Below are 144,179 nucleotides of genomic sequence, written 5' to 3' on the forward strand. Positions count from 1 at the left end.
ATACTTACTTACAAATGGCTTTTAAGGAACCCCCAGGTTCATTGCCGCCCTCACATAAGCCCGTCATCGGTCCCTATCCTGTGCAAGATTAATCCAGTCTCATCATATCCCACCTCTCTCAAATCCAAGCACCAATACTACACTATTATCACTACCATTGCTACTGTTGCCAGTCTGCCATTGCTATTGCTGCTGTTATCTGACAGCGGAGGTTTGGGTGGTGAAGAATTGTTATTTAGGAAAGTTTGAAACGAAATGGAAACATAATAATACATTCATTACAATTTTATTCAGAATTCGTTTCCTTTTCTTGATTTACAGTTTAGTTCCTTGTCGTAATTTTAGAACTTCCTTAAATCCGCCTTCCATCTCAATGCACGTAACACCCATCAAACTCATTGATACTGGTTCTCCTTGAGTGGCAGAGAGTTCCAGAAGTCCATGCGAGCACTAAATAAATCTCGTGCCACACTGATATTCAGTGGCATGATTCCATCAACGGGCTCTATTGGTGGTTGTTGGTGTCCAAACAGATAATATGCCAGCTGGTCTTGGTATGCACCTACAGATGGCCACACTACACCTTGAGGCGCATTTTCTTCACTGGGTGTCGGATGCCTAGTAGTAAGGTAAATCAAGTAAAATAAAAGAAACACGCATATAAGGATTAATTTTCGCTGTTTTATACAGATCAATTTGGTTTGTTCTGCACCTCAGTAACGAAAACTATATGACAGAATGATTATATAAACTAAAATTCACTCGATAGTGTACGCTTATAAAATCTATCAGTAACATTTAACAAATCTGTGTATTCATGTCAGAAAATATATGTACTATGGGTTCTCTTTTATATATCATTAATGGACCTTGGAGTTTAGTCCTGGAAAATGCAAATTTAAGTACCTACATAGGTTCTATAATTCATTAAACAAAATCCAGAATTATCATACAAAATATTTAAAACGATATGTTATTTACCTGTTAAACAGTAAAACACATTTTATAATGGAATGGACAGGCCTATTTCAAATTTACAAAGTGATCAAATTTATATAGGTATTTACTGTTTAGTTTCCTAAAAAATATTAATTTGTGTAACAATTTGATTCGTTCAAGATTATATATATATATATATATATATATATATATATATATATATATATATATAATTTCAATTCGTCATATTCAATAAAATTGTCAATAAGGAAAATTATGAGTTCTTTCCTAACCCATTAAACCACTTGCTTCTAAATTGAATACCAAACATTCCTGGAATACGTATTATTTTCATACCTACCCGTTTTCTTTGCAATAGCAAACTGGTCACTAAGATTTATGCTTTTCCTGTTAGTTTTGTACACGGCAGAAACGAAAAACAATCTGAAATAGACTACACGACATGCTTTACGTAGTACTGTCAATTTTCGGGTGTAATTACCTTTCTGCTTTTAATTGTGTGAAAGCTTGAAACATAAGAAAAATAATAAAAAAACATATATATATATATATAGTGAGTCAAAAGTCCGGGGACGTAGACAAACTTCGTTATTTAGTGTAGATAGCGAAAAATGGAAAGAGGGAAAATTTGTTGGAAATAGTAGTTTTCAATCTAATGTGCTTGAATTTTCACCGTAGAATACACCGTTGAGGCTGCACACTTGTACGATACATCCACCAATCCCAGTGCTGCCAAAAGTAGTGGCTTTCCCGCTAGTTCTAGCGAATTTTAGATAGATATTATTGAAAATTCATGCACGTTAGATTCAAAACTACATATCGGAAACTTTTTTTACCTTTTTCCATTTTTCGCTATGTGAACTAATAAAGGAGTCTGTCTATGTCGTCGGACTTTTGAATCACACGCAAGTACACACACAACTCTCTCTCTCTCTCTCTCTCTCTTAGCATTTAAATAAACTATAATATCACATGTGAGAAAATCCACGAACATTTATTCATTGTGTCTCAGGAATTCAAAATGAAAACATCACTCCCACCACCACAGCTAACCATGCTGACGATTTCTGTTACTATACCCATCTATTAACGTTCTTGCAGAGAGTGGTCTGTTGATCCATCCCTGATCTTGGTGTTGTTCACAAGCTGTTACCTCACTGACACAATCACAGCATAATATTGTTATTTCTTTTATGAGACTGTATGCCTATTAGTTGTTCTCCAACTCTTTTCACACGACTTTTCGTTTCCCGGTCATGACAATTCGTAGGGTTCTATTCACTTTGCTTCTTGACAAAAATGACGTCATATTTTTATTTCTGACAGACAACAATATAACAAATAAGTAACTATAAATTACGAACACTCATTCGAATATGAAGTTATTTTTATCATAATATGGTATAGTTCGCTCCATTGAGACGGACAGCAGACAAGCACTTTGGGCACTTTGTACAATGTTTACAAAGAGGGAACTTTTCCTGCACATTCCTCATGTAGCACTACAGCACAGGGTGGTGCGGTGAATGGCTGCTATCCTACCTATCTTAAGATCCGTTCTCTTCTTTTTACGTCAACTCTGAGCGAAACATAGCATCCAATAGTTGGGCCGCGCAACATATGAAAATTGCGCACACATATTACTGCTCTGCTTGTTTACTCAATTATAAAAAAAGGAAGAGCACTGCTAGCGGGTACTTTTGCGATGTTGTATTAACACAAAAACTTCTAATATAAACAAATCTTAATTTGCAGTATTTGTAAATTATAAGCATGCATACATACATACATACATACATACATACATACATACATACATACATACATACATACATACATACATACATACATTCGGCCTCTGTAGCGTAGTCGGTAGTCGGTATAGCGCTGGCCTTCTGTGCTCGAGTTGCGGGTTCGATCCCGGCCCAGGTCGATAGCATTTAAGTGTGTTTAAATGCGACAGGTTCATATCAGTAGATTTACTGGCATGTAAAAGAACTCCTACGGGACAAAATTCCGGCACATCGGCGACGCTGATATAACCTCTGCAGTTGCGAGCGTCGTTAAATAAACCGTAATGTTACATACATACATACATACATACATACATACATACATACATACATACATACATTAATATTAAGATGTGCCACACTGATAAAAGAAAGAAGAATCCTACGAGCTAGTATAATACGCACAGGTCAAACCTGGCCTCCACCTTTTGATCAGTTCACAACAGCATACCTCAAAAGCTTCAGAAAATTTATAAAATCCATAGAATTTGGCAAAATGTAACAGAAATTGAAATTAGTAATAATATTAACAATGATGGTAACCTAAAATATAAGAAGTACAATTAGGCAACACTTGTATCTATAAGAATTTCAAGATCGCAATCAAAATTGTAAATATCTTGTTCTCATAAATTATGTAACTAATTATTGTAATATTTTATGTAAAGCATGTAGTATTACTCCAATGTAATGGAGCATGCTGATATACAAAAAAAAATACATACATACATACATACATACATACGTACGTACTAGCGTCGTTCAATGTTCGAATATGACTCAGGGGATATCGAGACATTACAAATTTCGCCCTACTCCATTGGCATCCAACAATACGTAGAAGTGAAGCATGTAAACTAAAATATTCGACTGGTATTAGAGGAGAAAAATTCGTTCCTGCGCCGGGGATCGAACTCTGGTCCTTGGTTCTATGTACCAAGCGCTCTAGCCATTGAGCTACGCCGAAGTTCAATCCACAACACCGGATTGAATCCCTCTCCTTCAGTATTTTTTCCTTTGTGGCCTGACTCCAAGTTCGACATGTACGTTGACATTTTTATATTAAGTCAACTGTCAATTGTTACCACAACAGATGTATTCTGTAGGACCAAAAATTAATCTTTATGTAAAATATTCGAGTTCGTTAAAAACCAGTAAGAGGCCTTATGTTCGGTTCATATTTGCCGAATCTCTGTAGAACCTTTTCACTTCCTTGTTTTGGGTGCTTTTCTCCTGCCCCTTTATGCTTTTAGCTGCATAAGAATGTCAGACATATATCTTGCGAATTCACGTACAGTAATGAGTACAGGTAATGTTTGTTGTAATTAGTATATACGTATAAGTAAATCAAACAAAATATATTTAAAAATACGTATGTTCATAGTACCGACTACTAGATATCTTGCAATGTTCAACATAAGAGAGAAAACCAACACATTACGAACTTCCTTTTATTCTCTATAATAGAAAAAAACCTAATCACAAAATATGTGCTCAGATCCTTAAGCGGTTTAAAACGCGAAGTGATAGGAGAGGAGGGCAGCAAAGATTTTCATAGTATAGTCACTATAGTCGAACAAACGTGACAGGTTTCCTCCTATAGCGCGAATATCGAACTTCGTCATACCCAACAAAATGAATCGAACATAGCGTCTGTCATTCACGACGTTAATGTGTAGTATGAAAATGAAATGATTTGTTTTATTTATTAATAGGTTGGATATTATAAGCTGAAATAGATCTAATGTGTAGCACGAAAATGAATATTTTATTCATAAGCAAGTTAGATATTATGAGTTATAATAATGTGTATTGTGTTAATATTAGAATTTTCATCGCCCATATAGTTAAACAAATATTGTTGCCGAGCAAGTGTGATTTATTTGAATATTATATGAGGAATGTAATTATACTGCCTGTCGGTAGTTAATATAGGAAACTCTGTCATGTATTTAAAAATATATTCTGATTTGCTTATATGTATATTTCTGTGGATGTTTAATCATAATGTTGTAATACAAATTATCTGTAGGCCTACTTAAATATACAACTATATAGAATTAAAAGATTTGTTCTAAAATTCTTACGCAGCTAAAACATTCAGGGAAGGGATGGGAGGTCAATGAACTTGAAAGCGCAAGTCCGAATGAACATTGCAGAATTGCAGCTAAGAAGCAAACTTCGGTCTCTGCGAAACTCGACAAACTTGAACTCACACGCACATAGGACTACTAATAAAAACAATAGTTACAAGCAAGTAAAAGAATCTCACCCATATTTCGCCAGGTTTGTCCACAAGGTAAGTACAGTTTCCAGAACTTCAAGGTCAGGGTGTCCAGCTTCCCACTTGTTGGGATCAGAGCCATAAGATATGTAGTATTGAAGCTCATCAATATGGAGCACACCTAGAGTAAACGACCTCATGATACAGTAGGCCTACATTATAAATTCAGTGTCATTATGTGGTTTGTTGTTTAGTCAACCGTCTGAAGATATACTGTTTTCGCTGTAAGAAAAATCCTAATGTAAACACAAGCACGTGGCTGTCATTCCCGTGATTGGCTCACAGTCGAAACACTCACACGACGCAGGAAAATATAGTCCGTATTTGGAAACTATCATCTTGTATTATTTGAAAATAAAAAAAAAAAAATAAATTATAGTTGTTAAATACAATGAAACTTATAACTTCACTCATATGTAAAACGCTATGTAAAAGAAAAGCTACTTTTATATTTTGTTATGTACTATGAACGCGGATGAATACGAACAATAATACTGAGGTAGTCTGTTCTTGTAACAAGCTGGCGTCCCTTGAGCTTATCGTTCACGTTAGCACGTGGTTCTGAAGTCTGGCTTCTGCATCCTCGGTGTGTGTGGTTATTTGTCGTAAGAGTGGAAACCCTCTCAAAAGCGGAGAAAAACAAATAGTCTTAAATATATATAATAAGTTATGTGAGTTTTAATTAGAGTAATTATAAAGTAAATATTTCCTAAACAAATGAATGCATAGTAGTGAGGTTAGGCCTACTTGACGAGTAACGGGAAATGTTTAACATGAAACAGAATGTACAACAGTAGGCGGGAACACGTACTGAGAATCTATGGCGCCAAACAGTGGCCAATGAAGCTTCACTTCAGTCACGTGCTATTGTTTATATTAGGATTTTTCTTACAGCGAAAAGATTATAGGTCTGAACTTCACAAGTGATACCAAGAAGGCAACTAGGCCAGGAGATAATGGGTAGGGTGGCCAGTTTCTTTCCTCCCTCCATTGCATAGGCCTACATTGCCGACTAGCAACATATTACACTAGTCAGACTATAGATGCATACAAACAATTGTTCTTCCTCTGACACATATCGTCAAGTGAGATGTATGCCTGATAATAGATGTACATATCAGCCACTTATCCTCAATCAGAGGATAAGTGTCATTATAAACACTTCAAAGCTTCATATTACAACTAATGGCCTACTTACCAAGATCATATCTCAAGTCCCCATATCTCGCCTTTGTAATAAAGCTGTACTTTCCTCGATATTGAAGGTTATACAGGTATATGGTATCATGGCCTGCTTGTGTGTGCAGTTTTACAGCTTTCTCCGTATTGTGCTGCATAAGCCTATCGGTACATGCCTGTTGCAACAGCAAAAATAACAATCAATTTTACTAATAAGAAGGGCGAAGGAATGGACACTTAATTCTATTATTGCTAGCAACCAATATAATTAACTTACCATCATATCGTACAATTATTAAGATAATGATATCAACATGTCTTTTGTCTTTAATTATGAGTGTGAAATCTAGAGCTGTCTTCTTCTTAAAAGTTCCAGGGTCTGAAGAAAATTCTGCGCTACCCTTCTCTCTTGCTAGTCTATGGTAACACCTCTATACTTTAAACAGAAGTTCATCTTCTAACTGTTCTACAGCATATTATAATATGTTGAATGAGGTACATCATGAAAAATAATTAGTTATAGTATAACTCAACAAATACACCGTACTCAGATATTCTTTGTATTCACACAAAAAATAGAATTAAACACATAACACAAAGAAACAACAAAATAAAGTACGAAATTATCGATAACTATTTTAATTCAATGTTCATTTACTTAATCACCTATCATAATACGTACGTAGAAAAGGAAGGAAATACAACAGATAACGTTGTTCAGATACAGTAAACTCAGAGTTTTTTTCGTGTCAATTATTTCAACAAATACAAGGTGAACCATAATTCGCGTATATGTACACCACCACGAAATTTACTATTGCAAACTAGGTTCAAATTATTCTTTCCGAAAATTGCGGCCGGACTCTAATTTTCGAGAAAAATTGATTTCAACTTACATAATCTGGCAACGCTGGATAAACGGTAGCAGGGCAGTAGAATGGATCCACCACCAGTGGACCACTTAAGTCGTTGCTTTCATAGCTTCGTGTAACGTGAACGTCTTCATATCGAAGCACGTAACTGTACGTGTTGGAATCCCCGTCTCTTCACTTTTTTATGTACAAGTTCTTTTTAATATTAATATTTTACTTTTTTTGAAACTCATTTATTTCGAAATGAATTATAGTAGGCCTACACAGAATTTTCAGTAACTTATTGAGGTAACTTTCCATTATTCATTTTTTAATGTTAGGTTGTTTCTTTGGGTAGTCACAATACAGTTGTACATTTATTGTACTGTATTTAATTTATTTACAACCTGTGCCCAAAAGCGTTACCCTCCATACGACGACAACAGTCTGGTATGTCTTGCTGTACGTTATGCAATATATCCCTGTTGACAGTCGTTACAGCTGCATGAAGCCGTGAAACAAGATCCACCGGGATCTGAAGGGGTTTATTATTTAAACTAAGTACATAAAAAGCAGTTTGCAGTTCTACTTTCCTTCATTTTACCCCTAGACTATCAGAACATGTAAGTGAAGCGGGTAATTGTAATGATGGGATGACTTTACATTGATGCTGTCTTTTATCCAGCGTTGCCAGATTGTGTAATTTGAACTCAATTTTTCTAGGAAATTAGAGCCAGGCGCAATTTTCCGAAAGAATAATTTGGACATAGTTTGCAATGGTGAATTGCGTAGTGGCTTGCAATATGCGTGCATTATGATTCACTCTGTATAAAACCGATAAGTAAGAAATTCTAATAAAAATTAATACTCTTTTCGAGAAACTAGATTAATTAATACTGCAAACAAATATAATCAAATAGCTGCCACTTCACAACTTATTATGAGTACCTAATTCATGGTAATGGCTTATGCTATAAACACATTGGTCTCTTATTCAGTCGGACTCTTATTTATGTGTCATCTGTATATGACGGATAATGCACTGTAGAGCTATACTGGTCGTTTTAAATGTTTTTCAATAGATGGCTGAACTCGGGACAATACATATTGTTACATACAAAATAATTAATATATAAAAGAGGTTTTTAAAACTATCCCATTTCCGTTTGATGGCAGTTACGACAAACAACAACTTCATAAATAAATTTGTTTAGTAGGTTATTTTACAGCCATTTATCAACATCTTAGCTTATTTAGCGTCTGAATGATACGAAGGTGATAATGCTAGTGAAATGAGTACGGGGTCCAGCACCGATAGTTACCCAATATTTGCTCATATTGAGTTGAAGGAAAACTCCGGAAAAACCTCAACCAGGTAACTTGCCCCGAACGGGAATCGAACCCCCTGGTTTCGAGGGTAGACGCGCTAACTGTTACTCCACAGCTGTGGACTCTTCGTAAATATAAAGAATCTCTGGGAGAATTGCTGTAGATGCTCAAATGACCTCGTTCCTATAGGAGCATTTGTAGGCTACAGGTACCCATCCATATTTCCGGAAGTTCAATGCAATATGCCTCGTCAATGCTGTCAATAATTATTGACGAACAATTGAGGGGTTGGCTGGAAGAAGGGCGTAATTCGAATTACGGCGTTTATCTGTAAAATGGCTATGTGCGTTCTTTGGCGGCGTTTCTACTAACCACCGAAATATTATGCCTCTAGTCCCAGTAGATTGCAATAGAGAGGTATTATTGAACTGCGTCCGTCTTCCATCTCACTACTGTGGTTCGAGGAGCGGCAAGGGTGTTCGCGTTGTCTGACGAATGTTCTGATCTATCCTATCTTTTGCCCAGTGGAAGCGAATATAAGCTTTCTGATGAAAGTATCAGTGAAAATGAATTACAAAGGGAAAGGTAGAAAACGGAAACGGTTTAATAAACTATGAAAGAATAATCTAGAAAGCGACGACAAAATTACGGGAAAACTTACACAAGTATGTCAGGAAAAATGTAAAAGAAATACAATATTACTATTTATTTTTGTCAATGGAGAATGAATATAAGGTCCTAATAATATAGGCTTATGCAGTGCTATAATATGTTAGATTCAGGCTATTTATAGCAGTCAGTAATTTAGGAACGACCATATTTCTGACAAGTTAGGAGCAAAAGATTTAAGCCAGTTGCTGCCAGAAGAAATATGAGATGTCTACAGAGGAACATGTCATTTTCCATTGAGGATTTTGGGAAACTGGAATCAAAAACAATCAGGATACATTTCTTACGGAATATTTGGAACAACTGTAAGACCACAGCACCGAGAATGTTCTTGGGTATACAGTATCTTGACTGAGAAGAATTTTTTATACAAGTCCTTTATTCTGCCATTGTTTAAAATATCTAATAACTGTACAAAATATAGTGAAACTAAGGCCCCATTGTATAAACCATTTAACCTTAGATCAGAGGTTAAATTAATCCTTGTTTCAGCTGAACTTGGAATTTTGTGTTGTATGAAGTCTAATCTGAGATTAATTTGTCTCAAACCAAAGTCAACTTTGACTGAAGAAATTTCTCCGATTAAGTTAGATGATCCAAGTTCAGTTATTTCTTTTCTGTTTGAAATATACGAGTGACAGATTGTGCAAATAAAATATCCATTATTATTAATATTAATAGATATGTTAGGTACATATATATATATATATATATATAAATATATATATATATATATATATATATATATTTCTTTCAATTTCGTGCCTTAATACACAAACATTCTTATATTTTATAAGGCTCTATCGTGTTCAGCAGTATCAAATAACATAACCTATAATTATATTATGTTTATAACAACCATTAATTATTAATTATAAATGTTAAATTAACTGTATTACTAAACGAAAATTGTCGTTTTATAAAGCTTTATTATGTTTAGCAGTATCAAACACCATAACATGATAACAACTTCGAGAACAGTCAACCTTCTTCTTATTGTCCGCCATTATTTACATTGCACAAAAAAAAACCAGTGTCTCCAACAGAGTGTAATACGGAAAGTCGCCAAGAGGTAGTTGTAAAGTCGCTAGATTTCTCATTATCAACAAAGAAAGATTAAATTTTGTCACTATGGGGTGCTAAAAAGGTCACTAAATCCCTATTTAAGCAATATAAAAGTTAAAAGAAATTGTCGTCGAAAAAGAGTTAAAGTCGCTAAATTGGCTACACTGAAAAAACCTGTAAAACATGGCCCTCGCATCACATACTTCACCTGTTTATGCGATGTTGCCAAGTCCTTTTCACGTGAACTTAGATTGCATTAATTGAACCTAGGTAATTTGATCGCAGAAAAGTTTTATACAATAGAAGAAGTGTCTGAACTCGGTTCACTTTCCGATCTTCGATCAAAATTGATCTTTAGTCAGGGAGTTTTATACAATTGGGCCTTAAAATGATATAGTGTTTGTAAACCTATATTCTAAGTACTTTCAGTTAAAATGATAACGTGAAATAAGTGAGATTAATTATTTTTAATGTTGCGATAACAATTTAGTAAACGAACATCATATATGTATACACACAGAGTGATTCTGATCACCCATAACAGTCATTTATTTCGGAAACTAGTGCATTAAAATTTTCGAGAAAAAATATTTATTACTAAACCACTTTAATTCCTATTCTTTCAATGAGGACACGTACGAAAAAGCAATAGGTGATTCTGACCACACGTAAGTCATTTATTTCGGAATCTAGTGCATTAAAAATTTCGAGACAAAAATATTTATCACTAAACCATATGTGAACTTTCACTTGAACTTGATTTCGTTAATCAACTCTAACAGGAAGTAGGGTCAGTGGCGTATAACTTTAAAATTTCAAATGGGAACATGGGTCAAATAGGGTACCATTTGATAGAGCTCTTAAAAAAAACAACTTTCATAGGAAACGTTTTTATTAATTCCTATTCTTTCAATTAGAAAACGTACAAAAATAATGCCATCAATATTGAGAAATGTTAAAAGACGAAAATGTAAACAAGACAATTAATGTTGACATTTCACTGAAAGACTGGACAATTCCATTAATTTGTATAAATGTTCAAACTGTCTGCCGTTCTGAGCAGCACACACCCGTACTCTTCTTCTAAAACTGTCAGTGACTCGTAACACTTCGGCGTGGTCAAGTGACTGGCAGGTCTCCCGGATTCGCTGTTTTATGTCATCTCTTATTGTGGGACAGTTTTGATAAACGATGTTTTCTAATCGTCCCCAAAATTAGAGTTAATTGTCAGGTAAAATCTGTCGGTTGCATCGCTGTATTCTTTGCACAGATGAAGCGACATCCAAGAGAAATGGCGATGTCAATATCCATAATGGTCACTACTGGTCTCAAGTCAGTCCTCTCTGGCTGAGAGAAGTGGACAACCAGCATAGGTGGAGTGCCAATGTCTAGTGTGGCATCTTCGGACACCGAATGATTGGACCTTATTTCTTTGAAGGTGCTCTGAATAGTGTCATGGCTTCTTGAAGGCCATCCTCAACCAACTTTTGCAGGACGTACCACTGGCAACACGAGTAGTAATGTGGCTTCAGCAGGATGGTTGCCCAACTCATTTCTCTTTGGTGGCACGTGATACGGCCAATCAGTTCTTCGCTGGGCGATGGATTGGGAGATGCGGTTCTGTGGCATGGCCAGCACTATCTCCTGACTTGAATCCTGTGGATTTCTATTCTTGGCGACGGTTAAAAACATCGTTTATCAATACTGTCCCACAATAAGAGATGACATAAAACAGCGAATCCGGGAGACCTGCCAGTCACTTGACCACGCCGAAGTGTTACGAGTCACTGACAGTGTTAGAAGAAGAGCACGGGTGTGTGCTGCTCAGAACGGCAGACAGTTTGAACATTTATAAAAATTAATGGAATTGTCCAGTCTTTCAGTGAAATGTCAACATTAATTGTCTTGTTTACATTTTCGTCTTTTAACATTTCTCAATATTTATGGCATTACTTTTTGTACGTTTTCTAATTGAAAGAATAGGAATTAATAAAAACGTTTCATATGAAAGTTGTTTGTTTTGAAGAACTGTATCATATGGTACCCTATTTGACCAATGCTCCCATTTGAAATTTTAAAATTATACGTCACTGACTCTACTTCCTGTTAGAGCTGATTAATGAAATCAAGCTCAAGTGAAAGTTCACATGTGGTTTAGTCATAAATATTTTTGTCTCGAAAATTTCAATGCACTAGATTCCGAAATAAATGACTTACGTGTGGTCCGAATCACCTATTGTCTTTTCGTACGTGTTCTCATTGAAGAATAGGAATTAATAAAAATGTTTCCTATGAAAGTTGTTTGTTTTGAAGAGCTCTATAAAATGGTAATCTATTTGACCCATACTCCCATTTGAAATTTTAAAGTGATACGCCACTGACCCTACTTCCTGTTAGAGCTTATTGATGAAATTAAGATCAAGTGAAAGTTCACATGTGGTTTAGTAATAAATATTTTTCTCGAAAATTTTAATGCACTTGTTTCCGAAATAAATTACTGTTACGGGTGATCAGAATCACCCTGTATATATATATATATATATATATATATATATATATATATTGTAGAACATACATTGTAATTATCTTCATTATTGCAGTATAGACCTATATATAGCCTCTCCTATAGAAATATAGAAAAGTTTACAGCATTGCAGTATTTTCAACCCTCTTCTACAGAAGAAGAGCGTAATTAAAAGAAATTGAATGCTTTGTTCTCTTACAATATTTAAACATTAACCCTAGAACTCATTGTAATCACAAGCTATACATGAAGAGTGTCATATTCCAGCAAGAGATGCAGGGTACAGATAGTTTTTGTTGATTATCTCAAAACTATGTTTTCTGAATTACGCCCTTCTTCCAGCCAACTCTTAAATTATTGTTCTTGTTCGATTTTGACAGATTTCATCATTAAAATAATCTTACAAGAAGTATCTGGTGATGTTAGGTCTGGTGATCGGGGTAGCCATCAATTCTTAGAACTTACTCAGGGCGAAAGACTCAGTGCTGCGGTATCTTGTTGAAAAGAATCTTCAGTTAGTTCAATGTTGTCCAGCTGCTCAACAAATTCTTCGCAAATGTGTTTTTACCGATTTATGTTTATATAGCCTTGCTATTTGGCTTGACGAAACTACTACGGAACTCAAATCTCCTGTGGTTGCTGGGATGTTTTATGAATACCGTGTGGTTTATGGGAAGGCCAAATACATGTGTCTGGGGAATTCAGATATCCGGACAGATAGAACAAAGATCTCGTTTGTGAACCAGGTGATGTTTAGGTGCCTGGTAGCCACACTAATAAGCCACTGCTACTGCTTTTTGGCATGTGGAGTAGGAAACAAACGAATTAATGATTTCTAAGGAGATTACTGCAGTTGGGCCTGGACGTCTTCTGCTGCATTTGCCGAACCAGATGTGCGATGCTTGTCAGTCTCATTCAACAGAGATCTTGTTGTTTTCAACTTCTTCATTAGTCAGTATTGTGCCTCTCTTAGAGGAGCATACACACATCGTACACTCTTTGGAATACTCTTTGCATTTGCATGGCAATGATGGAGTTTGATATCCAGTAATTTTTCACTGAAAACACATATGCTGAGGCATCGTGTATGGCATCTTCAACAATGTAAACACCAATAAGTAAAAAGAGGAAGGAAGATAAAAATCAAACTTCTAGAAGACAATGGTAGTGACATCACTTGAGCACCTTATAAAACAAAATTAAACTAAACTTCCATAGTTCCCACGTCATTTAAACGAAAGCCCATCCGACATGGTGCAATGTACATAAAGTTATGCTATTTTAAAAGCCATCAGTTTTATATGAATGTAGCACCATGGAGGGTATGGAAGTAGCAATTTATTGAAACTGCTATTACTGGAAAAGTAGAAAAAAAAACTAGGGTAAATTAAACTTTTTGAGATAGATAACAGCACGCAGAATTCGACACGAATTTCTCTAGGTTGCTTCAACAAGGTAGTAAGTAGGTACTGTACAAACAAAGGCGTACGCAAGAGGGGGAATACCGGTTTGAACTCCCACCTTTTAAGTAAAAAAAAAAATGTATATTTAGATTTGCATATTTTTTTATCCATAATCGTTTTCCATTCTCTAAATATTCATTGCCAGAGTAACAAATCTACATCGACATAAGGCATAATCCTCCTATCCTTCCTTCAATATAATCCCTATGCTTGGTGCTGCGGCATGTTCGAATTATAACAATTCTATCTTTATTATAGAGACACCTACCGCCTAGTACCGTCCTTGTAATAAAATGAAGCCGACACATGAAATTTAATTTGTGAAACATATTGAAAAGGTTATTTTGACAGTTCTGCAGTGCAGATGTTAAATACTCTTCATTGTCGATTTTAAACTCATTTTAAGAGCGGTATTTACCCATTCGTTAGTTTGAATTCTGACTTTATTGTGAAACGTTCGTTTAACGTTTTGTCCATTTGACAGTTCATATTTTGAGTTTCTTGTTGTTGGGAGGACTCATATGTCTCAATGTTGTCCTCACCCAGAGATCCGAACGGGAGACATTTTAACTCCGAAATTAATTCCATTGAGAAGTACCATCATGGGTTGGTCTACATACCATTTAGCGTTACCCAGGGTGCACTGCGGGGAACAGCGAACTCTACTGGGAAGTACGTAGACGAATGACTTTGTGTAAAGAGTTCGGGCATTACATAAAATAAATAAATAGTTAAATTAATAATAATAATAATAATAATAATAATAATAATAATAATAAATAACATTTAAAATGCCATCAATGTAAATTGAAGAATACATGGAAAAAAACGTGAATGACACAATGCTTTTAAGGGTAATATCAGTACGTAATTCAATAGATTACTACAAACTTTAGTATTGCTCTTATCAAATCTGATAAAAAGAAGAATTATTATCACGGATAGTGAATCTTCCCTTAATTTTTAATAGGAACAGCAATAAATTTTGCATTAATAATATACTGAATTAGATCATTGTCTCACACTTAAGAGCAATGCGACATTCGTCCCTTTTCGCCTGAACTCTTCAATTGTAAACAACTTTAAAAATGACTCCCCCCTCGACAAAATTCTGCGTGGACAACTATGAAACCTTCTCCTTAGTGAATTAAATTTCAAAAAATCCCCAAAACCAAATAAATTGAACAAAATTAAGTTCACGACAAAAAATGTTTCTCATTTCTTTACTTTTACAACTTAAAAAACTTAATTAATAGCAATAATTTCTCTAATTCATGGGAGTTGGAACAAATCTGAGTGCAATGGAATGGTTCGAAATTAATCAATTAATTTTGAGTGGGCTGTTCTTGTTACAAGCTTTTCCTTGTTTTTTAAGTTTTCCTAACTGTTCCAAGCATCTGTCAGTGTTCTCAGCCCTCAATCAAAATGTAGTTCTAATGAAAAATAAATTCTAACCAAATTGTATGAAGAACTTAAATATTTTTAAATATTAAAAAATTGAGAAAATTTATATATACGAAGCAGTTAAACATCTAATCACAACAAAATGAAAAAAGAAAACTAAATAAACAATACATTTATGTATTGCTTATAATATTGGAAGCTATAAGCGTGATATGTTCAGAAAATAGTACGTAAACAAATATTTCTCGTAATACGGTATGAATTCCGCAGCTAAGAGAATCAAACACTCACATCAATGAGAAGGTGCATGTTATCAGCAGAGAAAGTGTGATTGCTGCCAACGTAGAAGTCCAAGATCTGGTTCCATATCTCAGGCATGAGATCGTCTGACACACTCTCTTCCAGGAAGAAGGAAGAATCAGTCAGCACACTGTTGTTGAGATTTAGTTTGTCCACGGCATTTTGAGTGCCAATAAATGCTGAGAACAAGAAAGGATATCACTCCATTGCCGCTCGAACAGCAACAATAATTTATTATTATTATTATCAATACAACCGCTGCTGCAACCCAACAACCACCACCACCGCTACCACCGTCACCACCATTGCCACCACCTCAACTACTACTACTACTACTACTACTACTACTACTACTACTACTACTACTACTACTACTACACGAAACACTCTTTTGGAGAAATTCATGTGTTGAATTGAATTATGGTCCTTGTATTAAAGAGCCTATATACAGAGTGAGCCAAACCTATGTTTCCGATATTCTTACCGAGTGGCGAGGTTACTTTTTGATGGACAGCGCATTGGTTAAGTATAATTTCAAGGGAAAAATTATTCCAGGGCCTGACATCGAACCCGGGACCTTTAATAAGCGCGCCAGTGCTCTACCGACTAAGCTACTCAGAACATACCTCAAGTGGATTGACAAGACGTCAGAGACCAACATTGAGTGCACGCTTTCTCTGTAACTTAAATTTGTGGTTTTCTGTAAATGAAACAGTAATGTGTATTATACAAATCTGGCTTTCAGGTATAGCTCCTTGTAAATTATTCAAGTCAGTTTAACAGGGAGTTATACCAGAAAGTCAGATTTGCATAATACATGTTACTGTTTCGCTAACATAAAACCACAAATTTAAGTCACACAATATTGAGTCTCTGACGTCTTGTCAACTCACTTGAGGTATGTGGATAAAAAGGGGATAATTGAGGCGGAGTTTGATAGAGTTCCTGGGTAGTTAAATCGGTAGAGCGTTGGCGCGCTCAGCCAAGGGTCCCGGGTTCGAAGTCCGGCCGCGGAACAGTTTTTCCCTCTAAATTATTCAAGTCTGCTTTGCAGGGAGTTATACTTGAAAGCCGTCCACACCTGTGGAGTAACGGTTTGCACGCCTGCCCTCGAAACCAGGTGGCCCTGGTTCGATTCCCGTTCGGGGCAAGTTATCTGGTTGAGGTTTTTTCCGGGATTTTCCCTCAACCCAATATGAGCAAATGCTGGGTAACTATCGATACTGAACCCCGGACTCATTTCACCGGCATTATCACCTTCATCTCATTCAGGCGCAAATAACCGAAGATGTTGATAAAGCGTCATAAAATAAAATAAAAAATACTTGAAAACCGGATTTGTATAGCACATTAGTTAGTTTCCATTGGTTGTTTCAGGACACAATATCTGGGTTTTCCTTATTAATTATTTGCACTTAGTCAGCGACACAATCCTGCCGGCACTTGGGATTGTCTCTGTTAGTCAATTGTTTCAACTGTATTGAGAAAGACGAATTTTCAACCACAGTTAAACAGACACACAGTACAACAAAGCATTTTTCTCGCTGAATGGCATCTACAGAAGAAGAAAGACAAATGCTTCGAGCATTAAAGTCTACTTTTATGTTCGAAGGACAAATACTGCAACTGGCAGTTATTTTATGTTAAGTTGGCAGCAATAATTTCGGTTTGCAGTAGAAGGAAACTGATGAAAATGAAAGTAACTAAGCTTGTGAATTAATAATTAATTAGTCATACGGCTATTAATATTAATATGACTACACAATTCAGTTCTGTTGTGTTGTAATTCCAATTCTACTGTATATTCAGGTCCACATCTGTGAAGTAACGGTTAGAGCGTCTAGCCGCGAAACCAGGTGGCTCGGGTTCGATTCCCGGTCGGGGTAAGTTATCTGGTTGAGGTTTTTTCCGGTGTTTTTCCTCAACCCAATATAAGCAAATGCTGGGTAACTTTCGGTGTTGGACCCCGGACTCATTTCACCGGCATTATCACCTTCATCTCATTCAGACGCGAAATAACCTGAGTTGTTGATAAAGCGTCGTAAAATAATCTACTAAAAATCTATATTCAAGTAAGTGTAATTCAATAGGCTACTACAGCTCATTTATTTATTTGTTTAACCTGGTAGAGACAAAGCTATCAGGCCTTCTCTTCCCATCTACCAGGGGATTACAACTACGGTACGATATTAAGAATACAATAACAATTATAATTACAATTAATATTAAATTTACAAATACAATAAAAATCAAAGTACTAAAAGATTAACTGATTAATAAAAGCTAGACAGTTTATTGTAAAAGTTAAGAAGAGAGAAACATTTTTTTATTAATTAAGTAAAAATTAAACCTACTCTACGCAGTAAGAAAATGCTTAATAAGTTTGCTTTTGAACGCTACTAAATTCCGACAGTCTCTGATGTCACTGGGTAGGGTATTCCACAAGCGCGAGAGCGAGATTGTGTATGATGATGAATACGATGATGTCTTATGTGTTGGTATGGCTAGTATGCGGCTATTTTGCGTGCGTGTGAAGAGATTATGATATGATGACAGGTAACTGAAACGGGAGGCAAGGTAGGTAGATGTCGAGGTGTGAAGGACTTGGCAAAGGAGAACAAGAGAATGAAAATTTCAACGTTCGTTAAGCCATAGCCAGTTTAGAGTTTGGAAGGATGGGGTAATGTGGTCAGCGCGACGGACATCGCAGACGAAGCGAACACAAGAATTATGAACACGTTGTAATTTTTGCGACTGGTTGACATTGAGGTCAGTCAGTAGAAAATCACAATAATCGAAGTGGGACATTACTAGCGCTTCCACTAGTATTTTCTTGAGTGATAGCGGGAGGAATTTTCGAATGCTGTTTAAGGAATGCTCGTAGACCTGCTTGGCATGAAACATGCACGTGGCTAATGGACAGAGATATATTTTACATTTTAATGAATTTCTTTCGTGTTTAGATTTTTATTAAAATATCCAAGAGAAGAAATAGCATGGTAGCGACTTCTCCAAGAAAGAAAAGCTTGCCATTCAGAGTAGACTACTTACACTCCACGCGGTTATAGTTATGCTGATATTACGTAGGCCTATAATGTAATTACTGAAGAAAGGACACGTTAAAAGTAAATTATGCTCATAGAGGTGTAATTATAACGAAAACAGCAACATTATTACGAGTAAGTATTGTAAGTAGGCTATACATAGGCCTATTTCTCCAAGAAAGAATGTGCGTGCCATTCAAAGTACTTACACTTCACGCGGTTAGGTATAGTTAATATTACGTAGGTCTATAAGTTAATGAAATTACTCCAGAAAGGAGACGAGATGTTAAAAAAATAAATTATGCGTACAAAGACGGCAATTGTAACGAGAATAACAGCATTATTAGGAGTAAGTATATTAAGTAGGCACATTCCAAAGTGGTATTCTGTTTTCGGAATTCGTACTAGTCATTTCACGTGATCGAACCAAATACATTTTTAGGTTAGGTCTCATGAATCGTAAACTGTTTAGTCGACATAATGAATTTAATATTACCAGGCAAAATACATTTTAAAATCAATCATATTAATCATAATTACCGGTACCAACATAATATGCGAGAAGTTCAGGAGGTAAATATACTACTTAATAAATTATTGAACCATTTAGAAAACACCTCCCAATAATAATAATAATAATAGCTCGCAAAGAAAGGAAGACATCTGCCTGACAGACCAGGTGACCATTCAGATTTAGATTACAAACATGCAAGAATTTAATTTAATTAACATGAAAACCTGTACTAATTTGGAAACTAGTATTACTAACTATAAAAATTGCTACAAAATTTTGACACAATCACATTAATATGTAGAATAAAAATGAGTATTTAGTATAAGTATAGAGTCCTTAAGAATTTGTAAACATACTAGCCGTACCCGTGCGCTCCGCTGCACCCGTTAGAAATAAATATAAAGTAATTACATAATTAAAGTAGGACATTTGATCCAGGGAACATTCGTGTTTGATAGAAGGATAAATCGTTTAATATGTTACTTAATTTAAATTGTATTTAAAATATTAAAATGCGATCATTTTGATCCAGAGACCACTCATTTGGTGCAATGACAATTCCTTTAACATGTTTCTTGATTGTTATTACCAATTATTTTTGGAAAAGCGAAAATTAGCAGAAAAATTTTGGCTACAGATTTATTATTATGTTTATATTATATTATATTATGAAAAAGTGTGTTGATAACGGATGTACTCGAATTAGAAAGTTTTTAATTTGTTGTGGGAGCTCTTGAATCTCAGGAGGAACAAATTTTACAACAGCGCAACATAATCTGCTTGGCTGATTACCCAATTTTTTTTTGCATTGCATTTATTGCACATGTATTTTATGTATTTTAACACGATTCAATTGAGCATAGTTAAAATTTGAATTATAAAATAATGGATTGCTAAGCTAACGTACTATTACTGCATGCTAAATCAATACACTCTCGTTGTTCGTTAATTCTCTGAGATAAAAATGAATATGTTCATATACATTATTATAAGAAATACAGGAAATGAATATACAGAATAACCTATCAAGTTTTCTGTGCATAAGAAGCTATTTTAATCTTACCTGTCCTCAATTCACTCACAAGTTACTGTAATAACATTATAGCATTATGTCCATCCAGAGAAACTACACTTTCCAATGATGAAATAATAATTAATTATACAAATCGGTTAATTTAGCTTCCGATATTACTTCATACAAACACAGAAACATTGTCTGTAGGCTATCTTTCATAGCTTTCGATTGTTGTGTCCAAGGCCCTTTATAGACGAAGTCATTTGTTTTTTATTTCAATACACCGCCTTACATGACAGTTATTTTAATTTTAAAACTCATTTATCTCATTAAATATCAGTCCTATCAAAATGTTTCAGAGAATAAAACTTATCAGAAACCATTTGTAAAGAAATTTTTTGTTATGTAACATATTTAACAAAAATCAATAATAAGCGAGATATTTCGATTTATTTAATTCAGGCCTCCTTATAACCCCCCTTTTAAATAACGTATTTTGAATGCCATATAGCCTATAATCTAAGTTACAACGAACTTAATTTATATTCCAATTTTCATCGAAATCGGTTCAGCCATTATCGCGTGAAAAGGTAACAAACATACAGACAGACAGACATACAAACAGAAATTTCAAAAAAGCGATTTTCGGTTTCAGGGTGGTTAATTATATATGTTAGGACCAATTATTTTTGGAAAATCTAAAATTACCAGAAAAATTTCGGCTACAGATTTATTATTAGTATAGATACTTTCTATATCATGCTGCAGTATACCTAGAGATTTCAAATAATAGGGATATCCTGAACTAGCACCAACAGATAGCGCGCGTGTACTTTGAGGGATGCGCTTTGCGTGCGCATTTGTTTTCCAGTATATAAACAGTGAGGATTTACGTAGTGGATTAGTATATTAAATACTCTTAAAAACAACTAAAAGTGAAATATTGTTGTTGTGTTCCTTTATGTAAAAACCAGGGAAAGCTTTTCGCCTTCAATCAGGTCCCGAAAGATTCTGAATATTTGATTTCAACCTTAAGAAATATAACTAATTAAATTGCGCCTCGAAAGTGCAAGCTATTAAACAAAAAGAACTACTCCAAGTAAGGGATTACTGGTTACGGTTTCATTTTGTAAGAAAGCAAAGAAAAATTGTAATAAAACATATGGAACCTCGACAGCAAGCTATATTAGCTTAGATTATATTCAGTACCTGTAGAAGTCAGCGAATTTACATCTGCATTTTAAAACGAGACGTATCGTCTACAGTAAACTGTCGATTAACTGGGATGATTATTATCCAGTACGTTCCGTAGTGAAAAAATACATAAACCTATAAATAATATAGTCTATAAGTAAGGGAACCTTGGCTCCAAAAATCCATTTCGTGAATAATGTCTTTAATGTAGACTGATTACTAAAAATCATATTTAATTTCAAATTTTCAAAATTATCCAACATATTCAAAACTGCATGTCCGTAACCTACAAAACCTACAAATAATTGTGATACTACTTCGATCATATTTTATCATCTTATTAGAAATTGCATTTGACCTTTCTGGAACTAGAGAAAAAATACGAGGAATTCAAACCCGATAGTCCCTTCCATATATATTATATATTGGTGGCTGCATATTCTATTTTTCGCGTACGGACTTACAATATTAATGATTAAAGAGGCGATATTCACTTTTTTTTCCCCCCCCCCCGTGCACTTCGTTCTCAAAGTTCTCGTTTAGGTTCATAAACATTCAATTTACTTGTATCCACAGTATATTCTGCAAACTTCAGATTTCCCCATCCATCTCTTAAGAGGAATCGTTCAGTATTATACAAATGCATACTATTATTTATTGTTAATTAAATTAAATTATGAGGTAAGTAAATACTGAATGAAATTAAAGTATACTAGATTACACAAAATAATATAAATATAATTTTGACACGCACAGAAAACCAACAAGCGGGAGAACGTAATGAACTGTAGCATATGACATAGGCTAATTATAGTCCTACAACATGTGATGCCGCATGGAACGCCCCTGCCATCTAACGGTAAAACTTCGCAAAACATCCCTATTGTTAGTAGGTATATTTAAAACAACTTCCCCGAGCTCCGAGAAAAAGACCCTTTCCCTCCCATGCATGCATAGGCATATTATAACTCTCACTGAAGTGAGGGATGCATGGACGATAAAGAGAGATGAGATGTGGTAAATAAGCAAGACATTGTTATTGTTAATACTATAATAGTATTAATAATATTTTTAGTACGTAGAATTGTGATTTTACTGTCTCTGGTGATATCTGATATTAGTTGGCAACACTGAAGAGACGGTCAAATTAGCCTTTTAGGAATTACTCTTACGTGATCCTCACTATAGACAACTCACACGACATGATTCAGTGAGGAAAATCGTTGTTGTACCATATATCTAAGTAAGGTAAAAATACGTCTTTCTCAATACAGTTCAGGGTAGATTTAAAATGCAATGTGTCGGCAGAATTGTGTCGCCGAGTAAGTATAACCAATTAAAATGAAAAACTCACACATCTGTCCTATACGGAAAACAACCAATAAAGAAAGCCCAAAAGTCTATCGAAAGCAACCTTGTGCCTCTGTAAGAATGCCAGCAATTTAGGTTTGACTTGTTCTGCATTAGTGTCGGCAAGAATTGATGATAGCCTACATGATACAGTAAAACTTCTTTTTACGTTTCAAAAATTATATGGGTACCCGATTTCACAATTATACGTTTTTTTCTGAGGTCCCGGCAAAATCCTACACTTTCCATGTTAATTTATTTTGGTTAGAAGTTGTTCGTTTACCTATACCTTTTTTACACTTATACAATCGTATTTTAAACCCTAGAAGATAAGAAACGTCACTTATATGTTCTAAATCAATTTTGCTCTAAATTAGATTTCCGTGAAAATTTAAGAATGCGAGAATGAAGCACGTGTTCACTGTTAAGATGCGGTCCACTTTGAAATCGGTGGAAATTCGAAGCTGCACATGTTTGCCTCCAACGATCTTAAATCCTTTAGGGTCGTATTCATAGACGAGACTTTGGACCAAAGTTGACTTTGGAAAGTACAAAGTCACCATTTTCGTATTCACAGTCGACACTTTGACGAAAGTAAACTTCAATCGTGACTTTACTTCGAAGTTGCCGAAAATTTAGACTTTGACTTTGACTTTCGTTCGTGGACTAGGAAATGGCTGATATTTGGGAAATTGTTCAATTTACCGAGAATATTGAGGACATCCAGGAGATTATTAAAGCTGCTCATGTTCTTTAGCGTATTATTAGATACAGATAGTTAATTCAAATCAAGATACATATTTGATAAAGAGACCGTATTAGATATCCGCGTTATGTTTCAACATTCATTGATGAATAATAATCAAAGAGGATTATCTGTTCTACCAATAATACAACTTCTTATTTCATCTCGATTGAGGTAAGGATTGATGGCTTAATATTGATTTTGACTATTTAATTCTATAAAGTATAGATTATACAGTTGGATAGGCAGTTAATTTATAATCCTGCGGTCGTCATAATAATGTTCTCTGCATATTGATTTCAGATAATTTTAAGTAGTTTCTACAGAGATGCAGGGAATAACTCTACCAACTGTCAGCACGATAATATGTCTCTTTCATAGTCTGTCATTGATGGATCTTTTTATCTTCCTTATCTTCAGAATAAAATTATTTTATAATGAAACAATTTGAGGGCTTAATGTGAACTTAATGTAACTACAATCAATGTTTAATTCACAAGAAAATTCTTAACAGGCAATACTATTTCAGATGAACTAAACCATCATGATTTGTAGTTACGAATTATGTTATATTCAAGACTGTTCGCAATTGAGTTACGATTTTTGTGACCAAGTAGAAGAACAAAATTATTATCTATTGGTGTAAAGAAATAAAAAATGTCAATTTTTGTACTTACCTTAGTTTCACACTAAGCCCTCGAATAATTATTATTCTTATGTAAAGCTGTAAGAACGGTTAACAATTTGGTCCAAAGTTTCATCTATGAATGCGACCCTTAATGACGCTGTTCCTACTTTAGAAGCATTGAAACATTTCGTAACAAGCCATGATGTTGTAGGAATAAATGAGTGCTAGAATTTATCACTTAGGTTTTCTACACCTGTAAGTACGCGTTACGGGAGACGACCTTCTTACTCGCACGTGCTACATACCCTGAGAGACGTGTTCACCTATATGACTTCACACGGCGGTGTCTATGACACGCGATCTTCTAATACTGCAACGATGTTTCAGCCGGAGGCTGATACTACCTCGAGCGCGTCGTTTTACCTCGTGCCGCCATTCTGGCCCGATCGCTCACCACTGTGGTTTGCGCAAGCAGAGGCGTTCAAACATATGCCTCAGTTGGACATCCCGTTCGCTGCAGAAGTAGAGGACGTCATTACAGCACCGGGACCAGTTACACGAGAGGCTGAAGAATGGGCTCATCCGCTACCTCTCATCGTCCAAGGAGTAGCATGTGAGGCAGCTGCTCACTCACGAAGAGATAGGGGACCTTCTAATTTTCTCCGCCACCTCAAGACTTTGGTCCCCGATGTCCTGGACGATTTTCTGCGGACTATATGTTCCAGTCGCCTGCCAGTGCATTTACAAAACGTCCTGGCCGAACAGTCCGAAATAAATCTGAACGCACTTTCCCTCCTGGCAGACAAAATGTACACAACCGTGCAGCTTCCAGACGTCGATAAACAAAAAACAGCAGCTGTTAATGGCGGCCAACGACTGCTCTACAAACTCCGGCCGCCTGTTTATAGTGGATCAGAGGACAAAGTAGAAATTCCTAATACACACGGGATCAGATCTCTGAGTGTTCCTATGTAACATTTTGTCAGGACATCGCACTCGCGTGAACTACGACTTTTTCGCAAACAACGTGTCTACCATCCCCACATATGGTTGGGTAACTCCAGTTCTGAACCTGCAGCTACTACAGGATTTCACATGGAAGTTTGTGGTGACAGATATGCAGCTATCCATCACTGGAGTCGACTTTCTATCAGTCTTCAATCTCCTAGTGTACTGTCGTCACGGAACACCTCCACAAGACGCCCACATCCATATGTTCCCCCTCACTTGCGTCCTGTCCCTACACAATCTCTCTCACCCGGGAGCCAATGCTTCTGTGAAACTCCTCACCCAGTGGTATATGTGGCGTCCTATAAGAAAAGACTACTGCAAATGGGCACAAACCTGTTTGTCGTGTCAGCAATGCAAATTTTCTAGGCACACGGTATCCCTGCTGGACCAGATTGCCTTACCAGAAGGCAGGTTTCTCCACGTCCATGTCGATATCATCAGACCACTTCCAGTCTCTGACGAATTCTGTTACTGTCTCACTGCAGTCAACTGCTTCACCAGGTGGCCCGAGACATACCCCATCCCGGACATCACTGCAGAAACGGTAGCGAGGACACTGCTGTGGGGATGGATAGCTCGCTTTGGTTGTCCCATTCAGATCACAACTGACTAGGGGACGCAATTATACAAATCCCAGTTCTTCCCTGCCCTCACCAGCTTATGTAACATCTCCTTGCGTCCTACGTCCGCATAAAATCCTCAGGCAAATGGATTGGTGGAATGTCTTCACCGCATATTGACAGCAGTCATTGTGCAATCATATCATGTGATCTATTATTGCCGATGGCTCTCCTGGGAATCTGAACAGCCTTCCAATCTATGAGAAATCACTGCTTAATCCTGGTGAGTTCCAGTCCAGAAGATCCTTCACAGATGGTCAAAGAGCTCCGCGAGCAGATGCACAGTCTTATGGCCCATTCAAACTGGACATCATGTTTCAAGAACCACATTTTTCCATGCCGCCCTTGCTGATGCCACTAATGTCTTCCTGCGTCATGATGCGGTTCGTCGTCCCTTGGAATTCCCATATAGTGGACCTCATAAGGTGCTTAACCGCACCAAAAACCTTTTATTTTGTCGATTAGGAGAAACCTGTGACGGTGTCCATCAACCGGGTGAAGCCAGCATACGTAGGGGAGATAGAGGCAGGTTGGCCACAGAGGCATGTTGGCACACCAGTTTTATTTCGGCAGTTATGCGATAGATTGCAGCACTACGCAGACAATATGATCCATCCTTTATAAAGTATGCTCCACGAAAGACTTTTGTGGCAAGCGGTAGAAGAAGGAAGCCATAAAGTTGCTTTTGTAGCAAGATAAGTACATTTTCACCCTCTCGTGATTATTTTTTTACAGGGTACATATATAATATTACGTGAACTTTAAATACATTTGATTGACTGTGTTTCGTGTAAATTTAATTTCGATCATTCATTACTCTAATTCGTAATTTTTAACCCAAATCAAATGACTACACCAGAAGGAGGTTGGCACAGTTGTTAGGGGGCAGGTTGGCACGGTTTTAAACATGCCCCGCTGTTACTTTAAATGATTATAAATTATACAATAGATAATTTACTTATTCATACAATTTGTTCTCATACAAGTTCAATTTAATTGATTGTATATATATATATATATATATATATATATATATATATATATATATATATATATATATTATATAAATGTTCATTGCAGTGAATGAGAAAATGAGGACTTTAAAAAAAACTGACAGAGCAATTACTTCTACTGATAATATGATGCTACGAGCTGTCAGTGCTGTAAAGTTAGAAAGCAGAAGTGTGACCAAGGGGCCAAGGATTTTAATATCCAATTCCAGACTCCCACTCCGTATTGTAGGTAAGCTACGGATGGGGACATAAGGGGAAAATTGTCTACTGCGATATTTACTGACGCTTCGGTTAAGAAAGCACTAGCTGAGAGGATATCAAAAAAGGATAATGAATTTGTTCAACAAAAATATAAGAGGAGACTTTAGTAGTGAGAAAAGGAATCCTAAGTTCAGTCGAAAGACAAAGAATAATTCGAGAAGGGAAAGTAACGAAGAAGACAGAGAGACATATTGCTTGTATTGTGTTAAATCTTACTCAGAATGTGCACCAGGGAACAGTGCCTGGAGTGTAAATTATGGCACATAAACATTTTACAGAAGGAAACAGAAACTTTGTATGCATAAACTCCTTCTCAGATATTTTTAATAAGACAATATGATATACAGGGTGTTTCAAAAGGCATAATTTCAGGTATGTATTTCCCACATGTAGACAATCAAAATAGTTCATTACAACATGTGTCCGGAAATGCTTCATTTCCGAGTTATGGCCTTCACAACATTGAAATTTACCGGAACGTTTTTCTTTCCGCAGGTCGTTGTCATTACAGAAGATGTTCAAAATGTCCACCTCCTGCTTGAATACAGACCGCACATCGATGTCTCATTTACCTGCGAACACGATCCCAAGCTCCAGGAATATTGCGTATGTCCTTACAACATGCCACAATTCGATTCCGAAGGGATTCCAAATCAGGCACCGGAGACGAATAAACCAATGATTTTAAATGGCCCCACAAGTAGAAATCGAGAGGGTTTAGATCAGGTGAGCGTGGAGGCCAAGCAATTGGGCCACCTCTACCTATCCATCGATCAGGAAACCTTCGATCCAAGTACCGGTGAGCCGTACGACTGAAGTGTGCAGGAGCGCCATCATGCAAGAAGTGAATGTGCTGACGATTGATCAGTGGAGTGTCTTCTAAAACATGAGGTATGGTGTTTTCCAGGAAGTTTGTGTACGCCTGCCCCGTAAGTCTGTTTACAAGTACATGGGGTCCAACTAATCGATCACCAATGATACCGGCCCACATGTTGAGGGAGAACCGCACCTGGTGATGAGATGGAACAGTTGCACGTGGGTTTTCATACGCCCATAAATGCTGATTGTGGAAATTTGTTATGCCATCTCGTGTGAACTGTGCTTCATCTGTAAATAATACAAAGGCAGGAAAGTTCGGATTTACATCGCACTGCTGCAAGAACCACTGACAGAACTTAACTCGTGCAGGGTAATCTGGTGGTGACAGGGCCTGTACACGTTGCAAATGATAAGGATACAATTGATACTCTTTCAACAGTCTCCAGACAGTCGTATGAGAAACATTGACTTGCAACGCTACCCTTAGTGTGCTAATAGAAGGAGTCATGTTCACAGCCTCCAAAATCTCCTCCTGTACTTCTGGAGTTGTAGATCTTGGTCGTCCCCCTCCCAAACCAGGAGAGTTAAATGTTCCATACTCGCACAGACGGTAATGGAGACGTACAAATGTCTTCCGATCTGGACATTGTCGCTGTGGGTACCTCTCCTGGTACAAACTACGAGCCAGCGCAGCATTGCCGTCCGCCTTACCGTACATGAAGTGTATCTCTGCCAGCTCTTGATTTGAATACATGTCGCACAGTCTAACGCCTACACAACACTGAATGTAACCTTCGCCTCGGAATGAACTGTCAGAGTGCCCTCTTAATGTCTCCTTTGACGGCAACGACCTGCGGAAAGAAAAACGTTCCGGTGAATTTCAATGTTGTGAAGGCCATAACTCGGAAATAAAGCATTTCCGGACACATGTTGTAATAAACTATTTTGATTGTGTACATGTGGGAAATACATACCTGAAATTATGCCCTTTAATTTTGAAACACTCTGTATAGTCATTTACATGTTCAAAATTAATTTTTCTACCTGAATTATCTAGGATTCAGTTCTTTTATCTGAGTGTTTAACTCCATGGTTATATATTTATGTGCGTTCATCATATTGAATCATTTGCCAGTGTAAAGAAATACATTCTAAATTTAAAAAGAATCTAGTCTAATATGCAGTTTGCTCTTATTTAACATTTAGCCAATTTACCCCATACTATGGGTCAATCTGTCTTCTACACGTTTCGAAATAATAAAAAAATTTAAAATTTAAATCGTGATGAAATCTAAATTCAAATATTTCTCCACTTAGCCAAAGAACCACGTAGAATGACAATCTTTGAGGATTTCAAAAAATTCTATGCAAATTACAGAAAAAAAATGAAATGTAAACTTTGAGCCAACCTGCGTCCCTCTCCCCTACATGTCGTCCGAAGTTTCAGACCAGCAGCAACTACAGCAACACCAGCATCACCAGTTTCTGTGCCCAAACCACCTATACCTCCAGAGCAGTCAACATCACTGCTTTCGGTGCCAGTGCACTCTGTTTTGTTTTTTCTCCCAGAAAGACAACCTCACGTTGCAGTGACAACCCATTCTAGCAGGCTTGTCCACCGTGTCCACTTTGTCGATTTCTTAACCCCATAGGCAACCTAGTCCGCAGGGGCGTGGTGTGGGAATGCCATATGTCTCGCCAACAATGGGTTTTGCAATATGGAATAGGCGTCTGACTCCAGGAGTCAGCACTGCGTGGAGTAGTGGAAAGGAAACGCTTGCGACTGCCACTAAGTGACAGCACCGGGGAGAGATGTGTGTAGCTGAATAGAGAAGCTGACTCTCTCTATGTCCAGACATCACCGTGTGAAGTCAAATAAGTGAGCCCGCTTCTCCGGGTGTGAAGCACGTGCATGTCAGAAGTTTTAAATCCTGCAATGCGTACTTACAGGGTCGGGAATTTAGTGATAAACTCTAGCACGCATCTATCCCTACAAGTTGTCACAATTTGAGGACATGGTTTATTCCTTTGGAGCAAGCAGTTCAAAATAACTGAAGTGTTTGTGAAATAATCAACATGTTATTAAAGGAAGATCACATTAGAAGAACAAGGTGAATCAATGTGGTAGGCCTATAATTTTCTGGAGTTTGAAATGTAATATATCAGCTAGCTTTGGCTCTAAGCAGCTTGGATTTTCTACAAATAATCTTGAATTCTTCAAGAATATGTGTTATAAATTTAATACTGTATTACTAACTAAAATATGACTTAACTGTGAAGTTATATATTTGTCTTGTGAAAATTTTACTAAATTGGCAACTCATTCTCTCCATATAGTCTTCAAATACTATTTCAGATGTTACTAAATGTCATTTCACTTACAAATTTTTCTCACTTATGCGTTTTTTTTCTTCAGACCCTCATAAAAACATATCAATAAACATCGTTAGAAATAAATTACGTCAAGGTAAAATAAATGGCGATTGACTAACAATACAATAAAAGGAGTCTCTTTAATTTTGTCAAGAATAGCCATACCATGACCACGTAATGAAGAAGAGTAAAATAGAATAAATTAACAATTAGCAATCTAGACATCGCATGTGCTTCTCCAAGGGAGAAGGGATTTTTATTTCATTTTATTATCCCTCTCTCTCTCTCTCCCTCTCTCTCTCTCTCTCTCTCTCTCTCTTGTATGTACTTACGAATAAGAAATAAAGCTCCTTCTTGGCCGTTAGTGCCTATCAAGTATGGCACACGGCTAAAGTTTCCAGACTGGATAATATCTTGAGGAAAAGCTGTCAGGAATGGTTCTGGATTCAAGGCACTCTGTGTCTCCGGAACAGGTCGCCACATTAGATCAAACTGGTCACGAGAGGTAAAGAAATATTTATATAATCAATTTTATATTTTATATAAGTTTTAATACTTATGCTTAGATGAATGTGATAGGCGTTCACATGATGTATCGTAAGATTTAAACCACACCTCTAAAGCAGTGAAAGTCTGTGAATTTGCAGAGCTTTTATAATTTACGTTTAAGGAATTGGATTCCTCATCTGTATTTCGTAAATGAGACAGCTAATTAAACAGATAACGATGGAAGATTCGTTTTGACATTGTTGCGATATGGAAGGACTGGTCGATCCTCTTTGCATCAGCTTGATTCAGATGAATGGAGGTTGTTTATAGACTCACAAAAACGAAGCCTGAAAGCCATGATCACATTATAACAGATTGATCGGCCTAATACACTTTCAAGACAACTTTTAACAATTTTACTTTGCTGCCGTCTAGCGACTGCAAAAGAAGTCACGTTATAATTATGATAGAATTGCATGGAGTACTAGATTGTATTACTGTCATTGTAAATGTACTTACATCTAGCGGTCGCTACCAAAAAATTCATTTTCGACATTTGTGATCCTAGTGATTGTTCTCTTTTATATGTTGCCATTTCATAACATGGGAATGGTCAATCCAATATAGGCCTATATTATGTAATCAGGGATAATAGCTGTGCACATCACAATGAATAGACACAACGATGCGTAATGATTGACCACGCAGTTTATAAAAATTAGTCATGACAACATGCAACCGCTCCTATGAGAAATATAAATGATTCATCGGGTGAGATTTCTGAGGTATTGGAATCTTATTAAATCTACAATAAAAATAAAAATAATGATAATAATAATAATAATAATAATAATTATTATTATTATTATTATTATTATTATTATTATTATTATAAATTTATTTTTCTTGTGGTGTTAAAGCCATCGGGCCTTCTATTTCACGCCACCAGATATGTTATGACGTATATATACAGCATTCATTCATTCATTCATTCATCCAAACAAGAACATTTTCAATGATAGTAACACAAAAAAAGATAATATAAAAATATAAAAATTTTAATTTGTATACTATTAAACAAAGCTTAAGATCTATATTAATATTATTAATGTAAACAACTAAACGAGAAAGGCAATTAATAATGTAAATAAGAAATGTAATAATAAGTAATTATACAGGGTGTAACAACTTTAATGTTTAGAATTTCTGGAACATGTTCCCTGACACGTTCTACGTCGATTAAACCTAACATACCTATATCCAAAGTTCTATAGGTTTGGAGTATTTGTACCCCAAAGTTAAATTTTTTAGTTTAATTTTATCGCTGAATACTGAAAGAAGTAACACCAATTTCCGAAAGTGACATGTCTATGTCATTATTTTTATTAGTACCATATTACATTTTAATACCAACTACTTGTGAGTATGAAAGAAGCAGTGCAAAGTTGAAAAAAAATGTCCTTAAGATTCCAAACACTGTACTTCTTGAAATTTGCCAATAGGCACGTGAAAATACCTGTGCACTAGGAATCCTACGATTTGGGAACCGTGCTTGATATGCCAAAACAGCTGCTGTTGCATTGCCATCACACAGTCCATACACATGAACTATGTCGGCGTATTCCTGATGTGTGTACACAAAAGGCGTGTTGTAATGGTCAAAACTCAATAAAAAGACTAGTCACAATACGGTTTATTTTTCTCACAACTGTTATTTTAAACTGTTATCTGTTTCGTTTCCTTAGCAACCTAAACAATTTTAATTTAATTTCTCTTAAAAATAAAATTTCCTTCATTCACTACTTTTCAAATGTTTCTTATGTATCTCTACTTAGTAATGCCATAAAATAGGCCTTATATAAACGGTATAATGCTTGGAGCTGCAAGAAGTTCTATTTTTTCCAGCTCTGTTATCTCTGTAACCTCTCAATTTCGGATATAGGCTATGTATGTTAGGTTCAATCAACGTAGAATGTGTCAGGGAACATGTTCCAGAAATTCTAAACATTAAAGTTGTTACACCCTGTATAGGGGTTGTAATCGATATATCTAGTAACTTATTAATAATAGGCCTATATTTCGCTTGACAAAAAGTGCGTTTCTAACTTAATTTTGAATTTCCATAGAGTCCGGCAATCCCTGATGTCACTGGGTAGAGTTCCAATGACGAGATAATGATATTGTATAGGAGAATGAATATACCGACGTTCTATGACAGTCAAGTCAACTGATACCCATAGGCGCATGCGCGCGCTTTAGAGCTCAGGAGAGCCTGAATGGAAAGAGACAGACGAAAGAGGTACTTATATGCCGCTTGGTCGATCTATATACAGGGATGACCAGCACTGATTTAATGGATAAAGGAAAGATAACTTGTTAAAACTGTATCCATGTTAATTTTTAGATTTGTTTGAGAAGCATAAGCATATTATAAAAATGTAAGTTTTAACTTTAATGCTCATTTTTCACAAGTTTGCTTTTTATTCAAAAGGAATATTTTCTCAACTTTTTTACAGAAAAGTGAAATTTTCAAATATGTTTATTTAGTAGCCTTACAGGTACTGAAACTATGTTTTCGTAAATCTAATACATCGTAAATACGTATTACTGTAGATAGTATATTGAGAAATGCTACGGTCAAAATTCTTACAGTGACCATTGATTCAATATGATAATAAGTAAGTAAAAGTCAATATTACAGTTGTACGATCATAGAACTGTAATATTGACTTTTATTTATTATCATATTAAAAATTTTGAAAATACTTGTACGGAAAATGTTTGTAAGAAAATGAATTAACAAAGCAACTTCTGCTACATCATAAACAAAACATATATGTGCCCATGTGTTGTAGAAACGTTAGCTATATAGCTTCAGCAGATTTTGAAAAAATAATTTAACATTCTGATGATAGGAAGTTGCGCACCAATATCTCCTTAAAATCTTAAAGCGTTAAGAGTTTTGTTATGTAATATTAGTTACAGTTAAAACATATACCTAGGTAACTTAGCTTTGTACTATAACATTGTTTTGATTAGTTCATTGATTACTTTTACAAGACTAAAGTTACCATCAATATCAATTCCAGCTTACCATGTCATATTCAATTTCTTTTTTTGGGATATCACTTTCTTTATGAATGTTGTGTTTCATTCACTTAGTACAGTATTGTTGTACTACTATGGAATTTATGTAAATATTTCTTCTTAAATCTTTATTATGTTATTAACGTTTAAAACACAACTGCAATATTAAGAAATAAAAATTGGTGTTACTACTTTTGTTTTACCGACAATGTAGAACATATAAAACAGAAAGAAGTCGTATAAAATGACGTATGCCCTAGTTCAGAACCTATAAATTGTCTATTAAATGTACTAGGTCACTCAATTAGTCGCAATTTGAAAGGACAGGGAACTTCTCAAATTGCAGATTTAGATTTCACGGAGCTTCTTCTGACGGCCTTCACTTGCCTTGTCAAAGAACAACAGATGACAGAGTCTTCACGACTCCACTTGCACTGCGACATGGCTAAGCCCCTTTCAATGTGCAAGATAACACCTGCCATCAACGAGTTAGATACTATAGAGAGGACAAAGACCTCAGAAAGTTGAAGACAATTGAACATTGGTCCGCCATGTTTCGGTTAGTCAAAACAAAGGGGCGTGGCTCGGATGTTGTAGGAAATGACTGTGATGAAGTTAGTATTATTGTGAATTGAGTTACATATTAAGACTATGTTAATAAGTAAAAAGTAAAATACACACAAAACTTTACGTTTTATAACAGCTGTAGGCCTATGTTTTATTAGTTTCACTAAATATAGCTCAGATATTAAGTGACAAGCTATACTCGATGCAACCAAAGCAAAGCACCTAAAGACGATGAATTTAATCGGCAGAAAAGAAATAAATAATTTTTTGACTTCGTCACAAATTTAATTACCTTACAGCTAATCTAACCTAATATGAAATTATGTAATTCAGTGCTCACCAGGTGATATCAAGAGAGACGACGTATGTAACTAATAGTAGTAAAATATAGGAAAGGTAGTGGCGGAAATTTAAAAAAAAATATCCAGTAATTAAGTTATTGAGAAAAATTCATTTGAAATTGGAATTAACACAGAGAACTTTTGAAAACTGAAATTATTAAAACTACAAATAATCTCTTAGCATGCAACATAATAATTAAAGAATGACACTAATAGAAAGTTACTCATTATCATAACTCACCACATTTATTGAAACGATAAGATACTTACTATTAACATTGTTATCAGAAACAACAGGAGCCATTGCTAGGTACACTTCTTTTCGCGTGATGGAGACATCATGTACTCTAATATAATTTGAAACAAATATTGTCGCGTGATGGAGACATCGTGTAGTCTAATATAATTTGAAACAAGCATTGATCTCAAACGTGTCTCGCAACTAAGCAGAGGCTTTTGCAGAATAAAACTGTTCTTACATTATTTTGAACAATAATGACAAATTGTGTGTGATGCAAATGCTAACTTTCCTCTTTGGTAACAAAAAGAGTCCTACGCATTAATAAAAAGAAAATTGGAGTAGGCCCTATAAACACAATAAATACTATACTATTGATGGTACAAACTTATTAATACAGATACTTCGCTTATGCTCAGTCCGTCTTATCTTATAATTCTCTGCGGCAATGGTACCTGTATTGAGAGGGTTTAATTATCCAGCAACGAATATTATGATTTACGGTACATTTCATTTAAATCCGAGGGAATGAGACATTTTTGGAAATTTTAAAGTCTAAATTATTACTTTTTCATTTATAAATCAGCTTTTTACAAAACTTATAGCGAAATGTTTAAATTAAATATTGATGTATCTGAAAAATATAATACATGTACCAACTCGTTACAGTGTACCTTTGATAAGCACTCCTTGCGGAGGCTGGCGGTACTATAGACCGATAGACCGCCATGTTTTTTAGGGAACGATCCATAGTACTGTTGGCCTCCGCAGAGAGCGCTTATCAGAGGTCTTTAGCCTCTCTATAGTATCTAACTCGTTGCCTGCCATCCTAACGACAAACACCAGCCATCTCCTCCTCGCCCCGTCCCGTGATCACTTGATCACATTTCCGTCCCCCTCGCGTATGTGGTACCTAAGAGGTTACGTCCATTTTCGGTTTTCCCCTTCAAAATTTTCTAGAGCTCCTTCAGTGGAGCAGCGTAACCCGGAGTGAGACTAGTGGCCAACAGGCTTGGAGCTTACATATTTAGTTTCGAACAGCCCCCAACCCCTTCCAAAGACGCGTTTTGCGTACCTTTAAATTTTTTCCTCCCAATTCTCCTCTTTCGATTTCAATTTTTTTCGATAAAAATAACGACATAAAATTTCACGTTTCGTTTGTAGTTTGTACACCATTGTTTTCTTAATCCAACAGGCTGTTTATTCATATACATAATCCTTCTTCCATCCATACCTAGCGCTTAATGCCCGCGCACGACCCAAGGTTAGAAAAATGCGCTTGTTTTGACATCGCTCTATCTATGATGAGGGATTAAAAGGAAATGCTGGATTTTGATTCCGTACTGTAGTCAGAAATTGAAAATGTGCTGTTAGGTATGGAGGAGTAGAGATAAGCAAGAGTTTAAATAGCAGTGTCAGTGAATGCGTGATTCTTCGTTCGGGTATGCAAAATGCAGTACCGATAATTTTATTTTTTGTGCAAATGGTATAAGCATGCTTGGACTTGTCACTACGATTTTACGATTTATTTTTCTTTGACTATTACACTTTTACTACGTCATACTACTTTTGACCAATAAAACTGTACGAAAGGACGTCTTTTAACCAATCATGGTTGCTTATCGCACAATTTTATCATTTCCCTAGCATTTGTTTATTTTTATCGCTTCCCTAGCATTTGTTTGTTTTTATCACTTCCCTAACATTTGTTTCTTTGTTTGCCAACATTTCAAACTGCAAATTCTTTACTGTATTATAAAACATGCTTTGCGATCGTCATTTGTTTCCCGCATAGATAGTCGACTAAAATGGCGGCTCCATTCAAACGTTTTGGTGAAAGTAACATTAGTGAAATAGATATTTAGTAAGCAATTAATATCTATTTTATTATATTAGAGTACTTTATTTCTTCTAATCTTTGTATACTTACTTCTGTTTTTATAACCTAAGCTGGCCTTTTGAGCTCGAGGTTCCGGGTTCGATGCCGGCATTTAAGTGTGTTTAAATGCGACAGGCTCATGTCAGTACTTTTACTGGATGTAAAAGAACTCACGCGAGACAAAATTCCGGCACATCGGCGACGCTGATAGTAATAATTAGTTCTAGTGATAAATATTATTACCTTGGACTCCTTAATAATACTACTATGTATTTTAAATTTACTTTTCCTCTTAATAAAGGATAAATAAGTTGTTAATATTATTTTACGTTAAGACTGCATAAGTTAATTTAGGTCTACTTACAAAACATCGGAGCTCCAGTTCAGTTGTAGAACACTGAAAGAGATTAAATTTGTAATTAGAAATAGTAACACAATTATTCCCCAACCACAACACAATAGAAAGTAATATTGAAATGACAAGGTAGACGTGGGATGGTCGTGAAAACTGTTACATTTACTTAAATGTCATCATATTTGTATCTTTTCATGTAAAAAGAGGCAATACATTTTATAATTTTTATAGAAACATAAAAAAATTCAATGCAAATGAGATCAAGTAAGGTTATATACTTCACCCGCACCTCCACCAGCCAGCTTTTGTAATAAACAATTATTAAACAGTGGAAAAGCTAAAGGAGCTAAGCGCCAAAATCAGAAAAATTATGATTTTCATATCTAAATAAGCTATACACCTGCGCCAATGTTGTACTAAATGAGCTATGCTTTCATCTCTTTCCTATTGTTTTCGGTGGACCTCACAAGATGGCAATGGATGTATGAGCAGAACTAATGGGGTTTTTAAAAGAGGTATATGCGTTTCAGCCAAGAAGCTTGGATGTAGCTATTATACACCGATTCTATAAACATCTGCACATGGGTGTGCTGATTTTAGTGCAGTATTGCATTGAAAAATATGAATGATAATAATTTAAGTGATGCTTTCAAGTACGACAACTTTGAAAAGTAGGCGTATTTTTCTGGCCTTATAGTGACTTTCATTTATTTCTTTTCTGCATTTTCATAATAAGTTTCTTTACATTATATCATACGGAATATTAAGGACACTTTCCACTGGCGTAGCTCAGATGGTTGAGGTACTTGTCTGTCGGACGTGGGTTCGATTCCCGCTTGGGCTCGTAAGTGGTTGGGTTTTTTCCGAAATTTTCTCCAACACTCTAAGGCGAATGCCAGGTAATCTATTGGGAATCCTCGGCCGCATCTTACCAAATAGCATCTCGCTATCACCAATTCCACTGACGCTAAATAAACTAGTAGCTGATACAGTGTCGTTAAATAACCAACTAAAAAAATTAACGACACTCATGATTTTGTTGACATTTTGTTTTCTGTTTAAAGCTAATTAATACAATTATTCAGTCGTTTTAGCAAGATTGTAATAAACATTTTTAAAGAGTAGCCTATATATCGCTCGTTTTCATATTCTCTATTCGCTCGTTTTCATATTCTCTCTCGCTATCATAATATTAATACTCGATCACAACGCGATAACACGCTAGAAATTCCACTTCACACATCATCTCTGTATTCCTCATCTTTCACTGTTGCCACCTCTCGTCACTGGAACTCTCTGCCGCCTGAAGTCAAGGGCTGCCGAACATTGAAATCTTTCAAATCCAAGTTAGAAAATTATCTCATGACGAGTTGCCAAACTAACTTACTATTATGACAAGTGTTGTATTGCATGTTTCCACGTATTCACATTTTTTTTATGTTCTAGTGATATTTAACTTATTTTATATTTTTGTTTTCATATTTTCCGATAATGGTATATCTCTAATGTGATAAGTTGAGCTATATATAAACATAATTTTCCTTACTGTGTATACTTAAAAATATTGTATTCATTGTATGCTTTGTACTGCACTATTGTATTACTACTATTAGTATTATTATTACTATTAGGCCTGTTATTATTATTTTATTTATTATTATTAATATTATCATCATTATTATCATTACTGTTCTTATTTATTATTATTATTATTATTATTATTATTATTATTATTATTATTATCATCAATAATTTTCTTATTTTTTTATACTTTGTAGGCCTCATTTATTTTTGACCTGCTGTTCACATTTTATTATGCTTTTTTCTTTCTTTCTGTATGTTATATATTATGTCTGATTTCTTCTTACTTGTTGTTTACATTTTATTATTATTATCTTATTCAGTTTTGTGTGTACTTTGTAAATTTGTAGTGTTTCTATAACGCAGTTTTTACTCCTGGTTGAGTGTTAGAGAAGGCCGTATGGCCTTAACTCTGCCAGGTTAAATAAATCATTATTATTATTATTATTATTATTATTATTATTATTATTATTATTATAAAAGTCTTTAACCATATCACCTATTCGAAACTCACACTTTGGTTAAAAAACATAGCTCTTTTAGATATGAAATGACAATTTAGACTTAGCTCTTTTCCAAATGACCTACAGTTCAGACTTAGCTCTTTTGCAAATGACCTACACAGTATATATATATATTTTTTTCTTAAAAGACCTTTTGAGAAAAGCTTATATGCGCAACATATGTCACAGTAGCCTAGTTTGAAGTTGGTTTACATGTTTATTTGAACAATTGTAACAAAAAATTAAAAACGTTATACAGTTTTTATTGATTATTTCGAAAACATGTTTTTGGCGCTTGGCTCCTTTAGCTTTTCCACTTTTTAATTCAGTTATGAAGAATAATTTATAACTGCAGCACTTACCGCTCCTGGTGGATGTATGATAAGAGAGGGAGCATCCACTTGACGCAAACATTCCATCATGTTAGCCGTGTTGTCTGTGGGACAGTTCACAGCCTCGGCCTGTTGCTGTGCGACGCCAAGCATGCCCTCGGCATGCAGGAACATGGGCATCATAGCAGTGCCACTGTCTGAAATGGCTGCATGAAACAGTCCTCTGCTGGCTGGTGACAAGATGTGAAAGTGCACAGACATGGAACCAGCACTCTCCCCCATGATGGTCACTTTGTTGGGGTCACCTCCGAATGCTGCGATGTTCTTTTGGACCCAGCGCAGTGCTTCCAACTGGTCTTTCATTGCATAGTTTCCTGGGGCAGCGTCATCACCCGTGCTCAAGAAACCTGTGAATTGCCACAATATTGTTATTTCCCGGTGTGCCCAACCTTCATGTCTCTGTTAGCCTGGCATTGTTAAATTTAATTTCTAACTTGGAGGAATTTATAAGATAGAGTTCATTCTCAATAGATTGAGAGGTAAGAAAGGTAGTACCTACAGATGAATTTGGACGACTAGAAACGCACCTTGAATGTTACATGTAGCTTTCTCATTCATGACTTTTATTAGCTTTACTATTTCCACTTTCTATCTTCTTGTATCAAACTTGACTTGTTAAACTTCCAATTTCAGCTTAATTTTAATTAATTATTTAGATCAGAATGGATTTTTTTCAAACATTTAAGACTCTTCTTGTGTGGAATCCAAATTCTATTGTATAATTATAATGTAAATAATCTGATCTGTTTCCCTTTTTACTAAAATATATTTAAGAAAAGTTAAACCATGTGATAGATGTATCTCTTTAAAAATAACTGATTTAATCCATTACATTTCATCGTATGATATTTCATATACATAACATACTATTTTTGAACCGACTGTACATAACTCATTTGGCCTTATTTAAATTCGAAACTCTTATGCATTGTTAGGAAAGGTCATTTGCCATCTAAAGTAGTTGTTTTACCTTTATCAGGGTGGCCAGTAGCGTAATAGCATAAGATTGGACATGGCGGGAGGAAGTAAAAAGGCAATACACAAGTAAATAAATTCAAGAATTTTGTGGCCTTTATCTGAGTTGTGATAATTTCAACATTCATATAACTAGACATCATAGTTAAAAACAGTAAATATTATTACATCTTCATGATTATTTTTGGGTGCGATAATTCACAGTCACATACAGACGTGGACAAATTATTAACAAAATTGACGATTTTTATGATATTTTGTTTACAAAATTTGACTTTTCAATTTAGACTACAGTTGACAATTTTGGATATTTCCATCATTATAGTAGAGAGAAATATGCAAAAATGTCAGGTGTAGTTTAAATTGAGGAGTCAAGTTTTGTAAAAATATATAATAAAACTCTTCAATTTTGCTAATAATTTGTAAATTAGCAAAAATGTCAACTGCATTGAAGAGTCAAATTTTGTAAAATTATAAAACAAAAATCTTCAGTTTTGCTAATAATTTGGAAATATCCAAAATGTCAGCTGTAGTCCAAATTGAAGAATCGAATTTTGTAAAAATATACAATAAAAATCTTCAGTTTTGCTAATAATTTGTAAATATGCAAAAATATCAAATGTAGTCAAATTGAGGAGTTAAATTTTGTAAAATATGAGACACAAATCTTCAATTTTGCTAATAATTTGGAAATACACAAAAATGTCAACTGTAGTCTAAATTGAAGAATCATATTTTGTAAAAATATATAATAAAAATGTTTAATTTTGCTAATAATTTGTCCACGTCTGTAATTATTTCAGGTCCTTCAGGATACAAGATATAATGGGACAGGTCATCTTGTGGACATAGGAGTAAAATAAAGACGATGTGTTCAATGTGGCAAATGCGCAACATATTCTTGCATAAAATTTAATTTTAGGTTACATTAAAATAGTAACACACGATAAGGATAAAACCTCCATAAACCAGTGTATCTTTATGTACGAGTATATCTAATTTTTTCAACGTTTAGTTTTATACTTTCGTTATTGTCTGTCATATGAAATATCATACATACAAAAAAGACTAGAAAAATTAAAAATACATAAATATTATTATATAGTCGTTATGAGTTCAATAAATTAGTATATATTCTAATTATTATAATTTCGGAATATACAGGCTGTATCAAAACATAATGATGATATATTAAACATAGGATAAATAAAGGAAGATCAGCAATAACAAAGTTAAATGGAATATTATGGAACAAGACTATTTTTAAAGAGACAAAAATAAATATTTATCTGTCTGTAGTCCAAAGTTTGCCAACTTACGGAGCGGAAACATGGAAGCTAAATAAAAATTTGCGGTCAAAATTACTAGCTTTAGAAATGGATTTTTACGATGTTCCACCAGACATTCTACACTTGAAAAAATAAGAAATGAAGTGATCAGGCAACAGATGAATAAAGAAAATTCAATTTTAGATTTCGTAAAATGTAGACAGTTAGAATGATATGGACATGTAAAGCGAATGGATGATGGAAGGCTACCAAGATTGTAATAACAATAATCAAAACATGTGGGAAAGCTCTGGGGAATTGATAGAGAACCTGAAAACAAGCAAAAATATTCACATTAACATACAATCAATTTTCCTTAGTTTTATTAGTTACGTTCATTGTTTGTGGTGGACAAATATACTTTATATACTTCCACTCGGTAATGAGCTTTGGAATAATATTCTGGGAAATTCTCTAGATAGTAATAGTATATTCCTACTACAAAAAAGAGTAATTAGAATAATAGTAGGTGCAAAATCTAGGCAATCGTGTAGGGCCATTTAAAAAACGATACAAATAATGCTCATGGCTTGCGAGTGTACTTTTTCCATTAATAAACTTCCTCGTGTGTAATCGTGAAAACTTTGCAACTAATTCAATAATTCATAGCATAAATAGTCTAAGTGTCAAATAAAAAATGACTTTCATACTCCATCGGCAAGTCTATCGTATATGAAACAGGAGTGCGTTATATGGCAGTGAACATTTTAATAGCGTCCCTAAGGTTAAAAAAAATATCAAACTTAAAACATAAGATTATTTAGGACCAAATTACAGAAGTACTTAATTTCTCACGTCTTCTATTCATGAATATTTCTGTCTTAGTACTAAAACTTTGTGTTGCACTATTAGCCTATATTGCAAAACTCTTCTGTATATATTTTAACTAGACTGTATCTATAATTAAGACTTTATAGTACTATTAAAATTTTTTGACATGTTCCATATTCTGGCTGTGAAGCGATGTACGAATACATGGAATGTAAATAAATGCAGTACAATACAATCTGTGATGGTAAAGTTTAATTTGCAACTTACAATACTTTTTTCTTATACAGAAACTTCTAACTTCTACAGAAAGTGCTAAAAATGGCCACCATTAGCTCTAGTACAGGCTTCTGAGCGCCGCATCAAGACTGCTTTACTCTCTTCCATATTCCAGCCGTCTGCCGTATCCGCTGACATCCTTCTTCAAGCAGGTGGCGAAGAATTTCCACGTTATGAATAGGCCTGCAATACACAATGGTCTTTAAATGACCCCATAAGTAGAAACCCAATGGATTGAGGTCGGAAGAACGAGCAGGCCAAGATGTCGGTCCCTCATGACCTATCCATTTATTAGAGAATCTCTAATTTAAAATTGTTCTAGCAACCAGAGCAAAATGAGGCGGTGCCCCATCATGCATGAACTACATGCGCTAAATTAAGTTCAGTGAAACAAAACATTTAAGTCACTTGTTCAAAAGTCGCAGTATGATGCTGCTTTCAATTATCCAGGTACAATGAAAGGACCGATTAATGTATCGCCAATTATTCCAGCCCAAACATTAATGCTGAACTGTTGTTGGTGTCTTGTTTCCAAAACTGCTTTGGGATTTCTGTCAACCCAGACATGAATATTGTGAAAGTTCTACACTCCATTCTGGTAAACTTCGGTCCTTCGGTGACGATTATAACAGAGAGAAAGTGTTGATCCTGAACACAAGTTTGTTGTAACAACGTACAAATTCTGCTCTGGAAGGAAATTCAGCTCCACTAAGGCCTTGGATTCTTTGAAGGTGATGTAGATAAAGGAGTTATTCTCGTAGAATTCTTCACACTGCCATACGACTCACATTCTCGATTGCTGCTATGTCTTTGGTGCTGCTCCAACTATTATCCTCAACATAACTGAGAACTCGTTCCTCTAAGTTAGGTGTTTTAGTGCTTCTTGGTCTTCACAATCTGAAACAGGTTTTTTAAGAGAGTCTGTTTCCACAAGACTGTCACGTATTCTTTTGACGTATTGTTGGGTAAATATCTATTATAAAATTGTTCAGTATACAAAGCCTTGCTTCATTTGAATTGCAATTAGTCTACCTCGTCCATACATAAGGTGTACAAACAATGACTGTAACTAAAATCCTAAATGAAATTAACCATACGTTTAAATGAACTTTTCGTTTATTTTCAGGCTCTCTATCAATTCCCCAGAGCTTTCCCACATCTTTTGATTCATTCTGTAATGGGTTAATGAGATACGTGATAGTTAATATTCACCAAAAACTCCCAGGCGATAATTCATAGAAACCATCACAACTTCTTTGTCCATCAGATAGTGAGGTCCATAAGAATAAGCCTTTCCATTCCCAAAAATAAAGGCTCCTCCATGAATGAATACCATCACTGGAAGAAGTTCTTCAGCTGTAGAAGTCTGCCAAAAAATTGAGAAGAAAAGGAATTACTGAAAAAGATAGTGAACTTTCAAGACCAGTGAAAATTTTACATTTAAAAGGAAGTATAATAAGAACAATATACTCATAAACTCATGTTTGCATCGTTCTAAATAAAATAATATTTAACATGAATAAGAGAAAAAAATATCAATGTAAAAGCAATCTGACTAATCATTTTTAATTAATACAATAAGTACGAGGGTGCATTGAAAAGTAAACACGCGACAATTTCTTTTGTCAACATATTTCATAGGTAAGCAAAACGAAATAATGCACAAGAATGATACAGGTTTTACCTATTTTTCGACATAGAAACCAAGTCTCTCGACACATTTTCCCCATCTTGACACAGATGCAGTACACCTCTTTCATAAAACTCTGTTTTCTGGGCATATAGCCATCTGCGCATTGGCCTCCTATTTGAATTTTTTTATTTGTCCGAAGAGATGAAATTCAGACGTTACTAGGTCTGGATTGTAGGGTGGGTGATTGCTACTTCAAAAGCCTCTGACATTAGGTAGTGTTGCAGCGGTCACTGGTCGCTTGAAACGTGCTTCTTTGTCGGTAAGATTTACTCGGCCCTCTTCGAAAAACCTGCACCATCTGGATATGTTGGTATGGTCCAGACAATCAGCACAATACACCTCCAACATTGTCCTGTGAATTTCACTCAGACCTTTTCGGTTTGTTCACAAAAAACGGACTACACCTCGCTGTTCTACATAAGTAAACGCTGCTAGCACCTGTGCCATCTTTACTCAGTAGTTACCATTCGTTCCGCCAGAGCCATTGCTGTCTGTAGCGCAAGATTCAAACTATCTGCCAACTTTGAACGTCTCAATCAAAATAGTATTCCGTAAAAAACTGTAGTGCTATACTTTTCCATCCTCCCTCGCATAAGGTATTCATAAACAAATACAAAGAACTCTCTGTTATATATCCAATGAAGGAATTTTATTCTACATATTTTTATATCTATTTCAACAGACGAGGAAAACACTCAGGAATGAAGACAGGATCATAATTGCAAATTTTGCTCCACACTTTATAGCATTAACAGCAAGTCTATCATCACGTGTCAATTCTCAGTAAATTTGAAAAGAATGACACTTTGCGTACACTAGAATTAGTGTCAATATTTATCGTGAGAAACAGTAGTTATTTCTATATAAATATAACGTTTATGGAAATCTTGAACTCCTCATAGCAACCATATATACAAAATCTCTTCTTTTATTGTGCATTATACACGCAGTATATTACCTGTTATTATAAATTATAATTAATTAATTCACCACTGCACAACACACATAATAAATTCGTATTTTGAAATTCAAATACCCTAGTGCAAACCCTAGTAACGCCGCACTTCGATTATTGTGACGTTTTGTTAAGTGACCTAAGTTCTGAATTGTCAGTCAAGTTACAGCGAGCTCAGAATATGTGCGTCAGATACGTGTGCAACATCCGACGGTATGATCACATATCACCGTCCTTCGCAAGTCTCTCGTGGCTCCGACTTAAAGAACGTAGAACTTTACACTCTTTGTCTTTACTCTTTCGAATTCTGCACACTTCAACACCAAATTACCTTTCGTCTCGTTTCTCTTATCTATACTCTAACCACGACGTAAATACCAGATCACTTATCTGTGGCACGCTAAGTATACCTCTTCATAGAACATCTTGTTATTCATCATCTTTTACAATATCCACCTCGCGTCAATGGAATTCCTTGTCACAAAGTATTAGGGGCTGCAAGACAATAAACACCTTTAAGAACAGCTTAAAAGATAACCTTATTAGCATTTCACTCCAATCATACTGATTTAAACTATCACTGACTACATTGTTACTTTTTTCTTTAGACATCATCCTGATTGTGCTGTATTTTAATTGTCTCGTAATAATCTCTTTCTATTATCTAATATTATTTGAAATATATTAACATTCTATGTATTTTAGTTTAATTCTGCTACACAGTTTATTTCAGTGTTTAATTAATAGTTCATAGTATTTTGTTGTTTAATTTGTAAATAACTTTTGTATACATGTAACTCTCATCTAAATCAAATTGTTGGATTCTTTGTAAGTTCATGCATATGTATATACACTTTTTGCTGGTTGAGTGGAAGAGAAGGTCTTACGGCCTTAACTCTGCCAGCTAAAATAAATCATTATTATTATTATTATTATTATTATTATTATATAGGCCTACAGTATATCGGGACTTTCACTTATGCCATAAAATACAACTATTTTCGTAAATAAACAAAATAAACCTGAGAAAGATTCCCGCATAAAACTGCAACATTGTGGAGGTTATTTTCACAGTCAAAGCAGTGTCAACTTCCGTATAAGCTATTTCCATCCAGGCATATGCCGAACAATGATATCGGAAAAATAGCAACCTACAATAAAATTCACCTAATCGATCCATGTCATTCCACAGGTAATGAAAATGATGACCAAGCCATCTCTTGATATGAACACGCTACTCCAGTTGATCATTTAAAGATCCTCTGCAGAAGTAAAAGAAAATCTTTATGAATGGAGAAAGAGGTTATTCGAACCCCTAGATCAGGCCTGTCCAAGTGAGTTGCTCCGAACTGCGTCTCGGGTCACGAGTGCAGAAAGCAAGTGGACGGGAACGCGAAGCTAAGTGTAGAGGCGGACTGAAGCACAAGTCGTATTTTACTCAGTGAAGCGGCTTTTATTTATATTTTAAAAAATGCTTCTCAAATAACAATTGTCAGTATAAGTATATACGTACAATAATTGCTCTAAACATTTATTTAATAGACCTATTAGTATTATGCCTGAAGAATACGTGTCCTTGCATTACTACATGTATCATGATAAACAAAATAATAAGTTCAGTTTAATTGAGAGACTACAGTATACTTAAAATATAAAGACAATTTCTCGTGACTACAAAAAATCTCATGAGCTTAAACTACATGTGTCTGTGCTATGAGAAGTGAAATTTCTGGACATACAGACTTACAAAATAGAGAATAAAAATTACCTGTAACTTACGTAAACAATGCCAGCATGACACGATTACAGTAGCTACGCCGAAATCTCAGTTAGCTAACATTAGTCATTTTTTTGGAATTCATTTTTTTTTTCAGTTGAGATCTTCAGTTGAATAAATATATTGTTTATTTTTCAGTCAATGACTTATCCACTAATATTTAACGATTTATTCCTTTATATTACATTTAATGTTTTTATGAACGTTTTCGTCGCTCAGCGACATCATCAGATAAAACATTATGAATAGGAAATATTTTAACCTCAAGTTTGTCAATACATGTACATCAAGCATCAATTATCACTATATAAAATAGATAAAACTATAAGATAAGAATAATGAGTTGAATTAACATCTAAATAAAATATGTGAGAATACAAATATCTACAAGATATATTACGGGTTTTCACTTACATTTTGAGAGTGTGCATATAATTGGTTAATGTAAGTGAAAGCTCGCTTACATGTGATCCATTATATTTGAAATGCAAATAAGCCAAGAAATGAAGCAATTGCAAAGTTCCGCTTATGCACCAGGCATGACTGCCTAGCTCAGCACCTCCATCGTTCTGCCTTACTACCAGACCCAAAATGTACTTTGTGTGATCTACAAGAAGACATGAACAGGGACTACCTACTTCGCTGCCCAACCTTAACCAAAGTGAGAGAGTGTGACCGATACTGGGAGATGAGGAATTTAATCAGACAATGGACATTTCTTCTCCTTTTGCGTTCTATGTCTTTTTTTGTTTTATTTTTTATATTAAAGTTGTGTTTAGGTCAAAGATCTAAATCTCGGTACCTGTCATTGGAAAATAAATATTTGAAATGTGTAATGTTTACATTTGTTGTTTACTCTAAGTAAAATTGTGGCATATTATTCTAAGTAGAAGAATTCAAATGATATATGTTTATACTGAATTGGATATGCAACTTAAGTTTAAAATTTATGTTAAATTAGGGTTATTACAATGATTTTATAGTTTGCAAAATAAATGGTAAATTTATGATATCATCGTGTTCCTGTAATAACTCCTACGTGACATATTTATCGGTTTTTCATACGTTTCGTCTATTAAATAACTCAAATAGTGATACAGAAAATAATAAAATCTCCTGTATGTAATTATAGTTCTTTATTTCGAAAATGCAAAAATTCACATTCTCCTATGTACTGCTGCCATAGGATGAATAAATGTGTTTTCTCTTCCTACTGAAAAATGTTACACTTTGCACATAGGAATTATTGCAGGAACAATGACGTTATATTAAATATGTACTCGTATTAGTATTGTAGGGGATATCGAGATATTTATGGTAGAAATGTATTAAATTGCGACATATGATTTGTGAAGTACTATGTGGATAGACGTATGTGGTTCATTTATAATTTAAGATTCATCTACTATTATGTGGTAGTGTTACATGGTTAATACTTCGTAAATGGTATTTTGTAATTAAGATATATTAAATATATACAAATTGAAACATATAATCTTGTGAAGCAGTGTGTAGAGAATTCTTAAGGTACAAATGAATCACATAATATGTCCATCTACACACTGCTTCACAAAATTATATATATTTCAATTTAATATATCTTAATTACAAAATACCATTTACGAAGTATTAACCATGTAACACTACCACATAATAGTATATGAATCTTAAATATAAATGATCCACATTCATCTATCCAAATAGTACTTCACAAAGCATATGTTGCAATTTAATACATTTCTACCATAAATATCTCGATATCCCCTACAATACTGATACCAGTACATATTTAACATAACGTCATTGTTCCTGCAATAACTCCTATGTGCAAAATGTAACATTTTTCAGTAGGAAGAGAAAACACATTTATTCATCCTATGGCAGCAGTACATAGGAGACTATGAATTTTTGCATTTTCGAAACAAAGAAATATAATTACATACAGGAGATTTTATTATTTTCTGTATCACTATTTAAGTTATTTAATAGAGGAAACATATGAAAAATCGATAACTATGTCACGTAGGAGTTATTGCAGGAACAACGATGATATCATAAATTTACCATTTATTTTGCAAACTATAAAATCATTGTAATAACTCTAATTTAACATAAATTTTAAACTGAAGTTGCATATCCAACTCAGTGTAAACATAGATCATTTTACTTCTTCTATTTAGAATAATACGCCACAATGTAAACATTACACATTTCAAATATAATGGATCACATTGTAAGCGAGATTTCACTTGCATCAATCAATTACATGCACACTCTTAAAATGTAAGTGAAAACCCGTAATATATCTTGTAAATATTTGTATTGTCACATATTTTATCTAGATTTAATTCAATTCATTATTCTTATCTTACAGTTTTATCTATTTTATTTAGTGATAATTGATGTTTGATGTACATGTATTGACAAACTTGAGGTTAAAATATTGCCTATTCATAATGTTTTATCTGATGATGTCGCTGGGCGAAGAAAACTTTCATAAAAGCATTAAGTGTAATATAAGGCAGTAGCGGCTCCCCGTAAAAAAAAATAGGTGTAGTGCTGTTCGCGTACACAAATGGATAAACAGTTTTACCAATATAATGAGTAGGCCTACTATTCGTAAACTGCGTGCAATTTTAATAGTTCTAGAACACATGCAAACAGGAAAATTAATTTATTTCAGGACTCACTCAATTACTTGCATACCAAGTCAATCCTTCTTTCTTTTATAGCAGCAAACCTGTCGATGATGTTTTCATAAAATATCTGACTTTAACTGATGGTGGAGAGTATATCCCTATGCAAAGCTATGGAGCTAATGATGAAAGTCTCTCCTGTGATGTAGCATTCCGAGTGAAATTTTCGATCTCTTCAAACAGAAAAGCTTCTTTCATCGAAAGATTTTTTTAAAGTTACTTTATACAACTTCTCTATATTCTTAGCTCTTTTTAAAACAAAGAACAAATAGAACTGTAGGTCGTCCAGAATTTAAAACATCTTCTTTATCCTCATATTTAAGTCTACAAAACGGCATTTCTAATAAATTACAAGCCATGTCATCTTCGGGATACATATTTCACACCCATTTATCAATATTTTCTATGTACTGGTACCTAAGTATATGTATAATAGCACTACAGTGATTAAACATATAATTATACACTATGATGTAGGATTAATACACTATAGACACTTATCACTAATATGTAACTTTAAATACATTAACTAATAAGTTAATATATAAGTACACAGTATTAAACTGTATTTGAAAGTTAACGCGCGTATTTACTTTCAAATACAAAACTGGCAAGCTCATGAGCTCATGAGGAGAAATAATACACGCTGCGGAAAAGAACTTTTAAACTTTACGAATGTATGTATTCCTGATAAAATAACATAGAGTCAGCTAATTTACGGCTGCAGCGGTGGCTGCTTGGACACAAGGAATGAGGATAATATTCTCGAGTCAGGTAGTACATACTCTAAAATTTCACAGCCCTTAAACAATAGCCCCCGGCCTTGGAGACCAGCTTCAACCCTTCTCTACCGTTAGATCTGCAAACTGGTTACTCCATCTACAAGTCTTGGCAGTTCTCCGTAACTGAAAGACTCATACTGTAAACGCACTTCACACATAAGTTACAATCTTTCTTTAGTGCGTGACGTCACGTTACCATGGCAACCAAGTGCTGTATGAGAATGGGAGCCCAAATAATTTCGCCTCTACAGTATTGTAAGTTCCAACAGACATCTCTCGGCGCTCGTAACAGTTGACATTATTCTATTCAGCGCACGGTTACAGGTACTATTAATACAACTAAACACTATTGATAACGACAGTCGACCTGGTTGGCAAATTGGGTATAGCGCTGGCCTTCTATGCCCAAGGTTGCGGGTTCGATCCAGGGCCAGGTCGATGGCATTTAAGTGTGCTTAAATGCGACAGGCTCATGTCAGTAGGTTTACTGGCATATAAAAGAACTCCTGCGGGACAAAATTCCGGCACATCCGGCGACGCTGATATAACCTCTGCAGTTGCGAGCGTCGTTAAATAAAACATATTTTTTTTGATAACGACTGAAAATAAAACTTTTTTTATTTTAGAATGTGGTATCGTTAATAACTAGAATTAATTATTAATACGACATAAAATTGGTGAAGTCGCACTTCACCTACTTCACCTGAATGACCGCCCCTGATATAAAGGAATAAATCGTTAAATATTAGGCGATAAGTCATTGACTGAAAAAAAAAACAATATATTTATTCAACTAAAGATAACACCAGTCAGTCGTTAGACTTGCTGAATATTATTATCATTGCAACTATTAATAATAACGAAATAATATCAGTAACATGCTATTATTGTTATTATTATTATTATTATTATTATTATTATTATTATTATTATTACTCAAAATTAAAGGAAGCTTTCTCAAGATCCACAGATTCACCGCTGTGAAGTAACGGTTAGTATGTCTGACCGCGAAACGAGAGGGCCCTCGTTGAATTCCTGGCTGCGAAAGTTATCTAGATGAGACTTTTCCCGGGATTTTCTCTAAACCTATTAAGAACATGTGCTAGGTAACTTTCGGCGCTGGATCCTGCACTTATTTCGCTGGAATTGTCATCTTCATCTCATCAGACGCTAGATATTTATTTATCTATTTCTTCCTGTAATAATTACTACAGGTTGCCACTGACAAAGAGTACCATTATACAATAAATATAGAGTAAATGCCTTGAGGCTTAATGAAACATATTTTTGTTGTTACAGTGAAGAATAACAAATTGAATAGGAGTCGATAAAGCTTCATAAAATAAACCAATTAAAAGAAAAAGACCATGAGTTATTTTTGTACCACCCTTTTCTATGACCAAATCATAGGTATTAGCATGTTTATTTTTATAGTGGCGTTCCACATTATATTGACCACGAAAGTGCCACATATCAGGCATCTCGATCGTCAATTTAGATAAATAAAAGAATATTTTTCTTTCCAATCTATATCCTAGGTGAAGGAAATTACGCGTCTCCCGTCAATCTGTATTGTTCGAATCCGTATTTTCAGAGCGATCAAAGCTTAGAAAATACCATTGGGTATGTGGACGTTTTCTTAACGGACATCTCCTTCTGTAAACTATAATTCAAATAAGTGATATGCGTATTCTATAACGTACATAAAATAATAAAAGTAAATCTATTTCATTTATTCGATTATTGGAAATAGAAATAAAGTAATATAAGATCTAAGTCTATTTATAAGCAATATAAAGTGTTTATATTTGAAGCAATGCTTACAGTGGATTTATATTTATTTCTGTTGTTTTATATACGTTTGAAAACACGTAAATAACGTGTTTCAGATATATCACAATGAAAAGGGGGGAGGGTGTCCGCTAAGAAGACGCCTAAACTCCGAACGCTCTAAACACGATGCAGATTGTAATGTACTGCACATCGGCCACATCACGACTCTTAGACTCAGGAGGCACCAATAGTATAGTTATTGAAATATAGGCGCTCCGTGCACTGCCCCGTCTCTCGCTGTATGCCCCCAGTAGGCAGGGCTGCCCTAGATGATTGCCAGTTTGACTTACAGTACAAAATTCTCACTTTTCTACGTACCTCAATTAACTATGTGCCTGGACCTGAACATCCAGCCACCAAGTACTACGAAGCTAGGAAAAGAACCGGCAAATAAACAGACCGAAACATCACAAACCCTCAAGGTATCCTGAAAGAGATTTTTTAATTGGTTGTTAATTAACGACGCTGTATCAACTACTAGGTTATTCAGCGTCAGTGAGATTGGTGGTAGCGAAGTGGTATTTGGCGAGTTGAGGCCGAAGATTCGCCACAGATTAGGCCTGACATTTGCCTTACGGCTGGGGAAAACCCAACCAGGTAATCATCCCAAGCAGGAATCGAACCCGCGCCCGAGCGCAACTCCGGATCGGAAGGCAAGCGCCTTAGCCGACAGAGCTACATCGGTGGCTTCCTGAAAGAGCTAAGAAGAAGGACTGCGACAGAAGAAAAGCAAAATTTTGAAGTATGAATTAACACATCATATGAAGAGCATAGCAAACTTCGTGCTATGCCAACTTCAGCAAAATTTTCAGCAGAGCAATTTAAAGTTTTACTTCAGCACGTTCTTGCCCCATATGCCAAATCTAAAATATGTTCACATAATCACACTGTTTGATTCATAGCATTAAACTACGTGGAATCCTACTCCATACAGTATACAAAACGCATTAAAAAAAGTGGACGAAGCATGTTCTTTTATTGTGCTCTTCCAATGTTTTATAAATTACCAAGAAGCAAAGTACTGAGACGTGTTATAGAAATTACAAATGAATCCTGTCAAGTAGACATCGATGACATTTATAATTTCTTTAAACAGAATTTCCCTTCTCCAACTACAGCCGTAAGAGACCACTATCTAACAAAAATCAGGAAGCAGATGGAAGGCGTCTGGGAAGTTTCTTTTCACGTAAACTTGTCTCTTGTTACTTACTGTAATCGCTTGTGTATATTATATTATTCTATGTTTTTGGCAATGCAGAATGCCTGGACAGACGAATTTTTTCAAAATAAATTATGCTATATACGTATATTGACGACACTTTCAATACTAAAATTACTAACAAAGAAAATAACCAAACTCAGTTGAAAGCTCCAGGACTAGATGGTGTTCCTATCAAAGCCTTAAAGAGGACCTTGAAAGCGAAATCATTTTAATAATTTCGATGCAAATGTTAACGACTGGTAAAGTTATAGAGTGTTTTAAGAAAGCCTGATTAATATTATTATTCAAAGGCGGTGATACCAAGAACTAACCGAATTGGTGTCCCATTACTACAGCTTATCCCTTAATGATTATAGGGGTTTCAAAGTTGTTTAATTCCTCTATCTTGCAATGAACAAACTTTACATGGAAATAAAGAGCAATTTAACGAATCTTCATACAGTATCTTATAAGAGTTCAATGTGAACACCATTTGTCACATGCTAGACATCCAGCCGATAGCAGCATGTTTGGAGTGATAGACAATTCTTCTCAACTCTGCCAGGTCGGCAGATAGCGGTGGCAGATACACATGGTTGTTCACGTACCCCATAGAAAGAAATCACGTGATGTATGGTCGGAGGACCGCGAAATACGTATGAAGCTGCTCTGACATTCTCGGCTCTTTCGTTGGGTACACGTGATGTCCTGAACTCTTTCCTTTATAGAAGCATCCAGGCGTTTCATACAATCTATAACATCGACTAATGTTATCGGATGGAAGATCAATTTTAAGTTTCGACGGAAAACTCGCTATACAGAATCTACAGAACCTCACTTCGCAAATTGCAATACAGAAAAATACTTATGCACAGGAGTCGCCAGTTTGTAAATGTGACACTGTGACGCAACACAGATGAGAAAGTTTCACAGCTCTTCTTTCATTACATGTAGGAAATACACATCCACTTTCCTTTGTAAAGTCATACCAATCATCTGAAACCCCGATAATCATTTAGGGACAGGTGTATTATTTTGTTTTGTTATCAAGAGAGGAATCCATCGAGCACTTGATTCACGCCTTCAAGCCTACATAAGCTTTAATAAACATCAAAGAGGCTTCACTAATATGCCAGGAACGTTAATTAACAAATCCGTATTATAAGCTACATTGAAATCTGCAATGATGGAAAAACAGGATATTTATCATTGCATTTTTAGATATCAGAGAAGTTTATGACAGCGTGAGCCACTCTCATTTACAGAACACTCTTCGACCAGAATCTAAATGTAAACTTACAATTAAGTAACCAAACTCAAGCAGAAACTTCTTAGGGAAAAGCAAAAGCCGTCCCCCTTCTCGGATGCATCATGCAAGGTTACCATTTTAAAACATGGCGAATCAATTAAATATCTTTGTGTTTCATTCACAGATTATCTTAGTTTTAATGCAACCAGCACTACCTATTATGAACTTAGCACGAAATTAGATCTTCCGATATTACTCCCCATTACTTCCATCTGAATAATACCGGTAGTTTCCTTATGTTAAACACTTGTGCTACATATTTGGTCTACTCTTTCCAAACTGCTAACCTGAAAAATATTTCCAACTGGTTTCTTAACGATAACAATAGAATCACCAAAGTGCTCTTAAAGAAATCTGACAACTGTCAATCGACACACCAGATCATAATATGCTGTACTCCGCTATGAAAAATATAAGGGACTGGGGCTTTTCAAGACAGGGTGAGAAGCTTACCTGCAACATATAGGGTTAGAACTTGACGCGTAAAAAGGTTTTTTACATGACGTATAAAACGAGTAGAAACGCCTAATTAACGTAATAACTAAGGGTAAAATACACAATCTTTAATCTTCCTCCATTTTATATTTTATATAATGTCCAAGAACTAGAACTGGAGCCTGTTGATACCAATTCCAATTTTCGCGAGCATGTGGTGTTGTGCTTAAAAATCAACTGTGTTACGCTAGTTTAACTCACTACATGATACATTGAGAGGTGCCAATTGATATTGATGGAAGTAATCTAGTCACCACATTATACTGATATGCTGACCCTAATATTCCTTCTCTTGAGAAATAAGAAATGGAGGAAAAATTGAGTATTAAGTAAAAATGTCAATATTACACACTTTATTATTATGTAGATGTAAACATTGAAGTCATAGCAACCATATTATGCTGATATTTGTCAACAGTACTTACAGACGAATTACTTTTTTGTAATTTACATTTTGTAAAATTCTTCATAAGATCATGTTTTCAAATTATGTTTCGCTAATACGATTCCTTTAACTGACTCTGTGATGGAGATGTTTTATCTTTTTTTCACTGCACTGGGCATTACTTAGTTAGCTGTTAATTTTCAATTATTCCGTCAGTGAGTCAGAGCTTAGAATCATGTTCTTTTTCAAACTGCTAAACTTTGTTGTATATATGTAACAGAATTAAGAAACCACAAAAGAAAATCGAAATTATAATAGTAACAGATTATGTTTACGAGAAAAGGAATAGAATTTTTAAGTTAGAAATAGTTTAATAATTTCCTTTATTGCTTGAAATAAAGTGAACCACCTAGTTTTGCTGTGGTTCTAAAGTTTTTGATAGTTGATCTTAATAAACTCGCATACATTTTTTAGTTCTTTTATGCAGATTGTATAAATATGGAAATACCGCAATGGAAACCTTTCAGAACTTGCATTTGACAAGCAAGCACCACCTAGTAAAGCAACCCACAAGCCTATGAAAGTGGAAGCTGTAGAGAATGGTTCGAACTTCGTCAATAAAACAGTGAAAACAGAGTTCCGTCATATGCTACAGTTGACTACCGCTTCAAATCCAGTGATATTATTTATAAAAGAGTGAAGGTATTGCTTGCTCTTTTACAACTAAGCCTGAGAAATATATGCCGTTATATTACCAATGCGCTTCGTGTGCCTCTAACTTTGAGTATGTCCCAGAGTTAGGGTGAGTTAACGGATCACGGTAAGTTAGTCCTCAGCATTTGGGTGGTTGAGAGCCACTCCTTTGACTTCGAAACACAACTATCTGCTAAAGAAATATTTAAAGACATCATTTTCTTTGTTAAAGAAAAATTGCATGATTTTAAAGACATTTTATTTTCTGTCTGTATAAAATACACCCAAGTATCAGCCTTATTAGTTCACTATGTTAATATAATGGCGTATTACGTTTTTGTTTTACATAATTTTTCATTTCGTATATTGTTGCAGTGAATAACACAACACTTTCACATTTTCAAAGGAGAATGATTACCTGTTCCTAGAAAACACAGCCTTACATCTAAAAAAAACTTCGTTTCACTTATGCAGAAACAATGAGGACATGTTTGAAATATTTTACACAGGCATTATTTATCTCAAAATCTGTATCATTATTACAAATTTCCTTATTTGAAATTAAGTCAGAAATTTCGTCCTCGGCATCTTGCTATTATTCTTCTTTACAGAATGTTGAATGTTGCCTGTTACGAATAGCAGTATACGGTCGTATTGTAACCGATCACTGCTAAAGTTCACTGCTGAACGAAAGACACTGAAATCCTCCACCCCAACGCCCGGACGAGAAGATATGGCACCGGCGCGAGGGACGTATTTTAGTTCGTTTGCTTGGACTCGCCCTCACACTCAACGGGAGGGGTGTCGGGTTAGTTGGTTACTAGCATTCCGAGTGTTCAGATCGTTCTGCTACTACCGCTATTGCTAATACTGAAAACATTGTCCTTCTGACCTCCCTCATTATGGCATTGTCTAAGGTGTGAAATCATAGAGTAGTTCATAGTCAAGGACATGAAATAGCATACAATGTGTGGAAATTCATGTCAGAAGAGGCTGTAAATGGAATACCAATTCCATTGAAAAGCGTGTGTGCAAGAGTACTGGCTGCCACTGGTATTTCAAAGCGAACCTTGGCAAGAATCAGGAAAGAAGGGAAAAATATTGAGGCAGGAACAGCAGATTCTTTCTCCAGTCCGGAAAAATCACAGCCGAAGAAGAAGATTGTTGCAGCTGTAGACAGTTTTGATAAGGAAGTCATAAGAAGACTCGTCTATAATTTCTACGCTACGCATAAGCAGAGGCCGACTCTGCAATCGCTTCTTCCAAAAATGGATATCAGTGTATGATTATGTGAAGAAAGTAGAGAATAATTACATTGAAATTGAGCACGTGGTGGACAGTATTTTTGAGAACTTTTCCATAGACTTAGGGACATCGGATTCCAGCACAGATCAGTCGTGTGATTCGGACGGAGAATAAGAATATAAAGATGGAATAGCGAGTGTAATTCCATTAGGTACCTTCGGACTCTTGAGTAGGAAAGTGGTGATACTAAGGTAAGACGAATGTTTTTGGAAAGAGATGAAACGGATATGCCTGCCGCTCTGAGCTTGAGAACCGTAACCCAAACAACCCCCACTCCTCTACCCTGCTGGGCGGCAATTTAAAACTTCGCGCATGTTGGTGCCATAACATCTCGTCTCAGCTCTACGTACTGGTACCTAAAGTCAGAGGCGCATGAAGCGCAATATATATATATAGGTACACACATACGTACGTACGTACGTATGTATGTATGTATGTATGTATGTATGTATGTATGTATGTATGTATGTATGTATGTATGTATGTATGTATGTATGTATGTACGTAGTGTTTTTTCTGGAAAGAAAGGCGTTGAAACTCTATGGAAAATTTATTTGAGGAGACGAAGAGATGATTATTGCCCAGTGCACTGGGAATTCAAGACCTAAACCGAGTTCAGAAAAAAATAGTGTTACAGAGGCTAATAACTTTTATATGTTTTCACATTATAATGCACCTTTCAGAATAAATGAAAATTAAATCCATGTTATTATAAACTGTCTCAATTACAGTTTGGATTAACAAAATAATAGACTGGTTTGCAACAAAATAAATTTAGGCCTACTAAACTACATACTGGTACACAGAGTATTGGAAGATTTTCCACAGCATAGCCATTTCTTCAGTATTTTCTCCTTTCCTGATACGCTCTTTCCTTGTGACGTTTGACGTATTTTGCAGCATGACGGCGTTTTAGCAACCATACCGGTACTTCTCAGGACTGAATTTGATCAAAGGAGGACCAATAATTTTAAGAAGAAGTATGTTCCTCATGGTGTTAACTAACAGGGATGAGCTCTCAATCAGTGGAGAGACAATGAAGTTGAGTTCGGAGAAGCATCACAATGTAATTATTTGCGGCGCGAAATTTTCTACTTCATAAGCTGCTTCTCCTTCGATTGCCAAGATGAGGCCATCCGCAGAGACTACCGTTCGTTCTGTCTGCAAAGTGTAGATTTAATACTGAATTATACTGAAGGTTCCAAAACAGTGGTCCACAGCTAGAGCTTTGTGGGCAGTCTCTACTAACGATTCTTTCTATTACTACGGTATTTGTTGACACGATGGCAGTTCTCTGACAGAAGCAATGTGTTTGTGTGCGTGTTTTCAGATTATATGTAGGGCTACATAATACGAGTCCATAGAGGCCTTTGTGAACAATTTTGAAATACTCAATTTAATCTCAATTAACAAATAATTATAACTGACATGTTATTAGAATATAAATATGCATATGACGCTTTAATAAGCAATATGAAATATGACTGTATGAAATTGGCTGTTATTATATAATTATTATATCTATAAATAATTATTACAAGTCACTCAAACACAGCAAATGACACGCTCTCGTGGTAACATAGAGACCAGCTTGGCCCCGCAATATAATTCATGTGCCAGGGTCTGCATTTTTGATGGCCTTGTCTATAATAATGTATCAGCACAACTGTAACAAACTGATAAGAACATCATCTCACTTGTCTTCTCACCTGTGGTGTGTGCACATTCAGGTAGAGACAATCCTCGTCACCGAAGTAAAATGACAAGGCGCCTTGTATGCATGAATTGCCAGGTTTTGTTGCATTCAATTCCCCAGTCCAAGCAGATGCTGGTTCGGGAGCCTGAAATTTGAAAATTAGCCACATTTAAAATAATTCCTGATTTTTAAATGTTACCAGTAATTAGTATACCAACCAGAAATCCGTACCATGTTTTAGCATAGAGACAATGAGTGAATTATATCAAAATTTATTTACAGCAAACTCTCAATTATCTGAGCTAATCATCAGTCCAATGCGCACAAATAACTAAAAAAACTACAGATAATACGATGTTTTCTTTTTACTGCAAAACGAACCTTTTTATATACTAGGCATACAGAACTGTGTTTGAAAATGCAATATGTAAAATATTGTGACGGCCACGTGAGATTTGATCTCACGACCGGCGGGAGAAGGGCAAGGTCGGCCGTGTTTTGGGCGGGTTGCGCGCGCATCTGCTTCCTGGGGCATGTGCTATGGCGGAGAGAAGACAGGGGAGAGAGCGACCGCGGCAGAAAGGAGAGAAATCCAGATCAATCGAGAGTGGAATCTTCCAGAAATCTCTCGCAACTATGGTGTGGTTATAAATTACGACACACAAGTGAACTTGAGTCAGTCAGTCAGTAAGTCTGTGTTGCTGCAGTCAGTGGACATCAAGCCAGCCAGTCTTGTGTATCGGAGTTCGACTTGAGTGTGTTTCCGCAACTGTGTGAGCATCCGAAGACCTGAGTTCGAGTGCAGTGACCGCAGTTGGAGGGACCTGAGTTCGAAGTTCAATGGACTGTCTCTAAGGTCTGGAGTTCGAGATACTGTGAACTCGAGTGACTGAGCTAGAAGAACTGTGAACTGAGAACTGACAGTTCTGATTTGTAAATAGTGCTTTCTGAACATTAGTTAAAATTAACAGTTCATTGTTGTTCTCAATAATCCAAGTAAATTGTCATTGTCGTCTGTGGAGAGCAATAACGAATACTGTGTTGCTGTGTGGAGAGTAAATCCCATTGTTGACGGGAGTAGAATTAAATTGTAGAAAGTGAAGAGTTATTGTTGTGAGAATAAAATTACATTATTGTTTTTGAATTTGAAATTTATACAACAAATTATCACTTTTAACAATCATTCATTCATTCATTTAATGTTTTGCCCAAGGGCAGGTCTTTCATTGCAAACCTAGCTTTCTCGAGTCTTTCCTATTTTCTGCCTTCCTCTTTGTTTCCTCATATGATCCATATATCTACCCCGAACTCTTCTCCCGTTCACCATTCCTTTCACAGCATCCTTCAGTAGACAGTTTCTTCTCAGCCAGTTACCCAACCAGTTCCTTTCCCTCTTCCTGAACAATTTCAGCATCATTCTTTCTTCACCCACTCTTTCCAACACAGCTTCATTTCTTATTCTGCCTGTCCACTTCACACGTTCCTTTCTTCTCCTTATCCGCATTTCAAATGGTTCTATTCGCTTCTCTTCACTTCGTCGTAGTGTCCATGTTTCTGCCACATACAATGCCACACTCCATACAAAGCACTTCACTAGTCTCTTCCTTAGTTATTTTTCCAGAGGTTCGCAGAAGATGTTCCTTTTTCTACTAAAAGCTTCCTTGGCCATTGCTATCCTCCTTTTGAATTCCTGGTAGCAGCTCATGTTACTGCTACCCTAAGTACTTGAAGCTGTTCACTTGCTCTACCACCTCATTTAGAATTGGCAAGTTTATCTTCTGTATTTTTCTTCCTATGACCATGCTCTTCGTCTTATTTGCATTTAACTTCATCTCTATTGTTGACGAAAATGTAATATAATTACATATATCATAAAAGTTCATTTTCTGTCTTTTGGTGAAAAGTAATCAGTAATGATATTTTGCTATCGAGAGTCATTGAAATTCTTTCTTATACAAGTACGTATGTTACGAAGTGCAACAATATCTGTGTAATTAAAATCCAATTGTTCCAAACACTCCAACACACTCCAAAGCTATAACGTACCGTACGCATGTCTTCTCTTTCTGCTAGTATTCTTCCTCATCATTCCATTCTATGCATCAGCCACTGCTTAGACTAGACACTAGACGATATCGTCGTTTGTCATAAGCCAAAAGCCCAGTTCACACGCATCCACATACAAGCAATTGTTAACGTTTTCACTGTCCATATTTTCAAATTCTTCAATGCAGAAAGTCAACGTGACGATTAAGGTTCGGATAAAATAGCTGTATCAGGATAGGATCCTTGGTTCCTGTCTTTTGTTTACAATTAATATTAACTAGTTTTCGCGCGTCCCCCAGCTGACATACGTTCACTTCCTATCGGCTCTACTGTATATTCACTGATGTTTTAGCTACGGGGTGGAGAGAGCTGTTTCCAGAAGGGAGTGTGTGTTTCACGAATAAAGAGGGTTGAATTCAATAATCTTACAGGCTACTTGACCAAATTCCTGGAAAACCTGTACGTTACTGTTTCTGATGCAGGTATAGAGAGAGTTGAAATAAAGTCGCTGATGTTTATGTAGTTTCTTTGTGTACAGATGCTACAGTTATAACTAGTTTGCTTGTATATTCAATAAGCGTACCATTTAATTTTTCAAAACAAACCCGGGATGTCTGCATGATCACTCAGATACATTTGCTCTTCATTGAATATGACACTATCTTTTTATAAATTAAATTGTAATACAGAATGACATTATTATTATTATTATTATTATTATTATTATTATTATTATATTATATTATATTATATTATATTATATTATATTATATTATATTATTACTATAATTGTACCTATTTTAAAGAAAGGGACAAGACTAACTGTAGTAACTTTCGAGAAATATCACTTTCGTTGACATCGTACCAAATTTTGTCGAACATTCTTTTGAGAAGATTAACTCCGGCGATTAGGGATTATAAAGAATGGACACAGCGAATTTTCCTGTGTTTTGTTTCTCTGTGTGCCAGCGTTTAATTCCACTTTCAAGCGCTAGAGGTTAGTGTAATCGAGCATGCGCTAAGATAATAATTGAGAATAGAGTTGAGACACAGGATCCAAACATCGCCTACCTTATTGCATAATCCAGTAACGCTTTGCTTCAAATAAATTCAAGTTAACAGCTTTTCCTTATTTCTCAGTGGCAAACCAGTTGCAATAATAATATTTTATATTTCAGATATAATAAATTATATTATAAAATAATATAATACAATATAAAATTAAGTTTCGAATTCGTTTAATATTTCTATATATAATATAATATAGGTATATGGTTTTACTTCTCGTAAGAATTTTGTTTTTCCATTTTCAGCGCTATCAAATCATTACATATTTTAATTGTTGTTGGGGTCAACGTCTCAACTCTCATTATAAAGGAACTCTAGAGTCTAGACATTACAGTTAATGACGGATTTATTATTTTATGGATCCAATTTATTTTATTTGAGTACATAATGTACCTAGATGTATTAATTGTATGTGTTATATTTCCGCTGTGTCGACTGCTAGCTGGTGTGATGTCAGAGCCAACTCTAGGGAGAAAGCAGAATCTCACGCTTTAGCTGGCTTGAAGGTCATTGAAATCAGTCCGGCTACATCAAAGGTACCGACGCGAAGTGTCCATTCTTTATAATCCCTATTCGCTGATTAACTCCATCAGTAGAGGAAAGTATTGGGAATCATCAGTGTGGTTTTAGGCGTAATAGATAGACTATTGGTCAGATTTTTTGTATTCGACAGATACTGGAGAAAAATGGGAGTATAAGGGTACAGTACATTAGTTATTCATAGATTTCAAAAAGGCATATGACTCGGTTAAGAGAGAAGTTTTATATAACATTCTTATTGAATTTGGTATTCCCAAGAAACTAGTTCGATTAATTAAATTTAAAATGTGTCTCTATGAAACTTACAGCAGAATCCGTATAGGCCAGATTCTGTCTGCTGCTTTTCTAATTCACTGCGGACTAAAGCAAGGAGATGCACTATCACGTTTACATTTTAACTTCGGTCTAGAATATGACATTAGGAAAGTTCAGGATAACAGAGAGGGTTTGGAATTGAATGGGTTACATCAGCGTCTTGTCTATGCGGATGACGTAAATATGTTAGGAGAAAATTCACAAACGATTAGGGAAAACACGGAAATTTTACTTGAAGCAAGTAAAGAGATAGGTTTGAAAGTAAATCCCGAAAAAACAAAGTATATGATTATGTCTTGTGACCAGAAGATTGTGCAAAACGAAAATACAAAAATTGGAGATTTATCCTTCGAAGAGGTGGAAAAATTCAAATACCTTGGAGCAACAGTAACAAATATAAATGACACTCGAGAGGAAATTAAACGCAGAATAAATATGGGACATGCCTGTTATTATTCGTTTGGGAAAATTTTGTCATCTAGTATGCTGTCAAAAAATCTCAAAGTTAGAATTTATAAAACAATATATATTACCGGTTGTTCTGTATGGTTGTGAAACTTGGACCCTCACTTTGAGAGAGGAACAGAGATTAAGGGTGTTTGAAAATAAGGTTCCTAGGAAAATATTTGGGGCTAAGAGGGATGAACTTACAGGAGAATGGAGAAAGTTACACAATGTAGAATTGTACGCATTTTATTCTTCACCTGACATAATTAGATACATTAAATCCAGGCGTTTGATATGGGCAGGGCATGTAGCACGTATGGGCGAATCCAGAAATGCATATAGAGTGTTAGTTGGGAGGCCAGAGGAAAAAGAGACCTTTAGGGAGGCCGAGACGTAGATGGGAGGATACTATTAAAATGGATTGGAGGGGTGTGGGATATGATGATAAAGAATGGATTAATTTTGCATAGGATAGGGACCGATGGCGGACTTATGTGAGGGCTGCAATGAACCTGCGGCTGCCTTAAAAGCCATTTGTAAGTAAGTATTATTATTATTATTATTATTATTATTATTATTATTATTATTATTATTAAAAGAACTGATATCTTTTCAAAAACATTCAGTTTTAAGTTAGCTGGTAAAGATTAGAAATATATTCTACATGTAGTGATTGCTTAGTTTTAATACCCACCATTTAGGCACATTTTATAACACTATTTGTTGTCGTAAGTAAGTGATATAGATACATTAGTAAACAGGTACACTGAAGTGGAAAAGAAGTTAAAGGAGGTTATCCAAGAGCAGGCGGTGTTAAAATCGATAGTTAAAAAATGGGAATATAATAGCAGAATTAATAACATTGTAATTTATGGTGTTGAAGAGTGCAATCATGAAAAAGGGATTGATACTGGTTACGTGGTGTTAGAATTATTAACTAAGTATTTCAGTCTAAACTTGGACATAAGTGCGATAAATAACGCGTATAGAGTAGGTAAGGGAAATAAAAGACCAATTATTGTGAAATTGAACAGTTACTTTATCAAAGAACACATCATTGCCAATACGCGTCAACTCAAAGGCACAAATATATTCATACAAAATGACTTTGCAAAAGAAAGTAGAGAGAAACGAAAGAAGTTAATTCCAATATTAAAAGAAGCTCGAGGTAAAGGATTTAGGGCAACTTTAGTAAAAGATAAAATGAAGATAAACGGAAACATAGTTAACGTAGAGTCCTTAAATAATCAAAACATTGAGGATTTATTCAGTTGTGGTAACAAGAACAGAAATAAGGAAATAGAGACTTGTGGAAATAGAGCATCATCTACACCTCACGTAAACAGAAGAAGTGCATCACGAAACAGGAAGTCTAGAAGCGCAGAGAGGACTGATAAGAATAGTAACTCATCAAGTGGGCAGAAGAAATCAGAAATAACAAATAGAAGAATTGATGAGCTTACGGGAGTGAATGATATTAGAGCATACCTAAGTAAACTAGAGAACACTGTTTTCACAGATCCCTTTAGAAGAAAGAAGAGTGAAGAAGGACAACCTAGTATGGAAGAAGATTATGTAAAAGTAACATAACAACAACTCTTTAGGTATAAGGAAAAACAAGATACATTATTTATGTAATAGGCTCTAAAATAATTCACTTTATGTAGGAGATTAGTTTAAAATATGCTGCTTTGAGAAAATAAGGATTAGAAATTTATTGTGGTACCTCCGGCTTATCATTTTTGGATCAGGAAGCTGTATTATTCTGATTGCGTAATAATAAATATGTATAATAATGTTGGTAATGATATTGGTAATGTTTATTATTGTTTTATTATCTGATTCCAAACAGTCCTAATAGTCTTACTTACAAGTGGCTTTTAAGGAACCCGGAGGCTCATTACCGCCCTCACATAAGTCCGCCATCGGTCTCTATCCTGAACAAGATTATTCTAGTCACTACTATCATATCCCACCTTCCTCAAATGCATTTGAATATTATCCTCCCATCTACGCCTTGGCCTCCCTAAAGGTCTTTTCTCTTCAGGTCTCCTAACTAACACTCTATATGCATTTCTAGATTCACCCATACGTGCTACATGCCCTGCCCATCTCAAGCGTCTGGATGTAATGTTTCTAATTATGTTAGGTGAAGAATACAATGCGTGCAGTTTATGTTATCTTTAGTTATGGTACCGCTGATGTGAAAAAAAAATGTTAGGGTTTATAGTGGTCTTTAATTTAGTAACGTTATTCTTATTAGCAATCGAAACAATTATTTTGGTACTTTTATGGTCGATTCTGCGATCCATTACCATGTTTAGTATTTGAATATAAATGTTTATCATGGATTCAATATTAAAATATTTTTACAGTGTATTTCGTTATTTTAATTTTTGAATTATAAAATGTTACATAGGCCTATACTCTGCCCTCGGCAAGAACTCGATTCCGCAAACCTTCAAGACTACTAGAGTATTATTCTAAACATGTTTTATAAGAAGAATATTTTTTTTATATGCGAGGTTTTGGTTCTTAGAGGAATAAGGTATTTGTCTTCATTCATATGTGGAATATAAATTGAGGGATTTTATGTAAGACGCTCGCGTTACATTAAGTCCTTAAAACAAATTGTCAGGCTAATAATTATTATGATTTATTCAAAACGAAACAAGCATTACATTTCACACAAAATGTACCAGCAAATCCAGAACGTGGGGTAGATTAGTATTCATTTGACAGCCGATGTAAATGAGATGACCTTGTTTCCACTGGTTAATATAACAAACTAATATTCATATCAAATAAAATGATACATACACGAGTGTTCTACCTGGACTGTGAAGTTTCTTTTAAAACGTCCGGTAGTACTTCTGCCTTCCTGCACACTGACCTGCTACTGGTTTAAATATCCGACGAGGCAACACACTCTATTCGTGAAACGCACTATAGTCTCAAGGAATTCAAGGTTCTATCACAGTGTAGTATATACAGTCACGAAGCTCAATACGTTGTAAATATGCATCCATAGATAGTTGCTAACCACTAGTATTGTTACTATCGCCTCGTTACAGACAATGCGAAATAGTTCCGGCACAGTCTATTGTTTCTAGCATCCTCACAACTTAAGCTTCGTGACTGTATATACTAGACTGTGGTTCTAGCCTATACAGCTATACAGCCTTTTCTGATACAGGTACTTTATCCGAACCTTAGTGATGATATAAGATGATTCATGTTCTGGTGTATGAAACCATGGAAGTCATCTTCTACCGCTTCTCTTCTCAGCCATCATGCAACAGTTAAGTTCATTCAGTCATATAATAAAATATGCCGCCTGGGTTCAACAAAGGGAGCTGTTTCCTCCATGTTTCGTTGGTTACTTGCACAAAGAAACTCATTACGCAGCGCAACTACGTCCTGACATTCCATCAAACATTTTTCCGCCATATTATTCTTCTTATAGCGGAACCCAATGTTTCTCATCCGCCAGAAAGATGGTCGAGTCGCAGAGAAACAAAACTTCTCTTTGATAAAATATCATTCAAGTTTGGAATGTAAACTTCTCCAAACGAACTTAAAATAATTATTCCTTCCCAATTCGTCGCTGTCCAAAATATCTACATATATCATCTGGGAACAACCCCGCGGACGTTTTTTTCGTTAGAATGTTCAATTCGCCTGTTTGTTTCTCTTTAAGAATAATTCTACATTTCACTATTTTCAATCGTTTTAATAATATTTTCATACACATAGTGACGGATATCATAGGTTTACCGCATCTCGCATAGTAGTATTCTTCCTGAAAATACTTGTGAACCCGGCGTGTAAACTCTTTATTTTCGGAACGAATGTGGTTCCCTCTTCCTTCCACAAATTAAATAAAACACTAGAATTAAGCTTAAGGTAAAACTACACTTAACATTGCCATTTTTGGCAAGTTCACAAGATCACAATTCCTACAAAACTGTTTAAAATAGCAAACTGGTTATGACTATACCATCTGTACGCAATAGGAAAACAGAAACATCACCGACTTTCATTTCAGCCCTTCCTATACTCGTACCTGCATCACAAACTGTATCATGTAGGTTTTTCAGGAGTATGGCAAAGTAGCCTCTAATGCTGTTGAGGTCAACCCTGTCTTCTTCGAAGTTCATATGAGAAAGGGTTTTTGCAAATTACCATTTTGTTCATCTTAAAATTACAATATTTTCTTGGAAGTTTTAGTTTTAAGTTCATTGTTACCGGAATAAGGGTTCACTACAATCTGAAATATTAACGTACTTTAATGTATGCGGGTCGGGACCAACGATTTAGGCTCACTATAGCCGAATGTTCACTACAACCGAGTTCACTAGCCCAGAGTTGACAGTATTGTACAAAAAAGATTTAAGTCATGAAAAAAGGGGAAGAGATAGCTTGTTAGAGACAGAATATTTTCGTAAAATTATCAAGCTCACTTTGAGACTCGTGCACTGAAATTCCAAGCTCGGTTCACATGTATTAAAAATTTCGTGACAAAAATAAAATAAAATTCAGTGGTGTGCGGATAACCCATAAACCGGATAATCCACGCAAGGATAATCAATAGTGTGCTGTATAACAAACAACTCTAGGCTATATATTTTTGTATGAGAATATGTTATAGTATTTACCCTGAACCTGAGGTCTCCCACAGGTGGGGCAGCATATGGTATTCCATTGTATGAACAAAATTCTTTTCCATGATATGAAGTCAAGAGAGATCCTCTGGCTGTGCCTTGAGCGATGCTCACTAGACAGTCTCCATGAGCCCTTGCAACCAGCAGGAGCATCAGCGTGGTAAATACTGGCACATCTAACATGTTGGTGGTAACTGCAAAAACACATACATTCACATTACTGTTCCACTATAAACTACTTGCAACTGAAGATCTCTGGGTTTGCTAAGAACAGTCTATTTTAGCAGCCTTCTGAACTTATACGACGTTCTTGGACGACGCCGACAAATTAATAAAAAATGTACTGAAAGAGGTACTGAATGTGCCTACAGACATTCCTGATGCAATGGTCTATAGTCCAAGGAAGTACAAAGGACTACGAATTTTTCGAACAAAATGGGAAGCACTATTACAACAAATTAATGCCCTTCGATGTTTACACATATCTCAAAATCCATACATCATACAAACACGTCAGGTTCTTGAAGAGAACATTAGATGTTCCCAATGGCTGAACATTGTTCCAGAAGATGCCTTATTTCATAAGAATGAACATTTCTTAAATGCTAAAAAGATTCATAACCTTCTGAGGAACAGAGAATTTGATATGTGGTGTCGTCATTCACAGAAAGGGAAAGACATAGTTTTATTTAAACAATATCCTGCTGCAAACAAATGGATTTACAAACACTAATGACTCTCCAACAGTGAAAGGTGCGATGGCATTAAAATGGTTGGAAATGTTGCAGCAGTACGTGCTGTGCCGGGAAGATCTCAGTACAACTGTTGTAGGCATTGCCACAACGAGGTTGAAACTCTTGCATTTGTCCTGGGTTCCTGTCCGCACAGCGAAGCTTTGCGAAAATCTAGACACCACCAAGTGCAATCAATTAGGTATAGCCACTGCTCTTAAAGATGCCGATTACAACAACTTTGAAGAAGTACATGGTCTCTCCATCACTGGCAATACACTGCGCATAGATATATTAGCTTTCAAGGAATCTACAAGATCTTGATTAATAACTGATCTTACCGCGCGTTTCGAAATGAATGAGGGACAGCCAGCAGAAGTGGATAAGGAAAAAAAGAATATCTACAATGTCGCCATTTCCTATTACCTCCAAAACTACCGGCTAAAAGAGCTTGAAGTAATCGGACTCCTGGTTGGAACAAGTGGTACCGCTACTCTCTTTATGAAAGATACAGAGTGGAACACAAATTGTCATACCATTCAATTATCACATAAAAAAAAATTAATATAATTGTTTCGATGTTTCTAACTGCGCTAGTGGATGCCAAAAATCATGGAAAATCCGATAGTTAGCATCACAGTTTGGATGTAACCATAGCTACGAGCACAAACATCAATTTGTGAAATGGTGGACAACGGGCGATTGACTGTTGAACACAAGGTGAAAGTTATTCTGTGTTGTGAGTAAACAAAACGTTCGATTATGGGCTAGGGAACCTCCTCGCATGCTGCATGAAAAAGAAATTTTTGGGGCAAAAGTTTCTGTATGGGCCGCAATTTCGATTCACGGAATCATCGGTCCAATTTTCTTCGATGAAACTGTTAACCAAGTTCGATGCAAAACCATGTTGGAAAGCAGTTTTATCCCTCCTCTCATGGCAAAAGGTCTCACTATGGAAAATCAGTGGTTCATGCAGGATGGAACCCGTCCACACACTGCAAACACCGTTTTGGATTACCTGCACGAGATATTTGATCTTCGTGTGATGTCATATCGACATGGGTGCGGCAAAATGTGGCCGCCTCATAGGCCAGACATTAATCCATGCGATTTCTTTTTATGGGGATTTCTAAAAGAGAAAGTGTACCAAAGGGGGCCAGAAAATGTGGTGCAGCTCAGAGTCCTTCTAGTGGAGTTGTGCCGTGTGCTATCTGAAGACGTGTCGAAAAGTCGTGACGAATGTTATGGTTCGTTTGCAAGAGGTTGTGAGGCAAAACGGCGGTCATATGGAAAATGTTCTGCATTAGAGATAAAATTCCAAATCCTAATTATTATTTCTGTATAATTTTGTAAAGCTTTAATACAAATCAATAGGTGTTACGTGTAAAATAAATGGTATGGCATTTCGTGTGCCACCCTGTATGTTTAAGAGGCTTGAAATAGCTACACCTATTATTCCGATTGTAACCTTAGCTGCATTGAAAGGGTCAATTCTCTCCTGAAGCATCATCTATATTCGAAATGAAACTAAGTTCATTAGCATTTTTTACTTTTTCGTAATACTTACCTCTCTCTCTCTCTCTCTCTCTCTCTCTCTCTCTCTCTGTCTCTCTCTAAAACTAGATATATTTCCACTAATCTAAAAATGTAATTAATTGATGAACTAGTGGACTTACTCGTGTTAAATATGAAATATCTGTCCTGCTTACAGCTGTTTCAGTGCTTCACGCACCATCATCAGAGCCTACTAGATCGCGGCGTCATCTCGAACTTCTCTGCCTGTTAGGAGGGTGTGTTTTATTGTTGGAAGGTGTTGAATTGTGGAGCAACTATTACATTTGAGTTTGTATACACCTGTGTGGTCGTAAGTTCTACATAGGACAATAGGACAGACAGGCAGATCATTCCAAACACGCTACAAAGAACACATTAAAGCTATAACCAGATGACACAATACATCTACATACGCCGATCACATAACTAATACTAACCATACATACAATAACATAAATACGGACATGGAAATCCTACACACACAACCCAACAACCAAAAACTCAACACACTGGAACAATATGAAATATACAAACACATTAAAACACACCCCGATCAAATCCTCAACACACAGATCAATTTCAGTACACACACACTATTCGACTCCACAATTCAACACCTTCCAACAATAAAACACACCCTCCTAACAGGCAGAGAAGTTCGAGATGACGCCGCGATCTAGTAGGCTCTGATGATGGTGCGTGAAGCACTGAAACAGCTGTAAGACGGACAGATATTTCATATTTAACACGAGTAAGTCCACTAGTTCATCAATTAATTATATTCAAGTGTTAAAAGTGGTGTACGCAAGATACAAAATGGTCTAAAAATGTATTTGCAGCTGTGTACCTGTAGGAATTTCATTGTCAAAACAATGGTTCAATGAACTTATAAACATTTATATGGTTAAGTACTCTTTGTCCCTTGTGGCAGCTCACGAATGGTGGGAAGATTTCTAAATTCTAAAATTTTCTGAATTAAGCGTTCTGGCCTACTACATTTGCTTGTTATTCCAAAGTTTAATGTTTTAACTTTTCACCTTCCAGTTGGAGCGTACTGAAGAAGATTTTATAATTTTGCCTAAATACATGTTGGTCTATGGTGTATATAATGACATTATTCATATACAGTACTTTTAGCTGTCATGACTAGCTTAATTATTTCTATAATGAAATAATATATGTCCTGTCAATGGTCTCATGAGTCTCAATAATGTTGTGCTTTCTGAGTTGGGATGCTGTGAGTATTCATATATGAGATTCATATGATCAGTGTTTTATGAAATGCCAAATATTTTATCTCCTCTGTTTGTTCAGACATGTTTTCGTAGTTCTCAATATGTCGGTATTTAACTTATAGTCGTAAGTTTTTAGGGGAAATTGAAAATGTGCATCGGAGATAATTTAAAGAAATGTGTTCTAATTCTTCTTATATTTTTTCAAGACTGGACTATAATTGTCTGTTCTGGCTAAGGTTGCCATAATGAAGAAACACTAAACCAGGACATGATCGACACATTTCAATCGATAAGAAGAAATATATGAATTTCTAAGGAAGGTATAATGTGGACATTAAATATAATTTATTTACTACAGACACTACATCATTATCACTTTTTTACGTAATATAGACAGGGATAGACACTTCAGTAATGCACTTCGTCTTATTTATCAAATTACTTGACATGGGTATTATATTATTACCATTTATTTATTTATTTCAAGTCTACGTATCTCCACCACAGTAGTCCACACCTGTGGAGTAACGGTCAGCGCGTCTGGCTGCGAAACCAGGTGGCCCGGGTTCGAATCCCGGTCGGGGCAAGTTACCTGGTTGAGGGTTTTTTCCGGGGTTTTCCCTCAACCCAGTGCGAGCAAATGCTGGGTAACTTTCGGTGCTGGACCCCGGACTCATTTCACCGGCATTATCACCTTCATATCATTCAGACGCTAAATAACCTAGATGTTGATACAGCGTCGTAAAATAACCCAATAAAAATCCACCACAGTATCACTCATAAATGTCAGAACTGTACGTTTTTGAGTGACCTTGTCAAATTTGATAATCTGTTCATTTGTTTTGTCCACTCAGCATTCATCAAAGAAGATACTCTTTCAGCGTTGGCATTACGCCCAGATATAGAGAAATAAAATCCTACAATTTTCAGCAACTCTGGGTGTGATAAAAATTTACCCAGATTTTGTGTGAGATCATATTTTTAGAACTTTTCTCTTTGTTGTCAGATAGGAAAGATTTCAATTTTATTACCTGATCAAAGAAAAGGCTATTATTCAGTTCGCAAGCTGTATTATTTTGCATCCGCTTGAGTGTCATTTCGATAATACTGCACAAATTATTGCAATTTTGGATATTCCTGTCCGTCTACATTCAAAATCGCGCACTTCAGTATTTTCGGTACAGACTTTCTTCTTACACTATAGAATTACAGACTGTCCTCTAACTCTGTAACCCTATGATAACCCTAGTTCCGGCTTCACTATCCTGGGTGTAACAGGACCTAACCGACAAACTTCGAGGAATGATCACAAAAAGAGAATCATTTTCTGTTCAGGAACACATACTCGATGACACAGTCTCAAGGAGTTATGGACCCGAAAAGTCAGATCTCACGGTAATTTTTTTTTCACAGATTTTCTATAGCCCTACAGGTTTTAACAATTTACAATTAGCTGTTCAAATTTCGTGCCCTGTATTTCATTAAACTTTTTGGCACCTTCACAGCATTGATTGTCCAAATTCTTTCAAACGTGGCAGGGTTTTGTTGGATTTGCTGGATGATCAGACGCACTACACAGAACACAGCATGTTAAGACGGATTGGAGGTACACACAGAGCAATACAAGTGTAACTCAGAAGATAAGGGCTTAAGGCGCACACTTATGCAACATACGCGATGAAGAATGTGCTACTAAAAAGGCCGCATAACTTATGAAGGGCTTGCCATCGAACATATTGTGACAGCCGGGAAACGATCTCACGACCGGCAGAACGAGGACAAGGTCGGCCGTAGCGGCAAATTAAGTCTGCATCAATTGAATATTCACTTCAAGGTCAATACATAGTTGCCGCTTTGGTTAAGTAATATGATGTTTAAGGAAAGATAATTTCCAGCGAACTTCGTGCGCTGAGTGCTAAACCCTGAATGAAAACATTGCACTATTTATTTCTTATTACACAAGCTATACTACATGAAATAGATTAATCCCCAGTACAATATAACCATCCTTGAAGAAATATAACCATTATGAAAACACTGACCCTAATTTTTAATACTGTATAATATATCTGCATAAAATATTTTAGCTTTCTGTGTAATGCAACCGTTCCTTAAAATATGAGAAATATGCACATTATGCAAACGTTGGCTCATAAATGTTTAATATACGCTTCTACAAAATAGATTAATTCCCAGTACAATACAGTTATTCTTTAAAAATCAGAAAGATACGTTTTCGAGATACTGTCCATATACACGCATGTTAAATATAATATGACTGCGCAAAATAGATTAACCTCAATAAAATATAGCCGTTCTTTGAAGAAATGAGAAATATATCCATTATGAAAACATTGGCCCATAAATTTAAATATATAGTGCATACATTTTATCTTTCCACGCTCGCGCACGTAGAGCGAAAGAGATAGAGCACAGCTTTCCACATGCGAGCGTGGAAAGATCAAATGTATTCACTGTAATATTCCTGCACCAAATATATTCATTTCCAGTGCAATACAACGGCGCAACACGTCCTTATCGAAATCATTGAGATCTATCACATGACGATGTCGTTTGATTGCTTTCCTAGGAGAATAAATTTCATAAGATGTTCTGTAGCTTTTAGCGTTTCCTCGAAATCATGTTTACAGTTCGTTTGGAAATTTCACACATTTTTGCAGTCAGATCTTGAGATTTTCTAAAATCAATGGTGGAAATTTTTTCGGGATGTTCCGCATGATCTTTAAGAAAGTTATACACACTGTAAACGGTGTTTTGCTGTGACTTCGCAAATCAGATTGTCCCATTCTTTTGCCTTTTTTTAACTGGCGTACTGTAGATAGCAGATGATCCAGCCTCACTCTCCATAATGCCAAAATGAGCAATAAACGGAATTAGGTAAATAAAAATGAAAAATAATAAAACAATACAATATACACGAATTTAAAGAGCAATGAAATTGCATAATTAACACTCTGCTTTCAATATGCCTATCGGTAAAAGACCGATGTTTTCCTTATACTCATATAACACCACCATATTTTAACACCGCGTGACCTATGTTGATTCAAGACATGCGTGGGTTGAGGTAGAGGTAACATATACACTCGCAACATCGCACGAAGTTATAAGGTTCGCAGGACGGTGGGGGGAGCTTTGGATTTGACCTTCAGATGTATTTTCTCCTGACGTGGAGTATAAGATCAGGTTAATCGTATAAAATAATTGGTATAGATATTTTAGCTGCAAAATATTTACCTCATGAACCTTCAAGTGAAGTCAAAATTCTATACTAGTAACTGGTAACAACAGGACAACGGACAACGTTGAAGTAATGCGTTCATAGTGAGGTTATTTCGAGAACTTTTCTAATTCAGTATGATACCACCTATAACACTATCTCAATAATAATTCTCCTATATTATACAGTAGCTACTTACCTTGACCATGAAGGGAGTTGAAATGAATATGTTTTTGTTATTATCTTCCTGGGAACTCATACAAAATGATAATAATTGAGTGAAAATAGCTAAGTCAGTAAACAACACTTGAACTCCGTTACCATGAGATAAGTTATGAAATATCTCTTATAATTTCAATATTAAATGGGTCAATTAAATTAAAAACAGTTTGATTGACAGTGATTATCTCCGTGTTAAGTCAACAATACTTATGCTTGTTATGCTGTTCTGATTTGTATCAGTCATATGATGTTTTAGATATTAGGGCTCCTTTAGACGAGGTCACTTAGCAGCGCCACTATTGGCTCGTTAGTGGCGCTGCGACCGCGCGTTTGAAGCACTGCGTATTACACTAAGAGTGCTATTCATAGACATTTCGCTAGCCCGCGCTACGAGCGTGCTAAACTAACCCCGGCTATCGACTGGTTACTTGTACAGGATCCATATCATATCATATCATATCGCTAAAACTGGTTTATGAATACGAAAAACGTTAGTTCGCTGATCATCCACCGGAAACCCACGCTAAGAATGTCTATGAATACGGCCCTAAATTTTTAGTAGAGAATTTTTCAGTCTTCCAGTGAACATGGACATAGCGGGAGATATACTTTTGACAACTTTGCTCATACGGAGAAAGAATAGACGTAAAAATAAAAGAAGGATCTGGGTCCATCCATTGGTTTTGGAAAGACAGAATCGAGGACTATTTCACACTTTCTTTGATGATTTACATCAGGACTATAAAAAGTTTTTTTTTTTTTCGCATGTTTAAGAAATCGTTTGAAGAGGATCTACGACCGATGAAATTAAAAAAAAGACACCATGGCACAAAAGGCTGTAGGCCTGTACTGTCGTGGCGGTGTAAGGAATTGGTGGCCCAACAATCATCCGTTAGCAACGCCACAGACGAGTCACTAAAACAGTGGCGTGGCTGTGGCCCCGTCTAAAACCTACACAGGACTTTAGAGAGCTTTGAAAAGAGCACATCGTCCACTACCCCAGGTATTTTCTTATTTGAAACTGCTTCAATTATGTTCATTGCTTCATTTGTGGAAGAGATAGATCCTCCAAGTGTTCAATAGTAGCAAGTAAAGTGGGCTTTGATGAATGAAAGAAGAGCGATGTATTTTTTTCTATCCTGAAGAGCATCCGTTGCCTTCGAGATGTAAGCAGCGTCGTTGTTGTCGAATTTGTCTGTGGTTCTTTTTATTTTCTCATGATCGGCGCAGTAGAGTGCGACAGACAACCAAGTTCCCCAGCGAGTTATTATTGGTTCTGGCTATAGACTTACTTCTGTTAGCATCTCTTTGAATGCCTGAAAGTGACTAAGTGGTTTAATAAAAAAACTTTTTTAACAGAAGAAACAATATTATTTATCCCTGGGAAATTATTTCTGACTTCTTCCGCCAACAAATGTAAGCCATGGACTAGACACGTTACGTGGATCATATTTGCATAGGAACTTCTCAGAACCTCTTCTGTTTAATCATGTAGGAGGCCTTATCACTAAGCAGGAGGAGAAACATTTCATCTCGATTCTGTCCAGGCCACAAAACACGTAGAGCGTCTCAGAACTACACAAGCTACATTGCTATGACTTGTTTTATCTAGTTCATTACAAAGGACAAGATGTGGTTTTCCTGGTTCTGATGGATCCAGTTTCCCGATGACATTGGCAATGTAACGGCTTCAGCTATCCGTGGTCTCATCAAAACAAAATAAAAATTAATCATCACCTACGTCGACTCTTATGGTAACCAATACTTTCTTAAAGAGGGGCTTCAAATGGTTCTTATGCAAAGTAGACTCATCTGGAACTCGTCAAGGTAACTACGGAAAACCGTATTCTTCAACATTCCGTGGTACATTGGGTGATACGAGTGCCTCACACAACCTCAAATTGAAAATATTCACAGTAGAACTAGTCATAGATGAAATGAACGGTTGAATTAATGCTTTTTTATTTCTTCTGTTACATTGTTTTTATTGGTGGTAGATTCCTTGTATTACTCAAAATGTGATTTTTTGACACAGCTCAATTGTTTTTGACAAAAAAATTACCTTACCATCTGTTGAAAAATTGGTATCGTTAACATCCACTACCGAAGTAAATTGCTTTTTTTGCGGCTGTCACTTTAGGCATATTGTAGCAACAGAATCTTGACCTAGCTCTGAAAACTTTAACTCTATACTAAACTCAGTGTTGCCACTGACCGAAAATAAAATGTACTTCATTTCCATGAAAATTGTACCAGATTGTACAGATTTTTTCTATAATGCACCAAATTTGTACCAGCCCAATTTTCTCATGAAAACACCTGTACAGATGACATATACAGAAAAAAAGAGCATGAACACGTCATTTACATGGATAAAACGTGTTAGTGTGTATAGCCTGCAAATCAATGGATGTAGCCTTCGAGTTCCTTGATGAAGATTCTGGAACTGCGGATTGGGTGGACCCCTCTCCATTTCTTTCACCGTCTCGAACAGACAGTTGTTTGTCACTTGAATTTGTATTCTGTATTTTCTTTCATTACCTACAAATCTTCAAATTAAATCATAATATATCAGTAATCGTAATATGTCTCTTGCTTCTTAATAATAATAATAATAATAATAATAATAATAATAATAATAATAATAATAATAATAATAATAATAATCTGTAATGTTTTATTTCATAAAGTCAACACAACTGTCCATTTTTATTTCTTTAGACGCTTTAGGAATCACTTCACAAAGCTATCTCATCAGCTGTCTTCACTCTTCATCGAAGAACAACATGAAAGTCGTTTTCCATTTCGAAATACAATACACATACACAAAGAGAAAATGCATTGTCGTAGCTATTTTAGTAAATAAGCGCTTACAATTGCATAATTTATTTTATAATCACTCTAGTCCTGCTTTTGCAGCAGTGGCAGTTCTCGTAGTAACCTATATCAACAATGGGCAATGGGTCAAGGTGAACGAAAGAAAAGAAAACTTCAATACCAGTTATTTACATTCTCTGTTAACGTGTTGAACTTAAAGTCAGCTATAAATCTGATTGGCCGCTACCGATAAAAATAATGATTTTTTCAACTTTATTAAAGTCAGTTTTAATAATGTCTGTTTTCAAACTAAAACAAATAGAAGAAAGTACAGATTGTACCAAATATTTGCAAATTGTACCAAACAAGTAGTCGTACGTACCAGGGTACAGATCGCTTAAAAGTTTTCCCATAAGCGTACAATTGAACCAAAAGCTGCAACATTGACTATACTTTAAGCGCACTGCTCTTCTTATATTTAAAATTTAAAATTGAAATCCCTTGGATAACAGCAACAATGAAATTTCTATGGAGAGTCCTCGGTCTCACTTCATTTCAACCCCTTTGGTCTGATTACGTGGTTGGGATTTTTCCGAGGTTTTCCCAAACCATAAGGCAAATGCCAGGTAATCTTTTGGCGAATCCTCGAGCCTCGCCTCACCTCATTTCACTACATCCCGCCAAAATATTGTAAGAAATTGTAGAAAATTGCAAAATTGTAAACATTGTAAAAAAATTTGCAAAAATTGTAAAAAGATTTGTAAAAATTGTAATTGTAATTGTAATCTTGTAAAATTTTCACATCTTAAAGCTTCATTGCTAATGCAAGACCTATGGAATATATTAAATGAAATGAAAAAAAAATGAAACATTGAAATTTCCCAAACTGTTTCTTCATCGAAGTGTAAAGGCTAGAACGCTAGAAAAAAGGTAATTTTTTGAGAATGGAATAATTTACTTAATTGTTCGGAACACGTATATGCCTACAAGTATTGTTGCAATTATATATTTGAAAGAATTCCACTAAAATCATTGTGAACTATTATAGCAACAGAATCAATTAAACTAATTGAGAAAATATCTGTATAGAGGTAAATAAATAATAATCCGTCATTCAGTGTGGCTCATGCTTTGATCGAATATTTTACCATGTGAAGAAACGATTTTAAAGAGTTAAACTGGTATGGACACATCACGGATGCCCAGTGACGGGTTACATCAGTCATATCAACTGTTGCCCATAGGCGCAAGCGCGCGCTTAGAGCTCAGGAGAGCCTCAGCGCTTTACAGCGGAAAGGAAAGGGACAGAAGAAAGAGGTAGTATATGCCGCTTGGTCGAACTATATACAGGGATGGCCAGCACTGATTCAATGGATAATGGGAAGAGAACTTATTAAAATTGTATCCATGTTAATTTTTAGATTTATCTGAGAAGTAGAAATGCATTATAACAATGTAAGTTTTAATTTTAATGCTCATTTTTCACAAGATTGCTTTTTTATTCAAAATAAATATTTTCTTGACTTTTTTTTTTACAGAAAAGTGAAATTTTCAGATACAGTATGTTTATTTAGTAGCCTTACAATGTTTCCGTAAATATAATATATCGTAAATACGTGATACTGAAGATAGAGTATTGAAAATTTTGAATATATTCGCATGGAAAATGATCGTAAGGAAATGAATTAACAAAGCAATTACTCTCACACCATAAACAAAAGAAATGTGTCTATGTGTTGTAAAAATGTCAGATCTATAGCTTCAGCAGATTTCGAGAAAATAATTTAATATTCTGATGATAGGAAGTTGCATATCAATATCACCTTAAAGATATAATTCGATGAGAGTATTGTTATGTAATATCAGTTACAGTTAAAACGTATACTGTCCTTGGTAACTTTGCTTTGTACTGTAATATTGTTTTGATTAGTTTATTGAATACTTCTTTTATAAGGCTAAAGATACGATCAATACCAATTCAAACTAGCATGTCATACTCTATCTCTTTATTTGGGATAATACTTTCTTCAAGAATGATGTGTTTCTTTCACTTAGTACAGTATAGTAACTTGTACTACTATGGAATTTATGTGAATATTCCTTCTTAACTCTTTATTATGTTACTAACGTTTAAAACACAACTGCAATATTAAGAAATTGGTGTTAGTACTTTTGTTTTGCAGACAATATACGTAATATCAAACAGAAAGAAGCCATATAAAAATAACGACAAACAATTTCACGTTCCGTTTAAAGTTTGTGCACCACTTTTTTTTTAATCTAACAGGCTGCTTATTCATATACATAATCCTTCCTCCTTCCGTACCTAGGGCTTGATGTCCGCGCACGACTTCAAGGTCAGAAAAATGGGCTTGCTTTGACATCATTGGGTTATATCAAAGATTGTTTGCTTTCAGACCTAACGGGAAGAGAGACCTTGGAAGGCCGAAAAAGCGATGGAAAGACCAGCTCACCTAAGGCGGAACAGGCCAGAAGACCTAATTTGACAGAATTTGATGATGATGACTTTCATTTTGTATCATTATTGGATTGGTCTTCGGTTGAAATCCTTTTGTACAGTTTTCGCTGTGTGAAACTGTTTAGCAATACAGGGTAAATCGTAAGTAATGATATTAATTCTGGTGGGTGATTCTTTGAATAAAGAACAACACAGAAATCAAATACCATTTTGATATATTTCGAGAATAATGTGCATTTTTAAATGAATGAGTTATGAGATCTTGCAACGCTGCAATCAGCAGTTGTGTTGCTCTGAACAACCCCTTCACCTGGCTTGTTGAAGGTCATTGCCATGTACAGATACAGAATTAAAATTTGGAGCGAGTCTTGAAGGGAGTCCACCTGTATGTAGGTAACAACTTCGCACAACTATCCACAAGTAGCATATACATAGGTGCTTTGTTTACTGCACATGTGCAGTATGTTGTAAGCGAAACTTACACTATAAGGGAACTCCAAATTTTATTTCCGTATATGTACATTGTTTTTAAACTCGTAAGAACAAGTACAGACGAGATGCCGCTTCATTTTTGTGTTTAATCTGTGTTAGAGATTGGAAAATGAACAATGCTCGTTTCACGTTAAACAAAATCTTGAAAAATTTAAAATGAACTCTAAAATCTAAATTTAATTAAATGTTTCGAGAACACAGAGTATTTCAAACTAAAGTGAAAAGATTAAGAAATATTTCTACACTCCTATTCCAATTGAATATTCTAGAGATTGCCAACAATAATGATGCATATTTCACGCTATAAAAACAAAATTTTAAAACATTAAAAAAATACGATATGCGTATTTTACGCTAAAGTAACGAACAAAATTAAAGAGTACTTAATATTATGAAACAAGTTTATAATGTAATAATTGTAAACCATTATAAATGAGGCAGCCGTCAAAAAAATCTAATGTTTTTACAGATGATTGTCGACTCATCAATTGTTACGGAACAGTTAACACTCCGTAAAACATTTGCAAGTTCCTCTTTTACCTCAGCGTCAGTCACATTTTGAATCAGCATCTCGGTCTTCGTTTCATGAGTATGCCTTTAGCTATTTTAGAATCGCTGCATTTGTCTGCGATAACATCTGTTAAATGGTCCATGGACATAATTGATATATTGTGTGCGACCACAAACGATGATAGTTTCAGTTCTGTATTCTTCGCTTTTGTATCTAATGGATCTGTGACCTGGCTCACGAACGTCTACAAATTCTTTCGACTTCGAATTGTAGCTGCTTAATTAATTTCTTATGACCGTTTGAGTGTCCATGTAATTTTGTAACACTTCTACGGCCCAATTGTATAAATCTCCCTGACTAAAGATCAACTTTGATCGAAGATCGAAAAGTGAACCGAGTTCAGACACTTCTTCTATTGTATAAAACTTTCCTGCGATCAAATTACCTTGGTTCAAATGCAATCTAAGTTCACGTGAAAAGGATTTGGCAACATCGCATAAACAGGTGAAAAACGTGATGCGCGGACAGGTTTGTTCAGTGTTGCCAATCTAGCGACTTTAACTCTTTTTCAACAACAATTTCTTTTAACTTTTATATTGCTTAAATAGGAATTTAGCGACCTTTTTAGCACCCCATAGTGACAAAATTTAATCTTTCTTTGTCGATAATGAGAAATCTAGCGACTTTACAACTACTTTTTGGCGACTTTCCGTACACTCTGTTGGAGACACTGGTTTTTTGTGCAATGTAAATAATGGCGGACAATAAGAAGAAGGTTACTGTTCTCCGAGTTGTTATCATGTTATGGTGTTTGATAGTGCTAAACATAATAAAGCTTTATAAAACGACAATTTTCGTTTAGTAATACAGTTAATTGAAAATTTATGAATGTACCTATCATATCCGTTAATAATTAATGGTTGTTATAAACATAATATAATTATAGGTTATGTTATTTGATACTGCTGAACACGATAGAGCCTTATAAAATATAAGATTGTTTGTGTATTAAGGCAAGAAATTGAAAGAAATATATATAAATGTACCTATCATATCTATTAATATTAATAATAATGGATATTTTATTTGCACAATCTGTCACTCGTGTATTTCAAACAGAAAAGAAATAACTGAACTTGGATCATCTAACTTAATCGGAGAAATTTCTTCAGTCAAAGTTGACTTTAGTTTGAGACAAATTAATCTCAGATTAGACTTTATACAACACAAAATTCCAAGTTCAGCTGAAACAAGGATCAATTTAACCTCTGATCTAAGATTAAATGGTTTATACAATCGGGCCTACATGATTTAATTTTTTTTTTACACTTAGCACGATATGAGTCACCATCGTCAGAAGAAAGCCATCCTCTAAATTCTGATTCGTTCTCCCACTCTTTTCTATATTTCTGTTCTCTACGTTTTTGTTTTTCACTTTTATTCAACTCACTTTTAAGATTCTGACGAATTTTCTTAGGAGTGGTAGGCGCTGTAATATCCTCAGTCTATTCGTCTCCAAATCTCCTGACGTTTCGCGAGAGCCAATAACGTGCAAACGCGACGTTGTCAAACTTACAGAGCGGGTGATACGTGCTCCACTGAAATCCTCTGGCGGAAGGGTTGGACGGCCGGTGTTCAAAACAGGATCCGTTCTCAATAATAAAAAAGTGCAATACAATGATAAATAATTTATTGAAACAATAATAAATAATGTATTAAGAAATCATACCTATACATTTATGTTTGCAATTCCAGGGGAAAAGCCCATGGTGTGTTTTCGAAGTCATTTAAATTCGTCACTCTTTTAGGTATATTAATATGTTTTCTAGGCGAGACGAACAATTTCTTAGCACCCTGTGTTTCCGTTTTTCCACTTCTCTGCATACACGTAACACGGTTGATACCTTTATTGAACACTCTTCGGCAGTTAGTTCTTGGCACTTAGAAAAGTTAATATTTTTACGGTTTTCTTCGGACAATATTTTCTGAAGAAATTGTAGACATTAAATATAATTTTCCGAACTTTCCTACTATATCTACTGAATCTATTACTTTCACTAGTACTGGCCTTGCTGAATGCCATGATTGAATTTCATACTACTAATGAATAAATAAAGTAATATACTGATAAGAACACACAGAAAATGTTTATTACAAATTAATTATTACAAAGCACGTCGAATATCTACATTCTACACACAACGCAAACAGAAATCGAACTGACATTTTTGACTCTCTCTTCATAATTACTTTGACCTAATGTTTATGTCACTGAATTGATACTATTTACAATTAGTAGTCTTGGTGCTTCGAAAGGCTTTCTTATCGGCACGCAGTTGTGTAAACATCACTCATCACTGTATACGTTAACAAAAACCACAATTCCAAGTCACACAGAGATTGTGTGCACTCGATGTGGGTCTCTGGCATTTCGTCAGCCCACGCGAGTTGTGTGGATATAAAGGGAAAAGTTGAGACGGTGTCGGGTGGAGTTCCCGGGTAGCTCAGTTGGTAAGAGCGCTGGTACGTTTAACCAGAGGTCCCGGGATCGATACCCGGCCCCGGAACAATTTTTCCCTTGAAATTATTCAAATCTGCTTTACAGGGAGCTTTACCTGAAAGACTAGATTTGCATAATATATACGGCACTGTGCACGTTAACAGAAAACCACAATTCCAAGTCACACAGAGATTGTGTGCACTCGATGTGGGTCTCTGGCGTTTCGTCAGCCCACGCGAGTTGTGTGGATATAAAGGGAAAAGTTGAGACGGTGACGGGTGGAGATGTAGGCACCCTAAAACGAAGGACTTGTCCGAGCGTACGTATTATTTTTACAGGCGGCGTGAACGAATATTCGTATGCGGCAACGTTGCTACTGGCTATTGTCGTATAAGTAAACACGCCCAGGTTTGCCAGATGATTCCAGACCAATGTCGCCAACTATACACAAACAATGCGCCACAAAGTCGCTTATGATAAACTTAAAAATACCTACAGTGCAATTATGAACGTAACCATTTTTATTCATTCATAAATTTTAATAATTTTGTTGTTTGTTCAACCAGTATTCTGTTGTTTACAAATATTAATCCTACTAACATACATTATCATACGACATAAAATATGTTATTAATGAGCATCATGAACATGGTGTTGTGATATTAACAAACTGTATAGGCATAAGTTAAACATCAGTGTTACATAAAGTAATTTAGATAATTTATTTAATGTATACATGTTCATAGTACTTAGGATTATGAAGTGGTATTATTTCAAGCTAACCACAATGTTTTGTGAGTAATCTGACAATATAAATTAATAATAATTATTAAATAGTCCACTTTTTCTAATACAGTATTTAGACCAAGAAGGGTTTTCAATTCAATTAAGATTATCTATATTGCCACTTGATGGAGGGACTGTGTTATTTGACATATTACTTTCGAAAATGAAAACAAGTCTAATATTATAATCAATAAGATTTTAACATATAAAATCAGTGTTGAGTAATTTGACAAAGTTATTGGACCTATATGATTATATGTTTATAGCACTTAGGACTATGTAGTGGCATTATTATTTCATTCTATTCCAGTAAGATTGTGTATTACAAGTGAATAATCTACCAATATGAACTAAAAGTCTCTATTCAAAATTTCATTTTTGTTCAAGTAGACCTATTATATTTAGACAATAAAGCATCTTTCAATTCAATCAAGAAATTCAAGAATGTCTGTATTATCTTCATCACCATCTGTTTCACTCTTTCCACTTTTATATAGGCCTAGTGAAGAATCAAACTTTATCATTTCTTCAGTTTGTGCAAAATCAACGCAGCACATATTGTGAGCTTGAACGTGTGCTATCAGGCCTGGGAAAGTTTTCTACGCAACCTTGAACGTTACTCTTGCCCTCTATTGAAAATTATCAGGACTACAATAACTGACAAATATTTACGTTCTGAAGAATATTACGTATGCTGTGGATCACAGTCTTGTGAAAAAAATAAATGATGCTTTTATCAAATTATTTTTACAATTTTAACATTAAAGACGCCAGAAAAGTAGCTATGTCGCCAGGTGGAAATTTTCGTCGCAATAAGGAACATAAAAGCCGCCAGAAGGGCAACAAGTAGCCACATCTGGAAACTCTGAAACATGCCCCAAACGTCAGGAAATTTGGACCGCAGTATAGTTAGGCGCATAATTATGTAAGAACCGGCAAAACTAAGCAACACATAATCTATCCTCAACCGCTTCGTAACAAAACTACAATTTGGTCCAGTAGGAAATCATTCTTCATACTTGAAAAATTTAAATCTGGATACAAATAGTGTAGCTGAATGTTAATCTCCGTTAGCGGGAGTTTATATCTCATTAAGGTATCGCATTCCTCGGACGAATCACATTCAACGGATATTTTAAATGCAGTGCATTCACTGTAACAGCTCTACCTCATCGGATTCCCTATCACAGCCGCGGCGAAAATGCGACTCACGAGCACATTGTGGCTCGCAGTGCTTTTCTCTCGCTTCCTACCTACAACCCCCACCCTCTTACTCACTGGAGTCAAACTCCGTTCTATTTGTATTTGTCTCGGACCTGCGAGTGGCGTATCGTCGCAATATCTCTCTCGAAACCATGTACCTCTATAAAAAACGAAAGTTTCAAGTAGGATGGGAGGATGCATTCTTTTGCTTACAATATGATGAAAATATTAAATGTATGATTTGTTCACAAGTATTACTAGGAAAACGGTTGTATAACATAAAACGGCATTATAAGTTACTATATGTTACTGATGAAACATTAAAAGGTTAAGTGTTATTAATATTATTATTATTATTATTATTATTATCATTATCATCTCTGTACGTCGATTCTTTTACAGCAGATGTACGAATAATGCGGTTAGATTTTCAATTTAAACTCACAGATTTACAATGTGACGTTAAATGAAAGCTAGATGTAAGGACTTGACAGATATTGAACTTTTCAAATCTTTGGAAAAAAAAAATTAATATTTGAAGCTTCGTTCTTTCGCTTGCTCTGTTGAAGCCATGTTCGCTACAACTTACGTTTGTGAAAAATTATTTTCAACAATGAAAATAGTAAAAATCAAATTTAGATCACGACTGACAGACAAATACCTTTGTGATCAACTACGATTGGCAGTAAGTGACATAATTCCTGATTTTGAAACTTTGTCGCAGAGACATTCTGAAGACAGTTAATTTTAGGTTGTGATAATGTTTCCTATGTTTTTTTGTTCATTTCTTTCTTCGTTACACGTACTAAACATTAACTTCCCCTTCGGTTGTCCGCCTCCCTCCACAGGTGCTATGCACGTTGCAGCTTACACAGAGGCTCGGCGCACCATGGCCTTTTTGCCACGGCTGCCCTATCAGTTCCATAAAACATATGACGTACGATATTGACATTGAAAACAGTGCAGTTTTGAGGTTAAACCTATTAATCATGAATGATATAGCAAAGAATACTTTGTAATTGTTTCATGCTTATTAATTGAAGAGGAAGAAACGAAAGAGATATTGGTTACATAATATATGTAAAAAACGATTTGATTGCTGTAATGGGGATACCTCAAATTATATAATTCTTCGTAGTTTTTTATAAGCGAAATATGTTTTCCGTCTTCCAGTTTGGCGCGACACTGAATATGACACAACATAATATTAAACTACAATTTATTTTCTAAGGAAGGCCGTGATCGTAGACTACGTATCGGAAAAGTTGCTCTTCCGAGAATCGTGGACGGATTTACCATAGCCGATGCGTGCGATACGATGTAGTGAACGCAGTTATATAATAAATATAGCAAAGATAGTTTTTCTCCCATCCATCCGTGCGATTCGTCCGTTGAATGCGATACGCTGGAATGAACGCCTACCTTTACTGCGCAGAATATTGCTGAATTAACTTTAACGCGGTTTGGTGCAATCAGTCAACAATGAACATAATATATTCAAACACACACAACAAATTTAATTACAGAAGTCACATTTATTTTTACTTTTTATTATTTGAAAATTTAAAAAGTAACCATTTTTAGTTGCACAGGGTGGACCGCTCGAATGTACCTCATTTCAATTGTATGTTACTGGTGAACGGTTGTAGATAGAACCTTACGGTAACGTTTATATGAAAGAAAAACTCAACAAGTTTCGAATCCTGTCGGTAGATAGTGCGCAGACACGGTTTCCATTCGTACATTGTATCGATTGTCAAAATGGCTACACCGCAGATGAAGGCACAAATTGTGTTGTGGTATGCGGAGTTCAAATCAATTGTTAGATTTCAATAGGAGTATCGGTGAGTGTTTAACCTTGATGCTCCAACTGCTAAAACATTAAAAAGTGGCACGATACATTTTTAGCTACAGGATCGGTGTTGAAGATTTATTTTATTAGGTTATTTTACGACGCTTTATCAACAGCTTAGGTTATTTAGCGTCTGAATGAGATGAAGGTGATAATGCCGGTGAAATGGGTCCGGGGTCCAACACCGAAAGTTACCCAGCATTTGCTCATATTGGATTGAGGGAAAACCCCGGAAAAAACCTCAACCAGGTAGCTTGCCCCGACCGGGAATCGAACCCGGGCCACCTGGTTTCGCGGCTAGACGCTCTAACCGTCACTCCACAGGTGTGGATTGTGTTAAGAATAATGGTGGTGGTCGTAGAACATCCGACGAAATGGTTGCAAATGTTCAAGCCGAATATGAGCAAAGCCCGCGGGAGTCATTAAGAAGAGTTTCGCGGGAACTTCAAGTACCAAAATCAACATTGCAACGAATTTTCCACAAACGGCTCAAACTGTACGCATACAGAGTGCAGTTACTGCAACGTCTGGAGCCGGATGACAAACCCAAACGAGTGGAATTCGCCAATATGATGCTAGACCGTCTCGGCGGTGATCCTGATTTTATGTCCGTTGAATTGGTAAGGGAGGACCGATCGCTTGGCCTCTGAGATATCCGGATTTAACACCGCTCGATTTCTTTCTCTGGGGCTACGTCAAAGATAAAGTGTACGCTACCCCAGTCAGAGACCTTCGTGATATCTCTAAAAGGCTGCAAAATACCAATAAAACCAACCTTATTAGCACCTTTACGAATATGAATATATCCAAGAACTTTACGCTCTTCGGGAGCGCATCATAGAGGCTATTGAGAGCATTCCAGAAGACATGCTCCAACGTGCTTGGCAAGAATTCGTTCATCTCCTCGATATCGTCAGTGACAGCTGGAGCTCACGTAGAAATATGGTCATGTGCATATAGAAACTTGTTGAGTTTTCCTTTCATATAAACGTTACTATAGGTTCCTATGTTCAACCGTTTACCAGTCATATACAATTTAAATTAGGTACATTCGAGCGGCCCACCGTGCATGCTTAAAAAATTTTGAAATTACGGTATTTTTGCGTATCATAATCAGTTTTCTATGGAAAATTGCTTTAAGAGTAAAATTATGGTATAATCGCATAATTATGATAAACTTACGTTTGGCAACATGCTGATGTGGTCAATTCAATTGTTCTGGAATCAGAAAAATTTCAAGCTCTCACTGCCCGAAGAAGAAAAAAGAAAGTGATCACAGTCTATAATACTCGGTAAGCAATATAAATTATGAAGAGAAAATACACAAAAAACGGTTTGTATAAATTTTAAACTATAAAACCATTTATGTCGAGTGATAAAAGTGTATTATATCAGTACGTCAATACAATGTTCCGAATTCATCAATTTATTATTCAGTGTAGCAGAACAATTAACCATTTGTTACAATATTTTGTTACAATCTTCCTTTGGACTCTTGAAATAAATGTGGAGGTCTATGGCTGGGCTATTCATTACAGAAATTACAATAATACCACAGTCTAGTAACAATACCTCAAGATTCATTGTTTACAATGCTATGGAAATGATCACATCATCGGTACGACAAATAAATTATTTTATATCGCATAAAAGTTCGACAAAATATAATTTTAAGAGTAAGAAATTACTTTTAAATTCTATAACATAATTAGTGTAGTTATTATATTACATTTCTCATTTCATCTTACGTTCAAAAATAAAACATGCTTGTAGAGTTTATGAAAAGTATGCATTTAAATGTTTCACTTTGATTAGGTACAAAAATCTCTTTCAAAACATGAATACCAGAAATGAACTAGCCTATTTGTCTGGTACTGCATCAATATAATTTACCCAAGGCACTGAATCTGAGCATCACAACTTAAATGATACTCAATTTTATATTTTATTGGAAACTAGATCTAATTATCGGTTTTATATTTGTGTTTACTTAAGAAAAGCACTACTTAGTTCTGCTAGTTTCAGATTACATTCTTTCAATATGGTTATTGCATTTTCATTGACATATAAAAATAATAATCGGTGATGAAATATAGACCTATTTTAATATACATTTTTGCGAGTTCTACTAGAATGAAAGATTGAAGCAATTGGGGCAATTTTTTTAGTGATACGTCAAAATTGTATCACGTGAAGCTACATGGGTTTAAAGCTAAACACAATATATAACGAATTTTTCTTCACTGTATTGTTTATATGACATTTTCTTCTTCTTTAGGCTGCATGTTTTACTACACTTCATTTCAGTGGGAATGGATTGGTGTACAGGCGGAATAAATTGCAGTCAAGACTTGTACACCTGTAAGTGTTACAATAATTATTCCCTGTATGTTTCAGTGTAACAAAATTGGTAAGAATGTAGCATCCGTGACATTGACTCTGTATAATAAGAATGGAATATTCATTCTTATTTTACAGAGTGATTTCTATAGAAATAATACATTTCATTCTTTCTTTATTTCAAAACGAATGATGCTAGCTACAATTTGTTATAACTCAAATGTATCCTTGGGCGATTACTAAACTCTATAGCAAATGTTGAAAATGTACTCGGTCTCCTGCGACAAACGTCCTTATGACTTACGGGGTGATTACTCCAGTCGTGCCCGGACGTCCATAACAACGGTGGCCAGCCTAGATGAACGATGTTTGACTTTTTCACTCACCAGAGATACAGTTGTTTCCCATTTGTTTACCAGTCCCAATATTGTGTTTCTTTGGGAGGGGGGAATTACGAACACCAAATTCTCTCTGGTATGCACTTTGAGTGATCCAGTATTCTTCACAAGGAAGAGCCGTTGATTTAATGTGTACTGCATTTTCAGTGACTAAAATAAAATGTCGAAAACAGCTGCCAACAATAAGAAATGAAGAATGAACATCTGCGAATCTCGTGACAGGGAATCAAAACTCTTGCTTAATTTGACGTTAAAACCTGGTCATTAAGTTTAATTTCCAGTCGAGTAGATAAAGAATTTTCAACATTCGCTATTCATTCATTCATAGTGTTCTGCCCAAGAGCAGGTCTTTCATCGCAAACCCAGCATTCTCCAGTCTTATTTTCTGCCTTCCTCTTTGTCTCCTATATGATCCATATATCTTAACGTCGTCTATCATCTGATACCTTCTTCAGCCACGATCTCTTCTCCCGTTCACCATTCCTTCCAGTGCATCCTTCAGTAGACAGTTTCTTCTCAACCAGTGACCCAGCCAATTCCTTTTCCTCTTTCTAATAACTTTCAGCATCATTCTTTTTTCATCCACTCTTTCCAAAACAGCTTCGTTTCTTATTCTGTCTGTCTACTTCACATGGTCCATCCTCCTCCATATCCACATTTCAAATGCTTCTAGTCGTTTCTCTTCACTTCGTCGTAATGTCCATGTTCTCCCCATACAATTCTACACTCCACGCAAAGCACTTCACTAGTCTCTTCCCTAGCTCTTTGTCCAGATGTCCGCAGAAGAAGCTTCTTTTTCTATTAAAAGCTTCCTTTGCCATTGCTATTCTCTTTTTGACTTCTTGGCAGGAGCTCATGTTACTGCTTATAGTAGACCCCAAGTATTTGAAGCTGTTCACTTGCTCTACTGCCTCATTTAGAATTGGCAAATTTATCTTCTTTCCTTTTTTCCTATGACCATGATCTTTGTCTTGTTGGCATTTATCTTCATTCCATTCTGCTCACAGCTGTGATTTAGCTTCAGTAGCATATCTCTTAGTATAATCTCTTCTGCTAACAACGTCATATCATCAGCAAATCTTATACATTTAATTTCATGTTGTATGATTTATCCGATAAGCAAGTTGTAATACAATGTTAAAATTGACATATACCGTCTGTACTTGTCTAGTATTATATGACTGATTATAACATAAACGTTTTCGGCACTAATGTGCCATTTTCAAATGTATGAAAATTTGCCTAATTACATATTCAAATAGATGCACATGAACTGTGTGAATGAAACACATAATGTGTACCCTGGTGATCTCATGTCACATATAAAAACAATCTATTTGTAAATAATTCATGATTAAAATTTAAAACACACACTTATTACTAACATTTAAAATTTGTTTTTCTGCTGTTATGTTAATGGAACACAAATTGATGGATAATTGCAGCAGAAAAACAAATTTTAAATGTTAGTAATAAGTGTGTGTTTTAAATTTCAATCATTAATTATTTACAAATAGATTGTTTTTATATGTGACATGAGATCACCAGGGTACACATTATATGTTTCATTCACACAGTTCATGTGCACCTATTTGAATATGTAATTAGGCAAATTTTCATACATTTGAAAATGGCACATTAGTGCCGAAAACGTTTATGTTATAATCAATCATATAATACTAGATAAGTACAGACGGTATATGTCAATTTTAACATTGTATTAGTAAATCTTATACACTTTTTTCTTCTTCCTCCTACTATCACTCCTTTCATGTTCTGAAAACAGTTCTTCTCTATATCCTCCAAGTAGATGTTGAATAGGGTAAGTGATAAAGGGTATCCTTGTCGTACTCCTTTCCTTATTTCATTTCCTTTTGACATTTCTTCTTCTATCCTGACTTTAACTCGTTTCCAATCCACGCCAATTTTCTTTAGGATCTCCATCAGTTCATTCCAATCCACTCTATCAATCGTCTTTTCTGAGTCCACAAATACTATATACCACTTCTTTATTCTTCTCTAGGTATCTTTAGTCGATTGTTCGTAGCAATCCAATTACATCTCTCGTACCTTTTTCCTTCCAAAAATCAAACTGCTCTTCTTCCAACTGTTCTTCCATTTTAGAATATAAACTTCAATTCAGTATTCGCAGAAGAATCTTCGCCGAGTATGATATCAGGCTAATAGTTCTGAACACCTTACATTTCTTGGCATAATTTGTCTTCGGTATTGGAAGCAACAGTATCTCCGTGAAATGTTCAGGCCAGTCGCCTTTCTCACACATTTCGTTGCTTAATGATAGAATTTCCCTCTTGTCTTCACCCAGCACTTTACTAATTCAATGGGGATTTCACCAATTCCTATTCCTTTCCCATTCTTCATTTCTCTAAGCGCTAGTTCAAATCCTTCCCTTAAAATAGAAAATCCCTTTTCGTCTTCTGATACCGTTGCTTCTTCTTCTACAGCCAAGTTATCTGGATAATTCCTTGTCGCATATAACTGTTCTATATATTTCGTCCATCTGTTCAGTATTCCTGGTCTGTCTGTTATTTCATTTCATTTCCGATTTCGTCCTTTGTCAACCCCATAGAATTGATTTTCTTATTCGTGAAGTCCAAACATTTTACTTCGCTGTACATTAAATCATATCTTCCTTTTCTCTCTTCGTTTATATTGTTGAAACAATGTATTTCGAACAATCATTGCATTTCTTTTGCAGAAATTTACCAAAGTTTCTCATATTTCTGTTATTTTTTCTTCCCAGTCCATATTTTCCAACTGTTCTTATCTCTTGACCCTCTCCTACAACTTCGTTCCAATCGCCCGTTAGGAGTACACATGCTCCTTTCTTGTCCTTCTCAACTACGGATATCTCTTGCTACAGACGTTAATAATCTTCCAACGATACTTTACATTTGAGGTATAACAAATTGGGGCTAGCATCATTCGTTTTGAAAGAAAGAAAGAAAGAAAGAAAGAAAGAAAGAAAGAAAGAAAGAAAGAAAGAAAGAAAGAAAGAAAGAAAGAAAGAAAGAAAAAAAGAAAGAAAGGAAGTAAGAAAGAAAGAAGGAAAGAAAGAAAGAAACGTGTTAGTTCTATATAAATCACTCTATACAGTTATGCAATAGTTCCATATCGTTGTATGTTATGTGAATGTGTCCTTTTCAAGTCGCCTCACATAACGCCCACACTTTTTGCTATTTCTTGCATACTAAGTTACGTCCCTTCGAGAAAAAAACATCTCAACTTTTTCAAGGAATGTTACGAGGTACCAACTTATGTCATAAATTATAGTAGACAAAACGCATAACATATAGTAATGTTTAATGTTATTGACGTCGGTCCAGCTATAATACGCCAGAAAACGAAGTTTATATACGTACTCAAGGAAAGGTTCTCTCGTACAAAGTCAATGATTACTGAATATTATATGTAACTTTACAAACGATTTTTAACATTCGTGTTCTGATGATTGTGGCATTGGAATATCATAATTTTCAGAGTTTTCTTATAGGATACTGAGCCAAATTAAAAGAAAACACTTGTTCTGAAAAAATAGCAGTATAATGCGGTTTATCTATCTGTAACTGATTAAAAAATACAATTTTAAATAGCCTCCATAAAAAAAACAAATTCTTCGAAAGTTCTGCATAACACTCGAAACAAAGCGTGATCAATGCCTCTAATTTCATTATAGGCCTATATGCTATCTGTTAACTGCATGATAGTCTGTGGTCTATCATGATACACTTTACTTTTCAATATCCTCGCAGGAAGTAGTCGGGTGTCGTCAGTTCAGGGGATCTTGGCGGCCAGTCGATGTCCCCTAACAGTGAAGTAATGCGTATGGGAAGGAAGGTTTGCTGGCAGTTTTTGTACCGAATAATTAGCCTTACCCATATTGTCTTCCACTATTATGATGAGTAAAATTGCATCATTTGAAATTTAATAGACAACAATAATTCCTTCTCAATATAGAAACAATAGAAACAGTTGAATTCTGAAGTCAATCACAATACACCCATGAACATCTAACATTTTAAATACATACAGTTAAAGGAAAAAATTGTATACAAATAATATTTTGCATGCAAATGTTTGTAAAACTCACAGTCTTCAGTTCAGTGAAGGAAAACTGTCCAATAATACATTAATCTTTGGACTACCACGCACGTTATTGGACTACATGGAAATTTTCGGAGCCCTAAATTCGCACACTGTGGCGATTGACTTTTCCTGCGAGATGAAAAGTGGCTTCGCCTGAAAACATATACGCTATAAAAAGTTTTCATCGTCAGCAACGCAATGCAACATATCGATTGCAAATTATTCTCGGTTTGGTCGATTGTCGGGATTGATTTCCTGCAAAATCTGTACCTTGTAGGCATGAAAATGTAATCGTTAGTGAAAAATTTTGTGTACCGTTGACCGTTTCATTCGAAGTTCTCTAGCTGCTCGTCTCATTGACTTCTTTGGACTTCTTTCACCTCACATTTCCAATAGCCTCTTCATGGATACCGAGATTCCCGCCTCCGTGTCCATTCAACACTCTACCGATGGCCAAAAACTTACTACATCTCTTCTTGATAGACTTACTGCGGATCCTTATAGTACTTACAACGTAAGTTTCTTTACACTTGAATAACTGATTTTGCTCCTGCATACCACCAAATAACATGGACACGCTCGCTAGGAGTCGCGATTTTACAAATGATTCATTGTTGCAGCGTTACTATAGCTCTGGCGTGTACTACGAAACTGCTGCATGAAAGTTTTGAATGTGCGATTATTTTCCGACCAAAGTCACAGCTGTACGTCCTGACATTGAATTAAAAATAAATTTTCAAATGTTGGAGGTTCACGGTAGACACTCTGTATATTCAGCACACGTTATAGTGACACGTTAGTAAGTAACACCGAGTGGTATGTGCGTGAATTAAATTGTATAATTGAACATGGATCTGTAGTCTAAGAATGTTTATGTCGTCACAGATTCAGTACTGTTACCAAATATTTTAAACGTATGTAAATATAAAATATTACAAATGCATATTTAAATATAGGCTAGATATCTTAGCACTATTTCTCTTTAATATTTTGCTTGTCTATATTCTTCACTGACTATCCTAAAAACACATACAGTAAGTGACTTATTTTCAAATTTCAGATAAGCGAAGTACTGAAACTTTTGTTTATAATAAATGTACTAATAGTATATTTAGCATCCAGACAATGCTTCATCCTACTTAGTGATTATTTTATTATTCTTCAGGCTTCGTAGACTGCACGTTTATTACACCTCGGCTAAGTAAAGAAGGAATGATTTAGGCTACCTGTAGGATGAATTGCAGCAAGTCTTGCAAATCGGTAAGTTTTTGTCTCGATCTTATTGTTTTTATCTTACATATTACATAATCTAATAAAACTCAGGGGAGTTAGGATTGAATTTTCATTATGAAATTTTTATCGGAAATTTAGTCTCTTATGAAAACATAGTACACCAAATTTGAATCCTGTGGGTTTACCAGTTTCAAAGTTGTTAGCATTGATTTACACTTAATTATTATTGGATATAAAAAGTTTCTTACATGACAGTTTTAAACTGATCAAACTGAAGTACCTTTTAATATTTAATATTTTATGTTCACTTTTCTGTAAATATTTTAAATTTCACTCCTATTGCTTAAAAATATATTTATTATTAATGTAGCTTAATTAAGATTTAGATTATATCAAATTTTACATAAAATCCAGACCATATTTTAATCTTTATAATAATTTCGATATTCTCTGAAATTGCAACTGATTCGCAAATAGCATTTTTTAGGCAGAAAAATGCTGAAAAATAAATGAGAAAACAGGAATAGAGGGTTACATCGGATCTTTAAATACAATGAATATATCTTTTAAAATGTCCGCTGGTGACTTTGAGAAGAGTGAAACATTTTGTGATAGAGGAAGAATTTAATTTCTTTAGTGGGAAAACCTAAACTTCACTTTTTATCCAAATTCTTCAAATTTCAGTCATAAATTCCCTTGAACTTTTTCAATGTATAGAAGGGCTAAAAAATGTATACATATTTCAACGTGCAAGACAGGCTATCTGCTTACAAATTGTATTACTAAAATGATATACGCATCAAGGGATAACTAGAAGACAAGTTTAATAATGTGGTGTAGTCACATAAACTATAAATGTTAGGGTTCGCTCGGAACCTAAGTCCCGAAATGATGACTCGAAGAAATTGTAGAGTATATTTATTATAATATATACAAAATACAAATACTGAACTCAACTGTAGAGCTGCCAGTAGCAAAAGGCACCCCTGGTAATGAATTTCAGGCTTATATTATCCGAGGAAATGAAAAACTCCACCCTATGAGGTCATCGGCAGCCAATTAGATTCAGAACCATATGGTCATTACCTCCCCATGAGGTCATTAGCATCCAATTAGGGGTAGATGTATTTTTAACCATGAGGTCATTAATAGCCAATAGTACGCATGTATGGATAACATCTTTTAAGTTTATCACATGAGTGCTGTTTACTCTGACCATCTTAATATTATTGTGGCCCTCTGCGCGTGACTTAAGATTGTTTATACACGTGCACCATAAATTACTCCGGCGGGCGACTTCATTTCCTCGTGATATTGATACAACTAGACTCAGCTTGTTCCATGAATATAATACAGATTAATAATATATAATATTAATTCTAAATACAATATTAATTCGATAGATAGGTAACCATATCTGGATGGCTTTATATGACAATAACTACTATAAGTGGTCGAAATGTTCGTCACTAGCACCCAGACATTTCCGGGTTCGGCGAACAACTCCACGAGCAACACTGACCAAAGTGTCCATTGTAATGACTGCACACGTTGTTTATTTCTTCACATAGCTCCGGCAATACTAGCTGGTTTTCTGCAATACACCACATCCTTTAGACTTCCCCATAAGTAAAAGTTGAGAGTAGTTAAAGCGGATGAGCGTGGAGGCTACACAATAGCACCTCTTTGTCTTATCCTTTGATGTAACATGTCTCGTCGATTTAAGTTGTCATGTCTCGTGGTAGTGTGATTATAAGCCATCTTGCTGGAAATAAAATCTCTCATTGCCGTGGAGTGCACGAATAGCATGTAAAATGAATGTACGAAGCATGTCGACGTTCATCACGAAGCTTTGCTTACGCATACCACACGAGACACCATCAGCCTCCACTTATGCCGAATGCGTACAATTGTCAACGTGTCAATAAAAAGAGAGAGAAAAAAAACGTGTTGGAGGTTACGTTGCAATATAACGACGCCATTGTCGTTCTTAGCATATATTCCAAATTTAACATACCACTTAAAAATAAGTTTAAGTTGCTCTAATGACAACCGTGCCAACATTCTGTTTCATTGTCCTGCCAGTGGCATTTATATGACTAACACCATTTTTTCATATGATATCAAACTACACATTCCGCTATAATTTAATGCAATTTAAAAAAAAGTCCATGTAACCACTAAGAAAATATATGTACAGTTTGGCCCTCACTGTTTAAATACTGCCGGTATTTTAAATTCTTGTAATAACAATATTGTACATGTAGCCTAATCATGGGAAAAGTAAGGGAAAAAGAAATAATTTCCCCTAATTAATGAATAATTTAAAAAATAGAACATGATTCATGTACGAAAATGTATAGTACTAAATTTATTTAAGTGTAACAACTAAGATATCATCTTCAGTATGCATCGTAATTTATTCTAATGTATCAAACAGATCGTGTATCGTTTATGCTTCAATACTCTTATACTGTCGCAAATTTGTGTGTCCGGTAAGGCAATTTTTGGTACGAGTAAAAGTTCTGTAATAAAGTGCTATGCTCGTAATTAAATATGCTGAACTGAAGCACTATTTATTACATTTATGCTTAACCGAATAAGAGATATGGTTACGAATTATAATCTCATACTCAAAACTCTAGATTACTAAACTACTGCTGGACATACATAAAATAATTAATATTCGTCAGGGAAACTACTCAGTTCATGTGGGCACTAATGCTTCATAGATTAAAATTATGTTTACTTTAATAAGCTCATTTCTTACAATTCCACCCCACATTCAGAACAGACTTTTCTTTGAACAGTGACTCTTGAGTAATGACTATAAACAAAAATGGATTTAAGCGCAAAATTGTGACACAAAAACGCAAAATTGTGCCACAAAAACGCAAATTGTTTATGACCCTGTTCAGTAGGACGTGAAGTTTTGTAGATACGAGGTATCATTTGTTAGCCATCGTTATGGTCCTTGCGGTGCCTTCATGTTTCCGATAGGTAACCAATTATTTTAATACCTTCAGACATTAAATTTGTAGACTAAGGGCTGTATTCATAGACATTCTTAGCGCGGGCTTCCGGTGGATGATCAGCGAACTAACATTTTTCGTATTCATAAACCAATATTAGTGGTATGATATGATATGAATCCTGTATAAGTAACCAGTCTATAGCCGGGGCTAGTTTAGCACGCTTGTAGCGCAGGCTAGCGAAATGTCTATGAATAGCACCATAGATGTTTCCACGTGTATTATAGGCTAACTAAAGATGAAACTTCTCCTTCCAAGGACACGAGGTTGCCTACTCTTCAACCATACAGTGTAGGTGTCTCTGAACTCTGCACAGCGGTCAGGTGTAAACAAGAGCAAGTTTTAGATATACAGACAAAGCGAAGTATACTTCGGTGGAACATGCACATTGTGCACTGCCTGTTCGGAAGATTTGAGTGAAATATAACCAATATAAAGTTGTTACTCTTGGTAGTCCGTCCACACCTGTGGAGTAACGGTCAGCGCGTCTGGCCGCGAAACTAGGTGGCCCGGGTTCGAAACCCGGTCGGGGCAAGTTACCTGGTTGAGGTTTTTTCCGGGGTTTTCTCTCAACCCAATACGAGCAAATGCTGGGTAACTTTCGGTGCTGGACCCCGGACTCGTTTCTCCGGCATTATCACCTTCATATCATTCAGACGCTAAATAACCTACATGTTGATACAGCGTCGTAAAATAACCCAATCTATACTCCTGGTAGTCCTCTATGGAGTGTACAATTCAACTAAAGCCTACATATATTAGAATGACTTTAATATATAAAGTATGACAGTTGCACTGCAGTACCGGTTAGAAATCGACTCGCTCACTTACTACCGCACTGGATACGTAGCATTGTTGCTGTAACCAGACGGTATACAGAAAACAATTCTAACCCTCTCCCTCTGACGTCATGTACAATACTAGAGTCACATATACGCTGATATCGTGTTTACGAAGGAATTGTTTCATCTCTAGTTACAACTTGTGGCAAGTTTCCATAATTGGCCTTAATGAATTGCAGATTGTCATACATATTTTCTGAAATGAAGGATTGTGCGCTGTAATAGAAGCTGAATATTCACCATTTACTGCATAAACGACTCGTATGACTTTATTGTAATGTTCTGTGTAATATAAGACAGCTTACTCTGAATGTCTTGCGTTCCATGATCAGTAAACTGTACTAGGGGGAGAGACGGTGGGATTATGTAATATAGCACCGATAACTTGCATCGTCGTATTAGGACCCCCAGTCACGCAGTCTCAGTCTACAGTCTACTGACAACAATAAGGTATCACTCATGAGGAAACTAAGCTAGCAGATAACGGGGTAATGTGGCCAGTTCCTTCCCCCTCCATTGCACACATCGTTGATTAATAACATATTACACAATCAGATTTCGTTTTTCATTTCACTCATATCGTCAAGTGAGATATACTGCCTGATAATAGATGTACATACTAGCCAGAACCTCAGAGGTGAACCAAATTATAACACAGTCAAGTTATAACAGAGCCTCAGTATTAATGCTCGATAACTGTCTGCATTAACGGATTGATTGTAAAGTATGGGTAACTATTATTCTTCTAGCACTAATGGCACAACAGACTCGAATTTCCTGATTAACTTACAGTGTGGGATTTGATGCAGTATTACAAGTTTTTAAGTACACAAAATATATGCTGTTGTGGTGCTGTCTACATGAAGCCACCACTCATCTGAGAAAAACATAACCAAGAGGTGCAAATTCAAGCTTGTACGGGCTGTAGCACGCGGCGGGCGAATAGGTATGCACGCGGGTTAAATTACTTCATCTACTGCAACGTACCTAAAGAGGGATAGCGGTGAAGGGTTGTCCATGCATACGTTAAGTAGACTAGCGATATACAGAACAAGGAGACGTATAGTACTGTCCTCAACATGTGGAAAACATTGAATTATTACAAAATGAAGTATTCAGAGATGCTAAATGGAAATTATTCAACACAAATTAGAGCTCTTTTACTGCCCCCTTCCGCAAATACAGGACACTTGCCTCCACAGTTGCAGCTAAAATTATTGATCTTTCATATACTGCATTGCTGAAATGTACGTGTAAGTACAAGGACTTCGTTAGCTTTTACAATTCCTTAAACTAATTTGCAGCGAAAATTAGTCTATTACGATTTTCACCAGCACATACTGTACATACCGGTAGGTCTTCATAAACCTAAGAAAGATAAGATTAAGGACCAAGCTATTCGATCATGATTAGTACTCTATGATTAGATTAGCGTCTTTAAATAACATTTTGCGGGACGTAACAAGGCTGGTGTGAGGCGAAAATCGAAGATATTCTGGCGAAATTTTATCTCAACTTTATTTTCGAATAAAGGTATTGCAATTATGACGAAAATGATGTAATATTCCAGCAGTTTCGGAAGTTGTATGCGTGAACGCAGTGTTTTTTTTTTAAGTTATTCTTCCTAATTGTAGTGTACAAATAACATTTTGTTAGTTATTCAAAATCGAACATATATAACATCTACTGCTGCGTAAAAATTTGTATGGCATTTATTTAAAATGTGTAAACAAAAGTATAAAGTGTTGTTGAATCTCGACTTCATAAAGTTAATTTTGTTCATTCTTCTCGTTTGGTCGCTCCTATTTCAATACAACTGCTTCCAGGGCACGCGAAAAAACCTTAAGTTAGTTCGCGGACTGTTTCTCATACATCCCTGGCATAACCAATGTGTAAATTACGCCATTTTCCACTGAGTCTAAAAACCAATATTATTTCACTCGCAAACGTAGATCACCTTCTTTTAGAGCACGTACAGAGATACAGTAATAAGGTTTAAGATGTAGCCTATGTGTTGTGTTTCTTGTAGATGATGCAGAACGCAAATCTTCCGAGATTTTATAGCTTGTGGCGAACGTTCGAGAATAACGCCAATGTCGTCTAATATACTCTCTGTTAAAGCTACCTGTTTCTAAATCGCTTTTTGTTTAACACCGACCTCATGTTCTCAGTTTATTCGCTAACTTAAGGTAAAGATTGATAATATTGTGATATGAGTAATATTGTGATAGCTATTTTTGGGAATTTATTACAATTTTACTGAGCGAGAGTAAGATCGGTTTTTTGCGTCAACGTATTAAAGGAATTTTCATGGACAAGTTTCTGCTCAAAACCGGCTCTACTCTCGCTCAGTAAAATTGTAATACAATTCTCAAAAAGAACTCTCACAATATTACTCATATGACAATATTACCAAACTTTACCCTATATACCTCGTCGGCGGTAGAGTATTAGGCAATTTCGCAATAAACTCCGTAAAGACACGGCGAACCGATCCATACTTGCACTATGTCTTGCACACAAATATTCTTTCTTCTAGAGTCAAATAATGAGCAATTCTATTCGGTATCTCACTCTCACAACAATCGCACAATTGCACAGTACGCATGAGCGCATCCAACGTGAAGGGGAATTGGGGAGCAGACTGGGCGGCAAACGGTAGACTAGCTCCGGCCGGTACACATGCCGTAGGTCGGTAAACCAAACCAATAACAATTATTATGTATTCCTTACATTATAATTATCATGCTGTTTAACTGAGAAAAAAAATTAAGGTGTTTCTTACATCATTTTGATGTGTGTATTTCACTTGCATAATTTCAGAATAAATTGACTCATCCTACATCTGCAAAAAAGTACCAACAGTTTAGGGGGAAATATTCTACAAAATAGAAGGCAAGATCACTTTTCCGGTATGAAATCCTGAAATAGTGTAATTTTGTGAAACCTCGAAACAGAAGTAAGTATTGTGGCATCGCATTACATATATTCCCATTCTACATCGTAAAATAAGTGAGTAAATTATCAGTTATATTTATATTTTATATCACAGTAAGCGACATATTCTTCTTAATTGAATGTAATAATAATAATAGCCTATATACCAAAATTAAATGTAAAAAATAGAACCGTAGACCTATTAATTTACTTTAATTGTAATAGAGGAGCCTGAATTGTGTTAAAATATCTTAATAGGCAGTGAAACTTTTTACTGCACTGCCTGAAATATTAATACTATGGAAAAATAGTTCAGAAAGAACTTGCAACACAATACCTATTGCAATATTGGATTCGTTGCGGTTAACACCGCATTTACTAACTGTTTAAAGGAAAAGTACCACAATGCAGTGTGTCTGATTTAAGCCGTTTATTTTTGCTTAGGCAGCCCAAATAACAGTCGAGACATATGGGAGGTATTTAATAGTTTCCTAGGCGGAATCAGGGCTGGGAAAACGTTCGCCGACATTATCGCGTGAATGTTACAAATTTTAGTCTTTGTATAATAATTTTGTGTTAAACACGTGTTGTCAATCTGTTATGTTAATTATTTTTTATTATTTCTCCTTTCCAATGTTTATCCCAGTCTTGGATAATGTTTTATAGTTCTTATTACATCGTTTTCTAAATATGCAAGTTATATCCAAACCTCCAAATTAATAAATTTATCTGTTTTAATTCATTCGGAATAAGCAACGTATCTTTAAAGAAAGGAAAGCGCAGAATTTCAACTCAATATATTGAATATCAAATGTTTCTCATATAACACCGTCATAAACTTATTTGATTTAATAATAGTGCAATACTTAAGTTTATGACGGTCTTATATGAAAAACATTTGGTATTCAATACAGCTTATCGGATCCAACATGGGTATTAAACAATATATTGATTTATTTTAATATATTTTGAATATGTCAAATATGTCACGCCTAGTGATACTACCATGAGAACGACAAAACATTAGTAGATCAAGGAAAAAAGTTGGATTCAAACTGTGACAGAACATATCTAATACATACGAGATCGATGGAGTTGAACGATATTGACGTAGTTTACTTGCTGGAACATCTTACATTTAATTCTTCTCTCGGTATCTCTCACGTTTGCTATTACGAGTTTCAGAGATTCGAACCGTGAACGGTTACCGACGGTAGAATTCGAGCTTTTATAGCTATTACAGTGGAACAATCTGGTTCATATAATATTACGATGGATTGCGTATTTATACTTTAAAGTAGTATTAATTAATATATTCCATATAATCACCTGGAATCGAAGTTCGAAATTAAAAAGTACTAAAGAAAGGACAGAATATTGAACCTTCTCAGGCAGTCGAAACATTCATTCGAACACATCGCTCTAGCCAAGAGCCATGAACTATCCCCGAGGGATCAGCGTACTATGAACGTTTGTTTCTCTACTCAGACGCATCATATGAACTAATGTATTAATTAGTCCACCGAACCAATGTATATTTATTATTATTTTAGCTGTTCTCAATCGTTACTTGAAGTAAAACACAATCGCTGCGAGTTGGAGAATTTCAACGACGAAAGATATTGTGTGTCTATCCCTAGTTGTGTTGTGCTTGATGCCTAAAACAATTTATTAATGGCTCGACTCAGACACCCAGTACAAACAAGAAGAAACATTAAAATTCTAAATAGAAAAAAAGAGCATTTTCTGCGGACCTCTGGAAAAAGAACTAAGGAAGAGACTAGCGAAGTGCTTTGTATGGAGTGTGGTATTGTATGGGGCGGAAACATGGACATTACGACGAAGTGAAGAGAAGCGAATAGAAGCATTTGAAATGTGGATATGGAGAAGAATGGAATGTGTGACGTGGACAGAGATAGTAAGAAATGAAGCTGTGTTGGAAAGAGTGGGTGAAGAAAGAACGATACTGAAACTGAACAAGAAGAGGAAAAGGAATTGGTTGGGTCACTGACCGAGAAGAAACTGCATACTGAAGGATGCACTGGAATAAATGGTGAACGGGAGAAGAGTTCGGTGTAGAAGAAGATATCAGATGATAGACGACATTAAGATATGTGGATCATAAATATTAAAAGTGTTCAATAGGTTGCTTCTGTTATTGTTTGTGAATGTCCTTTGAAGTCAATTAGAATGATTTCTTATCACAATATATGTTCTTTCATATGTTTATTATGTCAAATTGAATACAACTAATTGTCAATTTTCAATGCTGATGAACACAACTTTAATGAATTAGGCCTACTTTATAATTTAATTGGATTATACAATGTCAATGTATAATGATGTTCAAATTAAAGTACTGTTATAAATGTTTAAAAAAGAAATCTTTGGTATACTGACGAATTACACACTCTTCATTTGTATATGTTATATGTTGTGTATAAAATTGTATGTGTTGTAAAATTGTATTGTGTATTGTAAATTTTATTGTGTATTGCTTATCATTTTATTGTGTATTGTTTATATTGTATATACCACTGCCACCGGGCGCTTGCCCACTTGCAGTGTAAATAAATACATACATACATACATTTCAAGAATGCTTTTAAACGTTTCACATTAATTACATACTAATAAAATGAGAGAGTACAAATTTGAACTAGATCAGGCTAAGGTCCATTGCATTGATAGTTTAATTTTGAATGCTAAAAATAAATATAAAGAGACATGAGAAATAATTAAGAGAGAATCTGATGCAACTATGTCTCGTATTTTACCTGATTTTGTTACAGCCGAAGATTTTAGTTATTATTTTATTGATTCTATAAATATAATTAAGAAATCAATATATGATCCTGAGTTTCTGTGGATGAATTTTTAAATAAATTAGATAAGGCAAACTGCACTATTAGATAAAAATATAGGACGCATAAAAAAGTTTATGAACTTAACTGAAGCTTAACATTGCATTGATAGTTTAATTTTGAATGCTAAAAATAAATATAAAGAGACATGAGAAATAATTACGAGAGAATCTGATGCAACTATGTCTCGTATTTTACCTGATTTTGTTACAGCCGAAGATTTTAGTTATTATTTTATTGATTCTATAAATATAATTAAGAAATCAATATATGATCCTGAGTTTCTGTGGATGAATTTTTAAATAAATTAGATAAGGCAAACTACACTATTAGATAAAAATATAGGACACATAAAAAAGTTTATGAACTTAACTGAAGCTTAACATTTGAAAAAATCAGAATATTTATGGTTGTTCCAGTTATTTTTTAAAGTCAATTAATATTTTAGATCCGTTGGTATTGATAATTATTAACCAATGCCCGGATGAAGGCTATTTTCATATAGAGCGTAAATACTCTAAGGTAGGGATGCAGAACTGGCCAGAAAGGGGGAAGCATGGGGAAAGCGTTGATTCTCCGTCCACAGTCCACCGGCGTTGAATGACGTCTCTGTGACATGTATGCAATCACATAACACAGACACTAAACACAAATCCCCTTCCCTACCAAATCAATGACGCGTGGGGTGGAAGGAAGGGATGAATGACATATTCCGTCTTGTGACGTACGCCACAATTGGCGCCCACTTCTGCAATGCTAGTCTTAGGTTATTCCTGTTTTTAAGAAAGGTGAAAAAATGTGACGTCTAATTATATGAGGTAGGAATTTACACCACGTCATGAATGACGTGGTATGGCCAGGTTAAAACTGAAATGTGTTTTGTATCACAGCAATTGAATGCCGATATGTTTCTCGTACGTAGGGTTCAGCATTGAGCTCCGACAATTGGTTTGTTTACATTTCATTGCGATTAGTTAATTGGTTAACCACATAAAGCAACAATCTCACCCTGCTTATACCATGTTCCCTAACATGCACCTGCATTGCTAGCTACGCTCACTCTCTCTTTCAACAACGAACACTCTATGCATAACTAACCTTGTAGTCTCTGTGGGTAAATTCCTATCTTTACTAATAGACTGTTTCTACGGTACCTTTCATGAGTTACCTGATATAATGAAAAGTGTTATGTTTAAACAACTAGTTACCTACTTCGAAGGAAATAATTTACTTTCTGAACATCAATTTGGGATTAGATTTGGAAATAAAATAGTGACAATCAACAGTTCTGAAGGATGTTTACACTCTTAATTATTTATATAATATCTTAATAAAGTATGAAAAATACAAATATTTCATTGACATGATATGATTTAATTAAAACAAACATTTTCCACTTTATGGCATAATCGGGTTTGATACATGATGTGGCACTGTTTAAGTACATTTTGCATAAATATATTTCTTATATTTAATTAAATATAAGGAATACTAAATCTCTTTGATGGTCATTATCTGTTTGTAAAATTAATTATGCATTTAATATAACAGCAATATACAGGTTATCATACGGCTGTTAATTCAATATTACTATCGAAAATGCGAAATGGTATTATTTATTATGAAAATCAAATAATAAAATAATATTGTGCACTTATAAATCTGTTACAGTTCATAAGCGTTGACGTAGTATTAGGATAAGAAACACTATTATTTTATGTATCTAGTATTATACTCTGTTGTTGATAAAATAAATTAATATTAATTATGGATATACATTATGTATCTGATATATCTGAACATAGAAAGACATTGCGATATTTTAGTTATTAATAGTCTAGCTAAATATGCATTGACAAATATTTATCGCAAACATGTATTAATTCTTCATGAAAATACTAATAATACTGATAACGCTCATAATGTTCAGGAATTGTTAATATAATTTTAGATTCTTTGAATAATCAATTTGGACATTCACAACATATTAAAAATGTGTAAATGTGCACAATATCCTTACCAAACGAAGGCGAACAGCATGAATGGGCACAATATTAGACAATTTTGAGTATATTATGTAAGACATACCGAAAGTCTAAACTATCCTAATCTAACTTCTTACAGATTTCTGGATCTCTCGACCGGCCTCCATTATCACGGAAATTTTGTACCATTATTTTCGGTGTGAAATTGGCATCGGCACTCATTTCTTCCACGATATGTATGACTCAACTAGTAGCCAAGGATACAAATACATTTTTTACCTCATCGTGGTAACACAATAGTACAGAAATACCAAACATTCTTATTTAAATGCAAAATGTACAGCATACATAATTCAATGTTTAAAATCGTATGTTACATTAAAGTATAAAAACATATTATAACTTAATAAATAAATTGCGATTAATAAATTGCATTTTCAACAACATTATGGTTTTACACGCACGCACACACACACACACACACACACACACACATATATATATATATATATATATATATATATATATATATATATATATATATATACGAACGCGATCCCAGAAGTAGTGCAATCTGCGCATGCGCTGCGATATCCATGGCTATGCGTGGTTGTTATTTATTGTGTAAATAGTGAGATTTATTCCGAACGTTTTTAAATAATTGATTAAATGGCGATCTTACTCGTGTAAGATCTGAGGATGGTGTCAAGTAGCACCGAAACAGCTGTAAGTCGCACATGCTTATTCAAGTGTTAAAAGTAGTGTACGAAAGATTCAACATGGATTATCAAGACGAACGTTTTTGTTTAACTTCAACTTAATTGTTTTAAAATTGTATTTTGTATAAGCGATTGATTTGGACGACGAAAATCAGTCAGGTCACGTCACTGTCTAAGATCAAAGATCCTGCACTGTAACAGAAACTCTACGTGGATGTACACCGCCGGAAATTCATGAATTGCTTCGAGAGAAGTGTGTGATGACTCTACTTACGACCGTAGTACCATTTCCCGATGATCTCGACGATTCTGTAAAGGTCGTAGTGTTATAGAATGTACGTAACGCACTGCCAGACCTAAGTCATCTCCGGACTTCACTACAGAGGTAATTGTTGGCAATGTTTGGAAGAAAATGGATGACATGTTAAGACATAGCCCTTAGGAAATTTCCCCAAAAATTCTCCAGAACCAACCACAGCTATTGAAGTCTGATGTGCTGTTTTCCACGATAATGCAAGAGCTCGTATCGCCAAGTCAGTGAAGGTCGTATTGACCGACTGTAAGTGGGAAAGACTCCCTCAACCAGCCTACAGTCCGGACATGAGTCCACCTGACTATGACCTTTTCCCTAAAGTGAACAATCCACTTCGGCATCAACGTTTTACGTCACTAAATGACCATATCATGTGTGGAACTATTTAATTGCGCGGTGCTTTGTTATGTTGTAAAACGGATTGTATTGGACAATAATCAATTTATTATGATTTTATCCTCTTTATAATATTCTGCGATGTAAAGTCGATTTTCTGTACTTAAGTGACTTACTTTGTGTTCGTAGAATATTTTGTGTATCATTAATTAATATTCTATAGTTCATGGCTGTTTCTTTTAAGTGTTTAGCATATTCAGAACTATTTCTCTTGTTTTTCAAATCTGAAATATGTTCTTTACATCTAATCTTGAAATTACGTTTCGTTTCACCTATATGTATTTGTTTACATGTGTGACATTTTCAATTATATACTGTTATTAGTGGACATATTTTTTTTACGAAATTAGTTATTAGTTACGCTATTGAGTTTATTGGTGGTTTTCTAAGCTATAATAACATATTACTCCCTTTTGAAAATGTTATTAAGTTTATTTTAAATATATTTGTTGCGCGTTAAGGTGGATCAGGGTTTTTCGTTCAATTTGGGTATTTATATTGCTATTTGAAGTTCTTCTGCTTTATTTATTTTTTTTTTCCATTTCACGGATTAACTATTCAAATTATTTTATCATATCCGCTCTCAGAGCCTGTTTTTCAAAACTCAGCCGTATTCATTCGTAGTTTATATTTATTGCTGTTTGTAAGAGTACACTTACAACAAAACTGAAGAATCTCAATTTCTATGAATGAAGTTGTACGCAATTAGCTGGTATCCAATACATGTGTCTCCAGATTCGTAAATATATTGAATACAAATCATTTTTTCAATTCTGTTGCCTTAACAATAAAAATAAAATGAAGAATAAGAAGACAACAAGAATAAGGAGTCTAAGTAGACTACGAAGACCAAGAAGATTGCACAGACAAACAAGACTACGAAGAACAAGAAGATTCCGAAGACCAAGAGGACTTCACAGACCAAGATTACTACGAAGACCAAGAAGATTCACATACCAAGAAGACTACGAAGACCAAGAGGACTTCACAGACCAAGAAGACTACGAAAACCAAGATGATCCCGAAGATCAAGAAGACTACGAGACCAAGAGAACTACGAAGACCAAGAAGATTCCGAAGACCAAGAGGACTTCACAGACCAAGAAGACTACGAAGACCAAAAAGATCCTGAAGGCCAAGAAGACTACGAAGGCCAAGAGGACTACGAAGACTAAGAAGATTCCGAAGACCAAGAGGACTTCACAGACCAAGAAGACTACGAAGACCAAGAAGATTCACATACCAAGAAGACTACGAAGGCCAAGAGGACTTCACAAACCAAGAAGACTACGAAGACCAAGAAGATTTCGAAGAACAAGAGGACTTCACAAACCAAGAAGACTACGAAGACCAAGAAGATTCCGAAAACCAAGAGGACTTCAAAGACCAAGAAGACTACGAAGACCAATAAGACTCCGGAGGTCCAAGAAGGTTTTTGAAGACTTAGAAGACTACGAAGACCAGGAAGAGAACGCTAAGAAGACTGAAATCACTAAGAAAAATAAGAATATTATAAGCAATTGTAGGTTATATAAAGCATTTGAACCGCTATTAACCCAGATAGGACTGACGTCCTATATAAAGGACCCGGACGTTTTATTTTTTTAACATTGCTGTGTAAGATTTTCATAGTCGGCAATCATGATACCATAATCCTTATGTGTTATAAATCGCCTCCAATTTTTTTTCTTATATTTAGTCTGTCATAGTCAATGTTATTATCATATTTGTGTGAAACGTCCGGTGTCCTATATGTAGGACGTCAGTCTTATCTGGGTTAAGTGTTGAAAGTGGCCGCTAGTCAATTTGAACCCAAATTTTCAGTTGTATAAACGCTAATCTAAGTTCATGTTATCTCAATCCAAGTTCATATTTAACTGCTGAATTATCTCCGATTAATCTCATTGAACCTAGATCAGAAGCATCCACATTTTATGTATGTCCGATTCTAAAGCAGCAAACAGTAATTTCCATGTAGCTACCCTAACTGTGTATAACAACTTTATTTAGGTGAATTATATCTATTTTGAATGATAGTTATTTAAATAACATTGGTTAAAAATTGTTGAGTTTATTATTTAGCAGACGTGATGTTATGGATATGAGTAATAATGTATATTGGCCTAAATTCGAAATACAGATATCTATTATTGTCTATAATTTGAAAGGGAACATGCATGAAATTGTTGATAATTTATTTATTAAAAAAATAAATGTATGTATGTATGTATGTATGTATGTATTTATTAAGACTACAATTGGGTATACACCTGTGGCAGTGATATATAATATACAATAATTACAATTACAAATAATAATAAAGGTGTACCTTACGGAATAGGACTAATAATTATTATTAATACTTAATATGTGCCTCATACATATTTGTAAAGTTATTCTGTCTCTCCCTTTAATCTGATCATGATATGATGCACAGAAGTCCATACCTGTGGAGTAACGGTTAGCGCGTGTGACCGCGAAACCAGGTGGTCCGGGTTCGAATCACTTTCGGGGCAAGTTACCTAGTTGAGGTTATTTTAGGTTTTCCCTCAACCCAATATGAGAAAATGCTGGGTAACTATCGGTGCTGTCCCAGGACTCATTTCATCGGCATTATCACCTTCATTTCATTCAGACGCTAAATAACCTGAATTTGACACTGCGTCATAAAATAAACCACTAAGAAAAAAGCAACGCACGGAAAATCAGACATTAGTCTCATGTGTGGTATGGGAGGATGTACAAGTTTCAGTTGTATTCCTAGCATTGAATTTAGTTAGCATTTCCTTCTATGTCATTTCTTTAGATTTGGAAGTAAATTATTTAATACGCCTTTTATTGTAGGCCTATATAAAGTAGTTTATATATATACATATATATATATATATATATTAACATAACCACATATATAAACATTTTTATTGTTTATCGTTAAAAAATTAATATAATTGTTAATAATTTATCGAGTATCGATTTTATGGAAAAAAAATTGTGTAAGTATTAAACAATGTAGGCTATAAGTAGATACCTTACGGAATAATTTAATATTTAATGTGTGCAGCGCGTACATTTGTAAGGTAAATTCACCTCTCACTTTTATTTGATCATGACATAACGCACAGAATATCGGACACCAGCCCCGTGCGTGGTGTGGGAAGATATAAAACAGCGGTCATCAGTACATTGCACCCTCGGGCTAGCATCTATTACTCGTGGATAAAGATACTGCAATGGTGTGCATCCGTGGCTGCTGGCGGGTATGCTTTCTACCTCTCCCTTCTGCACGACGGAGCATATTACTTTGCACTCGTTACCCTTTACCTATTTCAGCGAGTGTTGATGACCACTGATATAAAAGTTTCTGTTATATTTCTAGAAATGAATTCAGTTCCACGTTTTTACTTAAATTTGGAAGTTATTGACTCGAAACTTTTAATTTCCTGTTTATAAAGGATTTTAACATAACTATACCTAATAGTTCGACTTCTTCTATTTGCGAGAAATTTGAAGGTCGTAATTTCTTATTTCCATCCCTATGCATAATTTACTCGTCCCGTGCATTCATTACACTGCAAGAGGTTGCTAGAAGCTGGAACGCATTGTATCTTATTATCCAACGGGCAAACGAATTTCGCAATGCATTTGTATTGCTGTGTTGCAAGGTCCACTTTTCAGAATTCAGATTAGATTATGTTATCAGTATTATACAACGCAACCAAATCGTAATTCCGGTTCTTTTTCTGAACTTGGATCTAAATTAATCCCCAGTCTTCTGTCTTTATACGAACGGCACTGAGAAGACTAACAAAAATAAGAAGAACAGGAAAACTCTAAAGACTAACTAAACTAACAAGACTAAGACGACTACGGACACTAAGAAGAAAACGAAGACTAAAAAAATTACGAGGACATAGAAAACTACGAAGACTAAGAAGACTACGAAGAAAAAGGAAATTACGAAGACTAAGAAGAGAACGAAGACTAAGAAGACTACGAAGACAAAGGAGACTACGAAGACTAAGAAGAGAACGAAGACTAAGAAGACTACGAAGACTAAGAAGAGAACGAAAACTAAAAAGAAAACGAAGACTAAGAAGAGAACGAAGACTAAGAAGAGAACGAAGACTAAGAAGAGAACGAAAACTAAAAGAAAACGAAGACTAAGAAGAGAACGAAGACTAAGAAGAGAACGAAGACTAAGAAGAGAACGAAGACTAAGAAGAGAACGAAGACTAAGAAGACTACGAAGACTAAGGAGATTACGAAGACTAAGAGGGCTACGAAAACTAAGAGGACTGCGAAGACTAAGGAGACTACGAAGACTAAGAGGACTGCGAAGACTAAGGAGACTACGAAGACTAAGAAGACTACGAAGACTAAGAGGGCTACGAAGACTAAGAGGACTGCGAAGACTAAGGAGACTACGAAGACTAAGAGGGCTACGAAGACTAAGAGGGCTACGAAGTCTAAGAGGACTGCGAAGACTAAGGAGACTACGAAGACTAAGAGGGCTACGAAGACTAAGAGGGCTACGAAGACTAAAGAGACTACGAAGACCAAGAAGAGAACGAATACTAAGAACGCTACGAAAACTAAGAAGACTACGAAGACTAAGAACAGAATAAAGACTAAAAAGACTACGAAGACTAAGAAGACTACGAACATTAAGAAGAGAACGAAGAGTAAGAAGAATACGGAGACTAAGAAGACTAAGAAAATAATTAAGACTAAGAAGACTACGAAGACTAAGAAGACTGCAAAGATTAAGAAGAGAACGAAGACTACGAAGGCTAAGAATACTACGAAGACTAAGAAGACTACGAAGACTAAGAAGGGAACGAAGAGTAAGAAGACTACGGAGACTAAGAAGACTAAGAAAATAATTAAGACTAAGAAGGCTACGAAAGCTATGGAAACTAGGAAGACAACGGAGACTAAAATGACTAAGAAGAGTACGAAGACTAAGAAGACTACAAAGACTAGTAGGATACGAAGTCTAAGAAGGCTACGAAGACTAAGAAGAGAACGAAGACTAAGAAGACTACAAAGACTAGGATACGAAGTCTAAGAAGGCTACGAAGACTAAGAAGAGAACGAAGACTAAGAATAGTACGATGGTTGAGATATCTAAAGAGTTTAATGAAACTGCGAAAACTAATAATATTGTGAAAACTACGAACATGAAGGAGGCTAAGTAGCCTATATATGTTTAATAGTCTAATATTTTATATGGCTATTGCACATTTCAATATCCAACCGCGTATGTAGTTTTGTTGCCCTTTTTGACTATGTATATTGATGTTACTTGAATGTTTACAAGTATATGATTTACATGTTACAGTCGGTCTGGGTGGCGCAGTCGATACAGTGCTGACCTTCTGTTCCCGAGGTTGCGGGTTCGACCCCGGCCCAAGTCGATGGCATTTAAGTATGCTTTACTGCAACAGGCTCATGCCAGTAGATTTACTGACATGTAAAAGAATTCCTGCGGGAAAAAATTCCAGCACACCGGCGACTCTTATATAACCTCAGCAGTTGCGTGCGTCGTTAAATAAAACACAAATTTAATTGAAATTTTACATGTTACAGCTCCGTACATAAGCCATTTTTTTATTCATGAATTTTGTAACATTAAGAATAAACAAATTTTTTGTAATGTAAGTATGGTAAAATTTGTTATTTATAATAATCTTTTCTCTTTTTTTGTTAAAATCGTGAAATAAATAATTATATAAGCCAACATTAAAATGATTGTTGACTATTTCCATGCCATATTTTCAATACCCCTATTTTTCCACTTGCTCTGTCACGTTAATATACTGTAAGCTATTATCTGTTCACAAATGCTTCATTTTGTAATAGACTTATGCCTGTTTTGTAAATTTGATTGATACTGAATTATAATTATATAATATTGAGATATTTATGCGTTATTTATGCTATACCCTGCCTTGTAAGTTAGAAGCACAGTATTCAAATTTAATTAGGATATTTGATGCATTGTTTAAAGTTCGATTGCAATTCTTCGTACAGCAGAGTAGTGATATTAAATTTATTATTATGATTTACTTTTAAGAAACAGGGGCAATTTAATAAGCTTGATTGTATAGGTCATACGTTAATTGTACTTCTACGTGCAGTTCAATATGCTGTTTGACTTTAAATGCCAAAACACGAATCAAGTATATGAAGTGGGTAGGCACTGGACAGACACACAAACTTTAAATGCCAATGCTGTTAAACGTAATGTTGTTATATGGTCATGTGGACCAGTAGAACTACTTTCATTACGTAATATCACATTGTCATATAACGGAATTTTACATGGTATGACATTTTGTTTATTACATCTCTACCTCGTTTACAGTAATTTGTGGTGTAGAATGGCTCTGCTGCTTTTAATTTTTTTGTGATTTTTTTTAGAATTTTAATGTTATTGTTATTCTCTAATTCATGGCCGTTTTCTATCTAATTTGTTGCATATTTAGATATATTTCTGTTGTATTAAAAATATAATTTTGACATTTCTTTTCGTTTGACCGATATGTATTTTTATTACAAATATGAAAATTCAACATATATTTCAGATTATTGATAAATTTATATTTATTCTGTTGTTTCTTATTAATGACTAGCCGTACCTGTGCGCTCCGCTGCACCCGTTAGAAATAAATATAAAGTAATTACATAATTAAAATAGGACATTTGATCCAGGGAACATTCGTGTTTGATAGAAGGATAAATCGTTTAATATGTTACTTAATTTAAATTGCATCCAAATAATTAAAATGCAATCATTTTGGTCCAGAGACACTCATTTGGTGCAATGACAATTCCTTTAACCTGTTTCTTAATTTTTATTACATGCAACCATAGTTTAATAAAGACTGACATCATTTAGATTTAATGTGTATAATTTATTTTACTTGTTATAGGATTCCATTGAATTATGGTAATAACTTAATGTTAACCCTTGTTTTCTACGTATTCAGTAAATGGCGCTTGGCCCACTATGGTTCTGAACCCTTCAAATAACTTAAATTATATTATATTATATATTATATTATATTATATTATATTATATTATATTATATTATATTATATTATATTATATTATATTATATCAGAATTTACTGTAATAACATTATAGCATTATGTCCATCTAGAGAAACTACACTTTCCAGTGGTGAAATAATAATGAATTATACAAATCGGTTAATTTAGCTTCCGATATTACTTCATACAAACACAGAAACATTCTCTGTAGGCTATCTTTCATAGCTTTCGATTGTTGCTGTCCACGGCCCCTTATAGACGAAGTCATTTGTTTTTTAAATCATTACAAGGCCTTAGATGGCAGTTATTTTAATTTTAAAACTCATTTATCTCATTAAATATCAGTCCTATCAAAATTTTTTCAAGGAATAAAACTTATCGCAAATTATTTTTAAAGAAACTTTTGTTATGTAACATTTTTCACAAAAATCAATAATAAGCGAGATATTTCGATTTATTTAATTCAGGGCCCCTTATAACCCCCCTTTTAAATAACGTATTTTGAATGCCATATAGCCTAAAATCTAAGTTACAACGAACTTAATTTATATTCCAATTTTCATCGAAATCCGTTCAGCCATTATCGCGTGAAAAGGTAACAAACATAGGGGAGAGTCGGGTAGTATCGGACATCGGGTAATATCGGACAGTGAGTTTCTTTCATCTACCACACGATGATAGTACCTGATTGACATGGTTACGTTTCTGTGATGTCGCATAGAGAAACGTAACCATGTCATTCAGGTACTACCATATGGTGGTAGATGAAAGAAACGCTCTGTCCGATACTACCCGATGTCCGATACTACCCGACTCTCCCCTACATACACACAGACAGACAGACAGACAGACAGACAGACATACAAACAAAAATTTCAAAAAAGAATTTTTTCGGTTTCAGGGTGGTTAATTATATATGTTAGGACCAATTGTTTTTGGAAAACCGAAAATTACCAGAAAAATTTCGGCTACAGATTTATTATTAGTACCTATAGATAATATTGAAGTTATTAATAGTGTTGTGAGCTACGTGAATACTTTCTTTCTTGAAAAGTTACTTAGTTTTTTTGAAATGTGTTTGTTGTATTTAAGAATGAACAATGTTTTCAGTCTATTTATTAAAACGTTGCGCATACCTTGTTTTTGCGAATATGGATGCATTGAATCATGTAGATGCAATGATTTGTGCAACTCGGGTTTCGAAATATACTGAATCGAATTTTGTTTTTGTTTGGTCTCTGTAATGTCTAAGAAGTGTATGGAGTAATTTTGTCTATTTTTTTGTGTAAAATTTTGATTTGGATGTAGGCACAATGCATATTACTAACTAGGCCTAAGTTTTAGGCCTATGTATTTGATCTAATATGAACGATTTAATTACAACTCTGATATATCTAACAATAAAATAGGCTCAATAAACTCGGATATTCAATAACAATATGTTTTTAACTTTTCCACAACATTCATATTATGATACAGTAAGACTCTTGTTTGCATAACGTTTGTAAAGTTTTATTGCGTGTGCATCTAGTATGTTCTAAATATGTCATTCTTCTATTTCTTGAACGAAAATATCGGCAACTATACCGGATAAAAGGTTTCCTATTGCTAATCATTCAGTTTGTTTAAATGTTATTATTGAATTTTAAATGATTAGGTTGGTGGCCATATTGATCAATTTTATTATTTGTTCTATTTTATCTTTATGCATCCCCGACCTTTGCAGTCCATTTCAGTTATTTATATTGCATAATATAGTGGTATATATTTTGTATATACATTTTCTATAATATTGTAATGATATCATTCTGCTGTTGTTATCACTTTTCATTTCTTTTAAACTATCGATTACTTCAATGATATTATTTATTGTATATTTGTGTTTGAATCCTACTAATAGTTGATTCAAATTATTTGTAAGACCTGCATATTCTGAAATTTGTGGCATTTATGTTATTTACTATATGTCACATGGACAAGGACTTTTTATATGTTTTAGGTAATTTTTCAGTCTTGGTGTAGTGTATTTGGATTTTGATTTACACATCTGTGTGTTGAACTTACTGACATAATATCAAGTGCGGATTTCAAGATATTCTCAGTTGTTTTCTGTGGGAACAGCTTTATTTAATTCTTCTCTAGAAATTCTATTGTTTTGTTGAAATACACATCTTTTTCCATAATTACTATTGCGTTACCTTATCGGATTTTACGCGATTTAAGTTATCATGTTCTAATTTCTGTTTTAGTTTGTTTCATTTTTTTCCTCTGCTTTAGATCCTTTGAAATGTCATGTTGAATTTGGTTTTTGTATTCCGTATAGTGAACAATTGAATTTTTAACATTAATTCAGATTCAGAATATTAAATTACTCTTGGCTAAACTGAGTAGCCTATGTACTGTAATGGAATAATAATTCAGTTGTTGATGATTGTCTCCTCTAGTTGGTACTATGCCACGGGAAGCTTTCTGATGTTTGTTGGCGATTTATTTAAGGGAAGAGGATGGTATTTTTTTGGTGAAAAATGAGTAAATTTTCAAAAAACAATTTTTTTCCTTAAAATACTCTGTGATATGTGTAGAATACATTGTATAATATTTTGTGGGTATTTGTGCCCTTATCGGTTGTTGAGACACCATTTTTAAACTTCCTGCGCTCAGGATTTTTAAATCACACCGCCCTTTGTTTGTTGTTTCCGGAACTTCATTTTTTTTTTCAAAACCAAATTTTTCTTCAAAATACTCTGTGATGTGTGTGGAATACATTGTATAACATTTTGTGGGTATCTGTGCACTTATTGGATGTTGAGACGCCATTTTTAAAGTTCCTGCGCTCTGGATTATTAAATCACACCCCCTTTGATTGCTGTTTCTGGAACTTTATTTTTTTTTGCTACATAGCCAGACAAAAATCGATATAATTTTTGAACTATTAAAGATATATGAATGAAAATTAGAATACACATTCTCTAGACTATTAGGAAACTTTTCTCTGTAACGGAATTTCCCTAATTGATTTCATTTTAAAAATAAGTCTCTCTGTTGCAAGAAAGAAAATAAAAAAAAATTGTTATTAAATTTTAATTGTTTATTTTACAAATGTAGGAACTAATATCAAAATTCTGTTACAGACAGTTTGTAGAGCGTTCTTTTACAAATAAATTGTAACATAGTGTTTGAATTTATCTTTAAAAATGGCTTAGATATATCGCGTTTAGTAAAATCCTCCATTGGGTACATTTTTTTTTCAAACCTGGCTCCCAAATCATTTATTCAAAATATTTATATTTTGTTGAGTTGCTACAGCCATGAGCTCTCTTAATATTTTACACCATATAGGAAAAAAGTTTTAAAAATTACCATCCTCTCCCCTTAAAATACGTAGATGTAACAACGGCATGCAGAGGTACCAAAGTATGAGTCGAATTGAAAACATTTTATTAAAATGCCTGCGAAACCAAACGAAGTAAGAAGTAATATGGGAGTCTTTTTTGATATAATGCCACTTATGTTGACGGCTAGCGTAACGAATTTTCCACCACGTGTTTTATGAATTTCAACCTGAAATAATGACATTATTGTGGCATTCGTTATTTCATAAGCATTGCAATTTAAAACTTTTCCAAAGGCAAATGATTTTTTAATAATAATAATAATAATAATAATAATAATAATAATAATAATAATAATAATAATAATAATAATGTTTTATTTAACCTGGCAGAGTTAAGGCCATAGGCCTTCTCTAACACTCAACCAGGAGTAAAACTGTACTTTTGTTTATCACCTCACAGAATGGTTTTATATCAGACTTTTCTATTCTTTGCGATTCGTACTAATATATCTTGAATTGATATATGCATATCTGTTTGAAGATGTTACTCCGACTGTTTTGTTGGTTTCGGGTTTGTTCTTCTATTTCCGCAAAACGATTTTATAAAAGTGCATCCTTTTCCTGTCCCGAAACATTCAAGCCTTATTCCTTTTTATATTTATTATCAATGATTTCTTTACGATGGAACTAATGACGGCCAGATATTGAAGCTGTAAGCTCGGATGATTAGCGATGTTGCCAAAAGCATATCTTGTGACAATATATTAGCGCTGAACCTGAAACACTTTGGTAGAAGATTGAAATTATGCAGCAGGATATGTGTCTAATCTCGTTTCATTTTTCGGTCCTAATCAAAGTTGATCCTTATCCCTCGAATTTTATACAATCGTGACTAAAAGAATACAGAGATCACGAAGACTAAGACCAATACGAAAACTATTAAAGACTAAGAAGAATAGGAAGACAAGAAGACCTAGTCGACTAAGAAGATTAAGTATACAAAGAAGAATTAGTTAACTAAGTAGACTTAGAAGACAACTAAAGCTAAGAAAACTACGAAATTACGAAGACTAAGAAGACTACGAAGACTGAGAACACAGAAAACTAAGCAATAAGTTACTAAGAAGACTACTGTCCGTGTCTCGAATTCTGAATTATCCATTGAATTACTATTGTGTTGTAAAAATGTTGTCGATTTGCTAAATATTGGTCGTCTTTCCTGAACATCGGAGACTCAATCAGAGATCTGTCAATGATTAATTATATGATCAATTTTACACTGCATTCTGAGATACATATTACGCATTTATTATTATTGATTATTATTAAATTTAATTCTTAGGTCCATAAATGAAAAAAGGGAAAGCTCATTTTCCGGACAACAATTCGAATTTTGTGCTACCATAAACTAAATCGAGGGAATTGTGTAACAGTATCTGTAACATTCAGGGAATGATCAAATATGACTCCAATTTTTGTTTCTGTTTCAATGGAGTTCACTAGGGTAAATTAGGTTCTGTTGAACAGTTGGGCTTGTTGGACACTTTGTACTTCAACGTGTTTCCTCGGCAATTGAGGGCACCACATTCTGCTACAATGTCAATGACGGAACTAGCCCCACTTCCGTCATTGACTTCTACCAGAATGTGGTGCCCTGAAGTGGCGAGGTAACACGTTGAAGTACAAAGTGTCCAACAAGCCCAACTGTTCAACAGACCCTAATTTGCCGTATATCTTTTCTCGGTGGCAAAGAAATTTGAGTTCCTACAGAACAACCAATAAAATTGAATTAGCAGTGATTCTCAAACGGAGGTCCTCGGTCTTAAAGGAGGCCAAAAATCATAAAATGGGGGATCGCTAATAATAATAATAATAATAATAATAATAATAATAATAATAATAATAATAATAATATCTATAATAATAATAAATCTGTAGCCGAAATGTTTCTGGTAATTTTCGATTTTCCAAAAATAATTGGTCCTAACATATATAATTAACCACCCTGAAACCGAAAATCACTTTTTTGAAATTTTTGTTTATATTTCTGTCTGTCTGTATGTTTGTTACCTTTTCACACGATAATGGCTGAACGGATTTCGATGATAATTGGAATGTAAATTAAGTTCGTTGTAACTTAGATTTTAGGCTATATGGAATTCAAAATACATTATTTAAAAGGGGGGTTATAAGGGGCCTGAATTAAATAAATCGAAATATCTCGCTTATTATTGATTTTTGTGAAAAATGTTACATAACAAAAGTTTCTTGAAAAATAATTTGCGATAAGTTTTATTCCTTGCAAAATTTTGATAGGACTGATATTTAATGAGATAAATGAGTTTTAAAATTAAAATTACTGCCATCTAAGGCCTTGTAATGAATTAAAAAAAAAATGACTTCGTCTATAAGGGGGCTTGGACAGTAACAATCGAAAGCTATGAAAGATAGCCTACAAAGAATGTTTCTGTGTTTGTATGAAGTAATATCTGAAGCTAAATTAACCGATTTGTATAAATAATTATTATTTCACCACTGGAAAGTGTAGTTTCTCTAGATGGACATAATGCTATAATGTTATTACCAGGGAACGGATTTATATGGACTAAAAATATATGAAATATGTAAATATATATGTAGTTATTTTTACCAAAATATGGAATTAAATATGGATTTTTACCAAAATATGGAATTAAATATGGACTTAAAATTATAAAAAAATGACTATGTACGTTAAATATTGGTACATTTTAATCAAACTAAACAAAAAATATAATGGACGTACCTTATCTTCCAATGTAGTTTCAACAAAACACAATTTTTATTGTCTGTTACCATAACAATAGGTTACAAACATTTCTTTCAAGTGCTGAAAAGTGAATCTTCTTCTATTGTCTCTGAGGATAGATTTATACTGACTAAAAGAGCGTTCGACGTCACAAGAAGTAACTGGTACATAATTCAATTTCACAATGTCTGCTGGGGATAAGTCCAAGTTAATCTTCACTGTTGATTCACCACTCATCACAGCAACAACCTTTTGTAGTTCTTCATATCCAGGGTTTTTTGAAAGTACAGTGTCCACCTTAGCTCTTACTGCATCTGCAACTTTACCTCTACCACGATTCAGTTGTTCCACAGTACTATTTATAATTTCAAAACTTTCAGATAGTGAAAGGTGCCTATTTTGGAGACTTTTGAGCGTTTTTATGATGCATGAAAATGTATGCTGAATGTGAGCTAAGTCATTCTTCACACTTATGTCACAGGTAACTGTTTTCGCAGTATCAATTGAGACTGCATCTTCAGAGTCCAATGCAAGGAGAACATTGTTAATAGAGTCTATATGTTCGGCATAATATTCAACTGCTTCTAGCCATGTACCCCATCTAGTTAAAATTGGCTTTGGTGGCAATGGAATTTCAGGGTACATTTCTTTCAACACGTTAACTCTACTGGGAGCTTTGAGAAATACTTTTTTCACTGATGAAATCAACAAATCTACTTTAGGGAAATTGTCTCTGACCACTTCTGCCACACGATGAAATGCATGCGCCACACAAGTAAAATGAGTCAATTTAGGATATACAACAGATAATGCTTGTCCAGCTTTGACCATATAAGGGGCAGCATCGCTAATAAAGAATAACACATTATCGTACATAATACCCTTTGGCCACAGGATACCCATAGCTTCGTTGAACAGTTTAACTATAGTTTTGTTATTGCACTTTTCTAGAACATCACAATGTAAAAGAATTCGTTCAGAATATTGTTCACTTAACAAACCGATAACTACATTACCAACAAGTCTACCTTCTTTGTCGGGAGTCTCATCAATGGAAACCCAAATTGAACTATCTTTAATTTCATCTCTTATCTTCTGTATTGTCTCATCGTAGATGGATGGAGCATACGTCTTCCTAAGTGTTGACTCATCCGGGATTGTATGTTGAGTATATTTTTCAAGGAATTCCCTGAAGACCTTATTCTTTAGTTTGTAGAGAGGAATATCAGCAGAGATGAGAGAACGGCACAGGTCGATGTTAAACTCAGATCTTACATTAGATGTTGTTGGTTGTGTTAAAAACAATTGTCTCTGCTTGGAATTTAGTTGTTTGTTGGCCTGATGTTTACTAGTTGTAATGTGTTGTTGCACCAGGAACTTTTGTGTAGATGATACTGCACACTGACACAAATTACAAAATAATATTTTATTGTCAGTTGATAAACCATCTTCTTTAAATTCTGAAATGTAACTTGTTAGTTTTGATTTTAAATTGACTGAATGACGTACTTTTGGCATATTTACCGTCTTTATAGTATGATTTACAAAACTGAACCTATGTGTACTCTGACTGGCATTTAACTGTTGAGCTGCACAACTGAAGTCTGTTAAAAATTTTAAATTAAATTAATACAGTTTTGTAACTTACTTTCCCATTGTTGATAGGACTGCTAATTTTCAAATAACTCTGATGTTAAAGGGATTACTGAACATGTGTTTAAATCTCTATTGTTGAAATGTATTTTTAAAAGTTAATGGAATTTTGTTTTGTTTTATTGTTAAACCTAATATAATATGGACTGTTTTATATGAAATATGGAAAATATATGGAAATTAACGAAAATATGTACTAAACTCTAAAATATGGAAAAACATGGAAAATAAAAGTAGGATTTTTCAACCCTACACATTGTGAAACATAAAGATAATGCAAAATATAAATTATATTAGCTTTATAAGTAAATATGTATTTAAATATAAATCATTTCCCTGGTTATTACAGTAACTTCTGATATAATATAATATAATATAATATAATATAATATAATATAATATAATATAATATAATATAATATAATATAATATAATATAATATTATATTATATTATATAATTTAAGTTATTTGAAGGGTTCAGTACCATAGTGGGCCAAGCGCCATTTACTGAATACGTAGAAAACAAGGGTTAAAATTAACGTATTACCATAATTCAATGGAAACCTATAACAAGTAAAATAAAATATAAACATTAAATCTAAATGATGTCTATCTTCATTAAACTATGGTTGCATGTAATAAAACTTAAGAAACATGTTAAAGGAATTGTCATTGCACCAAATGAGTGTCTCTGGACCAAAATGATCGCATTTTAATTATTTGGATGCAATTTAAATTATGTAACATATTGAACGATTTATCCTTCTATCAAACACGAATGTTCCCTGGATCAAATGCCCTATTTTAATTATGTAATTACTTTATATTTATTTCTAACGGGTGCAGCGGAGCGCACGGGTACGGCTAGTTAATAATAATAATAATAATAATAATAATAGTAATAATAATAATAATAATAATAATAATAATAACAAATAATACATTTGTTTCGTTCATCTTTGAAAATGTACCGGTATGTTGCGTTAAATAAAAATAATCAAATTATTTTCTTTTTAATAGTATTTTATCTTTGAAGTTTCCCTCCTCCCTTGGCAAAGAAAGGAGATATCTTTGTTTTCGTAACAATAGAAGGAAAGATGGAAGGAGAATCAAATTTCCTGCTTTTCGTTCATTGTTGGAATACGAATCTTTACTTTTACCATGCAATGCACAGTTTATTAATAGGCCTATTTAACTGAAGCCACGGGGCCACAATAAAGTATTGTGAGAAAAGGAGGAGCATAATCATCTACAAACGAAACTGCAAACTCTAAGATGACTAAGAACATACATTTAAAAATATTTCAAATGATATATTATAAAATTGAAAATTCAACAACTTACTTAGTTTTGATGTCTGTTTCACTATGTTATTGATCTTACTTGAATGATTACATGTTTATAATCTACATTCATTAACAAGTTACAACTTCATACATTTAGCCTGCTATTATTCATATATTTCGATGAATATTAACAAATAAAATATTTTTATTATGTGGCAGCAAGTGAAAATTATTTTTATATTGATTGTTTTTGGTTGTTGATTAAATGTTAAATGAAATATACAAGCTTACGTTAACGTAATTTTAATAGTTTGTGTAGTAGATGTAGACCAATTTCATATTTTACGCTTGGTTTGATGTTCGATGGCAATTCTTCGTACAGCAGCGTTTTGATTTGCGTGTATCTAATAAATGATCTGTAAAACTGATTGCTAAGATACATGCTGTTTAATAGGCTAGAGAATAAGTGTGATGTTTTAAGTTATATGTGGTTTATATAATGCTATAGGCCTACCCTATTTAAGTCAGGTTTTCTACTTGCAATTCGATATGCAGTTTGTCTTTAAATGCGAAATAGTGTTAAAAGGACTGTGGTTACATTATCATGTGCACTTGTGGTTGTCTTTGGAACCGTATTGGTTACGTAACGTAATATAACGGATTTTTACATGGTGTAAAATTTCGCTTATTACATTTATATCTTGATCCCAATGAAGGTGGGGAGAGCAACGGTGAATTGTTCGCATAGTACGCTGTGTTGATCCTCCGAACGCTAGAGACCACCAACCCCCCACCCCTAGTGTCGGAAGTCGCATAGTACGCTGTGTTGATCCTCCGAACGCTAGGGGCCACCATTCCTCCTCCTCTTGGAGTCGATAAGTCGCATAGTGCGCTGTGTTGATCCTCCGAACGCTAGGGGCCACCAACCCCCCCCCCCTAGTGTCGGAAGTCGCATAGTACGCTGTGTTGATCCTCCGAACTCTAGGGGCCACCATTCCTCCCCCTCTTGGAGTCGATAAGTCGCATAGTACGCTGTGTTGATCCTCCGAACGCTAGGGGCCACCATTCCTCCCCCTCTTGGAGTCGGTAAGTCGCATAGTACGCTGTGTTGATCCACCGAACGCTAGAGACCACCAACCCCCCCCCCCCAGTGTCGGAAGTCGCATAGTACGCTGTGTTGATCCTCCGAACGCTAGGGGCCACCATTCCTCTCCCTCTTGGAGTCGGTAAGTCGCATAGTACGCTGTGTTGATCCACCGAACGCTAGAGACCACCAACCCCCCCCCTAGTGTCGGAAGTCGCATAGTACGCTGTGTTGATCCTCCGAACGCTAGGGGCCACCATTCCTCCCCCTCTTGGAGTCGGTAAGTCGCATAGTGCGCTGTGTTGATCCTCCGAATCCAAAGGGGTGTGTTCTCGAACGTCGATAAGTAGCACAGTACGCTGTGTTTGATCCTTCGACCTAGAGAATAAACCATCATCCCGATTCCATCTCTCTCGTTATCCTGCCCACCCCCCAACACACATGAAAGCAAGCCGATTTTCCCCAGGCACTCCCGTTACCCCTACCTCCCTCTCATTCAAGTCGTACTTTACTATCACGCATCATAACTCTCCTCGCATCGAAGCCTCAGGACGAATTTCTAATTATCAATTTCTATCACGACTCTCCCGTTACCCCTGCCACAGAACTAGGAGGGAACCACAGTTACACTTTCACTGTTATTTCTGTAATAAACAAATGTTAATTTAAAAACAGTCTTTCCTTTAAACTTCACCACAGTTTCTTATCATCACCCCACCCACAAGCGACACCCATCTTGTCACGTCACTCCCGTTTCCCCTCCCCACCTCGACAACACGTCGGAGAGGAACGACCATCGGAGACCGGCGTACGACAATATGTTGGGTTTCTATTCCTGTATTTTCTATTACTTTTTTAATATTGCTTGGTGGATATACCAGCGGCATATACCAGCTAAGTTGCAAAAATTGCACCAAAACTTACATAGGACAGACCCGGCGCAATTTTAAAATGATTTCGTGAACATAGCTCCGATTTCATTTATAATAGAAACAGATCCAAATTCGCACAGCATCTCATAGAGGAAAATCATGAACTAGCAAACATCAATGAAACTTTGAAAATACTAAAAATTACAAATGACCCCACAATAGAAACCGCTGAACAATTCCACATCATAAAAGAATACAACTCAGGAAAACCCCTTCTAAATGAACAAATAGCTAACACAAACAATCCACTCTTCAATTTATTCAAATTATTCCCGCCCAAACAAACGCACACACAGGTCCCACCAATCCCCCCTCCACTTCCGGTACTAGATACGTAACTTAAAATACTGTGAGCAAGTCCATCACTTTAGTACCAGCCCAGCATCAAGCACGAGCAGACCAACACATGTCAAACCGTAGGTTAATTTTCTTTTCGAAATAGCCATTACCCCAAGCAGTTTTAACCAAAATTAATACAATACTAGTTAAATTTTCAAATCAATTTATTAATATTTATTCACATTGTTATAGACACGCCAGGCTGTACTAAATTTATGGACCTGACAACCTCCATATTGTATCAGTAATATATCTATGATTTACATCAATTTCATCAACTACAATTGGATGAAACGTCTTAACAACACGCATTTTAACAAAATATAAACATGTTAGTGACAAAACGACACTGCACTTTAGTTCAACATCAAACATCAAGATCTACAGAAACTGCCCTATTCAACGAACTTTAAATCGGCAAACACAGCCAACATATGTTCAACGTGATTATAATTTTTCAAAGTGATTTTCAAAGTGTTCACATTTCAATGACTACGCTAATAGTGGTTACAATTCTTAAACAGTTTTAATTTTTTATATATTTTAGATCATATCACATGACTTGCAGTGATTTAAATCGGCAAATACAGCCAACACATGTTCAAAGTGATTTAAACTTTTAAAGTGTTTATACAAAGTGTTCACATTTCAATAACTACGCTAATAGTGGTTACAATTCTTACAGTTTTATTTTATATTTTAGATCATATCATATGACTCGCAGTGATTTAACCTAACATAGCATGTATATCATAGATCAACCCAAGTTAAGTCCAAGCAATCACACTAATATGATCCGAAAATTACCACATTAAGTTCCATCTAATAGGCAAGGTTGTCATCATATTAATCTAACATTTCACATCTGAAGATGATACACATGTATCGAAAACGTTAATGAAAATTTATTTATTTATGATAAGCAAAGGCGGTTTTGTACACATATAATTATAGTCAAACATTAATAGCTTATCGGCAAACTTCAACATGAAATAGAAAAACATGTGTAAAAAGGGGGGAAACTTCACTGCGCTTTCGTGGATTTTCGAAAGACCTTCGATAATGTGAAGAGAGAAGCGCTTTGGTATAAGTTATGGATGAAAAGGAATGTCAGGTAAGATGATTAGGGCGCTTCAGGGGATATCTGATAAAGTGGAATTCTGTGATAAGTACGAAATGAACAGAGTATCTGAAAGCTTTTCCAGTCGCAGAAGTGTGAAACAAGATTGCATACTGTCTCCCTTACTTTTTAACCTGTTTATTGACGATATAATGATATTATGTTACGAGAGGACATTGACGCCCTCGTCATAGGAGACGTGAATATTCCAGTACTGTTATACGCTGACGATTTGACTCTGTGTTCTAGAAGCGTTAAGGGATTGCAGAAAGGACTTGACAAGCTACTCTAGGGACTGGGGATTGAAGGTAAATACTGAAAAGACGACCTTTAAGAACGGATGTGTTTATAGTAAAACGGAGGCTCGGACATACGAAGGTCGAGACTGAACAATGTGAAAAGTTTTGTTTACTTAGGAGTAACAATGACGATGAACGGAAAATGGAATAAACATATAGACACTACAAAACACAGGACACTGATAAAGGCGATGGAAACGCTGAAGATACGTAAGAAAGTCCCAGAAGTCTCTCTACATTTATTAGATAAAGTATATAACGCGGTAATTAGAACTACAATTATGTACGGGGAAGAAATTTGGGGTTGGGGACGAACAGAAAAACTTACCCAGGTACAAAGCGACTTTTTAAAACGGTTAGCGGGGGTGGGAAGTGGAACAGCTAACAGCGAAATCCTAAGAGAATTCGGGCGCCATAGAGACTCAGTAGAATGTAAAGTAAAAGTTTTAAAGTACTAGCTGAGGATTGTGCATGGAGATCAGTCTCTTATTAGAGCGGTATGTTATAGGAAGCAACTCTAGAGGAGAGACCAAGTTACCTGGGCAGGTAGATTACGCAGAGAGTTGGAGGAAATAGGTATGGGGAAGATTACAGGAACAAGAGAAATGTCTGGCGGAAAGTCAAGAAGCGCCTGAAGGATATAGACAAGCAAACAACAGAAGGGGAATGTAGGGATAAGGTTGCTCTGGAGATCCAATCGATGATCAAAACAAATTGGGAAACCGAGTTATACCTCTATAAAGGAGGCAGAGAGGGCAGGCTGGGCTTAACCTGGTTTCGTCTAGGAGCTTGGAAGCCACTTAAAATAGTCAACGAAGAGAGGGCGAGAATATGTCCTCTCTGCGGAGAGACGAGACGTCACATATTTTATCGGAGTGAGAAGCCACAGAAGCTCTGAGGAAACGATTCCTGCCAGAGTCCTTCATTACATCTAGCAGGGAGCACTTGGCAACGTACAATATGTTAAATAAATTCTGTGAAAGTGTGGGAAAATGTATGGCAAAAGTTCGACAACTGAGAGTGGAACTGGCCGAGGAGGAGAGGCCGAGTAAATAAGGGGAAGAGATATTTATTAGTGTTGCAATGAGTAGTATTCACACTGAGCGAATAAGGTAATTAGAGGATAATGTTATTTTTGTATTTATTGTCTGTTTTCCTTTTTATTTGTTTTTTTTTTAAGGCGTGTGTAAATGTTTTTTATGTCTTACATTTATATTTAATATTTGGATTATGTATTGCAATTTTAATAAGGAATTGAATTGAATTGTTTATACATATATATGTTTCACTGTGTTTTGTCATATCTTGCATTTATTTTATTTTTATTACTTTTTATTATTTTTGTGAAATTTGGTATGAAGTTAGATTAGTTGTAATTGTGATAATTAATGATAACAGTAGCAATAATAACAATTATTGTTGTTTTACAATTTATTATTAGTAGTATTCTTTTTGTTTTCTTTAAAGATTCAAACAGTGCATAGTCATAGCACGGATGGCCGTACAGGCTAGTGCGAAGGATCTTTTGTATATGAATTTGTATAACTGTATGTCAATAAATGCACGTCATTCGTTCATTCTTCGAAACGTTGTGTTACAATTTTTTAAAATTAGCAATTGAAAATGTCCAAACTTTGAACATTTATATCTTGTTTAAATTATGTTGTAATGTAGAATTCTTATGCCGCGTTTAATGAGTTATTGTTGTTATTATTATTACTATTATCATTATTATTGAATTAATATTATTGTGAACTTTTAGGATTTTGAGGGTGTTATTAATTATTTTTAATTCGGGGCCATTTTCTATACAATCTCTAATGTGTTGCATATTTAGATTTATTTTTGTTATATTTAAAAATCTGCTATATGTTCGTTCTATCTAGTTTTGAAATTTGTTTTGGTTTGACTGGTATATTTTTATTACAATATGGCATTTCAAACATATACTCAATTATTTGTAAATTTACCTTTTTTCTAGTGTTATTTATTAATGATATTAGTGAGGTTATTATATATTTTTTTGGGGTTATGTGAATATTTTCTGTATTGAAAAAGTTATATTTCAGATTTATTTAATTTCAGTTAGGATATACGATGTTCTTAGTTAATTTTGTTATTTATTGTATTTAATAAAGTTGTTTTTTTTTCTTACGTTTTTATTCGCGTACATTAACTTCTTAATAGCGTAGTTTTCTTATTGTATCCGTTTTCAATAATTATTTCTATATTTTTATTGTATTCTTTTCTATAGTTCTTAGTAATTAAGGGAGTTTGTAAAAATCTGTTTATTAAAAAGTTAAACATATTTTGTGCAAATATGGATCCATGAATTCTTCTATAGTGCAATGATTTGTGCAAACGTGGTTTGGAAATACAATTAATCGGAAGTTTGTCTTTGTTTCTTTATTGTAATGTCTAAGAAGTGTATGGAATTATTTTGTCCATTTCCTTCTGTAAATATTCGATTTGGATGTGGTTTAATTGAATGGTTCTATGCACATTGCGAATTTCTAACTAATCTATATGTATTTGGGCTAATGAGTATGATTAAATTACAACACTAATTTACCTAATGCCGAAATATTGTTCAATAAATGCGGATATTCAATGATAAAGGTTGTGTGTCAATTTAAAAATTTCTTCTATGATAAGGGTGTCGTCAACAACTTTGGTGAAGTTTTGATGCGTGTTCTTTTTTGTTATGGTATCGATATGATTTTTTCTTTTTCCTGAATGAAAATATCGGCAAGTAGACCAGATATGAGGTTTCCCATTTATCATCCTTCGTTTGTTGTAAATTTTAAATAATACTGTTTTGTGAAAATATTGATACATTTTATTATTTGTTCTATTTTACTTTTGTGCATGCCTAAGTTTGATACTCTATTTTTAATTATTGTTATTGTATTGGTTTATTTAAACACTAATTTTGTTTATCTAAGGACATTATTTTGGTGTGGTTATTAATATTAATTTCTTTTAAATTATTTATTAGTTATTATGTAGGTATTTGTATTTGAGTTGTAATATTTGTTTTAAATACTTTTGTAAGAATTTGCATATTTTATTATTTGTGGCATTAATGTTGTTTACTACTGATCTCAAGGACAAGGATTTGTTATTTATTTATTTATTTATTTATTTAATAATAACATATACATAAAAACGTGACATTAAAATACCCCGAAAGAGCAAAGCTCGTGTTCGGGGACAGTTCCGTTACATAGATACACATACTTTGTAGACAAAATACTTAAGAAAAAAGCTCACATAAAGATTGTAATAAAATTAGTAAATAATAATACTAATAATAACTGAGTGAAAAAAGAGACGATGTTTAGATTGATGGATTAATATTAAATTATTATTAGTAGTATAATTAGTGCAGGTCATGTTGACATAGTAACCAAGATAAAATAGAAAAATACACTTAGGATAGAAATAAACTTGTTTTACAATACATGGTACATAATATATATACAGGGAAGTCTGTCATATAAATTTTTTAATTCTGGATCTGAAAATTTCATTGCTTAAAGTAGTCAATTCTGGATGAAATTTTATTATCGAATTATATAGCCGTGGACCATAATTTGTACTGTGTAGTAAAGCAGCAGATGTGAAATATTTAGGTTCAACTAATTTAAGAATTTCATTTCGTCTCGTATTATGAGCATGTGGCTGAGCTACAAATTTCGTTCTATTTTTATGATAGAATTTCATTAAAGAGTATTCATAAATTTGGTCAATTCTAAAAACATTCAATTCAGAATGGATCAAATTTGTTGGATAATCCAGTCGCCTTTTCAAACAAATTTTGATTATACGTTTTTGCAACATAATTAGAGGAAAAAGAGCAGTTTTTGTAATGCCTCCCCATCCAATTATACCATATTGGATAACAGATTCAACTAGAGCCAAATAAACCAAACGTAATACGTGAGTAGGCAAGTAATGGCGAAGATTTACAAATTTGTAAATTGTTTTACGTATTCTGTTACATAAAAAGGTGATTTGTCTATCCCATTTCAAGTGCTGATCAACAATAATTCCCAGGTATTTCACATCTACAGATTCTTTCAGGCAAGGGCATTTGTTTTAGATAATGTTTCAGTATTGGTGCATTTGGATTTTGATTCGCGTATTTGTATATTGAATTAATTGATATTGCATCGGCTATGGACTTCAACATATTGTTAATTAATTTTTGAAAACTTTCTGTGGTATCGGTTTTTTTATCTTTCTTTAGAAACCTGCGAGTTTCATACTGTTACTACTGCATTACTTTTGTCAGTTTTTATGTGAAATATGTTACTGTGTTGTAATTATTTTTGTTTCTTTGAACTGTGTTATGTTATAGGGATTGTTTTTATAATCTATATGATTTTCACGCCTTATAGTTTGGTATTATTGTTCCTATTGCTGTTATATTTTCTACGGGTTTTTAAATTGTGTTGTAAATAACTGCATATGTAACCTAGATTCAAAATATTAACTTCATCTTGATTAATTTGAATATCTGATTGAATTATTCCATTGCAGTAACGAGGTTGTTGATTATTGTCTGCTGTATTTGGTACCATGTCCACGGGAAGCTTTCAGTATCGCAGTTTCTTTAAGATATCTAGATGTTAGAAGGTCTTGCATAGCTATTCACAGAATATGAGTCGAATTGCTACATTAAAATGCCTTTGAAACAAAGTAAAGTAAACAAAAGTATGTAAGTCTTATTTCATAATATAATGTCACTTTTATCCACTGTCGGTGTAACGAATTTTCCATCGCCTGTTTTATACACTTCAACATGAAACTTAGGATATTATTGTGATATTTTTTTTTTTTTCGAAAACGGCACACATATTTTCATAAATAATTTTGTGCATTACATTTTCAATATTTTCCATGCGCAAATGCTTTCCTTGCTCTTTTCTTTATGTTATCACAATTTAATTACATTTCAAATTGTTCTACATTTTGAAATTAATACTTAGATAACTTTAATTAAAAATGCCTCTTATTTTAAAGACGACATTGCAATTGTTTTGTTGCTTTGCAGTAAGACTAGGGGAAGGTTGCCTATATCGTACCACTTTTCAGTTTTTCTTTAATTATTTAGAAATGGATAGGAATTTTAATTGCATATACTGTTAGACATTGAGACAGTACCTTGGGACACAAAATATTTTTTCAGAATTTTTAAATAATTATAATCAATTGTTTTATAAGACATTATTTAAACTCTTGCAAGTAATATGATTTATGCGTCTAGTTTTCTAAATCGTACCTATAGGTTACTTAAATCGTACCCATATGTAAAATACACAATTTTCAGAATAAGACAGAAAATAACATATTTTATTATGCAAATCAAGATTTCAGGTATAACTCCCTGTAAAGTTGATTTGAATAATTTCGAGGGAAAAATTGTTCCGGAGCCGGGTATCGAACCCGGGACTTTTGGTTTAACGTACCAACGCTCTACCACTGAGCTACCCGGGAACTCTAACCGACACCGATCCAATTTTTCCCTCTATATCCACAGACCTCAAAGTGGGCTGACAACCGTCAAGCAACCAACTTCGAGTGCACACTAACTCTGTGTCACTTAAATTGTGGTTTTCTGTTAACGAACAGTGACGTGTATCGGTGTCCGTTAGAGTTCCCGGGTAGCTCAGTGGTAGAGCGTTGGTACGTTAAACCAAAGGTCCCGGGTTCGATACCCGGCTCCGGAACAATTTTTCCCTCGAAATTATTCAAATCAACTTTACAGGGAGTTATACCTGAAATCTTGATTTGCATAATACAGGTCACTGTTCGTTAACAGAAAACCACAATTTAAGTCACACAGAGTTAGTGTGCACTCGAAGTTGGTTGCTTGACGGTTGTCAGCCCACTTTGAGGTCTGTGGATATAGAGGGAAAAATTGGATCGACACGGTTAGAGTTCCCGGGTAGCTCAGTGGCAGAGCGTTGGTACGTTAAACCAAAGGTCCCGGGTTCGATACCCGGCTCCGGAACAATTTTTCCCTCGAAATTATTCATATTTTATTATATTATTGTCATTTAATACGGTATTTTATTAATTAAATGAGAAACAGAGATGTTTTAAGATAGAAAGATTTTTGTAATATATAAATCTTAAATATTATCACGATATAGTAAAACGAAAACACGAAGGGTCACTGAAGATTAAATCTTATTTAATACAAATGAAATATACCTACTTGTCAGGTTCTGGTGTTACACTGTCACAGACAAAATGAGAACATTCTTGTGCCGTAGAAACTCCTGCACTTGTCTCATGCACCCATTGATTACACAGAGAGCAAGGAATCATAATGACAGCTTGTTCACAGATAAAATGAAACCAGTCCTCTTCTTTTACATCAATATCAATCATTTTAAATGCTTCTTTCGTTGTTTTTGATAGTTGATTTGCTTTCTTCTTTATTTTTTCCCTGAAGTTCTTCCTTTCGGTTTCTTCTACTGCAATTGATTCTTTTAGGGACTTGAAGTTAGCACAACAGCTTACTGAGCACTTTTTCTCGTTCTCATTTGAACTGAAATCTTTGGTTTAGGGAGAAATCCGTTTCGTCAACATTAAATATGTACAAAATGTCTATTAAGTACTCGTCGACTACCTACTCCAAACAATAAAAAACCCTTTAGCATGAACTTTATTAAACCCTTTGGAACGAGCAACAGATACATTTTTCAGTTACCGCAAAATTAAATTTGGATGCCTCTTCATGAACCCATAATAGCACTTCTTTCTCGCCAGTCGTATTTCTTTATTGAACGGATTTGGAAGGTGCGGCTTCTAACACATCGAAGGCAAGCTTCCTGACGTCTTTCATAGTAAATCCAGAAAGATATTTTTCTAATATTAGAATATGTGGGACCAATTCCTTTTCCATTTCCAGTGAAATAACTGTATTCCTCCCGTTGATGGATCCATTTGCAGGACGATCCAGATCTCTCTTCACCTTGCCCATCAAATGTCGCTTGAAAATCAATTTTGGGATTTCGTAGGCTACTTACGGCAACATTCATTCAATCCCACTGCTCCGGATCGAAATTAATCCACTGTCTTAAGTAAAGCACATGGTCTCGATTTTCCGTATTCTTATTTGGTCATTGTCTATTCTGAAATTTAAAAATATTATGCGCCTAACGTTATTTGTTCACGTTATCAAAATCGTACTGGTACGATATGAGCAACCTTTTAAAGGTACGATTTAGGAAACTAGCACTCCAGCAAAATATTCAGATTATAACCTGAACAAAGTTTTTACAGCGATTATTTTTACCGTTTAAATAATGCAAACAATCTTATATACAAGATGTAATAAAACACATTCATTAAATTAACTCAATGTTTCAATAAAAACTTACAAAAGAGTAACAAAATCTTATATGAGAAATCAGAACTTACTATTAAGCAGGATTTAATGCAGCTGTCTACTATGGGGAAGTGTACTGTGAGAGAGTGCAGCCAACGGTGGCGGAGAAGACTACGATGTCTTGTAGACTAAGAAGGTGGAGGGAGGAGATAAGTATTGTTATAATTAGCATACTAATGTTTTATTCTATGTATTTGATTGGTTCACGTGAACCGGCGACAATGAATCAGCGGCAGCTGATGAAACCCGTTCCATCACAGTTCTCCTCACCCGTGAACTGTCATGGACTTAATGCAGCTTCTTTCTACCACGTTTACATTATCTTTCAAAACGTGCGCTTTAGCGTCTTGTAAATTTTGCAGTTTACTACCGATCTGTGATTTTACGTATATATTCCGTTTCCCTACTCCATCTCAAATGATATGAGAATACTCTGTAATACGTATGAATTTTATAGCGTAAAATTCCACATTACGTCACTCCACAATATCATATTCTTGCATAGTGAATATGAAGAGGTCTTCACCTGAATTCGAATATTGGTACCTATCTGACTCGTATGTATTATTTTGTAATCACATTTGAATACGTTTATGCACAGTTTCTAGTTGCGATTTTTCTCCTTTGTGCATACAAGTTGTTAATAGAAATCAAACTAAAGAGGTAATTTAGAATCTACTATACATCAGTCACAATTTAAAATATTTCCAGAATTTTTTGTTTTTGTTTTTTCCACTTCGCAGTACTCTGTTCTCTAAAGGTACATTTTAACCGGGAATCAACATTTATTCCTTAGTCCACGTCCGAATTTTGTTAATGGTGCAGAATATTGTCGGATGATATGTGTTGAACCTAATGGTTTTTCTCTATAGTTTCCGTTTTTTTTTTTTCGTTTCGCCGTACGCTGTTCTCTAAAGATTTTTTTAACCGAGAATGAAATGTTATTCCTTCGTCCACATGAGGTAATTACTTTTATAAGAATCCAGAATATTGCCGGGAAATAAGTGTTGCACGTGATGATTTCTCTATATTTTGAAGTTTACTGAAATGGATATTATATTTCATGGTCGAAGTGAACGTGGAAGCAGCTTGAAGCTGGGGGACCGGATGCGATGTGAGTCACTTGATGTATTGTAAAATATTTTGTAGACAATGAAATACACGAATTTTATAGTGTTCTCAAAATATTATCAGTAAAACATGAAAACATTAATTATTCGTTCAAAAATACGCACAGTATGAAATTTCGGCAATCTAGCTGGCCAAGAGTCTTTTTTGACTGAAAATATTGAGATCCATACTGAAGTACATTTTCTTCTTAAATGTCTTAATAGGTGGAGTAGAATCTAGTTGCAACAAAAGTCGGATTTGAATTTTTATTTTCACATTTTTTCATTTTCAAAAAGAGTTTAATGGCGTTATAAAAAGCGTGTACTTTTAACTACCAGATGAAATATTAAGCCCAAAAATTGGCATATATATATTATTTATTAACCCTTTCTAGTCCACACCTGTGAAGTAATGGTCAGCGCGTCTGGTCGCGAAACCAGGTGGGCCGGGTTCGAATCCCGGTCGGGACAAGTTACCTGGTTGAGGTTTTTTCCGGGGTTTTCCCTCAACCCAATACGAGCAAATGCTGGATAACTTTCGGTGCTGGACCCCGGACTCATTTCACCGGCATTATCACCTTCATATCATTCAGACGCTAAATAACCTAGACGCTGATACAGCGTCGTAAAATAACCCAATAAGAAAACCTTTCTATTATAATCGAGAATATGTTGCAATGTACTCCGCACGAAGGGTAAGTTGCAACAGTGACAATTTTGTATTAAAATGAATTAATCTGAGTAGTCTGTTGAGTTTTCCTCATCTCCATTACTGCAACAGTCTACATAGGCCTTCACGAAATATGGGTCATTATTAGCACAAGACCAATTAGACCAAAGTTTAAAGTGTAAACAGTGGACTCATTTTTCTCCCTTTTCATATTTGCCCCCACAGTTTTCAATTTAAACTCACAGATTTACAATGTGACGTTAAATGAAAGCTTCTATTCTACTCCTCTTGCTTCGCAGTTCATTCCAAACTGGCACGGAGAGATGTTTACTGAGGGTCCTAGCACAAGCACAAGTGAAACCACACCACAGGTATTCATCCCTTACTTTCATATTAATTGTACGATAATATTAAATGACGCTTTAAGTACTTAATGTTTTCTAGAATTCAAGTAGGCCTATGGGTAATTGAATATTTTATACTAATATTAACGATCTGGCTCGTTCTACAGGTCTCCACTCGAGATGTAAGACACGAAGCCAGAAACGTAAGAAAACGAGCAATAAAGATTCTGACTACATTATCACCAAAGAAAAGAAAGCTCGATGAGTCAACTACAACGGATCCAATTGTAGATAATAAGGACAAAGAAATTGAAATCCTCAGAAATAAAATTAAAATATTAGAAAAGAAAAATGCAGTTACTTTGGCGGCGCTAAAAGAAAAAAAAAATGCAGCTCTGAAAAAAATTAGGGGTCCGCGGTATGTCGTGTCTAAAGTAAGACGACCATCGCCGCCTAAAGTAAAACGAGATGACGTTAGGAAAGAAGTGGATAAAGTTCTTGCGAAATCTTTCACGCCGGGGCAGATTCGTTGTCTTCTAAGTGGAAATAAAAGAGTGAAATGGTCCTCAGAAGACATCGCAAATGCCCTTGCGTTAAGAGCGCTTTCTAAGAGGGCTTATGAATATCTGAGAAAGCGAAACACCCCTTTGCCTGCTCGTTCAACTTTACAAAAATGGATAAGGAAATTGAAATGTAGACCTGGCATTTTGAAGGAAGTGCTCCGTCTATTAAAGTGTAAGGCAGTGAATTTTGAAGGATTAGAAAAATTCGCTGTCCTTACCTTTGATGAAATGAATATCGATTCACGCATTTGTTACGATATGTCGGATGATATAATACTGGGTCCCCACAGTAACGTCCAAGTTGTCATGGTTCGAGGTCTGTTTTCCCAATGGAAGCAGCCTATATTTTATGATTTTGATTTAACAATGACATCAGGGCTACTACAGGATATTATTACAAACATTGAAGACTGTCATATTTCTGTAGTTGCCGTAACGTGTGATATGGGTGGAAAAAACGCGAAAGTGTGGAAAGAATTAGATGTGCATATGGAGAAAACATTTTTCCATAATCCCGTGGATAGTTCAAGAAAAGTGTGGGTGTTTTGTGACGTGCCTCATCTTCTAAAACTTTTGCGCAACCATTTCTTAGATGAAGGTCTTGTTTTGCATGACGGCACTGAAGTTCATACGGGAATCATACAGGACTTGTTAGGACACCAAAGTGATGACTTGAGAATTACACATCACATCAGTGATGCTCATCTCAGTGTAACTGGACGATCTCGTCAAAATGTACGATTAGCCGCTCAGTTGTTTTCTCGGCGAACTGCTCAGGCAGTAAAATATGTTCTCAATAAAGAAAAGGAAAGCAGTTTCATTGAGCTGGTTAACGACGTTTTCGACGTCATGAATTCGAGGTTCCCCAGGGATGATAAAACACCACTGAGAAGTGGATATGGACTGCTTCTCCGTAGTCAAGAAAATACCTTGAAAAGGTTTCTGGACACAATCATCCACATACGGGCGGGGAAGAGATCAAGTTTATCGCCTTTTCAAAAAGGATTTGTAATTTCGATTAAATCTTTACTTGGACTTTTTGAAAACTTAAAAGGACAAGGGATTTCGTATGTGTTAATATCCAGACTAAATCAAGACTGTTAGAAAACTTTTTTTCTTGTGTCCGTGGGTTGGGAGTTTTTTTTATAACAATCCAACTCCCTTTGAAGTAAGGAATCGCGTTAGGCTTCTGTTGTTGTCGGGAAATGCAAATGCGATTTCTTTATGCGTAAGTGCATCAGTCTCTGAAGAAATAAGTGGCCCATCTACAAGTGTTGTGGAACACAGTGAGACAGAAGACTTAATGGGATTCGTTACAAATGAATTGTGCATTAATATTGTTGAGGAGTCCCCGGTGTCCGAAATATTAGTGGATGACATGGAACAAACAGAGCTGTTGATGGAGAGCTCATACCATCCGACAAGAACTGAGGATATCGCACAAGATGCCCTGAAATATCTTGGGGGTTATGTGGCGTTCAAGTGTCGAACTATAGACAAAGCATTAAGTGCCTCTCAAGAAAACTATTCAGTTCCGCGTGAAGAGACCAGTGACTGGATTTCAATTATTTCAAAAGGTGGTCTTACACGTCCCAGCGAAGAGTGGTTGGAGAAGTTTGTGCAGTTTGAAATAGTGTTTGGTGCTTTTCATGGAGAGACCTTTTCAAAAAGAAAAAATGTGATGAAAACCCTGGCTTCATTAATTAAATCAAAATTCCCGGAAGTTCATGATAAAATAATTAACTTGCATGTAAGAACCAGGACATTTATTAGAATAAGACATCTGAATGCAAGGAGTAAGCAACAAACAATGAAAAATGTGAGCTAAGAAAAGTAAGCTTTGGGTTGCTTCATCCTCAAAGACATCGTAATCAGCTCATCAGACACGTAAGTTTCAGTGCCGTACTTTAATCGATATAAATTCATAAGCATGTCAATATACATGTCACTTTTTATATTTTCGTCAGAGTAAATATTCTATTACTTGATTAGTAGGGCTAGGATTTTGATGACATATAAATCATAAAAAAAAGTCCTAAAACAATGCATTTATGACCTAAAATTTTTTCAAAAATGCCCTTAAAAATGCCTTAAAAGTTGATCTTACATTCTAAAATTGGCTTAGTAGGAAAAGGAGTTTTGTTCTACTTAATATTTAGAATAGTAATTAAATTAAATTCTAGTACCAACAATTAAGTTTATTTAATTTTACATAATTTTTTCTAAGTGGTACACTTTAATTAATTATTTTATCTGATGTAGTTTCCATGTAGCCCATCACAAGATCACTCTTATACGGAATTAGCAAGTATAGAGGAGTTTATATTGAAGGGATGGTTGGACTGATCCATTACATGGGGTGTAGTACGTTAAAAGAGCAATATTTGTGTAGAAAACGATTAAAATATTATACAAAATAATGGGTAATAGCCACTGGCGTAGCTCGGTTGGTTAAGGCCGATCCGGAGTTGTGATTTCATAAAAAAATTTTCATAAAAATTTATTTATTTATCGATATTTATGTAGTTTGAAATTCATAAATTTTGTATGAAAATTGTAAAAGTTTTAAAACTCACAGAAGTGTCCCCTTAAAACACTCAGTTTATCACATAACATATAAATACTAAAGCGGCTATGTTTCTGGCTTACTAGAAAGAAGATGCAATTTCATCAAAATCCTAGCCCTATTGATTAGTGTTTTCCTTCATTATTAAATAAACTAAATGCATGTTATGCCTACTCTAGGGTTATTTATTTTTTTTCGTAATGCACGGGTGTTAGATGTAACTCAATAGTATGTTTTGCCGTAAAATGTACTATCAAATTAATGTAACGCAATTAATGCTCTCATAACTTGTGAATTCCTTTAAACTGTTTATCGAATCAGTTGGAATGGCATTAAATCTACAAATATTCACACATACAATTCGCAGTCGCGAGAAATTGAAGGAATAACAACACTTTGAACTATATCACCCGCACCTCATCTTTGCGCGCTTCATACCAAGTGACGTCAAAGCGGTGCAGCCAATGGGAGCTTCAAACGTCGGAGTGGCATACCTAAGCTGTCTATGTACATTGGTACGTATCTATACACCGTCAATGGCGGAGGTAGTTCTGGGCCAAATAGTTAATAAACATGCCCATTTCTTACAAAATTATAAAATTATACTTCAAACTCTTATTATGCAATTTGAAAATAAGTTTGCAGACATTACGTCTATTGAAAAAGAGGTGCAACTGTTTACCTGCCCATTCACATTTGCTCCTATTAAAGCTTTTCCTGAACTGCAATCAAAATTAATTGGCTTGCAGAATAATACAGCCATCCGATGTTCAGGATGTCTGGTCCTGAGATTTATAAAAGTCAACTAGAAGAGAAGTTTCTAAACATACGATTATTTGCTGGACGATTAATGTCAATGTTCGGCTCGACTTATGTATGAGAACAATTCTTTTCAAGATGAATATAATTAAAAACGATATATGCAGCAGATTAACTGAATTTCATTTAGTGTGCCAATTTAAATTATGTTCAGATATTCAGCCAGATATTGACAAACTGGGCCCACACCTGTGGAGTAACGGTCAGCGCGTCTGGCTGCGAAACCAGGTGGCCCGGGTTCGATTCCCGGTCGGGGCAAGTTACTTGGTTGAGGTTTTTTCCGGGATTTTCCCTCAACCCAATATGAGCAAATGCTGGGCAACTTTCGGTGCTGGACCCCGGACTCATTTCACCAGCATTATCACCTTCATCTCATTCAGACACTAAATAACCTAAGATGTTGATAAAGCGTCGTAAAATAACCTACTTAAAAAAAATTGACAAACTGGTGAAAGTTAAAAGGTATCAGCATTTCTCTTCAGAACATTTCCAAAACGAATAATAATATGCAATTGTCGGCAGCATTATTACCTACATTTCGTAGGCAACCACAGCAATTGAAAAAGCGTCGTAAAATAACCAATTAAAATCATTATTATTATTATTATTATTATTATTATTATTATTATTATTATTATTATTATTATTATTATCTGTCAAAAAATCTGAAAGTTGGAATTTATAAAACAGTTATATTACCGGTTGTTCTTCATGGTTGTGAAACTTGGACTTTTACTTTGAGAGAGGAACAGAGATTAAGGGTGTTTGAGAATAAGGTTCTTAGGAAAATATTTGGGGCTATAAGGTGTGAAGTTACAGGAGAATGGAGAAAGTTACACAACGCAGAACTGCACGCATTGTTTTCTTCACCTGACATAATTAGGAACATTATATCCAGACGTTTGAGATGGGCAGGGCATGTAGCACGTATG

General features: G+C 35.0%; 1 protein-coding gene across 1 annotated transcript; it reads right to left on the reverse strand.

Moving 5' to 3' along the window:
• Nucleotides 1-270: 270 nt before the first annotated feature.
• On the reverse strand, nucleotides 271-76,193 carry LOC138705173 (juvenile hormone esterase-like). Its single transcript, XM_069833878.1, has 11 exons — nucleotides 76,051-76,193; nucleotides 69,085-69,284; nucleotides 60,024-60,155; nucleotides 44,403-44,556; nucleotides 39,811-40,187; nucleotides 37,374-37,406; nucleotides 30,741-30,900; nucleotides 15,813-16,000; nucleotides 6,236-6,392; nucleotides 5,026-5,158; nucleotides 271-618 (listed from the first exon to the last, which is right to left on the reverse strand). Exons 2-11 carry the CDS (start codon nucleotides 69,271-69,273, stop codon nucleotides 396-398), a joined length of 1,746 nt encoding a protein of 581 aa, XP_069689979.1. The 5' UTR covers nucleotides 69,274-69,284; nucleotides 76,051-76,193; the 3' UTR covers nucleotides 271-395.
• Nucleotides 76,194-144,179: the final 67,986 nt, after the last annotated feature.

Source organism: Periplaneta americana, chromosome 8 (assembly GCF_040183065.1).
Source record: "Periplaneta americana isolate PAMFEO1 chromosome 8, P.americana_PAMFEO1_priV1, whole genome shotgun sequence".
Lineage (NCBI taxonomy): Eukaryota > Metazoa > Arthropoda > Insecta > Blattodea > Blattidae > Periplaneta > Periplaneta americana.

Bases quoted from the DNA above. Each gene is read 5' to 3' on its own strand.
- LOC138705173 (XM_069833878.1), bottom strand. From the start codon at position 69,273: ATGTTAGATGTGCCAGTATTTACCACGCTGATGCTCCTGCTGGTTGCA. The intron at 44,557-60,023 runs GTGAGAAGACAA...ATTTTTTGGCAG, and splicing joins TGAATGTGCACACACCACAG to ACTTCTACAGCTGAAGAACT. The intron at 30,901-37,373 runs GTAAGTAGACCT...TCTCGTGACCAG, and splicing joins AACTGGAGCTCCGATGTTTT to TTTGATCTAATGTGGCGACC.